The sequence below is a fragment of the Acipenser ruthenus genome, chromosome 2 (genome assembly GCF_902713425.1).
Source record: "Acipenser ruthenus chromosome 2, fAciRut3.2 maternal haplotype, whole genome shotgun sequence".
Lineage (NCBI taxonomy): Eukaryota > Metazoa > Chordata > Actinopteri > Acipenseriformes > Acipenseridae > Acipenser > Acipenser ruthenus.
In genome coordinates this window covers 53,184,515-53,328,504 of record NC_081190.1, presented here as the reverse complement: position 1 = coordinate 53,328,504, position 143,990 = coordinate 53,184,515, and the positions used below count along the sequence as shown (strand labels likewise).

The window sequence follows — 143,990 nt, the reverse complement described above, 5'->3', positions numbered from 1 at the left end:
TCATATAATTTTTCACAAGAGACATTGAAATGTATTTTAAAATTTTAGAAGCAGAAGCATTCCATGGAAGAATGTGGTTGAGTACAATTCTGATAACGCTGCAGTCATAAAGGGCAGGAAGAATTCAGTCTATTCCCACATCGTTCAGAAACAGCCAAATGTCACTGAGATGGGATGTATATGTCACCTGGCAAATCTAGCAGTTGAAACAGGAGTGAAGAAACTGCCTCTTCCTGTTGAAGATCTGTTGATGGATATTTACTTCCACTTTCACCAAAGGTACAAGTCATTTTAATTTTCACTGTGGTTGAGGTTAGTTCATATGCCTGAAGTAATTTAATTGCAATTATTATGAAAGACTTATTAATTTTTTTAGTTCAAAACGAAAGAACAATACAAGGAATTTCAAAGGATAAATAAGGCAGAACTCTTGAAATAATATATGGATAAATATTGCAGAACTCTTGAAATAATATAAGGATAAATATTGCAGAACTCTTGAAATTCCTTGTATTGTTCTTTCTGTTTTCCTTTAAAAAAAATGTCCTGGTCAAGTGTCATGTGACCTTGACAGGTATGATAGTGTGAACCGGGAGGCTTATGTAATTGCAGGAAAACTGAAATGTAGAATGTGTTGAAGGAAAAGGCCGGAAAAGAGGTGTAGAAAACAACAGTTGGGTTTTATTTTCTTCAACAGTGCTCAAATAAACAAAACACAAAATAAAACCTTGCCCGGAGTTTAGGGCCATAAACTAAACTTTCTTCTTTGTCTCCCTCGGGCCTATCTAGGGTTGGGCTTATCCCATAAACTTAACCCTTTGCAGTCCATTTATTAAGTGCGTGTCAGGCGTGACAGGTCCAATTTATTTTCACACGCGCAGTTAATTTTAGATGCGCTGTTTAAAAGTATTTTTTTCCACAGTCAAAAGGGTTTAAAAGGCCCTGCATATCAACAAAGCACTCACTAGGCATCTCCAGCCCCGCCCCTTCGTTCGCTATAGCTTTCACATATGCTAATAAATAAATAAATAATAATAGTAATAGTCGTACATACTGATCGATCATCTCGTTTTATCATCAAACTCCTCAATAATGTGATCCAAGTCATTATTTTATTATTATAACATCTCAAAAAAGCTCTGCAAATGTCTGTGTTATTCTCTGTGCGCTGATTCAGTAACAGGAAGCTTATTTCCTTATGGCCGCCCCTATCTGATGCCAGGGGCAAGTATGACTATTCATGAGATACGCCCATTTTTTTTTTTTTTTTTTTTTCGGCTTGTCTCGGCTCCTGTCGCTCCCACTCGGCCTTTGAATAGTTTTCTCCGCTTTTTCAGGCGAAAAAACAACTAGAAACACGTTTTTTTATGATGTCAGACAGGGTCCGACATTGGACCGGATAGGAATAATTGCAATGTCGGACCAGGTCCGACATAGGACTGCAAAGGGTTTTAAAGTGCAAAGCAAAATTAATAACACAAATATTCATTTTACACAGTCGAGTTATATTTTCCAGAGTTCATCTCAACAGCAGCTTGGATCCTCAGACGTAGAGTTATAAGGTAAGTTGAGTACCATTCCACCTTTGTATGAACTCTGGGTTTGTTTTTGTTAGTTTTCTTCTTTCTTTTACAGGCTTCCTGGAACATCCACCAGAGGGCACTGTGGAATTGAAACTTGCAGGTAAGTAATAGTGGTAGCACATGTCCGTCTGCTTGACAAACTGTCACCATTGGCATTCTGCTTTCCACTTTGATGTTCAATTTTAAACTTATAGGGCTGCAAAGTCAAAGACCACCTAGTTACTGTAGCATTGCTCTCTTTGTCCTCCTTCATCCACTTGAGTAGAGAGTGATCAGTAACTAGTAGGAACTCCCTTCCCAACAGATAATATTTAAGGGATTATATAGCCCATTTAACTGCCAAACATTATTTTTCTATGACAGCATATCGAGTCTCTCTAGGCAAAAGTTTTCTGTTAAGATATTATAGCACTGGGTGTTTGTGAACAGGATGGCTTCAGTGATGATGTCAGACCAGAAACACAGACTCAGGAAGTAGTGCGTGAAAGCTGAAATGCTACGGCGTTCAGCTTCTTTTATTAAATAATAAACAAAAACAAAAGATTTAAACAAAACGAAACACTACAAACAAAAGGGCACGTTGGCCAAACAAATAAACAAATAAGTATCGTGCTGGTGAAAACCAGCATGCTTAGCAGTTGTTATTGTTGTTTTTACTTTCTCTGCACAAAACTCGTCTCGCCTCTGACACTCTCCCCCTTGCGCAGATAGCTGCCGGCTTTTATATTCTGGCCGAGGGGTTAACTAGCTATTAATTAATTATTACCCCTCGGTCATAGTCTGCACGAGTTTAGGAAGGATGCGTGACTGTTAGCTAGTTAAATAATCAGTAGCTGATCAGTCACGCATCCTCACGAGGTTTTTAAAATATAAAACAATAACAAATATGCGGCGCTTCGCCGTAGTATGAACTAAATCATAATATAAAATAAATAATAAACAAAAGGGGCGGGACACTCCGCCACAGTGTTCTACCCCTTATTTTATCTGCGACAGAACTGCTCCTAGTCCTATATCGGATGCATCTGTCTGCACTATAAACTTCTTTGAGAAATCAGGTAAGGTTAATACTGGTTCAGTACACAATATTCTCACTATTTTACAGAACGCTGCTTCGGTCTCCGTGGTCCACTGTGCTCTTTTTCGTCAGATCTGTTAACGGTGCTGAAATGGCTGAAAACTCAGGCACAAACCTCCTGTAATACCCTGCTAAACCTAAAAAAGCTCTCACCTGTTTTTTAATCTGCAGCGTTGGCCAGTTTTTAATGGCATCTATTTTGCTGACATGAGGTTTGATGACACCACCGCCTACTAACATACCCCAATTACTGTGCTTCTTTCAAGCATACAAAACATTTTTCAGGGTTTGCTGTTAACCCTGCGTCCCTTAAACTACTCAATACAGCTTCCACGTTCATTAGATGATCTTTCTATGACTCTGAGTAAATAACAATGTAATCTATATAAGCAGAAGCATATTCCAAATGTGACCTTAAGACTCTATCCATTAAGCGTTGGAATAATGCGGGTGCTCCGTGTAGTCCAAAAGGCATCATATTGTACTGGAATAACTCACACGGAGTGGCAAAGGCCGTTTTCTCACGTGCGTCTGGGGTTAACGGGATCTGCCACTACCCCTTGGTAAGGTCTAAGGTTAAGTACTCCTACCTAGTTTTTCAATAAATTTAACTGGCGGAAGTCGTTACAAAATTGCCATGTGCCATTGGGCTTGGCCACTATGACAATTAGAGTACTCCATGGACTATGTGATTCTTCAATCACATCCAGGCTTTTCATTAACTCCATTTCTTTAAGAACGTCTGCTTTCTTGGCTTCAGGTATACAGTAGGGTCTTAACTGTACTTTTACATCATTTGTTTGACAGGGCATTGACGAAAAAACATCTTTATTATGATGTACCATACTGTGTATTTTCTGTACGTATTCCTTTATTAACTCAGGCCCTATATTTACTCGACCTGCTTTATTTTCCTTTACTTCATTATCACTCTTATTTGACATGTTTGGACTGCGGTTACCCTGCCCAGTTTCAACCGTCAAAGCCTCTCTGACTAACCACAGTTTCAACAGGATAACCTCATAAGGTCCCTGCCAATGGGTAAAGAGCTTACTTTCGGGTGTGGAAACCAACACTAACACCCGATCTCTTGGGTTAAACTGTGTTAGTGTAGCAGACTCATTATATTGTTGTGCCTAATGCCCTTGTGCTTGTTTGAGGTGACTAATAACAGTGGGTGTGACTCTCTCTATCCTGTCCTGCATCTGGATAATATGATCTACAATGTTCTTACCCATGTTAGTCTGTTCCTCCCATGTCTACCTGGCAATGTCTAAAATTCTGCGGGGCTGACATCCGTATAACAGATTGAACGGGGAAAAACCTGTGGAAGATTGTTGCACTTCTCAAACATCAAACATTAAATACAGTAAGAGCAGGTCCCAGTCCATCCCATCTTTAGAAATGACCTTCCTCAACATTGATTTAAGGGTCTTGTTAAAATGTTCAACTAAACTGTCCGTTTGAGGATGGTATACGGAAGTCCTAATCAGCTTGATTTTTAGCAAGTAACATAAGTCCCTCATTAATTTACTCACGAAAGGAGTCTCTTGATCCGTAAGGATCTCTTTGGGGATCCCCACCCTAGAAAACACCTGCATTAACTCCTTATTGATTGTTTTTGAAGCCATGTTCCATAGAAGAATGGCTTCAGGATACCTAGTGGTGTAATCTAGTATCAGGAGAACATACTCATGTCTTTGGGTTGATTTTATTCATTGGTCCCACGAAATCCATGGTCACTCTCTCAAAAGGTACCTCTATTATGGACATGGGTTTGAGGGGAGGCCTGAAATGTTGTCTCTGGCACTGAGGACAGGATTTACGAAACTTTTCTACTTTGTTAATCCCTATCTAATAAAATCTTTGTACAATTCTTTGCAAAGTTTTCTCACTTCCCAAATGTTTACCAAACAAATGGTTGTGTGTTAATTTCAACACCATTAAGCGGTCCTAATAGCTTACGATGGCCCAGTATAACATCTTTTTTTACAATAAAGTGCTCTTGCGGATTCACAACTATACCTTCCACTAGCACACCATTTATGGAAACTACCGTCTCCCGGATATAAGAACATAAGAACTTTTACAATCGAGAGGAGACCATTCGGCCCATCTTGCTCGTTTGGTTGTTAGTAGCTTTTTGATCTCAGAATCTCATCAAGCAACTTCTTGAAGGATCCCAGGGTGTCAGCTTCAACAACATTACTGGGGAGTTGGTTCCAAGACCTTCACAATTCTCTGTGTGAAAAAGTGCCTCCTATTTTCTGTTCAGAATGCCCCTTTATCTAATATCCATTTGTGACCCCTGGTCCTTGTTTCTTTTTTCAGGTCGAAAAAGTCCCCTGGGTCGACATTGTCAATACCTTTTAGAATATAGAATGCTTGAATCAGATCACCGCATAGTCTTCTGTGGTGGGTTATGGGAGGAAGTGACGGAGACAGGCAGCAAGTGTGGTACAACCTGCGCACCAGCAAGGCAGGGCTGGGCAGGGTTTTATTAATATTCCGTATGGAGAATAGCATGGGTCAAAAGACAGGTACGGTATTGCACAAACAAAAATAAAGAAACCCCCTTGAATACTAGCAATAGTAATCAAGGGTTGAAATAAAAACAGTAAATAGAACAGTCCCGCACTACACAGAGACACAAAAGTTAAAACAAAACATTCACGTGGTTCCTCCACGCGGTGGCAACCGGTGTCCTCCAGCTGCTGCCCCAGCTCCCTCCAGAGGTTTCACAAACACAAAGGCACAGACAGAAGTTGCTGTGCTGCAGATCCGCCCAGGTATCCAAAGGGGTAGGGAAAGCAAGGGAAAACAAACTCACAGCTCTTCAAGGATCTGCAAACACAGGGCTTCAGTTGTGAAAAGAAATAAATGAAAACAAACAAACCAGCACGTCTCTTGCGGGTGTTAATCCAGCACAGCCAACCCAAATGGCAGAACCCCACAGCCTAAATAGTGCCGAGCCCCACCCCAACAATCAGTGCACTGCCCCACCTCAGCCAATCATCAAGTGCAGCACAGCTGATTGCAATAATGGGGCTCAACCATGAGGTCCTGCCCTAAGTTAAGATGGCCGCCACCACTGCGGCTACTGCCCCAACCATTACTCAGCCTTTCTCCTCTGTCTCGGTCCTCCCTGCACAGCGCTGCCAGTAGTCGGGAGGGTGAATTACAAGAGGGACTCCTTTCACTCCTGTCACATCTTCTTTGTTCAAGACTGAATAGATTCAATTCTTTTAGCCTGTCTGCATACGGCATGCCTTTTAAACCCGGGATAATTCTGATTGCTCTTCTTTGCACTCTTTCCAGAGCAGCAATATCCTTTTTGTAACAAGGTGACCAAAACTGAACACAGTATTCTAGGTGAGGTCTTACTAATGCATTGTAAAGTTTTAACATTACTTCCCTTGATTTAAATTCAACACTTTTCACAATATATCTGAGCATCTTGTTGGACTTTTTTTATAGCTTCCCCATATTGTCTAGATGAAGACATTTCCGAGTCAACATAAACTCCTAGGTCTTTTTCATAGATTCCTTCTTCAATTTCAGTATGTTCCATATGATATTTATAATGCACATTTTTATTGCCTGCATGCAGTACCTTACACTTTTCTCTATTAAATGTCATTTGCCATGTGTCTGCCCAGTTCTGAATGCTGTCTTTTTTTTTTTCTTTTTTTTTTTAAATTTAGTCGTTGCCAATTAGTTTTTATTATTTTCTCCCCCATTTGAAATGCCCAATTATTTTTAGGCTCAGCTCACCGCTACCACCCCTGCGCTGACTCGGGAGGGGCGAAGATGAACACACGCTGTCCGCCGAAGCGTGTGCCGTCAGCCGCCCGCTTCTTTACACTCTGCAGACTCACCGTACAGCGTCGGAGGACAACACAGCTCTGGGCAATTTACAGGCAAGCCCGCAGGCGCCCGGCCAGACTACAGGGGTCGCTGGTGCGCGGTGAGCCGAGGACACCCTGGCCGACCTAACCCTCCCTCCCCCCGGACGACGCTCGGCCAATTGAGCGCCGCCCCCTGGGAGCTCCCGTCCACGGTCAGCTGTGGAATAGCCTGGACTCGAACCGACGACGTCCAGGCTATAGAGCGCATCCTGCACTCTAGCGAGGGCTTTTACTGGATGCGCCACTCAGGAGCCCCTGAATGCTGTCTAGATCATTGTGAATGACCTTTGCTGCTGCAGCAGTGTTTGCCACTCCTCCTTCTTTTATGCAGGACTTTGTCAAAAGCTTTCTGGAAATCTAAATAAACCATGTCGTATGCTTTGCAATTATCCATTGTCGATGTTACATCCTCAAAAAAATCAAGCAGGTTAGTTAGATACAATCTCCCTTTCCTAATACCATGCTGACTGTCTCCCAGGATACTGTTACCATATAGGTAATTTTCCATAAGTTTATATATAATAGAAGTTAGGCTTATTGGTCTGTAGTTATCTGGTTCGGTTTTGTCTCCCTTTTTGTGGATCAGTATTACATTTGCAATTTTCCAGTCTGTCGGTACAACCCCTGTGTCAAGAGACTGTTGCATGATTTTGGTTAGTGGTTTGTAAATAACGTCTTTCATTTCTTTGAGTACTATTGGGAGGATCTCATCCGGCCCAGGGGATTTGTTTATTTTAAGAGCTCCTAGTCCCTTTAACACTTCTGCCTCTGTTATGCTAAAGTTATTTAAAACTGGATAGGAACAGGTTGACATGTGGGGCATGTTGTCCTTGTCCTCCTTTATAAAAACCTGTGAAAGTAATCATTTAATATATTTGCTATTTTTTTTTCTTCGTCTATGATTTTGCCATTTGTGTCTCTTAGACATTTAACCTCCTCTTTGAATGTTCACTTGCTGTCATAATATTGGAAAAACATTTTGGAATTGGTTTTAGCCCCCTTAGCAATGTTCATTTCTATCTCTCTCTTGGCCTTTCTAACTTCCTTTTTGACTTGCGTTTGCAGTTCCAAGTACTCTGGCTGTGTACTTAGTTTTTGGTCCCTTTTAAACGCTCTGTAAAGTGCCGCTTTTAGCTGAATATTTTTTTTAATTGATCTATTAAACCATTTTGGCCATTTTGTTTTAGATTTAGATGTGTCTACTTTTGGGATGTAATTGTTTTGCGCCTCTAGTACTACATTTTTAAAAAACAGCCATCCTTTTTCTGTGGATGTTTTCTCTATTTTACTCCAATCTACTTCTGTTAGTCTCTGTTTCATACATTCATAGTTTGCTTTTCTAAAATTGTAAACCTTAGTTTTAGTCATTACTTTTGGGGTTTTAAAAAACTGAGTTTGGTCTGAGTTTGCCAATGACTCTCTGACCTCTGTTTTAGTTATTATGTCTTTGTTATTTGAAAAGACTAAATCAAGGCATGCCTCCCCTCTAGTCGGTGCCTTGACAAATTGCGTTAGGAAGCAGTCATTTGTCATTTCCACCATTTCAATTTAGTCCATCGTGCTCCCCACCGGGTTTTCCCATTTTATATGGGGGAAGTTGAAATCCCCCATTAGTATGGCTTCTCCTTTTCTACATGAATTTCTAATGTCATTGTATAACAGATTATTTTGCTCGGCGTCTGAATTTGGCGGTCTATAGCATGCTCCTATTATTATGCCCTTTGAATTTTTGTCCGTTATTCTGACCCATATTGATTCGGTGTTTTTTTCTTTGTCCAGATTTAACACCTGGGCTTTAAGACTATTTCTTATGTATAGCGCTACCCCTCTGCCTCTTCTGTCCTGTCTGTCTTTCCTATACAGTGTGTACCCACTAATATTATATTCGTCTCAATCACTCTCAGACAACCAAGTTTCTGTAACACCTATCACATCGTAGTTACTTGTAAGTGCAGTAGCTTCACGTTCTAGCATTTTGTTTCTGAGACTTCAAACATTTAGAAAAATACATTTAATGGATGTCTTACCTGAGTTATTGCCCTTGTTTTGATGTGGTCTCCCTTCTGTTATTTTGTTTTCTCCCCCTTCCTTTCTAGTTTAAATGCTTCTGGACCTCCTCAAGGATCCTTTCTCTGAGTAGATTGGTTCCCTTTTTGTTTAAGTGCAGTCTGTCCCACCTATATAGATAGTCCTTGTTGTAGAATGTGCTCCAATGTTCAAGAAAGATTAAACCTTCCTGTGTGCACCACGATTTCAGCCATGCATTTTGATTTTGTATTTCCAGCTGTCCATATGGTCCTTTGCAAGGTGCCGGCAGTATCCCAGAAAATACCACAGTTTTGGTCTTGTCTTTTAATTTCCTTCCTAGCTCTCTGAATTTGTTTTGCAGGGATCTTGGCCTGCCTCTTCCAATGTTGTTTGTATGTATTAAAGTGGGATCCTGAGCTTGATCCCACCCAAAATTTCTATCTGAAGATGAAAATGTTTTGTTCCAGGAGTCTAACTCATTATTATTGGTTACTTCAATTACTTCTTCTCCAGTTTCTGTGCTTACACCTTTTACAGCCCTCTTTCCCTTTTCCCTCAACAAAACATTTATACATGGTGGACCCTTCTGTTTTTCCAAACAGTGCTGTCGCTGTGACTTAGGTATTTTGTTGGGCCTCGGCACTTCAAATAACATTGCATCGGTAAATGGAAATAAGGTGACAAAATGTTCAGTAGTGGTACTGCCCATGTTGACTTGTGATTCTTGGCTAGCCCATCTCTCGTTTATGTTTACCAGGTCTTTAAGTCCGGGATAATCCCTTCTAAGGATTACTCTGTTGGGTAACTTGTGAACCACTCCCACTCTCATTTTACACAAGTGTCCTTTGAACAAGATGTTCAATAGAGTGGTGGGGTAATACTTTACATCCCTGTGTATACAGATAATCCCTGTAGTGATATTATGATCCAATTGATTGGTAGACACTAAATTTGCTGCTACCAGTATAATTGCGCTACCAGTATCCATGACAGCAGTCAACTTGGTTCCATTTACACACACTTCTGCTACATAGGGACCCTTTCCTTCTAGTTCCCCAGGAATAACAATACTACCACAGAAGTGGTTTCCCATGTTACACTGCATAGGTTCGTAGTGTGGAGTAGTGGTTAGGGCTCTGGACTCTTGACCAGAGGGTCGTGGGTTCAATCCCCGGTCAGGGACCCTGCTGTTGTACCCTTGGGCAAGGTACTTTACCTAGATTGCTCCAGTAAAAACCCAACTGTATAAATGGGTAATTGTATGTAAAAAAAAAAATAAATAATGTGATATCTTGTAACAATTGTAAGTCGCCCTGGATAAGGGCGTCTGCTAAGAAATAAATAATAATAATAATAATTCTGCGTGCAAAACCAAGCAATGTGACCCATTTGATTAGTAATCCACCCCCTCCCCCTTTTTAATAACCCCTGTCCATGTAATTGTCCCTTCGCGACATAAAACCGCTCTTCATTCCCCATTGTGGGTGGCTTACTCATCTTGGAGTGGGAACGTTGCCTCCATACCGCTGGGCCAGGCGCTGAAGCTTCAGGACCAGGTGTCGGGATTTTATGAGCCAGGGTTTTTATGAGCCAGGGTTTTTGGATCTCCGTGGCCTACCCACTTCCTCAATGGGGCAGGCAAGGCACGGAGATATTGATCCATCATCAGCAATTTGATGACCTTGTGACTGTTGTGCACTTCCGGTGTTAGCCAACTGTGGGCTAAATGGATTAAATCAAACAACTGGGATCAAGGTAGAAGAGACTTGAAGATCCAGCTGTGATATGTCTGTGCTCTTAAAGTGGTGGTAATTCCAGCCCTAGCCAGGATTTCGGTTTTAAGAACATCGTAGTTGTCGGCCGCCGCGGTAGTCAGATCAAAGTAAGCTGGGCGTCTCCAACTAGGAATGGTGCGATGATGCCAGCCCACTTTTCACATGGCCAACTTTCCTGTGTTGCTCTTTGTGTAAAGGGACATTTCTTGGGTTTTCAGAGGTGGCTGCTTTGGCTTGGAAGAAGTCCAGTCTCATCTGCATTAAAAATGTTGTCTCCAGTGTAATTACAGATTAGACCTGGGAGGATCTCAGTTAACCAGTTCTTTGCTGCAGCTGAATTAGTGTTTACGCTTAAACACTATCTGGTGTCTTTGCTTCCAGCGAGAAAGTGTGTGTGTGCCCCATCTGTTCAGTGAGGTCCCAAGCTTTAGATTTAAGCATTGGCCTTGATATATGTGCTCCTTTGACAACAGTCTGCTGAAACCAAACAAAAAGTGTGTCCTCTACATTACTGTCTTTCTCCTTGCGTTTCCTTTTCATTTCAGGATTTGCATTTGATTGCCACTCACTCAGAATAGCAACTCTGAGAAATTGAGCAGCAACAGAGGACAGAACCGCTGGGAAGTTTTTGTACTGAAACTGTAGTACTGTACAACTTTTGCTGAAACTGCTGTTCAACTTTTAGTGTACAGGCAAAGCGCAACACTGGCGAGATGCCTGCCACGCCCACTAAAGCGAATTTTTTTTTTATCGTGCCTACAAACCAAGGTTGTCTTGCACATTTTTAACTAAATGGCACGACAATTTATTCCAAGGGTAGGTAGAAGTTGGTCATTTACGAAAGGGGCGCAGCTACGGTATCCAAACTCAATGACCCAGACGGTAAAAGGTGTGGCATCCGAAGATTGGAGGAGCGGATGAGTTCGTTAACCTAGGGGTCATGAGCGAGGATATAAATAGGGTACTTAGCGTACGTGATCTGTTCCTTGGTAAATGGTTAGTGTTGAAAACCTACAAGGAGTCTGTGTGCTGTTTCGTGAACCGTGAGTTTTGTCTTGTGTTTGTTAGTGTTTTGGTAACTGTCGTCTGTTTTTAATAGACTACCAGTTGCACGATCCAGAGCTGTAGCGAAAGCCAGCATAAACCCGGACATCACTTTCACCCCTGCATTTCACAGAGAACTTATTACTCCACTTGCACGTATTCACTATCACTAAGAACTGTGTTTGTGTTTTGTGTTTAGTGTTGGTGTGTAAAACTGAACTTTTGGTTACGGGTCAAACCCGGGGAATTACAAATACTGAGTGATACATGCTGCTGTATCACTCCAACATTATTATTTACAGGTGTTTGCCATAAGGCTCTGGACATTGTTAATTAAATCAATAAACACCCTTGCACCTGGAAATCATTGTCTGTCTGTTTTGTATCCGCTCTGCACTGCACACACCTGTATTCACTCACCACTTTGCCACATGTACCCAGACTATTTCTTTGTTTTATTTGTTTTATTTCGTCTCCACAAAAGGAGGAAAAGCAGACAGTATTTTTTTTCCATGACTAGCTACAGTTGTTTTTTTTTTATGTACTGTATTCGTGTCGTTTGCTTCGCTCCCGGTGTGCATAGCCCTTAAGAAGGTCAGTGGCCTAGCTGTCAGCCATGGCCTCAGTTAAGGTTTTTCATCAATCCCAAGGTTTTTCAGCAGGGGTCTCACTGGTATGAACACTTGACATGTCTGGTGAATGTGTAAGGTCAGGCCGACCTGCTGAAATTTCCAAACCTCCCTTATCAGGCAAAATCATCTTTTGTAATTAGACTCAGAGCCTCAAACATTTTGATCCAGCGAGAACAGAAAGAACAGCGAGAACTATGGAGCATAGTTAATATACCAGAAACAATTGAACTAAAATAGGTTTGTGTTTCTACTATAGTAAGAAAAAATGAAAGTACTTAAATAGAAGACTGTGAGATTTTAAAAATAAGAAACTTAATATTATAATTTTAGTAAATGCATGAAGATGTTAGTCTGTATCAAAGTATAGCAGTCCTAAATTTTAATATTCTGGGTTGATTTGCTGCCAAGCAGGTGCCTAATTAAAAATTAACCTCTTGCTTTCTATGTATATCAATGGATTACAATTTATAAAAGAGACTGCTATATTAAAGTTTCTGAATTAGAAATACATGTTATAAAATAATTTAAAGTTAAACTGTTATACAAATAAAATTATTAGGTCCTCTGCTATTCCTAATCTACATTAATGATTTAGATTCTGGTATAGTAAGCATTTAAATTATTTATTTTTTAGCAGACACCCTTATCCAGGGCAACTTACAATTGTCACAATTATATCACATTATGGTTATATACAATTACCAATTTATCCAGTTGTTTATACTGAATCTAGGTAAATTACCTAGATGCAAACACTGTTGCAGCAGCAAAGGTCAATCAAAATGATCTAGACAGCATTCAGAACTGGGCAGACACATGGCAAATGACATTTAATAGAGAAAAGGCTAAAAGAATTGAATCTATTCAGTCTTGAACAAAGAAGACTACGCGGCGATCTGATTTAAGCATTCAAAATCCTAAAAGGTATAGACAATGTTGACCCAGGGGACTTCTTTGACCTGAAAAAAGAAACAAGGACCAGGGGTCACAAATGGAGATTAGATAAAGGGGCATTCAGAACAGAAAATAGGAGGCACTTTTTTACACAGAGAGTTGTGAGGGTCTGGAATCAACTCCCTAGTAATGTTGTTGAAGCTGACACCCTGGGATCCTTCAAGAAGCTGCTTGATGAGATTCTGGGATCAATAAGCTACTAACAACCAAACGAGCAAGATGGGCTGAATGGCCCCCTCTCGTTTGTAAACTTTCTTATGTTCTTATGTTCTTATTATTGTTGAAAGAACATATTAGAGTTGAAAATGAGAGAAGTTCAGTACTAACTGACACTGTCAGAATATTGTAATAATTGTACTGTGTTTTAAAGGATATAAAACCAGCATAAATAATATTGCAGCAAATGATGAACAGTTTACAAGGATTTGAATTAAGAAAACTGAAAAAGCTTGTCTGTGTGTCTTTGTTATTAGAGTGCACATACACTCTTGGAAGCTGGTCAGACTCAAAAATAGGGTCTCCCCTATCTTTAAATTAATAAGCACTATCGCGTGCGGAAGCCTGTGTTAACCTTGGCAGAAGCAGGCATCTGGTTTAATTAGCTTGAAAATTAAGTCATAGTTTACAGGGAAAAACACAGAGGCTAGGTATTGCAAGTTAACAAAAAGAAAAATAACCCTTTCTAGACAGAACAATGTTTAAAACTAAAAAAGCTATGTTATACCTATGTAACAGGGCGAGCAGCCCTGTACATTGTTTGTTTATTTTTAGAACGAGGGTTCATCCTCCGCCCCTGTGCAGATTGTTTTGTATTGTTTATTTATTTTTATTGTATTATATTTGTGACGGCGTACCGCCGTGTTATTGTTTTGTTTATTTTTAAAACGTGTCCTGGCAGAGGCGAGATCGGTGCTCGTCCTCTGCCAGGAGTAATAATTAAAACTCGTGCAGAAGGTGGCCATCTCCCGAATTAATTAGGTGATTTAATTTGTTGCTAATCGGGAGATGGTCACCTGTTATAAAAAGCCTGCAGCTCTCTAGCTCGGGGCGGGGTGTGTTGGAAGGAGAGAGCGAGAACGAGAGGAGAGAAACAAAACGAAACAAAACTAAACAAAACGAAACGTAAAGATTCCAGGAACAGTGACAGCAACTGCCCAGCCTGACCTGGGATCGTATTATTTATTGTTTATTTTGTGTTCGTGATTTGTGTTTGTTTAACCTTTTATTTTTCTCTGTGAGCGAGTGTTTTCTGTTTAAATATTTTATTTTATTTTTGGATTATTTAAATAAAACGGCGCCCGCGCCACTGCACCGTACCTTTTGTTTTTGTTGTGCCTTCTTCTGGTCTGACGTCACCACTCAGCCATTCCTGTCACACGTGGTGTCCTGCGTGGGATCGCAGCGCCTCCTAGACGCAGGCAGAAGAGGGTACTGCAGCTTTTTTTTTTTCGATTATTGTGTGTGGAGGGAGAAAAGGAGAGTGAAGAGGAGGATGGGAGGAAGGAAGATGGAAGGAAGAAGGAGGATGAGGAGACAGCAGCCGCTGCAGCAACAACAGCAGGCGCAGGAGGAGATGAGCTGGGAGGCCCTTCTCCATAGCATAAGCCAGCTGAGTTGTTGCTGCATCTGTGGGGAGCGGGGGCATTTCCCAGTTAATTGCCCCCTCCCTGAAGACTGGGGTTACAGCTGCTGGAGGGGAGACAAGAGGGAGGAGTCGGTGCGTCCTGCGCCTGAGTGGGAGGAGCCCGAACGTCCTGCGCCTGAGTGGGAGGAGCCCGAACGTCCTGCGCCTGAGTGGGAGGAGCCCGAACGTCCTGCGCCTGAGTGGGAGGAGCCCGAACGTCCTGCGCCTGAGTGGGAGGAGCCCGAACGTCCTGCGCCTGAGTGGGAGGAGCCCGAACGTCCTGTGCCTGAGTGGGAGGAGCCCGAACGTCCTGCGCCTGAGTGGGAGGAGCCCGAACGTCCTGCACCTGAGTGGGAGGAGCCCGTGCGTCCTGCACCTGAGTGGGAGGAGCCCGAACGTCCTGCGCCTGAGTGGGAGGAGCCCGAACGTCCTGCGCCTGAGTGGGAGGAGCCCGAACGTCCTGCGCCTGAGTGGGAGGAGCCCGAACGTCCTGCACCTGAGTGGGAGGAGCCCGTGCGTCCTGCGCCTGAGTGGGAGGAGCCCGAACGTCCTGCGCCTGAGTGGGAGGAGCCCGAACGTCCTGCGCCTGAGTGGGAGGAGCCCGAACGTCCTGCGCCTGAGTGGGAGGAGCCCGAACGTCCTGCGCCTGAGTGGGAGGAGCCCGAACGTCCTGCGCCTGAGTGGGAGGAGCCCGAACGTCCTGCGCCTGAGTGGGAGGAGCCCGAACGTCCTGCACCTGAGTGGGAGGAGCCCGTGCGTCCTGCGCCTGAGTGGGAGGAGCCTGTGTGTCCACAGCCCAAGAGGGGGGAGTCGGTGCGTCCACAGCCCAAGAGGGGGGAGTCGGTGCGTCCACAGCCCAAGAGGGGGGAGTCGGTGCGTCCACAGCCCAAGAGGGGGAAGTCGGTGCGTCCACAGCCCAAGAAGGGAAAGGCCGAAGGTCCACAGCCCAGGTACCTGCCAGCAGAGGGAGAATACCTGCTGGTGCCACCTCCGTCTCCATGGGAGGACTGTGAGTCGCTCCCACCTCCGCCAGCAGAGGGAGAATACCTGCTGGTGCCACCTCCGTCTCCATGGGAGGACTGTGTGTCGCTCCCACCTCCGCCAGCAGAGGGAGCATACCTGCTGGTTCCACCTCCACCGCCGTGGGAGAACGACGTGTCGCTCCCACCACCAGCAGAGGGAGAATACCTGCTGGTGCCACCTCCGTCTCTGTGGGAGGACTGTGAGTCGCTCCCACCTTCGCCAGCAGAGGGAGCATACCTGCTGGTGCCACCTCCACCGCCGTGGGGGGACGACGTGGCGCTTCCACCACCGCCAGCAGAGGGAACATGCCTGCTGGTTTCCCCACTGCAGCCAGAAGGGGAGGAGCCCCTGTCGCCTTCACAGCCAGAAGAGGAGGAGCCCCTGCCGCCTTCGCAGCCAGAAGGGGAGGAGCCCCTGCCGCCTTCGCAGCCTGAAGGGGAGGAGCCCCTGCCGCCTTCGCAGCCTGAAGGGGAGGAAGCCCTGCCGCCTTCGCAGCCTGAAGGGGAGGAAGCCCTGCTGCCTTCGCAGCCTGAAGGGGAGGAAGCCCTGCCGCCTTCGCAGCCTGAAGGGGAGGAAGCCCTGCCGCCTTGGCCGCCTGAAGGGGAGGAGCCCCTGCCGCCTTGGCCGCCTGAAGGGGAGGAGCCCCTGCCGCCTTGGCCGCCTGAAGGGGAGGAGCCCCTGCCGCCTTGGCCGCCTGAAGGGGAGGAGCCCCTGCCGCCTTGGCCGCCTGAAGGGGAGGAGCCCCTGCCGCCTTGGCCGCCAGAAGAGGAGGAGCCCCTGCCACCTTTATCGTCAAGAGGAGAGGAGCAGGAGCTACCTCTACCTCCACCACCACCACCATTGGGAGAAGTGGAGCTCCTGCTGCCGCCTTCATGGCCAGGGGCTCCCCTCCTGCCGTCGGCATCACCTGGGGTCGCCTGTGTCTCCCTTGCGTCTCCTAGGGTTGCTGCCGGTCCGCTGCCGTCGCCTCCCGAGGGTCCGCTGCCGTCGCCTGGGGTCGCCAGGGATCCTGCTTCGCCTGGGGTCACTACACTATGGCCGGAGCCCCACGGAGGGGAACGGACAGCCATGAAGAAAGGGGGAGAGGTCCAGAGACCAGCTCCCCCAGCCGCACTTTTGCGGCCGGAGATCATGTGGTCGGAGCCCCACGGAGGGGAGCTGCCGGCCATGAAGAAAGGGGGAGAGGTCCGGAGACCAGCTCCCCCAGCCGCACTTTCGCGGCAGGAGATTGTGTGGTCAGAGCCCCACGGAGGGGAACTGATGGCCATGAAGAGGAGGGGGAAGGTCAGGAGACCAGCTCCCCCAGCCGCAATTTCGCGGCAGGATAGAGTGTGGAGGGAGCCCCGGAAGAGGGAGCTGCCGGCCACGAAGAATTGGGGGGGGCCAGAAATTCCACCATGGCCACCCCCCAGAAGCAACTTGCTTCCCCCTCTTCCGGGACTTTGAGACTGAGGGGGGAGGTGGCCGTTGGGGCCATGTGTGCGTTGCACAAAGGGGGGGGATATGTAACAGGGCGAGCAGCCCTGTACATTGTTTGTTTATTTTTAGAACGAGGGTTCATCCTCCGCCCCTGTGCAGATTGTTTTGTATTGTTTATTTATTTTTATTGTATTATATTTGTGACGGCGTACCGCCGTGTTATTGTTTTGTTTATTTTTAAAACGTGTCCTGGCAGAGGCGAGATCGGTGCTCGTCCTCTGCCAGGAGTAATAATTAAAACTCGTGCAGAAGGTGGCCATCTCCCGAATTAATTAGGTGATTTAATTTGTTGCTAATCGGGAGATGGTCACCTGTTATAAAAAGCCTGCAGCTCTCTAGCTCGGGGTGGGGTGTGTTGGAAGGAGAGAGCGAGAATGAGAGGAGAGAAACGAAACAAAACGAAACGTAAAGATTCCAGGAACAGTGACAGCAACTACCCAGCCTGACCTGGGATCGTATTATTTATTGTTTATTTTGTGTTCGTGATTTGTGTTTGTTTAACCTTTTATTTTGCTCTGTGAGCGAGTGTTTTCTGTTTAAATATTTTATTTTATTTTTGGATTATTTAAATAAAACGGCGCCCGCGCCACTGCACCATACCTTTTGTTTTTGTTGTGCCTTCTTCTGGTCTGACATCACCACTCAGCCATTCCTGTCACAACCTATTTGATTTTATTGCAACTAAGCACAGATGTTGTAAAAAGTATTTTGTTCTATTGAACTATTTGGTGTAATAAACATATTAATAACAACAGAAGTCTTAATAATGCTGCTATATTTCTCAATATTAACAAGCCTATATAAGCTTGATCTGAAAGCAGTCTGTACGCTAAACACATGTATTTTAATCTAATATAAGTGTAAAGGTTTTACTGCAGTAATAAGCAGAAGTATTTATTTACAGGGAAACTGTAGAGTTCAAAAGTGAAAGAATTAAAAGTTTGTCTCAGACACACAGTATAATTCTGGGAGGGCATTAGACCTTCAAAAGATAAGGCTTAATCTTTGGCACTTCAAAGCAGGATTTGGTGTTGGCTTTTAAAAGTGGGATTTGCCAATCCTGAATGATAAGCAACGGAAGGTACTTTAAGAATGACAGGAGTATGTACCTCATTATATTAAGAAAATAATTATTGCTTAGTTGTAAAAATTAGGATGTAAGCTGTTTTGCTTATCTGGAAAGATACTGGGGCTCTCTTGAATCCAGCCAAAAAATGACTTCATGCGGTGAATTTGGAAAAGCGCTTACAGTAGAGTTTCATATTAATTAAAAAAACAAGCCTTGGCAGGTAAACAGGGTGTCTGAAAACTGTTTGCCAGAGGATTTTTTAGAAGCAGAGAGTGGTCAGGCTTAGTCAAAGCATGGTACTGTTAATATGAGACTATTATATTTAACATGTTCATTATAGCCTGAATTTAAATGAAAATAACTGTACTGGCCACTGTATGCTTAGTGGTTTTATTCAAAGGCTCAGTGATAAACCACTACAGTCTTTGTCCAGGCCAATATTTTGTTAAAACACATCTAAAGCAAATCTATCCTATTGAGTGAAATATATTTTAAACCCGGGTTAGAATGATTAAACAGAGTGGGTGTTGTATATTGTATGTGTGTATATATATTATTATTATTATTATTATTATTATTATTATTATTATTATTATTATTATTATTTATTTCTTAGCAGACGCCCTTATCCAGGGCGACTTACAATCGTAAGCAAATACATTTCAAGTGTTACACACAATGCCTATAGTAAGTATTCACCCCCCTTGGACGTTTTCACTGTTTGTTGTGTGAAATCTTGATGCATTTAAATGAGATTTTTTTCCTTTGATTTACACAACCTACTCAACACTTTCAATGTGTGAAAAAAATGGGGGGGGGGGGTGAAAAAACAAACCAATTAAAAATAGAAACCTAAAGAGTCTTCATTAGATAACTATTCACCCCCTTTGCTATGACACTCCTAAATAAGCTCAGGTGCAACCAATTGCCTTCAGAATTCACACAATAAGTTAAATGGAGTCCATCTGTGTGCAATAAAAGTGGTTCACATGATTTCAGATTTAATACAGCTGTCTCTGTAAGGTCCCACAGTTGGGTAGTGCATTCAAAGCAAAGATACTACCATAAAGACCAAGGAGCTTTCAAAACAACTCCGGGATAAAGTTGTGGAAAAGCACAGATCAGGGGAGGGGTATAAAAAGATTTCAAAGGCATTGAATATCCCTTGGAGCACAGTCAAGTCGATCATTAAAAACTGGAAGGTATACAGCACCACCCAGAATCTGCTTAGAGCAGGCCATCCTCCCAAACTGAGCAGCCGGGTAGTCAGAGAAGCCAGCAAGAGGCCAATGACAACTCTGAAAGACCTACAGTGTTCCATGGCTAAGATGGAAGAAACTGTCCATGTGTCAACAATAGCTCAGGTACTCCACAAATCTGGCCTGTATGGAAGAGTGGCAAAAAGGAAGCCATTTCTGAAAAAAGCCCATGTAAAATCCCGCTTAGAATTTGCAAAAAGCCATGTGGGAGACTCAGATTCTGTGGTCCGATGAAACAAAAATTGAACTATTTGGCCTAAATGCAAAGCGTTATGTCTGGTGCAAACCCAACACAGTACATCACCCAGGTAACACCATCCCTACTGTGAAGCATGGTGGTGGCAGCATCATGCTATGGGGATGCTTTTCATTGGCAGGGACTGGGAAGCTTGTCAGGGTAGAGGGCAAAATGGATGAAGCTAAATACAGGCAAATCCTTGAGGAAAACCTGCTTCAGTCTACAAAAGACTGGGACGGAGAGTCACCTTTCAGCAGGCAATGACCCCAAGCACACAGCCAAAGCGACACTGAAGTGGCTTAAAAACAAGAAAGTGAATGTCCTAGAGTGGCCCAGTCAAAGCCCGGACTTGAATCTGATCGAGAATCTGAGGCAAGACTTGAAGATTGCTGTCCACCAACGATCCCCATCCAACTTGACAGAGCTTGAACAATTTTGCCAAGAAGAATGGGCGAATATTGCACGATCCAGATAAACCTGGTAGAGACTTACCCCAAAAGACTCACAGCTGTAATTGGTGCCAAAGGTGGTTCTACCAAGGGGGATGAATACTTAGCTAACCAAGACATTTCAGTTTTTTTTATTTTTCATTAACTGTTGTTTCACAATAAAAATTATCTTGCCTCTTCAAAGTGTTGAGTAGGTTGTGTAAATCAAAGGGAAAAAAAATCCCATTTAAATGCATCAAGATTTCAGGTTGTAACACAACAAACTGTGAAAACATCCAAGGGGGGGTGAATACTTACTATAGGTACTGTATATACTTGTACAAGCTGGTGTTATGTATTAAACAAACATCTCTCTCATATATACACATATACTTGTATTTGGTAGTAAGGACCCTGTAAACTCCAGTTCACCTAATTTTTAGGGACAGGAGGGGTGGAAGATAGTGAACCATGATTTCACATTCAATTAATTTTGAAAAGGGAGTCTCCGGTATTTTTTAGATATATTGTTCACTTAAAGATAGGAGCTGTCAAAACAGAGCAAATCATTAGATTGAATTGGGTCTTCTGACGTATTAAATGGAGAAAAAACTCTGAGGTAAAACCCCGATCAAGTGTCACTCAACTTGATCTTACAAGTTGCGTGGTCCATGCTCTGAAAATCTCGGAAAAGCTGGCTGCTGTTTGGTCGTATTCAGAAGTCTGCCTTTAAAGACAGCTCTTGTTTTTATGTTGTATTCTACAACTACACTTCCATACAGTGGAAGGTAAGAACAATTTTGAATTTATATCTCATGCATATTGATGCATTGCTGTAAGGTATAGGATTTACATTTTAGCTTTGGAGAGTGATATATGGTATGTTTTAGGATTTAGCGGTGGGCGCCTTAGCAGTTTGCATGTCTAACCTAAGGGCTGAGTATGTGAAAACCATACCTGCATGATTGTGTTGAAGTATTAATGCTGTTAAACCTGTAAAGGCACTGGAATCACCCAGATTGCCTATTTGCAGGGATCCAAAGTGGCTTGTAATCACTCAATCCATTATTAGGAATTTAATAAACAGAAGGAGCACTATTACTGCTCTGATTCGTTAAAACTTCGAATTAAATGAATCTGTGATTTTCTTGATTATTAAAAGTTGTCTGCATACGTTGCCAGCCCAGTGCAGGAACAATACACTACAGGAGCCTAAAACATCTCTGTCCTCCTTAAACATCACCCCTGAGTTTAAGAGTGTGCTCAGAGCAATAAAAGAAGTATGTGCGAAATCTGACAGCTAGCAATAGTGGAAAACTCAGGGATAAATCTACGGTAATAACCTGCAAGCCCTAAAAGTGATTTCACCTCAGCTTTAGTCTTTGGAGTAGGTGTATCCACCAAAGCCTGGACCTTGGAGGCCACCGGCTTCACCCTACCATTACCCATTACGTAACACAAATATTGTGTCTCTTGCTTGGCAAACGCACACTTCCTCAGGTTGGCTGTTAGCCCTGCTTCTCTCAAAGACTGAAGGATGACAATTTAACAACATGCTCCTTCCAGGAGGAGCTATAAACTACTAACTCATCAATATACACGACCGCATATTTCTGATGTGGAATGAGCACTTGATCCATCTCTCTGAAAGGTAGCCGGAGCCCCATGCAGCCCGGACGGCATGGTTCTGAAATGAAACAAGCCTTCCAGAGTGGAAAATGCGTTTTTCGCACAAGATCCCTGAGTTAAGGGAATCTGCTAGTACCCTTCGTCAGATCCAAGGTTGAAATAAACCGCGCCCCACTCATCCGGTCTAAGAGCTCATCCACCCAAGGCATGGGGTATGCATCAAACTTGGAAATCACATTCACTTTTTGCTTTTGTGTGCGAAAATCCACACAAAAGCGAGTGATACCATCCTTTTTCCCTACCAACACAATCGGACTGCACCACTCGCTCCGTGAAGGCCCAATGACCCCAAGTTCTAACATAGCCTCCACTTCTCGGGTAACTGTCTCCGACTTTATGGGATCCAGTACGATCTCTCCCGAAGCCTTACATCTGACGGAGAGATAATCACATGTTCAATAACATTTGTTCTACCAGGCATATCCGAAAAACATAATTGAAACTCCAAACTAACTCCCACATCTCCTGTTTCTGACTGAGATCTAACTGTTCGTTCCCCCATTACAACCTCCGCTGTGCTAGGCAGATGGGCACTGGGACTGAAATCATCCTCAGCATCCTCCATCATAATGAACAGGGCCTCCCTTTCCCTCCAGGGTTTCAGCAAATTAATATTGTAGATTTTGGTTTTATTACCGCGGTCAGGCTACCTAACTTCGTAATTTACCTGTCCAATTGCCCGCATTACCTCATACGGGCTCTGCCATTTAGCACATAGCTTTGATTCACTGGAGGGCAGGAGCAGCAATACCTTATCACCAGGCCGAAAGGTCCAAATTCAAGCATTTTTGTTATCATGCCGCTCCTGCTGATGCCGCCACTGTATTAAATTCTCACTAGCCAATTGACCAACCAATTCCAGACGGTCCCTTAACACCATTGCATACTTGACTACATTTTTAGGGATAGTTTGAGAACCTTTCCAACTTTCTTTAACCAGGTCAAGAATGCCCCAGGGTTGTCTCCCATACAGTAACTCAAATGGGGAAAACCCCTGTTGAGCTCTATGGCACCTCCCTTACAGCAAAAAGAAGGAAAGGAAGAAGCTTTGCCCAATTTTTCTGTTCTTGATTTACAGCATCTGCTTCAAGGTCTGATTGAACTGTTATACCAAACTGTCGGTCTGTGGATGGTAAACCGACTTTTGAATAGAAGGGATTTTCAACAGTTTGTAAATTTGTGCTAAACATTGTGACAAAGTTAGTCCCATGCTCAGTCAGAATCTCCTTGGGGATCCCTATTCTCGACATAATCTGCACTAACTCTTTTGCCACTGCCGCAGCACTAGTGGACTGTAGTGGTACTGCTTCAGAGTATCGCGTGACAGCTAACTTCTGACACAGGGCATTCCGCTACATATTTCCTCACCTCCCCATAGACCCCAAGCTATAAAAACCGAGCCAATATTTGTTCCAGAGTCTTGTCAGTACCGAAAAGGGAATATCGTGGAGCCAACCACATCACCTCGGGAACGAAAAGGCCCTGGAACCAGCAATTGCTTTACAGGAGGACCTGTGCCCAGAGTTTGGGTTACCCTGTAAAGTAAATGCCCCGATATAGCGTAGTGAGGAAACATGAGCTGAGTATCATCAATCGCCTTCCCCTCGACAGGCCGAACCTGCTCCCGGTTGTTCACTAAGGTTGGATCGTTTTATTGTTCCAATGCTAGATCAATATCCCGGTCCCAGAACTTCGGTATGTCGAGAGGGGCCGCAGTAGCCTGTGCACTAGGGTTCTCAGTAACCCCTCCCCCAGGTCACACTGCACTCCTGCTCCCTTCCCCTGTCTTTTCCCAGGTAATAAGGCTTCTCAGATCAAACCCCACCCTTGTCTTACTGCCATCCCTTCCCGTCTTTCTGCCTGACGTTCTCATTTTGTTTTTTGAGGGCAGAACTGGGAAGGGAACATATCAGTCTGCAATAGAAAGATGTCGCCAATTACATCTTCCTTTGCATTTAATACTTAATACTGATACATGTACAGTTGTAATTTATCTATGAGAATACAGTGAATTAGCAGTACAGCTAATGTATATATTTATTTAAAAGACACATGGCAGACCATTGGGTGTCCAAACGAGTGCAACCGACCCACTGTTGTGTCCTATCTGCAGCCCAGCAGCTGACTTATAACATTTAAAAAAAAAAAAACGGAACAAGATGGCGGCCTTGCTAAAAAGAAATTTCCTCTGGACGACAAAAGAATAGGGTCTGACGAAAAAAGACATTTTTCGTATCAAACATCTATCCCAAAAAAGTGGTAATCCCATTGAAAACAATGGGGGGTGAATATGTGAATAATTTTTGAACGGATTCATATTTTTACCCAAAACAAACACAGGTATACTCAGTCACCCTAGCATGTTCTACCACTAAACATTCCAAACCGTCTTGGCACAGGACAAGGGAAAAATTGCAAAAAATTGTGATTTTTATTTTTATTTATTTATTTTTTAATAAATTTAGTAGTCAACAATTGATTTTTACACCATTTTTCTCCAAATTTGAAATAGTCAATTGTATTATTTTAGGCTCAGCTCACCGCTACCACCCCCGTGCTGTCTCGGGTATATCGAAGACGAACACACATGTGCCATCAGCTGACCTCTTCTGTTCAGTCTGCAGGCCCACTGTGTAGCCACATCAGAGCTACAGCATCGGAGGACACCGCTGCTCTGGGTAGCTTATAGGCAAGCCTGCAGGCGCCCGGCCAGTCTACAGGGGTCGCTGGTGCGCGGTGAACTGAGGAAACCTGGCCGACCTATTCCCTCCCCATCCGGGCAACGCTCGGGAGCCCCAATAGTGATTTCTTTGCATTTTTCCACTATCTGCATCTCAAAAACCGCAGAAGCAACTGGAACGTTAATGTCCACATCAAGAAAGCTACCCCACGGGACTGTGCATGCCAGGAAAATCTGTCAAACGATGCCTAGGTAGAATGATCATATTTGGGCTTGAATATGACCACTTTGTATTTAGCGCTTGTAGTTTGGCAACCTTAAATCAGAAATTAAAACCCAATACATCTATAGAAAGGCCTAGTAGCTGTTTCCAGTGATAGAGTGTAATTTTACTGTGGAATGTATTATATGTTTTTTTTATATATAAACTGAACCGCCCTAAAAATAATTGAAAAATGTACAATAATAAATAATATTTTTTTTAAAACTGCCAATTTCTAATTTCCAAGTTTGATAGAAAAAAACTTAGAGTATATATAGGAGCTGCACAATTTTTCAAGGATTTAAAATCAGAAATCATATTTGAAATATTCTGTACACTCGCGCGGTTTTATAATGCATGGTATTTTACAAAAAACAGCCTCCGAAATGGCAATGCAGACCAGCTCAAATACTTTCTAAAAATTGCAAATAGAAACATTATTACCATGTTTCTGATAAAAGTATATTTATTTATGAATATAGCAGTCACAAAAATAAAGAAATACCACATAAGATGTTGAGTATTTTATTTTATTCAAAAACAAGCAACATTGGTACAAATAATTGTGCACACTAAATACATACAAATATAAAAAACACTTGGTCATGACAACATTTTTATTTTCAAATAGAAAATAAATCGGCTGAAAATGTCAGGTTTTACTGCAAAAACGTTGTATTTTATAACATATACCAGATAATGATCAGTAAACTATTTACAGAAACAATGCCTATGTAGTGTAGGGAAAATAATTCAACAAATGATTTTCGATCAAAAATTCTTTATATGCATAAAAGAAATACTGTTAATACAAATCATATAAACATTGGACACCAGCAAGCAAAGATACGCAGGTCACAGCTTGAACCAATGTATACGCTTGTATCACAACACAGATGTCATGTGGAGTCAATTCAAATAAGTGACTGACTATTCAAACAAAAACTTTACATTAAACACTATGAATATATTAGCATTTCCACCCCCATTTCTTCCAATCAGGATGGATCCACCCTAATATCACACACCTTCAACACATCTCCTGGTAAGGGGGGAACTCGCCCAAATCTATAACATTCTTAACCTAATCTGTTAGAAACTGTTTCAAACTATTCTTTGTTTGTGGTGTTATGTTTTCATACTGTGTCTCCATTCCTCCACCCATCTTGATTAAACACCTGCTAACTTTGGCGCTCTGCCCGGATGCCAAGATACGAGAGACTGCAAAAATTGCAGTCTTGCTTAGCTAGTAAATGTGCTTTAAGATGTGTCAAAATATGAAAATATAAAAACTCATACAAATAATCAACTACATAATTAATACTTTATGAAGAATGTCATCTCCTACAATTCCCCTATTTTGTACTTTTGGACAAAAAGAACACAAGAGTACAATTTGAGCTATATCTCGTAGTTTACCAGTGATGCTGAAGCAATCTCACCATTTCTTGTCTATCAATCATTCTTTTCAATTGTTTACACTGATATTTCCACCAAATACACTGCCCCAAGTTCCACAGTACCAGTAGCCCTAGAGCCCAAAGGATAATGAGGAATATCCAGTCCCAGAAGTTATTTCCCATTGCTACTCCTGACCAGCCATACCGCTTCAGTACTGTGGCTTTCAGGTTTGCGAGATCGACTTCAACCTTTGCTTTAAGCAATTTCTCTTCTGCTTGTTGCAAGGCCAGCTTAACCAGCTTATGAACCTGTGAGAACACGACAGAGTATGATTCCAAATACATGTCATCCCACCAAACTGAGATTTCAAATTCCTCTGCTTCAAACTCAAGTATCTACACATCACCTATCTGGGCTCTATGAGTTGGGGCAAAACAGAATCCAGGTGGAGTTTGACATGTACGTTCACCATACTTCATTCCAGTACAATTGCTCATGATGCACCACTGGAATTTCCCTACTTGTTTTGCTTTTCCCCATCCTTCTAAGGGGTAGATTTACAATTCAGTAGTAATATTACGATTAATAGGGGTAATTGCAGAACATTGACACACCACATGAGTACTGGTTTCATAACAGCATCCAACCCCCATGTTGTACCTTCCATGTGGCTTTCTCCCATACAATAACAGAGTCATTATGTAATACTCCTATTGGTCTAACTTTCATGCTATTTCTATATTGGTTATCAGGGTTTGTATACAGTATTGATAGATAGAAGCCAATGAGTCCCAATGGCTCTTTCTCATTTTCCAGTGCCTGCACTAGGCTTGCCCCCAATAGATCAGTTTGTTTAGGGTGAAAAATGGACAATTGGGCCTTAAATTCGTCCCAAGCATGACGGGGGATTGTACCAAGCCTAATATCTATTATCTCCTCCCGCATATTACTCAGGAGATCCTCTGCAAACAGTCTGCAATCAATTAATTTAGTTACATTATGTAGGGCCCCTTCTGTCCCTTCCATTAATTCATATATGGCTTTCCCCTGTAACCTAATACCATGATTTGCATACATCTGTCCATTACCAAGATTCTTTATTGCTGTGCCTGCGCTTCCTGCTACACAAGCCTGTCCCTTAGACATCTGATAGATATCCCAGCTGTTTGCAGCCGAGTTACCTGTCCCAAACCATCGGGCTATATCATCAAACAACCCACGCTTAACTTTACCTCCTTTTAGTTTCTCTTTACCCTCATACCCTTTCCTTGTAATCTCTTATCAGATTGTTCATTTGCTTTTCTAGCCACTGTTTAATACTGGTATGTTGCTTGCAATGCTGATTGAACATTACAGCAAGGTTCTTAAAATTATACATCACATGGGTTAATACCATATTTACATAATTTAAAACAGTTTTGCGTTCTGGTCTGAGAATGATGCCCTCTCGTGGGAGTGGTCTCAGTTCCGGTCATCTTGTGGGAGTTTCATTTTTACAGGATGTTAAGGTAATGTTTTTGATTGAACTGTAACAGTTATGATTATACACTGTAATATTACTTAACTTGTTTGGATATTTATAACACTGTCCTACACTACCATCTCTGGAAGCACATTTATTGATGCCCATATAGTCTTGCGCATTGTTAGGTTTCAGTATAGTGCCAGAAAGATCGACAGGTATATTACGAATTAACTCCCCATCTTCCCATTTATTAGGTTCCCCCCATTCTGTGGGAAGTAGACATTTTACTGTTTCATATCTCCCCTTTGCCATATTCTCCACATATGTTCCACTGTAAAAGTGGCAATGTATCAGTTCTCCAAGTCTGTCCCCAGAGCACTGTAGAGTTATGTTCTCACCTATCTGGACATACAGTGCCTATAGAAAGTCTACACCCCCTTGAACTTTTTTCACATTTTGTTGTGCCAGTGCCTCAGTTTCATGCATTTAAATGAGAATTGTTTTCCACTTATCTACACACCATACTCCACACTGTTAAGGGGAAAAAAGTTTTTATTGAGAAAAAAATTATATATTAAAAATACAAAACTGAAAGATCATAATTGGATAAGTCTCCACCCCCCCTGAGTCAATACTTGGTGGAAGCACCTTTGGCAGCAATTACAGCTGTGAGTCTGTTGGGATAGGTCTCTACCAACTTTGCACACCTATATTTGGCAATATTTGACCATTATTCTTTACAAAACTATTCAAGCTCTGTCAAGTTCCTCGGGGAGCGTTGGTGGACAGCAATCTTCAAGTCTTGCCACAAATTTTCGATTCGATTTAGGTCAGGGCTGTGACTAGGCCACTCAAGGACATTTACCTTTTTGTTCCTTAGCCACTCCAGTGTAGATTTGGCTGTGTGCTTTGGGTCATTGTCATGCTGAAAGGTGAACTTCCGTCCCAGTTTCAGCTTTCTTGCAGAGGGCAGCAGGTTTTCCTCAAGGACTTCTCTGTACTTTGCTCCATTCATTTTCCCTTCTATCCTGACAAGTGCCCCAGTCCCTGCTGATGAGAAACATCCCCATAACATGATGCTGCCACCACCATGCTTCACAGTAGGGATGGTGTTCTTTGGGTGATGCGCTGTGTTGGGTTTGCGCCAAACATAACACTTTGCATTTAGGCCAACAAGTTCCATTTTAGTTTCATCAGACCACAAAACTTTTTGCCACATGGCTATAGAATCTTCTGAGTGTTTTTTTGCATACTTCAAACGGGATTCAAGGTGGGCTTTCTTGAGTAATGGCTTCCTTCTTGCCACCCTACCATACAGGTCAGATTTGTGGAGTGCTTGGGATATTGTTGTCACATGCACACTTTGACCAGTCTTGGCCATAAAAGCCTGTAGCTTTTGCAAAGTTGCCATTGGCCTCTTGGTAGCCTCTCTGATCAGTCTCCTTCTTGCTCAGTCATCCAGTTTGGAGTGACGGCCTGATCTAGGCAGGGTCTTGGTGGTGCCATACACCTTCCACTTCAAGACCTTTGATATTTTTTATACCCATCCCCTGATCTGTGCCTTTCAACAACTTTGTCCTGGAGTTATTTTGAAAGCGCCTTGGTGCTCATGGTTGAGTCTTTGCTTTGAAATGCACTACCCAGCAGAGGGAACCTACAGGAACTGCTGAATTTATCCTGAAATCAAGTGAATCACTACAATCTAACACAGGTGGAGGCCACTTAACTTGGTGTGTGATTTTGAAGGTGTATGGTTACACCTGAGCTAATTTAGGATTGCTATTACAAGGGGGGTGGACACTTAATCAACCAAGCTGTTTCAGTTTTTATTTTTAATTAATTTTCTACAAATTTCTAGAATATATTTTTCACTTGGAAGTTGTTGGGTAGGATGTGTAGATAAATGAAAAAAAAAATATTTTAATGAATTTTAATTCCAGGCTATAAGGTAACAAAAGGTGAACATTTTGAAAGGGGTTGTAGACTTTCTATAGGCACTGTACCTAAGCTCTGGGTACTCGTCTTGTTGAGGCAGTTTCCATATTTTGTCAGAGCCAAACCTTTGACCATCTTTGAGCCATGTCTATAATCCCAGCGCCTGCTTGAATTTTAACTGCACAAACTGTCCACGTTGGATGCACTGGGTCTTGGTCACTACGGTGGTTGGGGGGTCCCATCTGGTCTCTGTTTTTCTGTAAAGAAAAGACCAGGTGTAGTATATACTGTTATACAGTTTTTACAAGTTCACAAGTTTTATTTGTGAAATGTAATACCATTTCACCTGTTTTCTTATCAAATCACCTACACATTTATTCACGTTGTCTGCCATCTTATATGGTCCATGCCATTTACGTGACAATGGTTTTGGATGAACAAATACTCTGATACTCAATTTCAGTTTCACTGATAGTTGCAAACTTAATGTCATTTTCAATCGGTATTTGTTCTTGCTGAATACCTGCTTCCTTTTTCAATTAGTCTTTTATTGCTTTCAAGTGTGACTTGGATCGCATTATTGAGGAGTTTGGTGATAAAACGAGTGATCCGGAGATGATCGATCAGTATGTACGACTATTATTATTATTATTATTTATTTCTTACATAGGTGAACGCTATAGCAAACGAAAGGGTGGGGCGGGGCTGGAGATGCCTAGTGAGTGCTTTGTTGATATGCAGGGCCATTTAAACCCGTTTGACTGTGAAAAAAAATACTTTTAAACAGCGCGTCTAAAATTAACTGCGCGTGTGAAAATTAATTAGACCTGGCGTGCCTGACACGCAATTAATAAATGGACCGCAAAGGGTTAAGCCGCTGATAATCAATAATTAGTCTCCATGTACCATTTGGTTTAGGCACAGGCCAGATCAGGGAGTTCGTAGTAGAATTACACCGTCTTAAAATGCCCTGTAAAACCAACTGTTGTACTATTGCAGCAGCTGCTTTTTCTGCTTCTGGTTCTATGCTGTATTGTTTTTGTGGCGGATGAGGCTGTCCATCAACAGTAATAGCCATTCGTTTCACATGGCCGCAATCATTCTTGTGTGTGGCCCATATGTTCACATATTGCAAACACAGTGTACAATGTGATAGCATATGCATTATTTAAAGCTAAAATGCTTGCACGCCTCTGCTGGGGTAGCTGCCATCTCTCTATTATGCTTCCTTCTGTGTCGGATGTGATGACACCGTTTACAGTGTCGATTATTATGCCAGATTTGGGCATGACATCCATTCCCAAAATAATTCCTTCCTAGGTACGTAATGCCCATAGGGGAAGTAATCTGGTTGCTTGGCCTATTGTAATAGATAGAGGAGGAGTTTTAAATGTGACCAAACAATCATTTCCTATACCAGTAACATCTAGTGATGTAGTGGTTATGGGAACTTTGATATTTACAATCGTAATGGAAGCGCCGGTGTCTACTAGCAATTTACATGTGATATTATTAACACATGCTTTTACATAAATCCGATTGCCTTCAATACAGATATCATTATGAGAGATGGAGGCTGCGTACCCCTAGTGTGGGGCCCACAGGCTTTGAACGGGGGGAGCAAAGGGGGAGGAACCCAGTGGGAGACACGTCGCTATTTCTTGTAGCATTTGTTTAACCTCGTCATAGTCGCTCCTTAGTTTGAGGTTCCTTTTGTTTTCTTTTCTGCTGAAATGGTCTCTGCTCTTCAGCCCCACCCCCTGGAAATAAACAGGTTTGCTTTTCGTGTCCTATTCTTCCACAGTTTTGACACATCATGTTTTTATTTGGCCTCATCAATGTGTTTCTTTGTATGATAATTCATTTCCAATATATCTCCGTCATTAAAAGTGGCTGGCAAATTAAGTTGTACCTGTTGAGGTAGGACAGACATTAAGATTTGAAATACATCTCGTCCTTCTAATCAATATGTGACGGTATGTGCTTCTAATTTACTCCACCAAGTGTCTAATGAACCATCTTCTGGGAATTTGCCCAGCATTTTAATGTGGTCCTGTACATCACCTACTTTTAGAGGTTCACGCTCAGTGATAGTTTGAAAACGGGGATTGTTACCACGTGAGACTGTAACAGTTGGCTATCTGGGGTGCCAGGCAAATGCATAATCTACCATATTTAATTGTCACCAAACCGCTACTAGGACATAGTAATTCACTTTTCCATATGTGACACCACTACACCCTATATACCCAGGGAATAATAACTGTATAATTGAAATAAATAAATAAATAATTAACAAACAGGACAGAAAAAGGTAAACAGCTAGGAGAAGAAGCATTGAGGAACCATGCAATCCTCAAGCATTTATTACGCTCTACAAATAACAAGCAGGCCTCTTGGTTACTGACCGTGAACTAACAAAGGAAAATATACTAGTTAATTACATCAATTGACCAATCACACTATTAATTGGTTATATGAACACCAACAATAAATATATTGCACAGCATTGTTAGATATTGCACAGCATTGTTAGATATTGCACTCAAATAAGTTACATATATACATATATTTGCACACGTAAACTTTACACATATTGCACGCAAGTAGCTAATAAATATATTACACATAACATTTTAATTAAATAGTTAGCATATAATAGATTAGTTAATCATCAATTAAATAGTTAACTATTGATTTGTCTCAAACCACCAATTTAAAATCACAAGTAGCATTTAAATTTCAAAATTAAGTGATCAATTAATCATGATTTAGAAAAGACCATCCATTATGCTATATTGTTTATAATTTGTCCTTAACTGACACTATTCTTAACTTGCAATAGTCGATAAAACTAGAGTCAATGGCCCATTTATGCTATGCAAATCTAGAAATAATAAAACTATATAGCATAACTAATAAGGTTGAAATGCATTGCAATACAGGAAAACAATTTACAACTATATAGCATGTAATCCAACAAACAATATATTAATTAAATGTTGCACAAGAGTTCCAGCACGTTTATCCAAAGAAGCAGGAGAAATGAAAGAAACAGAAATAAAGTGCATCTGTGTTTAGAACAAATCCCAGTAAATGTCCATTAGTTTAAGAGCAATAAAACTAGTAGTACGCTCTCCTTTTCCACCGTAATAAAGAATCACCATGAAATAGTTAAGACAGTTCGATAAAAATGCAATTGTCCATATCAGGAAAACTATAAACAAAAGTTTATTTTCTCAAACCCGATGTAAATTCGGCAGCAACACGTCTCCCCAGTTTCCACACGCACTCCAGCCACAGCTCTCACCGCAACACTGCAACACAGTTCGGATTGAGGGTATAAAAAATGCCATTAAAGAAACTCAAGTGCTTCAGGAGCATTGGGTGCAGTCACAAAATGAAGAGGTTAAAGAAACAGGAAATATAAGAGAGGAATTAAAATGGAAAGATGGAGACATTATTTAGAGGGGAGATATTTCACAGTAGTTACTGACCATTCTTCCTTATTATGGATTTTTAATACCAGCAATCCGAACTCTCGGTTAATTCGCTGGGTGTTGCGGTTACAGGAATTCAACTTTACCGTGAAATATCGCAAAGGAAAATTAAATTGCGCTCCTGATGCCTTGTCTCGTGCTCCCATTGAGGCACAAGAAAATACCCTGTTGGGAATGCAGACTCGTAGTTTGGAAGGAAAAGAGCGTGCAGATTCATTCCCTTTGAGTGATGAAGATATCTGGAGAGCTCAGAGCGTAGATCCCGAAATAAAAAGAATATACACAGGTCTTCTTTCTGAACAAGAGGCTGGCTCTAATATATCTGACAAATTTGCCATTGTGGAGGATAAGGTTTACCGAACAGTGAAAAACTCGAATGGAGTAAATCACTATCAGGTTTATGTTCCTGCAGCTTTAAGAAGCAAGGTCCTTGTAGCTTTCCATGACAACCCTCTCAGTGGGCATTTTGGATGTTTTAAAACCTTGAAACGAATTCAGAAACTTGCCTACTGGCCGAAGATGTGGAAGGACGTGGTTACTTATGTACGTAATTGTACAGTTTGTCAAACTTTAAAACCAAAAACTAGACGGTTGGCAGGAAAGATTCAACAAACTGTTGTTGGTCATCCATGGGAGATTCTAGGGATCGATCTCATGGGTCCCCTACCACAGAGTTCAAAAGGAAATACCCAACTTCTTGTGATTGTGGAGTATTATTCAAGGTGGGTAGAATTATTCCCTTTAAGAAAAGCCACTGCTGAAGTTATTGGTCAAATTGTAATCAGAGAGATCTTCACTCGTTGGTGAAAAAATTGACAACTGCTTACCATCCTCAGTCTAATTTAACTGAGCGTGTGAAACCTATGATGGCGTCTTATGTGTCGGATCAGCATAAGAAGTGGGATCGATATCTTTGCGAATTTCGATTTGCTATCAACTCAGCAGTACAAGAATCTACTGGTTACACTCCTACTGAAGTGAATTTGGGACGTACCCTTGGTGGATCCCTGGAGAAAGCTTTCCAACATAATGTGAGGCCTGACGTGCCTAGTTATGAGTTACTGTCTAGGTTAAGTAAATTACGTGCTGCCGTGCAAGAAAATGTAAGTAAAGCACAAGCACGACAGAAAATAAATTATAATAAACACTGCAGGGACGTTAGTTTTAACCTCAAGGATCGAGTTTGGGTTCGTAATCATCCCCAATCTAAAGCTGCTACCAGTTATACTGCAAAGTTTGCTCCAAGATGGAAGGGCCCATACCGAATTATCAAACAAGTGGGACCTGTGTACTTCCAGGTAGTTATGGAGGAGACTGGTGAGGATGCCAGAGTTATTCACATTTCCAATCTCAAGCCTTGCTATCCTACTGTAGCTGAACTAGAGGAGCATGAGAAGCGGAACGTGATGAAGATCTTTAATGAAGATAGTAATGATGAGGAGTTTTGGGGATTTGTAGAAAAAGAGATGGAAGAGTCTGTTCCTCCACGTTCCAGCTCCGTATGGGGGGGGGAGTGTGACGATAGGTAAATGTGTCGGTGCTTGTCTATATATTACTTGTTTCCTTTAAAAAAAAATGATTATCTAACATTGGGATTGCAGGGGCAGGGGTATAAAGCTAGCACTGTTGCAGGACGGGAAAAAAAAAAACGTTGTGCGCAAGGTGTGTTGCGGGAGATATGGTTGAGCTGAGCAAGAGAGAGACAGAGAAAGAAGAACGTTTTTAAAATATGGCGGCACACTACTGAGGACAACAAGTTTAGCTGTGTTTTGTTTGTTTTTGCAAGTATAGCTGTTGGATGTTTTACAGAAAAGAGTAAAGAAAAAAAACGAACTATTCGAGTGAGCTGTGTTGCAGTGTTGCGGTGAGAGCTGTGGCTGGAGTGCGCGTGGAACCTGGGGAGACGTGTTGCTGCCGAATTTACATCGGGTTTGAGAAAATAAACTTTTGTTTATAGTTTTCCTGATATGGACAATTGCATTTTTATCGAACTGTCTTAACTATTTCATGGTGATTCTTTATTACGGTGGAAAAGGAGAGCGTACTACTAGTTTTATTGCTCTTAAACTAATGGACATTTACTGGGATTTGTTCTAAACACAGATGCACTTTATTTCTGTTTCTTTCATTTCTCCTGCTTCTTTGGATAAACGTGCTGGAACTCTTTGGTCTCCGTCATGGTGGGACGATTTTATTGTTTGTTGGATTACATGCTATATAGTTGTAAATTGTTTTCCTGTATTGCAATGCATTGCAACCTTATTAGTTATGCTATATAGTTTTATTATTTCTAGATTTGCATAGCATAAATGGGCCATTGACTCTAGTTTTATCGACTATTGCAAGTTAAGAATAGTGTCAGTTAAGGACAAATTATAAACAATGTAGCATAATGGATGGTCTTTTCTAAATCATGATTAATTGATCACTTAATTTTGAAATTTAAATGCTACTTGTGATTTTAAATTGGTGTTTTGAGACAAATCAATAGTTAACTATTTAATTGATGATTAATCTATTATATGCTAACTATTTAATTAAAATGTTATGTGTAATATATTTATTAGCTACTTGCGTGCAATATGTGTAACAAGTTTAAGTGCGCAAATATATGTATATAAGTAACTTATTTGAGTGCAATATCTAACAATGCTGTGCAATATATTTATTGTTGGTGTTCGTATAACCAATTAATAGTGTGATTGGTCAATTGATGTAATTAACTAGTATATTTTCCTTTGTTAGTTCACGGTCAGTAACCAAGAGGCCTGCTTGTTATTTGTAGAGCGTAATAAATGCTTGAGGATTGCATGGTTCCTCAATGCTTCTTCTCCTAGCTGTTTACCTTTTTCTGTCCTGTTTGTTAATTATTTATTTATTTCAATTACACAGTTATTATTCCCTGGGTATATATAGGGTGTAGTGGTGTCACATATGGAAAAGTGAATTACTATGTCCTAGTAGCGGTTTGGTGACAATTAAATATGGTAGATTATGCATTTGCCTGGCACCCCAGATAGCCGACCGTTACAAGACCGCTACTCGTCTATCACGTAGTCTAGCTACCGGTGCTTCAGTACTGTATTTATCCTGTTGATATTGCCATTCTTCCTCTGCTAATCTAGCTACTTCATCTGAGTCATTGTCATCAGTACCCTTGTCACTGTCTCTTGCACTTGTACTAGGCTGAGATACTGATGTAACAGCAAGGTGTCACTGTTGACCTGTATTTTGGAAGTTTCGAATTTAATTCTATCAATTTCCATTTTTAGATCCTGACACTGTTGTTTATATTTGTCTCTATCTTTTTAAGTGACCGTCAATTGAGATACAATTTTGGTAATTTCTTTGTTCTTTAAACCTGCTAATAGTATCGTTAATGCTGTGGCAATTTTCATTCTGTTTTTGTCATTTTTGATTTTACTGCTGGTTTTTTGCCACCATGTGGACAGTTCCCGTTTGGTTTTACACTCAAACAGATCAATTCCTTTCTCTTTTGTTTCCTTTAGTATTCTGTTTGTTTTTATTAACGCTTCTTCATAATACTGTGGTAAATTGGCCATTTTATTTCGGAGTCCTTTTAACTATGTACCATTTAAATTTATATCATATGATGACTAATTGTCTGTGAAGATTTTATTACCGATGTATCTAGTTTATAGGACCTTATCTGGATTGCAAAATGTTTACCTAGTCTGCCCGAAGGACTCATGTACTAGGATTTAAAGTACTTACCTAGTCTGCCCAAAGGACTCACCTACTAGGATTTAAATTACTTACCTAGTCTGCCCGAAGGACTCACGTACTAGGATTTAAAGTACTTACCTAGTCTGCCTGAAGGACTCACGTACTAGGATTTAAAGTACTTACCTAGTCTGCCCGAAGGACTCACGTACTAGGATTTAAAGAACTTACCTAGTCTGCCGGAAGGACTCACATACTAGGATTTAAATTACGTAACTCTATTTGCCTCAAAGGGACTTACGGTCGAGATTTTGGAGCTCACCTGACAGTTTTAAATGCCAGGATTTACACATTTGTCTTTATTATTCCCTTTAATTCAGTTTTAATATTTATTTTAAATTCCGTAAATTCCTGGAAGTCCCTGTCACTTAGAAAAACATTTGATTGATATTTGATTTTCTTTTCCTAATCTGGGATTCCCCACTGGGAATTCTATCCCTTGGGCTCACTCAACCCATATATCTTATCACTTATACTTTCCCTTTTCACTATCATGTGTGAGTATTCAAAGATTGACTCACCCGATCAGGACCATAATAATGGAACTGATGATAAAGGTGATGAAGAGGAATCTCTGGAACCACACATTGTGAAACACTGTTTCAGGAAGCTTCTCAGGAATCCCGGGTTTCCAGCACCAAAAACTGTAGGGAAAATAATTCAACAAATGAAAATACTTTATATGCATAAAAGAAATACTGTTAATACAAATCATATAAACATTGGACACCAGTATTCAAACAAAAACATTACATTAAACACTATGAATATATTAACATTTCCACCCCCATTTCTTCCAATCAGGATGGATCCAACCTAATATCACACACCTTCAACACATCTCCTGGTAAGGGGGGAACTTGCCCAAATCTATAACATTCTTAACCTAATCTGTTAGAAACTGTTTCAAACTAGTTCTTTTTTCATGGTGTTCTGTTTTCATACTGTGTCTCCACTCCTCCACCCATCTTGATTAAACACCTGCTAACTTTGGTGCTCTGCTCGGATGCCAAGATACGAGAAACTGCAAATGTCTTTTTTTTTTTTTTTAGAGACAGGAAAATTGCAGAGTCTTGCTTAGCTAGTTACATGTGCTTTAAGATGTATCAAAATATGAAAATATAAAAACTCATACAAATAATCAACTACATAATTAATACTTTATGAAGAATGTCATCTCCTACAATTCCCCCATTTTGTACTTTTGGACAAAAAGAACACAAGAGTACAATCTGAGCTATATCTCGTAGTTTACCAGTGATGCTGAAGCAATCTCACCGTTTCTTGTCTATCAATCATTCTTTTCAATTGTTTACACTGATATTTCCACCAAATACACTGCCCCAAGTTCCACAGTACAAGTAGCCCTAGAGCCCCAAGGATAATGAGGAATATCCAGTCCCAGAAGTTATTTCCCATTGCTACTCCTGACCAGCCATACCGCTTCAGTACTGTGGCTTTCAGGTTTGCGAGATCGACTTCAACCTTTGCTTTTAGCAATTTCTCTTCTGCTTGTTGCAAGGCCAGCTTAACCAGCTTATGAACCTGTGAGAGTACGATTCCAAATACATGTCATCCCACCAAGCTGAGATTAAAAATTCCTCTGCTTCAAAGAGCAAGATCCAGTCTAGAAAGTCCTTAATTACAGGGTAATGTTGTAAAACAACTCACTTTTGGAATATTTTGGAAAAACTGTAAATAAATGACTTTCGATAATTCCAGCCCTACCTTCCACAGTAGAGAGCATTTTCTATCTAGACTGCAATGCCAACAGAACCTTTGAGCATTACAAAATATTCTGAAAAATTTCCTATACTGTTTTTATAGTCCTCCTTCAGATGTATAGCCCAGCAATGGCATGAAAGTCCATCAACATTTCCATTTTGTTTCACTGACTGGTAAATTATGTCAAAGTCAAAGGCCTCTGTTCCACTGCCCCCAACAGTATTCAGGTAACTCAATGTTTTGTTATCAGTCTACACAGAATATGTGTGACCAACAGCCAAATGCCATCTGTTAATACAGGGTATTGTATCTTACAGGATTGGATATATCAAGTTCTATTGTAACTACTTTTTGGTTGGTAAGCAAAGGAGAATAAATCTTAATATGGCATGTAGCTGTTTTTCAATTACCTGGCTCTTTTTTTATTGCTGTAAGATGTTAGTGTGGCCTAGCTGTAACATGTTGGTTTTGCGCGCTTCTGAACGGGGTTCATGCCTCAAGTTGGTATGTATTATTTATTTTTAAAAAGCAACAAGGAGTTTAAGTTTTTAATTGTAATTACTTTTCAAACAGGTTAATAATGCATTTATTGTAGAATGACTAGGGTTTTACCGATTTACATCAGGCATGAAGAAAGAAACACATTTAGATAGTATTGGCCTTAAGTTAAGAGAAAGGGAATATGTTTATTTCCTGCAACTGACTGGGAGGGATTCTTCAATGTCACTGATGAATGGGGATATGCTGTACAACATCTGTGCTGTGAACCCTAAACCATCAGCATGTCTTTGAAACAGCTGCCTAACTTCTCTTTGCTGTTCAACAATCAAACCTACATCCTCCAGTTCTGTTTTCTCTTCAGCCTAGAAAAAAGAAGGAAAAGAGGGGACTTGATTGAAGTCATTAAAATCATAAATCGTATGGATAAAATTAACCCAAAAATGTTGCACAGAGAGAAGAACAAGAGGGCATAAATGGAAACTGAGTAAATGAAAGTTTAGAACAGAAGGTAGAAAGCACGTTTTTACACAGAGAGTTACAAATGCATGGAATAGCCTACCTGGTGAAGTAGTAGGATCTAAGACACTGGGAACATTAAATAACAAAAACTACATCATGAAGACGAAGGAACATTCAAAGCAAATCTGGAATAAGGTTCTTCAAAAGCACCAATCAGGGGTAGGATATAAGAACATTTCCAAGGCATTGAATATCCCCTGGAGCACAGTAAAGTCCATTATTAAGAAATGGAGAGAATATGGCACATCTGTGAATCTGTCTGGAACAGGCCGTCCTCAAAAACTGAGTATCCGGGCGAGAAGGGCACTAGTCAGGGAGGCCACCATGAGGCCTATGGCAACTCTAAAGGAGTTACAGTCTTCCACGGCTGAGCTGGGAGACACTGTGCATACGGCAACAATAGCCCGGGTGCTTCACAAAACTGGCCTTTATGGGAGAGTGGCAAAAAGAAAGCCATTGTTGAAAAAAATTCACATCAAATCTCGGCTACAGTTTGCCAGAAGGCATGTGGGAGACTCTGAGACCAAGTGGAAGAAGATTCTATGGTCTGATGAGACCAAAATAGAGCTTTTTGGCCTCAATGCTAAGCGCTATGTTTGGCGCAAGCCCTACTGTGAAGCATGGTGGTGGCAGCATCATGCTATGGGGATGCTTCTCTGTGTCAGGGCCTGGAAAGCTTGTTAAGATAGAGGGCAAAATGGATGCAGCAAAGTACAGAGAAATCCTGGAGGAAAACCTGCTGAAGTCTGCAGGAGACCTGGGACTTGGGAGAAGATTCATCTTCCAGCAGGACAATAACCCCAAACATACAGCCAAAGCCACACTGGAGTGGCTTAAAAACAAAAAGGTCAATGTCCTGGAGTGGCCCAGTCAAAGCCCTGACCTCAATCCAATTGAGAATATGTGGAAAGAGTTGAAAATTGCTGTTCACCAAAGGTCCCCATCCAACTTGATGGAGCTTGAGAAATTTTGCAAAGAAGAATGGGCAAAAATTGCAGTGTCCAGATGTGCAAAACTGGTAGAGACCTATCCAAATAGACTCATGGCTGTAATTGCTGCCAAAGGTGCCTCTACCAAATATTGACTCAAGGGGGTGAATACTTATGCAATCAATTATTTTCTGTTTTGTATTTGTAATTAATTTAGAACAATATGTAGATTTTATTTTTCACTTTGACATTATGGACTTTTTTTTATGTTGATCAGTGGCAAAAACTCCTAATTCAATCCATTTTGATTCCATGTTGTAACACAATAAAATGTGGAAAAGTCCAAGGGGGGTGAATACTTTTGAGAGCCACTATACATATACCGTATCACTTTTTAAATAAAGACTTTTGTTTGAATGTTTATAATATTACAAGACATCCAAATTTCATTATATGTGTGTGTGTTAAGCGGATTCTGTGGCTGGCACTTCTACCACAGCAGAGGCAGGGTATAGGGACCGGCAGATGTGTACAGGAACATTTGGATGCTCAGCCTGGTACTTTGCCTATAGAACTGTGTGGCGGAGTGTCCCGCCCCTATATATTTATTTATTAGTATTTGTATTTTTGTTTGCGGTGCGGATAAAAGCGCTGCGTCTTTTGTTATTGTTTTTGTAAATTTTAAAAACCTTGTGAGGATGCATGGCTGATCAGCTACTGATTATTTAACTAGCTGACAGTCACGCATCCTTACTAAACTCGTGCAGACTGTGGCCGAGGGGTAATAAGATAATTAACAGCTAGTTAACCCCTCAGCCAGAGTATAAGAACCTGCAGCTGTCCGTGCTGCGGGGGGAGTGTACAGAGGAGAGTACTGGGAGCAGAGAGAGCGAGGAGAGAGAAAACAGTTAAGAACAATTGCTATATGTAAATATACTTGTTTCTGTTTATTTGTTTGGCCAATACGCCTTTTTGTTTTGTGTTTTGTTTGTTTAAATATTTTGGTTTATTTAGTTAATAAAACGGTGAGCGCCGTTGTGTTCAGCTTCACCCGCCCATCCACTGTTTTGTTTCTGTTACTTCCTGGTCCGTGACATCACCACACCTCACCACGGCAAGCCATCCTGTCACATATGGTGTCCTGCGTGGGACAAACAACGCCTCCAACAGCCGGACCAGGAAAGGAAAGGACGTTTTTAACAAAAGAAAAGAATTAACTTGCGCACATTCCGGATTATCACGCATTACTTGTTTGTGTCTCGTTACCTTTCCAACACACACACACGTGCGCGCGCACACACACACACACACACACAAGTATATAAAATAAAACTTTTACTAAGTACAAGTTTTACTACTTAAAAAATAGATATGCGTAACCTCTAAAAGTTGTATTTAATTAAAGTAGTCTATAAATGTATGTGGAAAATGTGGGAACATGGGGTAGTTACACTACAATACAATAAAAAAAACAGTATGATCCTTAGGCCTATATGAATATAAGATTGAGAACAGGGGGATATGTAAAAATACATACAAGCTGCCTGAGCAGCTTCAAACAAACATAACACAAAACAAAAAGGCGCGTTGGCCAAACAAATAAACAGAAACAAGTATATTTACATATAGCAATTGTTCTTAACTGTTTTCTCTCTCCTTGCTCTCTCTGCTTCCAGTACTCTCCTCTGTACACTCCCCCCGCAGCACGGACAGCTGCAGGTTCTTATACTCTGGCCGAGGGGTTAACTAGCTGTTAATTATCTTATTACCCCTCAGCCACAGTCAGTAATCTGCATTGTTATGACCGACTTTTATTCCTAAATCAGAACAGCATAGCAAAAACATAGACAAAAACATAGTGAGGAAAACTTTCATGACTTGTCCATGTAAACGCTGTCATTGACTCCTTTATCACAAAAAGTCATCACTATTTGGAAGGAAAGGAAAGAGAAAGATGGAACCTGGAGAAACTGAACAGCTAAAAGGGACTAACTGGCTAACAATTAACTTTTAACAATTAACAAGCAACCTCCACACCTCGCCCTCTCTCAACAGGAGTCCCCCAAGGGTCAGTCTTTGGTCCTCTCCTGCTCTCTCTCTACACCTGCTCCCTGGGCCCCCTCATCGCATCCTATGGTTTCTCATACCATTTCTATGCTGATGATGCTCAGATTTTCCTCTCCTTCCCCACCTCTGACTCCACCATCCCCTCCCGTATCTCTACCTGTCTGTCTGCTATCTCCTCCTGGATGCACTCGCATCACCTCAAACTCAACCTCTCTAAATCTGACCTCCTTTTCTTTCCCTCCTCCTCCTCCTCTGATCTCTCTATCTCCATTCCTCTGGAATCTACCACACTCTCTCCCTCCTCCTCAGCTAAGAACCTCGGAGTCACCCTGGACCCCTGCCTCTCTTATTCCCAGCACATCTCCACTCTGGCACGCACTTTCCGATTCTTCCTCAGCAACATACGAAGAATCCGACCCTTCCTCACCAACTACATCACCCAGCTCCTGGTCCAGGCCCTGGTACTCTCCCGCCTAGACTACTGCAACTCCCTCCTGGCTGGCCTCCCTGCGTCCGCCACCCGTCCGCTCCAGCTCATCCAGAACTCCGCTGCTCGCCTGGTGTTCTCTCTGCCTCGCTTCTCCCACGCAACTCCACTGCTCCGCTCACTCCACTGGCTCCCGCTCGCATCCTGTTCAAGACTCTTGTACTCGCCTACAGATTCTTTGACCAAACTGCACCCAGCTACCTCCAGACCCTCATCTCTCCCTACACCCCCACTCGACCTTTAATCTGTAGTATTTTTGTATTTAATTATATCCTGATGTAACTATCACTGACACTGTTATCTGTTCCGTTATTTAATCGTATTTTGTCATATACTTGTACTTGCTAGAACCAAAGTCATTGTATTTTATCTTGCTCTTAATTATATTAATACTTGTACTGTGATTCTTGAAATGTATTTTTGTTTACGACTGTAAGACTGTAAGGGCGTCTGCCAAGAAATAAATAATAATAATAATTTTCCCTCTGTCACATTTTGCACGGGTTTACTAAGGATGCGTGACTGTCAGCTAATTAAACACTCAGTAGCTGATCAGTCACGCATTTCCACAAGGTAATTTATAAAACAAAACCACACATTAACATGGCGGATGGCACCTCGCTCGTCATGCATTTTAAATCATACATAATAATACACAATAATCATATGGGCATTCCACCGGTCATCTATACAATAAATAATAATACATAATAATTATAATAATATATACACAGAGGGCAGGCACCCTGACACTAATTTAGTAAGTGTAATAAATATTGTTTGTTAAATATCTCAGTGGTGGCTGGTATCGTTGAAGCTGACAGCAGTTTAAGGAGATTTCCAAATTGAAATCCCTTTAAACACATTTTAGACTGTCAGATATCACTTAAATCGGGGAGATACCGATTCAAAACTTGTAAATACAAGATGAGATTACTTGCTTTTACATTTATTTTCAACCTATGTGTTGTTTTCAGTAATAATCATTGATAATGGGAAAAGTGTCTTCCGATAATCTGAAATATTTAACTTCTCCTTGCGTTTCAAGGACGCCAGTTGCTGGCCAGGGCTGCAGTTAGTTTGATGTATATGAAACAAGCTATGTGATTAATTTAATCTCCATTATTATGTAATGCGGTATGTATGTTTATATGCAAAATATTAGAAAGTAATAAACTCTGAGGTATACTGTGTTTAATTACATCATAAAGTTATAAGTCAATTTTAGTTGGAGTTGGAGGATAGTGCAGAATCTTAAGTACAACTATAACTATGGTACATTATCAGAGAGAGGTTGTTACTTGCAGTCTCTACTAACCTAAGCCTAGTACAGATTTTTATAAGCCTTTTTTGCAGCCATCTCGTCAGACAGGTACAACCAGTTTCAGACATAATAATAATAGTAATACAAATATAATGAGAAAAGACCAATTTAAACCGTTTTCTTAATGTATGCAAAGCTACATGAATAAATATCTCGGGTCATATTGGCCTGAGGCATTATGTTTGTTTACAAAGTCATTTCTAAAACAACTAAACATCAAATAGTTTATTTTCTGTTTATAAGTAAATAGGTTCCAGAAAGATCCTTGGCAGACAGGGGTAACATATAAAACTGGACAATGTGTATTCACTTGAATTACTTGATAAGAGAACTACAAGTGCTTAGTCATTTAAATTAGGCTAAACATCAGTGATTATTTTAGTTCATTGTGTGTTAATAAAAACGTTTTTAAAACATACTTTTCATGTATTTTCCTTAAAAAACTATATAAAATAAGTAGTAAAAGAAAAAATGATTTAAATCACTGATTTAAATCGACTTGATTTAAGTCAGCCTACCCTGGAATAAACTAAACTAGACAAGCAATGCACTGGAGAAACAGGAACATGACTTTCCACTAGATGTTTGTAGGACAGATACAAAAGCTACAACTTTATTGCTAGACCTACACCAGTTTCATTACATGTCTTCCAACATGATGACACAATTAGACAGCATGGATCTATTTCTGTGCTCTGCCCTGTTAGGACTACTGACACTCCACTCCACTATGCATCCCTAGTGGCGAATGATTTGTGTATAATGAAACCGCTCTAAAAACATCTGGAAAATGATGAGACAATCTAAGGAAGGGCAGCAGTGTATAGTAGTTAGGGCTCTGAACTCTTGACCGGAGGTTCGTGGGTTCAATCCCAGGTGGGGGACACTGCTGCTGTACCCTTGAGCAAGGGACTTTACCTAGACTGCTCCAGTAAAAACCCAACTGTATAAATGGGTAATTGTATTAAAAAATGTATAATGTGATATCTTGTAACAATTGTAAGTCACCCTGGATAAGGGTGTCTGCTAAGAAATAAAATAATAAAAAAATAAGGAATGCATTGAGAGCAGTCATGAATAAGGATAATGCCTTTTGAAGTGCATTTCTGTTCATGCAACTCAAAATAAGTCTCCTACATTGGATTTGGCAACAATTCTGCAGGCCTCCAGGTTCATGTTAGCCAAAATGATCAAAGTCTGACAGTGTTTTTATTTAGTCTGTTGATCTTTTAGTATTTCACAATGTGGTGTTCCAGCCCTATCTCCGAACCTTACTTGGTAGGGTGTCTGGCTAATGTTTATCTCTTGCACACAGAAATATGTTTACACATGGGTCATAATAAGGCATTTGGTCAGAGTTCACATCTGTCTACACAGGTTCAGCAAGGTCTGGGTATTGTCATGTACTTTTACTCTGATACTCTACCCTGATACTCTACCATCCAATCATATTTCCCCTTCTGATCTTCTCATTCAAGCACATCTTTCCAAAAAGGTAGATCATGGGGCATCTCTAATTCATGACATCCATACATGGATCTCGGAATGCCGGTTTACATTTGTCTTATACCATTGGATTAGTAATGGTTTATGTAAGCCACCTCTAGCCTGCCATAACCATTTGGTATATATGTTATTATTCGTTTATTTAGCAGACGCCTTTATCCAAGGCGACTTACAGAGACTAGGGTGTGTGAACTATGCATCAGCTGCAGAGTCACTTACAATTACGTCTCACCCGAAAGACGGAGCACAAGGAGGTTAAGTGACTTGCTCAGGGTCACACAATGAGTCAGTGGCTGAGGTGGGATTTGAACCGGGGACCTCCTGGTTATTAACCCTTTTCTTTAACCACTGGACCTTTTCATGTGGTTCGGGGGGGGGGGGGGGGCGGTACTAGGCCCCTGCTCCCTATCATCTTCTTCCACCAATTAAATATATTACCTCCCAACCAGGTATTTTCACAGTACACATGCGACCCAAGGAGCTAACCTTCATCGTTATAAATGACTCTGGACTCAGGACGCACCTCCAGAGCAATTATACTGGAAGGTCTGGACTTTAAATAAACGTATAAAGTCCCTTCTAAAAAAAAGGAAATGCAATCCCAGCAGGTAGTGATCGAGAATCTCAATTTATTCTCTATTGCAACTCCATCTCCGCAGAACCCGTCTTTTCTCCTAAAAAAGCTCCCCAGCTATGCTCAGCCGTTCAGCAGCCCCAACCAGACAGAAGGCAGTCTGTATCAGAGCAATTCATCCCGACAGCTAGCACTTCAAATCAGCAGGAACTTGCTCCAGTCAGATCAATCCAACAAGAGCACTCCTTGATTTTTCAAAAGATTAAAACTTTTATGCAGCCATTTGCTGACAAATTATTCTCGGTTAATACCAAACTGAGTGATTTAAATAAAAGGGTGTCTAAAATCGAACAAGAGAAGCAAACTTCAGCTCTTTCAGTTTTCTCCTCTATTCCTGCAGGAATAGCACTAGGTGCAGCTACAGCTACTTCCGGTTCAATTCTAACATTGGTACCTTCAGAAGATCCTCCCATCTTCAACCTTGCCACTGCTTCAGCATTTGGTTCCACCTCCCCAACCACAGCTAGGCGTCATTCAATATCCCCGCAAATTCGGCGCAATATAATTGAAGGCAAGGACATTAATCTCGTTTCATTACTTATGGCGACATCACAATTCCTAGATCACAGAGTAGTGGATTACGGAGATCTGTCAGTAACATTAAAATCCAGCGGAGAGGTCAAGTGGGGGTGTAGGTAGAGATGAGGGTCTGGAGGTAGCTGGGTGCAGTCTGGTCAAAGCATCTGTAGGCGAGTACAAGAGTCTTGAACAGGATGCGAGCGGGAGCCAGTGGAGTGAGCGGAGCAGTGGAGTTGTGTGGGAGAAGCGAGACAGAGAGAACACCAGGTGAGCAGCGGAGTTCTGGATGAGCTGGAGCGGACGGGTGGCGGACGCAGGGAGGCCAGCCAGGAGGGAGTTGCAGTAGTCTAGGCGGGAGAGTACCAGGGCCTGGACCAGGAGCTGGGTGACGTAGTTGGTGAGGAAGGGTCGGATTCTTCGTATGTTGCTGAGGAAGAATCGGAAAGTGCGTGCCAGAGTGGAGATGTGCTGGGAATAAGAGAGGCAGGGGTCCAGGGTGACTCCGAGGTTCTTAGCTGAGGAGGAGGGAGAGAGTGTGGTAGGTTCCAGAGGAATGGAGACAGAGAGGTCAGAGGAGGGGGAGGAGGAGGAGGAGGGAAAGAAAAGGAGGTCAGATTTAGAGAGGTTGAGTTTGAGGTGATACGAATGCATCCAGGAGGAGATAGCAGACAGACAGGTAGAGATACGGGAGGGGATGGTGGAGTCAGAGGTGGGGAAGGAAAGGAAAATCTAAGCATCATCAGCATAGAAATGGTATGAGAAACCATAGGATGCGATGAGGGGGCCCAGGGAGCGGATGTAGAGAGAGAACAGGAGAGGGCCCAAGACTGACCCTTGGGGGACTCCTGTTGAGAGAGGGCGAGGTGTGCAGGTTGCTCCACGCCAGGTTACCTGGTTAGTGCAGTTGGAGAGGTAGGAGGAGAACCGGGCCAGAGCAGTGCCAGAGATTCCCAGGTCAGCGAGAGAGGATAATAGAATAGAGTGATCGACAGTGTCAAAGGCAGCAGAGAGGTCGAGGAGAATTAGGACAGAGGAGAGAGAGGCAGCTCAGGCAGAGTTTAGTGAGTTAGTGACAGGAGGGCGGTTTCAGTGGAGTGATCAGAGCGGAAGCCAGATTGGAGAGGGTCGAGCAGAGCGTGGTTGGACAGGAAAGCAGAGAGCTGGCGATGTAACACCTAAAGCTAAAGCAGCACCTGGTATCACCCCTAATTATTCAAACAGATTCTCATTTCACAATCCTATACATTCTTCAGCTCCTCCTGATCAATCCACAAGACAAGATAAATACGGTCACAGAATCAGATTCGCAGGAGGAAGAGAAATTTGCAATAACAAACACCGGTTTCTGTTTAAAAAGACAATGTAATTGCATTCACATGTGCGGCACTTGTGGAGATGGTCACCCCAACACAATCTGCCCTTTAAATCACAAGTGACTTTCTCCGATGCGCATAGTCACCACTCCCATAAACATTCCGGCATTATGTAATAAATTAAAAAATCATCCTGATATCAATTTCACCAATTACTTAATTGACGGATTAAAAAACAGGTTTTCAACCGGTCTCAGTCAAATTCCTTCTTACTCATTTCAAAGCAAAAATCTTAATTCTGCTAATCAAGATCCAGAGACAGTTCAATTTCTCATCGAAAAAGAAATTATAAAAGGATTTATAGTCGACCCATTTTTAGCTCCTCCCTTTCCAGTCGAGAGGGCCCCCGGCCAAACCCCTCCTTTAGCATGCATGATTCTTTGTTTTCTTCTCTTTCAGGTACTGATGCCTCTATTTATGTGAGGGCCCCAAGCAGTGGATCCCCTCTTTGTTTGTCGGGTCACCTCAAAGACGCTGACCCCTGTCCTGCTTGTCAGGTCTCCTCAACGATGGAACCCCCCCCTTCTATAATGTTGGGCTTTTGAAGAGGCGGAAAACCCAGCTCAATATGTTCTAACAACTACTAACTTCTTGTTTTCTTTCCGGTTCGCAAGCCTCTTCGTATGTCGGGTAACCTCAATGACGGTGCTCTGCTTTGTATGTCGGGTCACCTCAAAGACAGTGGCCCCCCTACTGCATTTGTTGGGCCATTGAAGAGTCAGAACCTCTTTTATGTGTTAATATTAGTAATCAATGTGTTTTCTTTCTGGTTCGCAAGCCTCTTTGTATGTCGGGTCATCTCAGAGACGGTGACCCCTCTTCGTTTGTCGGGTCATCTCAGAGACGATGACCCCCCTCCTGTTTGTCGGGTTTCCTCAATGACAGAACCCCTCTTTATATGCGTAGGGCCTTTAAAGGACGGAGCCTCTATATGTTATATGTTACTAACTTTATGTCTTACAGCAGGTGGCCTTGTTCCACCCTGTGAAGTACCATTGATCACTAACCGCTTTATTCTTGCTGGCTTTTGTGCTGTTTTATGTCATTTGCATGTACTGCATACTGGATAATAGGTAGGGCAATGTTCATTCAGCCTTCGTTCAACATATATACGTTAGGATGTACTGTATATGCTCTTGGTGCAAGGCCTGGGTTGACAGTTTGTACAAACCCTAGGCAAATCCTTTTGGTAAATGGCCAAAGTGCTTTACGTTTTTTGGCACACACTCTTAATTTGTCTGGTTAGTAGCAGAGATTCTATCAGGATATATACTTTGCCAATACAGTCCAAAAGGACTGTTGTGGCTACAATCACATGTCTGATCACATTTACCATTAGAATCATCAAAACATGGTGATAAATGGTTTTGTCAACATTCTTAATGAGGAAAATAGGACTGGCTAATGTTCATCTCTCTTGTAAATGTTACATTACCAATCATTAAGGGGCCTTTCTGTATTCCTTTCAGAGTCCACACTGCACACACCAGAATTATCCATTTTGAAAAGAAGTATTTCTTAATGTTAGATTTGGTTTTATTGAAATACATCTGATGAATTAATGGGCATCTTGGGTATATTGCTGAAGTACAATTACTGGCTAACCTTGTACTGTATTGTGGCAGTAATTCCTCAATATCAGTGCCACAATACTAAGTTAGCGGAAGATTGAAGATTGTTTCATATGTTACGAGCCTGAAAATACAAAATATTTATAAATACAAAAAATAAGGCTGTGTTATGAAAAAACATACAGAGGTCTAGATGTTTATATCTATACATATGTCATAGAGTACCCTACAATGTACTGTATACATTTCAGACTGTATTATTATAGAAGCTTTGTAGCTGTTCTTAATACTGCATCACAATTTTAGCCACCTCACTCTTTACTGTTAGCTTATAAAGACACCTCTGAGCCTAATTAAACACAGCACACCCATTTTGTATGGGTAGCTTGCAATTATCAAACCAGCAAACCTAATATTTCCTGTATAAAAGGTGAACACATGATAGTAAATCTGTACATTATACCAAACTGTAACAGGGCGAGCAGCCCTGTACATTGTTTATTTTTAGATCGGGGTCTCCCCCTCCGCCCCTGTGCAGAGTATTGTTTTTGTTTATTATGATTTATTGTATTATTGTATTTATGTCGGCGAGCGCCGTATGTTTTATTGTATTGTATTTATGACGGCGTAGCGCCGTGTTATTGTTTTGTTTATTTTTAAAACGTGTCCTGGCAGAGGCGAGATCGGTGCTCGTCCTCTGCCAGGAGTAATAATTAAAACTCGTGCAGAAGGTGGCCATCTCCCGAATTAATTAGGTGATTTAATTTGTTGCTAATCGGGAGATGGTCACCTGTTATAAAAAGCCTGCAGACTCGGGGTGGGTGTTTTAGGTGGAGTGTTTAAGAGGATACGCGAGAGCGAGAGGAGATACATTTATTTAAAACGTACGGATCAGTGAAGGCAGTTGCTCAGCCTGACCGTATTTATTTTGTGTTCGAGATTTATTTTTGTTTACTTGTTTTATTTCTGCTCTGCAAGCAAGTGTTTATTTTTGTTTAAATATTTATTTTTGGTTGCTTTAAATAAAACGCACAATGCACACTGCACAATACCTTTTTGATTTTGTTGTCCCTTCTTCTGCCGTGACGTCAGACCCTCAGCCATTCCTGCCACACAAACAAATTATATTTTTTACCATAATGCGTGTGTCTTTTATTATTATTATTATTATTATTATTACTTAGCAGACGCCTTTATCCAAGGCGACTTACAGAGACTAGGGTGTGTGAACTATGCATCAGCTGCAGAGTCACTTACAACAACATCTCACCCGAAAGATGGAGCACAAGGAAGTTAAGTGACTTGTTCAAGGTCACAGTGAGTCATGAGTGAGCCGGGATTTGAACTGGGGACCTTCTAGTTACAAGCCCTTTTCTTTAACCAAATCACACTGCCTCATTTGAAAATATGAAATCTATAAAGTGATGAAAAAATACAAAAAAAGTTACAGTAAGATTTACTAGAACTATTTTGTTAGCTCCCTATGCCAATTCTGTGGAGTGGTTTGGTTTAGTAAGTTATTTAACAAATGTTTTTGCTCAAATAAAATAACAAATGTCAATCGCCAACTCTTGTTATTTACAACAGGAAAACAAAAAAGTACAACATCTATTTATTGGCTTAAAAACATCTATCTTTGTTTTGAAACATTAGTAGCATTACATACAGTAAATAAACAATAATTTAGTTGTGGTACAAAGCTTATGGGGCCATTGTAAATAGCAACTCAGTCATCACATCCTGGTAACTTTTTAAAACTCAGAAGTTCAAAGCACCACTGTGGTCTCTCCAAGTACAGCTGGTACACTAGAGTGTACCAAGTAACCTGTCCCTCCTACAACAGGGCTTCTCATACCCGGTCCTCAGGACCCCAGTGGCTTCTGGTTTTCATTCCAATTGAGTCCTCAATTACAGAACTAAAACCTTAATTGAAGTAATAAATTGCTTAATTAAACTTTTTAATTGTTCTCAGCTGCTAAAAAGTTGCAGATTTCAAGTTACATCAACAATTTTATAGTTAACTTACAGTCTCCAACTGTTTAAGTGCTGAAAACAATTCGAAAGGCCTAATTAAGCAAATTATTAGTTGAATTAAGGATTTAGTTAAGTAATTGAGAGCTTAGTTGGAACTGAAACCAGAAGACACGGTCCTGAGAATCGGATTTGAGAAGCCATGCCCTACAACACTCTGCCACAAGTGGATGTAAGAAAGACAACATTTGTTCTGATTACCAAATACAAGGGGGTGTTAAGGGCTTGCCCTCCTACAGTATATGTGGAATCTTAGTGTTGTTCTACACATTTAGAAATGCCTCATTGCTACCCACTACCTGTTCAGGAGGACTAAAGATCAACAAACAACCTCCATTCCTTCTCTCAAGCCAATCAACAATTTTTATTCACAGAACCTTGGAGGCGAGGCCCAGCCTGGGAAGTGTAAAATACTCTGAGACACAGTCTATGAGTGCAACGTTTTGTTTAAATTTAACATTTATTTGTTTAAATGTGTACATTTAAAACTTTACCAAACTTTCGCTTTTTAAAGTTTACCATAGTTTACCATGCTTCGACTATATATTTTGTATTTACCATGCTTTATCACCGTTATTTAAATGCTTAACCAACCCTGTTGTGATTCATTTGTATTGTATGCCCTGGATCTTAAAGGTATTCTTTTCTCAAAGAATATAGCTTTGGAATAGCAAATCACCAGTCATAACACATTTCAATTAATACATTCCAATGAAAAAGGCTTATATTATTAGTATAATAAATAGATAAATGGAAAGTAATTATTATTAGATTTATATACCTACAATAAGGAAGGGAGTCAAAATAATGGGCAATAAAAAACACAAAATGTAATCTACTGTATCATTTTTAAATTCAATAGATAGTGTTATACCCACCCCTTGTGGAATAACAATGAATTGCAGTCTGAACCAGTAATGAGAATCCTGATGCTCTGAAGGGTCACAAACAGCAACATAAAAACATAATATTACGTTACCAAAGACAGTATGAGCACTAACCTCTATTTGGTACCAAGTACTGTGCTGATTGTAAATACTGTAAAGCCATAAATGTTTGCGACCAAAATATTTGGCGAATCACACCCATAAAACCTATTTTGCTCAGCTCCAGAAATGTTGGTGACCTGTTGCACTGGTAGTAGTATATTACTTCATTATATGTACAGCACTAAGATATTCATGCCATTTTTTTTTGTTTTTCATACACAAAAAACGCGTGGGACTTTGCGCTCTATTCCTCTTTCTGAGAGGTCATCAACCGCTTGTTGGTACACATGCTTGTTGCGCTGTTTTGGGTGATCAAGCTGGCTCAACACATTCAAGTCACTAACTATACTTAGTGATGCCCGGGTTTCCTCCTCGCTCCAGCGATTTTGAGTGGAGGGCGGACGTGCGATGTCTTTGGACATAGCAGCTCACTTGCTCTTTGTGTTTAACTTTAGCATAGTTTTTACAGCAAGGGTATTCTCAAACAGCTGCTTTAATACTATAACAAGGGCATAACGCAATTCACGGTAAGTGGTTTTATACAGAACTGTAAAGCCACAAGAGATACACAACATGACAGGCCAAACACAGCAAAAAAACAACAATAAAAAAGCAGCCTCGCATTATCATTAAGGTGAACTACTCCACTGCTAACTATAAAACCGCCCATCAGCCAATACTTTCTGCCATCCTGGAATCCATAGTAACAACTGACCTGCTCCCTTGCAATATTTATAGTGATGTCACTTAAGGATAAACACGCTCATTAACATTTACACATTGAGCGTGGATTTTCCAGTGTGTTTCGTCATTCACACGAGTAAATGAGATTCATCCTATCCCTCTCTTTGGCCGTTTTTTTTTTGGCCACAAATCTGATTTACACGAGTAATTCTCCCAAACGTGTATGCGTATCACCATTTCATATTCATTCCGTCCCTCACTCCATTTTTGCTCACAGATTTTATTATATTTTATTGTATTGTACTTTTACAGACATAAAAAAGCAATAGTGATAGTGCACCTCAACTTTTGCATATATCCCTTTACTTTGGACAGTGAGAAGCTTTAATCTTTATTCAAGTAAGATCAATCAATCTTAATTATATATATAGCACCTTTCATAGTGGAACACCATCTCAAAGCACTTCACAGCATAGTAAAAGAATAACAGTGCCTCATACAATAAATACCGTAGATTGAATATTATAATGCTAAACTACAGTAACATACATAAATTACATTTCATCACGCATTAAGTTTGAGAATTATAATGTTAAACTACAATAAAAGAAACAATCACAATGCATCGTACAATAAAATATAAGATTTTGGCTCATTTGGCGCGATGCATCAGTAACCCTGGCCATAATTGTTTTTTTTTTGTTTGTTTGCAGTTGCACACAGTGGCAGCCATTACCGTTGTACTGTCATTTTTTTCAACTGTGCTATATTTACTTACATAAAACATATCTACTGCTTTTACATTTTGTAAAATAATATTCAAAAGACTAGTAGCAGATAATATACTTTGTATGGCATTGTTTTTTTCTTTTCTTTTAGAAAAAGATTGCTGTGGTGTCCAACTACCTTGAAAAACAGGAGTATCCACAAATGTACTCTACATATCAGAGGCATGATTTATTTAGAGACGTTACAACCTGCTTTTCCCCCACTGTATGAAGAAGGGGGGATAAAATATTCTGACACCACAGTATGATCCGTCAGAATTTAAACATGCATTTCCCCATAGTGCATCAAACCAAGAATACATCATTTGAAGATTAAAATACTATTAAAAAAATAGAGTGCATCGAACCAAGAATACATTGTTTGAGATACGAGTATGTGACAGTGAAATATATTTTCGGTATTTATGACAAGGGAAAGGTGTGATAATCAAAACAGAGTGGGAACTTTGCTTTAAGCTCAATGCAAAAATAGTGACATCTGCAGAAAGACACAAGAGTTGTACATATTTTTAGAAAAGATGTAAACCGAAAGGTCTCGGATTATGCAATTCCGACCTATTTTAGGCTTGCAAACCCCCGACCCCAAGTGGCCATTTCTCCATTTAGTACAGGAGATGACGGTCAACAAAAAGCCACGAGCATCAGGCTAACGATCCCTTCCTCCCCGTGTGTCCCGCTGACACATCCATAGCTGACTACAATTACATTTGATCCTCCATGGGACAGACTTATTGTTTTTGATCAACTTCCTGGTCCCAGAGTTCCTGAATAAAGCAGCTCAGCAGCACAAACAGCCAACCATGAACGGGCAGATAATAACAGCTACAGTTAGAATTGTTCAATTACTTGGGGGCGGGGCCGTCCTTGCAAATCAAACTGACTGGCTTTCCAAAGTGCCACTCAGCTCTGCTAAGGAGTAGGCAAAAAAATAAAAAATAAAGGAGCAGATAGCTGCTCACTAGGTGTGCCAACCAATACAACTCTGCGTGCCACTCTGTGCACGCGTGCCATAGGTTCGCCATCGCTGGCCTATACAGTATACATAGTGTTCCATCTTTTATTTTTTAAATTTCCAGGAATTTTTCAGAGTTTATTTTACATATATTAATTGCCACAATAATCAGACTTTGATTGGCCAACAGAATCAGGTGATAATGTGTTTGTGAAGTGACAGGGAACCACGTTTGAACGTTATTTGATCCTCTGACATCTAAACGTCTGCTGTATCCTAGGATACAGTGTAGTGCTGCTTAATACAATGTCAGAGTCAAAATAAAACAGCATTGTAATCAAAATATTGTGTATTTCCTAGAAAATAGTCCTGGGAAAATATTGTATAATAGAAAAAAAATTGGGTATAATTCAGTAAAACCCGACGGCCAGTAATTTTTCGATAAAATTCGGAATAAATCAGAAACTCGGAACACTAAGTATACAGTATAGTAGTAAAATCAAATGAACACCTAGCATACTTTCTTTTTACTTTAGCCTGTAACACAAAATAAATCATGCTGCTATATTGTACACATTGGTGTACAATGCAAATAAAATATTATTTTAAATTGAAACTAAATGATTTCAGCTGGTTTTTTTGTTTGTTTGCTTTTTAATTATTATTATTTTTAACTTGGCCTACACAGTTAACAAAACGTAGATAATGGTGCCGCATTGACAAGTTATGATACTTACAGGAAGACAGTCAATTCTTGTTACACATTTCAAGGGACCAGCAACACATTTTGCGTTATACAACTAATTTGTATTATCATGAGTAGCCTATAAGCAAAATGTATACTGTCAGTTTTTATTTAAGTTAGTCAGTGGTGCAGTGCACCTGCACATTAATAGAATAGGTGTGTTTCCTATTCCTATAAGATGCTCAGAATAGGCTGGAGGGGTTAGCAGCACATGTGTGCAGTCTATTGCTCCCAAGACGTTGGGGAATGTTGTTTTCAAGGCTTGTACGTACACCCTGCTTTTATGGAAAAATAGGTATTTGTGTTTTCACAGGAAAAAGCAGACAGGGAAATGCCAGCAACAGCTGCCACAGTCCCCTGAAAGGACCCAGAGGCAAGATAATGCCGGGTGGAAATAGTTTGACCACTGCAGGAATTGCATGGCTTCTCTGGGTGATAGGCTCCAGGTCATCTTTTAAATCAGACAGCAGCTCAAGAATTCTGTGGCTGCTGAGCCTGTACTTGTGCTTAATTTAGTCTTCATTTAAATCTAAGTGGGTATTGCAGGTACAAAATACCCTTTCTCTTCTCATCCTACAATGTCTCCTTCTTGCTGCAATCTCAGCAGCCATGGTTAGGGGATATTATTTTTCATACAGCCTTTTAAAGGTCTTCTAAACCTGCTTTCAAAAGTTCTTGATGCAATTGTAAGTGTCTCAATTGCCGGCAGCTTTAGTACATCTCATTATAATATTTGAGAACCCTGATTTGCACTATCTCCACCCAATTTTTGCAAATTTATGCAGGAATGCCAATAATTACATATTCATCTATGGCTGAACCGCAAAGAAAAACTGCTGCCGCAAAGCACTCCCTGAAAAGTCGCGAATAGAATTGCGTTTATTTAGTACATTTCACCCTAGACTACTACTCGTTTGCAACTGGTTTGCGACTATTGCGACAGTCGCAACACTTTAGTACATCTACCCCATAGTGTTTAAAGTTCAAAGGGTTTTTTGCATAGACCCTACTAAAAGCTTAATTATCCGTTAAACTGATAACCACAAACTTTCATAGCTGTCCAAGAAACACATTTTCCTGATTACAGACTGCTATTTTCAAGAAGATATTTGGCATTAGTCATCAGGGCTTGAGCGTGTGCTATTTTTACTTAACCCTTTGAGTAGTACAAACGTACCGGTACGTTCTGCAACTTTAAACTTTAATTCCGATTTAAATTTAAATACTTACAATTCTTCCACTGAATCGGATGTCAGCGAGTGTGTCAGTGAAGACATAAGTGAAGAATATTTACCATCAACATCAAGTGACAGCGAAGAGGTGGCGCCAAGCTCTGTGTGTTGCTCCATGCTTCAAGGAGTAATCATACGCTGAAGCATTAGACACTCACTCCCTCCACCCCCACAACCTGTTTACCCGGATATGATTTATTCATGCCTAATTAAAATAATACATTATCATTCACTACCTGAGCCTACTAATCTATGCTTCTCCCATGCATATTTTTGCTCTCTTTTTTTGTTAGGACGTGTTGTTGTGGTTGTTCCACCCCGTTGTTTATTGTTTACTCCCTACATTTTATTTCTTTAGTCAAAACCTTTCCCTATGACTAAATAAAAAAATATGTATGTATTTGTTTTTTTTATTTACGGTAAAAATCATGTGTCTGTAGTTTGTCTGTACGCTGTACTCGTAATAATCAAGCGCATGCAGAAGATACCAAAAAAGATAGAAAACAAAACCTCACTCCCGTAGGACCGGCAGTGCATTTTAGAACTCACTACTCAAAGGGTTAAGGGGATACTTTGACTTTTTTGACAAATAGAGGGGCTTCTAAAATGTTAAGTTTGTATTGATCTGCAGTGTTAGACATTCAACAAAATCTGTTGGTACCCCGAACCATTTTAATTTTCATATCAATGTCATTTAACATCAGTTTTTCTTGAAAAAAAATATCAGCATTAATGGGTCCTAAAAGTTTGAATACTTGGCTTCTTGAAGTAAATAAGTGACGGCCTTGTAACCCCTCATTGGCCCCTGTTGGATCCTGCACTTCCATGTTTTCTGGGGTATTTTTCTAAAATAATCCAAATGTATATTGAGGGTCTCTATGCTAAAGTTTAGCAGGTGTTCTATTATGCTCCTGTAGGGGGAAGAGTTGTTGCATTGGCGAATTAGACGATCTCCTAAAGTCACATCCACTTGTGAAAATATTGTAGCTGCAGGATAATGAATAATCCTTACCTTACTAGTACAGTAGACGCTTGTTAGTAGCAACACCTGGTAAGAGCAACATTTCCCTGAGAACATTACATTAAAAATCCGCTCGGCAACAGCAACATAGCCGCCACTTAAACAGCAACATTTATGTCGCTGTGATGTCACATCCTCAGCAGTCGCCCTTATCCAGATACTGTAAAACTTCCATTAATCGCCCACGAATGCACCCAAAAGTCTGTACAGTGATCTTATCAGTTTGTTTTACAAGGCAAATTCATTCTCTGTTTGATTATTCCAGCGATTATTTCCTGCAATGTGTAAAACAAACAAAAAAAAATGTTTTGACGTGATCGCAACTAGAAGAAAATAGAGCTGTATGAGGATAATAGAAATGAAAAAAGAGCAAGGGAAGTGAATATAAGTACTGTACAAAGCTTGCTTATTGTATGCTATTATATACAGTAATATCTATTTGTGCAGTTTCCTTCATAATGACAATAATATTTTATCTGTAAGCATGTAACCTACATTTAAAAAAGAAAAGACAATAAATGTACCAGTAGAGGATGAGTTTGATTTATTTATTTTTTTAAATGTTTTAGAAAGTGTCTACGAAAGCTACAAATATACTTGAAAAGAATGTAGCATGTACTGTAGCTGTTTTAAGTATCAGAAAAAGCAGGCTGCCTTTGTTCAGACGTCACTCCCCATAACAGCAACCGCTGCTTAAGATCAACATAGCAAAGGGCACCGTTATGTTGCTACTAACGAGCGTCTACTGTTTTTTGCATGAAAGCCTTAAAAGAGTGTGTGATAGGGGAGACCTGTGCTGGCTATCAGACGCATGCATGATCCTGCAGCGGGTGGTCGGATCTGCCTGCCAATCATGGCAATGACATAGAGAGGTTGGGTGAGGGTGGGTCATGTCTCTCTCTGAGTGGTCTGGAGGCGGATCTTGGGGGGTTGATCAACTAATAAAAATTACTCTTTGCTGTTTCTTCGTTCTTGCCCTTGTAGGAGAAACGACAGCGGGAGCTGGGTTCGTAAATCTGGAGTAAACAAACCAGTGTCTGGAACGAGAAAAAGGGCAAGCAAGCCCAGAAGAGGAAGGCAGCTGCCGTAAATAATTATTTACGTACCCGAGTGGGACGTTGGCAGTTTAGGTAGGGAAGTCTGGGCAACCCTGTGAGTAATAGTGAGGGAGTAGCAAAGCATAACTGAAACCCGAGCCTCACCAGATAGCGGAGGCTGCGGGACGCTGCAAGAAGCAGCACCTTTTGTTTGTAGTTTTGTTATTGTGTTTTATTTTTTTTTCCATTTGAATTCTGTTTTTTATATGATGTACACGATAATTTGCCTGAGAAGAGAAACTTACCATTGTTGGCATTTTCATTAAACTGCCTTGGAAACTAACCTTATCTTTGTTGGTATTGTTCATCCACAGTACAACGCTGCCCCCTTGTGCCTTAAATAAATATTGAACACCAGTGAGGCAGTCTCAAAGAAACTTTCTGTCTTCCGTGTGTTCAATGAAACCCCACACCCTCCCACAGAGTGTTATTCAAATTAGGTTTATCTTCACCATTCCCTGCTATATACAATTCTAGGGCACTGCACCAGAAAGGGTGAAGGAATTTCTAGATACAGGCTTTTATCTATACTTGTTTGGGTATAAGGGATGGTAAACAAATCCATTTTGGATTTCACACATTCTTGAGACATATGGTGAACCAGTGTCGTAATTTAAATGTTTATAGTTTTCTTTTTGGGAGTTCTTTTTTTTGAGTTTTTGATTTATTAGTCCTTCTCTGTGTACTGTTGCCTTTTTGTTTTTATGACAGAGTGATCCTGGGTGCCCACATAGTAACCTCTAGGTAAGGTGTAACATTGTTTTATTTGAGTATCTGGATTGAAAGTCTTAACAAACTTGATAGTAAAATCAGATATAGTGTTTTTAGGGAAAATATCCCGTGAAGCATTGCTAGGAAGAGTCACATAAAAAGAGGCTTGATCCATTTTGCTTAAGGCTTTAGATGTAATGAAACCTTTAATACTTGCTACCTCTTTTTTATCCAACACTTGGTTAGACCTGACCCAACTGTAACATTTTTCAGGCCACCCCAACCATTTTATAAAATAATACTTTTTACCATTTTTTTTTCTTTATCAGATATTACCTTCTCTACTTTAAGCACCCTATCAATCAGACTTTGCCTTTATCTTCTGCATTTCGGGCTCATAAAAGGTTCCAGTTATTTCCTCTACCTCATAATCATTCAGTTTATACACCGGAGGATCTCGGGTAGACATTCGGTTATAGTAATAATGTAATCCGTAGACGTCTGTTCATCATTTTATAAAGAGCTTAGCTTTGAAACTCTGACGTCATCACCTATCCTAAACTTGAACTTTGGCCGTTTGGTGGGAACCTCCTTAGAGAACAAGGTTTTAAACACTTTAACACTAGCACCGCCATAGCCACTTTTTGAATGGCTTTTGCAATTCAAATTTAAATATCTCTGTGTATGTGAATATCTCGTGCATGTCCGTTCTTAAGTGTTACTAAATATTTGAATTAAATACCCATACGGTATTTCAGCTACAGAATTGAATACATTATAAGCACTTGCTTCAACCGCCAGATCTGCAGTTTATGGGGCATGTTGTATTGAAATCAATACAATACAATATAGTGCTGAAACACTAATGAAAGTCATTCTACACATCATATATTATTATTATTTATTTTATTAGCAGTTGTCACAAAGTCTACACATTGAATCACAGTACAGTGTGATATAGCTACGCTACTTTTTTCTTGTCTGCCTGTCCTCTGAATCAGCTCAGCACTGTCCTTTGTAATTCAATCTTGAGAATGTTGCAAACCCAGGTGTTGTGATCAATGCCTTGATCAGTCATCTCTTGATCATGTATGCTAATTCTTTTATATTAGGTGTAGGACTGGCGAAAGGCTGGCTGGTGTTAGCATTTATTAGACTTTGCTGTGGGCCCTCCAATTCATTATTATCTGTATACTGACTGAGAAGATGGCTCAAAGACGAGTACTGAATACTGAAGAAGTGCTTGAACTGTTACAAGATTTGGCTGAAGGAGATTCTGATAAGTTATGTTCATTTTTGTTTTATGCTATTTTTCTAACTTGTTATTTATGTTTTAGTTTTATATGTGCATACAGCTTTCTACACCTGTTTACACCGAAGTTTATTACGTAATTTTTTTTTATTACAGTTTTTCATGTTTATATGTACTTTTCAATGTAAATACGGTGTTTCTGCTCTGCAAATGTTATGTATAAATAAATATATTAAGTTGTATCCGATTGTTAGTTTTTCATTTTCATATCGAAGTCGTTTTAAAATGGAGCTGCACATATTGCGGTTCTAGTGTTAAATGAGTTGTTTCATTAACTTCTGAGGGTTTGGTTTTAATACTACGTGGTATGAATTATTATAAGCTTGAACCATTTCTTGTAAGTTGTCTACATATTTTCGGGTGTTGAAGTTGGTACAATATTTCCACATTTTTGTTTTCAGAGTCTGATTGTACCGCTCAACAGTAGAGGCTTTTAATTTGTTACCCGTTGGTAAAGTGTATACAGTGGCGTAGCTAAGGGGGTGGATTTAAAGGTTTGATCCCCCCCCCCCCCCCCCCCCTCCAATTCATTATTCAATGAAGTGGGAGAGAAAAAAATGCCAGCCACCTGCGAAACTGTAAACCCACCGTCCCAGCCAATGTAAGCTCTGAACCGTGAGCTGTTTGCTTTGCTGCCACCTAAGCTAAAAATTATGGCCTCAGCTAAAACTAGCATTTTTTAATTGTCCTACTGCCTTTAAACCAGTGGTTTTCAACTTTTTCATCTCAAATACCAGTGTTTCCAGCAGGGACCACCAGGGGTACCAGTAACTATGTGCAATCTAAAGCCTGATTCGCTAATCACCACATATTATAAAAACGTGGTTTCTGAATTTTTACCGTCATCTGTGAAATTTAGTCCTGTGGGGAACCATCCATTTCTTTTTACCCCAAATAATTTTTCTCAGATGTCCTCTGATTATTTTACAGAACATTGGGACCTTCTGTAAAGTTTCAAACTTAGGCACCCTGTGTCTTTTTACTCCTGTGCAAATCGACTATGTCAGTGTTATGTTACAATTGATATAGCACTTCTGGGATATTCGCCTCAAAGCAATACCAGCCTTCACAATAAACCATAATATCATATTAAAATTGGTACGACCTGTTCTGAGATTCTACAGTTCAGTTAAACACAACGATTTGGCATAACCAAATGTAGCCTTTTAACGGTGCACTTGAAGATATGTATGGAAATACATATCACTCAAAGGACAAAATGGTTATTGTAGCCTTTGGAAATGAAGATACAATTAAATTAGTTATTTAAACCTGGTTAATTGTTTACAAAGCATGCACAAAAGAGCCTTCTCTGGCCACAACATCACATTTCATTCTGAATATACCGACTTTTGTTGATAAAAAAATAATCCACGTCTGGGAGGTTACTAGACATCCTCTGCTTTTGGCCAACTCTGAGAACACCTGTTTTTTAGTCCACTGCGAATCATGCTTTTGGAGTGTGTAGTGGTTAGGGCTCAGGGCTCTGGACTCTTGACTGGAGGGTTGTGGGTTCAATCCCAGGTGGGGGACACTGCTGCTGTACCCTTGAGGAAGGTACTTTACCTAGATTGCTCCAGTAAAAACTCAACTGTATAAATGGGTAATTGTATGTAAAAATAATGTGATATCTTGTAACAATTGTAAGTCACCCTGGATAAGGGCGTCGGCCAAGAAATAAATAAATAATAATAATAATAATAATAATAATAATAATAATAATAATAATAATAATAATAATAAATTATTACCCATCTGCAAAAATTCCCCTCCCCACACCAAACAAAATCCTGGCTTATTATTTAGTATTATTTAGTATTTTCTTGAAGGCTTTTGTCCCAGCCCTAGATGTTTTATTTTTCAGGGGCATCACCCAGGCATATTTAGATAAGACGGCAATACATGTTAACAGAAAGTTAAACTTATCCACTAAATCGGCCTGCCACTGAGTGTCAATATAGACTCTATTTCTTTTAAAGTTTATTCTAGACGACTTATGCAATGTGTAAGAGTCTTGTTCTGATAACCACTCTGTTAACAGTCATTCATCAGCATCACTACCCTCAGCACCAAGGGCTCTTTGAAGGGTTTGGGCCCGCCCGAAACCCCAGGTATATTATTTTCATCCTTCACAAAAGTAAAGCAAATGCAGAGAGTTTGAGGTTCCAGAGGTCTTTATTCACAGTTAAGCAATCAGTATTGAGTCTTTATAAACTTCTTACATAAACATTTATTTCTTACTTCTTACTTAAACATTTGGTTATCCATTAAATATGACACAGTGTCTTGAACAGCCAATGTTATATTGGCTCGTAAACCACTGTCAACTAGCTGGCATAGTTTCTCTCTTATGTAAGGCTCAGATCTTAATTATTTTAATATATTGTCAAAGCAGTATTTTTCAAACAGCAAGAACAACAACAAAAAATAGTGTTAACTACAAAATACTAACTATTACAAGCAAACACAGTACAAATAAACCTTGACTGCTTCATTTACCAGATAAGGCAGCAAGGGTTTTAATCTACTTGATAAAACTAAAGCTGCCACTTTATAATTTGTATTCAAACGTGTGATGGGGTGCCACCAATTATCCAGAAATTGTACATCTTTATTAGATTTAGGTATGAAAGAAATGTAATTTAATGAAATCCTGTCTCATGGCTGGGGGTAAAGAATTCCTATTTATCATTACAAAAACAGTTTGCATAAAAAGCGAGCCAGTTCTTAATGAGCACGTTGATAAAATTGAATTGGGTGGCTGTCGGGCCAGGCAATATAAAACCAGCAAGTTTCTTTACTGCTGCACAGACCTCTTCCAGTTCCAAATCTTTGTCACAGAGAACGACTGATCTGTTATTCACAAAATAATTGTGCCCCAAAAATAGATAAAAAATATATAATTTTCACAAGATAGAAACCACTGTATAAAGCTAAAGCACAACCTGAAGTCTACCATTATTTTCTACCTGTGTGCGTACATTTCAGGCCATCGCACTCTACATGACATACTGTATTAAACCTCACTAGTTTTTCACAAAAACACTTTTGACCTAAACACACATGATCCCAGGTGGCAAATATAATGGTACTAATTAAACATTTTCATACACTAGCTTTTTATAGTTTATGTCATGGGATTATTATTATTATTATTATTATTATTATTATTATTATTATTATTATTATTAATTAATCAATAATAATAATAATAATAATAATAATAATAATAATAATAATAATAATAATAATAATACATAGTTGCTAAGTATACTTTCTCATATCGGTAGTACCTGAAAATATGATATATAAAAAAAACAAACAAACAAAAACCTTCTCGTTCACTCTGTGTTACAGTATCTGGATTACAGCATTAAGTGCAGAACGAGCGTCTCTGTGCAATAGAACCCTCCCTCTCTTATCACCATATCGGGCTCTAGCTCTTACCTGTGTGTACCGTTGCTTTGGTCTCCAGCGTCAGTCGCAGCTGTTGTCAGGCTGACACAGACAGAGCAGCTTGACATCATGGCGGCGTCGGTTCTTGTGCAGAGTGCTTCTTTCAGAGTATACAGCTCCTTACTGCAGCCCTGTTTTCTGAAAAAAATGAGAATTTTTAAAAAGGCTGTACCTCACAGACATGTTTGTCTTTCTAGTAACAGGTAAGAGGACATTTGTGATTTCTTTTTGTATGGTTTACATTGTGGGAATCTGAGTATGCTTCCTAGCCGGTTGCCTGCGGAATGTTTGTCACGTGTCATTAATTTTGATTTATTACTGCGGGAATATTTCAAAGAAAGAGTTCAATGTCACTTTGCATACTGGTGTATCTATAATTTGGATTAACTATAGAAATCCTAAAAGGAAAAAAAATAAAAGCGTTATCACGTTTTTTTTCCCAGATTCTAATATGTTGCTAATGATAGAAACAAAAACAAACCCAACTTTTTTTCCCTTTACTGTTTAATTTTTTTTACGTGATATAACCATGCCGTTTAATATTGGTGCAGTAGTATGTCAAAAAGACTACCTACCAGTCGTGATAAAATGCAGTCAGTAACCTACAGTTAAGGTGGAAAGGCTCGTTTGTAACTCTTTGAAAACTCACCATTGGTTTTTGGTTCACGTTTAGATACAGTATTGTTTATGCCGCCTGCCTGGTCCTAGTGTGTTGCACCATGTAGGTTACATAATTAAGGCATGCAACATTGGTACTGATATATTTCAATTAATAGAATGTGTGGTAATTTGCACGTTACTAATCAGTCAGACGTTTCAAAAACATTTATATTAAATCTCTGACAAACAAAAAATAAAATAGCCTGAATCACACTACCTCATGCGGATAACAAGTGGTAACAGCTTTTAAACAGCTTCTGCTTAGAAAGCATGGAAGTGTCCATTCAAATCTGGTACATTTTTGGGTCTTTTTCATCTTTTTTAATTGAATTTATCATACTTTTCCACCATTAAGAAAATAGTATGCAAATATTTATCATATGCAATACATTGGTTTGTGCACATTCTTTTACTTCTGCAACTTTTCCAATTTAAGTTTGCAAAAAAATCATGTACAATTAATGGTTTGCAAAAAACACATGTATAATTAATGGTAAATGTACTTCTGTTTGACAATAGGAAAACACATCACATCGCAATTGATTGCACCTGTACCAAAGTCTCACAGTGTACCACTTTCTAACATTACACGTGTCAAGTTTTGGTACGCTTACCACATTGTAACGATGTACCACTTTATACCACTACACTGGTACTGTATTTTAAAAAATCACAAGCCCCTACTGGTGGAGCATCCCTGTGCAGAAACCTTTATCCTTCATTTCCTGACCCGAGTCCAGTAAGTAATGGTAGGGGTCTTCCAATTTTATCAGAACAAAATATCTTCCCAAACAGAACATATCCTGTTAAACAGTATACATACAGTATACTTCACCTTATAAAACAGTTTGGAAAAATAACAACCTCTGATTGGTTAAACAGCATCACATGACCATGCATATTTATACCGTATACATATGGCTTGCACACTAAAGAGCTGCTTCATATAAAAATTCCATGACAAACTGCCGCTCGCATTTTAACTGGCTTCAGATTGGGTGTTCATATTGCTCCAGTTCTTGCCTCTGCATTGGTTGCCAGTTAAAAGCAGGATTGATTTAAATATTTTACTGCTAATTTATAAGGCTCTGAATGGTATGGCCCCAAATTACATTTATGAATTGTTAACAAGGTACATTCCCACTCGTACCTAGCTTAGTTGTATATCTGTGAGCCCTTCCTATATATTCTACGTAACATTGTTGCTAGGTAATTGTCTCCCATTGGCTTTAGAGTATACCAAACAGCGCAAGAGTTTAAGGTGCTTTGTTGGGGTGAAGATTATTAAGTAATTCATGTAAAGTCAAATTGTATTTTTATATTTTTTAAGCATTTACCAGCCCAAGTTGTTTGTTTTGTGGTATTCATTTCGAGTTTTTTTTTTTTTCTAGCACGTCATTGTTACATTTTTGTACCTGTAAAGAGAGTGAGTGCGTGGTAGTAAAGGAGAAGAGAGACAGTGAAGAAAGGAGAGTCCGGTGGCTAAGACATCGCGTGTAGTAATGAAAATACTGTCAAAAAATATAAAAATATCCACAGTTAAAAAATTAATGAAGAGTCAGTTTCACAAAACGATGGCTGACACCAACTAAAGGAGGAAAATAAAACTGAGTATCTGACAACTGATCCGACCCAAGTTACAGAAATTGACTGGTATGTACTACAAATAAAATACCAAAACAGCGCCTTGTTTAAAATAGCAAACTGGTTCGTACTCGACACCCGCGATATATTGAGTGGGTGGTGTAGTTCCTAATCATGACATCATGCTGGATATCGTAATAGCATGGAACACTGATGGACCAATCAGCATACAGCATTCTAACAATCCATTTTATAAGATTAAATGAGGCACAGCTAAATGAAATAGAAGAAAACAAAGATGAAAAAAATACTAAAAAGACTACAACATGGGCTGTTAATGTATTTAAAGACTGGCTTAAAGAAAAATATATGGGCATTCATTTTAAGGAAGTAAGTCCAGAAAACCCCACCAACATTTTGAAGGAATTGTATGCCAATTGGAGAAGTTCAACTGGCGACTAGTATTGAAGTCTCCAGTTTTTTAGAACTGACCCCAGTTGTCCAGTGCAGAGCTTTAAAAAACAGTGTTCAAAATGCCCTCCCGATGTAACAGCCTTTTATCTGCACCCACTCAGAGCTCCTCATTGAATCCTGAACACTACACCCTACTGGTACTCCCGTGAACCGATGGGAATACATTTCCTCTGAGAAATGATGCCTAAACTATGCAATAAAGCCAGCCTGTCGCTGCTTGAGACGTACAGCGGTGCCGTGCACCTACTTTCAGAAGCCGGGCTCGCATCAAAACTGGACATCGATCTGAAAGCAGTTTGCTAAGCTACTGGACTCCAACACTGCAAAACAGAAAACAGCGAAGTTCAGTCTTATCGCCAAACTCACCTGCAATCCGACTCTAGCCTCCATTGCAGCTGCGCCATTTCCTTCCTTAGTTTCAAGAGACTGCCCAGAAATAACACTGGTTGTACAGTACTCTGCCCTCTACTTATGAGATGCTGCTTTCATTACAGAAATTCTCATTAAATGGTAATGTGCAGTTGAGAGAGAGAGAGAGAGAGAGAGAGAGACACGACACACCCTCACCCTCACCCAACCTCTGTGTGTCATTGCCATGATTGGCAGGCGGGGGACTCCCAACCCCCCACCCCCCACAGGATCATGCATGTGTCAGATAGCCAGCACCGACCTCGTCCTGCCACACCGTTTTATAAGCGGGATAACATGCTCCAGGGCTTGTGCGTTGTGTTGCATTAACATACGGCTTTGTTGGTTGAATGCACTCAGATTCGCTGTGCCTTCAACCCAATTACAGCCGTATGTTAATGCAACACAACACACACCCTGTCGTGTGGTATCCCTTACATATTTAGGTTTGTTTATGTTTTGAAAGGGAATTCCATTTAGTGGCTGAGGTATATAGTATTTGAGTGATTGTGATTATTTGATTTACTTTCCAGGTGAAGGGATCTGAAATGGGATTTTTCAAGCACGTGAAGTCAACAGTACAGATATTGAAAAGCAAGTTGCTAAATATTGTTAAACTGAAATTGTGAATGGGGTTAGTTTGTGACGTGCCGTGGCATAGGCCTAAAGCACACAAAGCTCATGCTCTGATTGTCTGAAAGTTGATTATAATAAAGCACAATAGGCCTTTCAGTTGAAGCCTTAGCTTTGACAGCCTGCAAATAAAACTGTCTGTAAAAACTGCAAAGTCATACTAGTAGAAATATTAAAGGAAAGCTAACTTTTTTTGGGAGGCATATATTTTCCATACAGTATAAAATAAGAAAAAAACAAAACAAAAGAGAAATACCTTAAATTTCCTTTTCTAAACTTTTCTTACATATTTCTGTTAGTAGTGCTGTTTTTTCTCTTTGTTTAGCTATGCAGCCACAATAATCTCAGGAACTGAACTGGCAAAGCAAATACATAAGGAAATTCAAAAGGATGTGGAAGAATGGGTATCCGAAGGCAACAAAAGACCTCATCTTAGTGTGATTTTAGTAGGAGATGATCCAGCCAGTCGATCTTATGTAAGGAATAAAACAAAAACTGCTGCTGCACTAGGTGAGTTTGCTACCACATTGTTTGTACTGTGTTTCAATCCATAAAGACAGACCCATCTTTAATGATTAAAAATAAACCAATAACTGTTAATCACAATCACAACATATAAACATATTTTATTTTATATATATATATATACATACAGTGCCTTGCGAAAGTATTCGGCCCCCTTAAACTTTGCAACCTTTTGCCACATTTCAGGCTTCAAACATAAAGATATGAAACTGTAATTTTTTGTGAAGAATCAACAAGTGGGACACAATCATGAAGTGGAACGAAATTTATTGGATATTTCAAACTTTTTTAACAAATAAAAAACTGAAAAATTGGGCGTGCAAAATTATTCAGCCCCCTTAAGTTAATACTTTGTAGCGCCACCTTTTGCTGCGATTACAGCTGTAAGTCGCTTGGGGTATGTCTCTATCAGTTTTGCACATCAAGAGACTGAAATTTTTGCCCATTCCTCCTTGCAAAACAGCTCGAGCTCAGTGAGGTTGGATGGAGAGCATTTGTGAACAGCAGTTTTCAGTTCTTTCCACAGATTCTCGATTGGATTCAGGTCTGGACTTTGACTTGGCCATTCTAACACCTGGATATGTTTATTTGTGAACCATTCCATTGTAGATTTTGCTTTATGTTTTGGATCATTGTCTTGTTGGAAGACAAATCTCCGTCCCAGTCTCAGGTCTTTTGCAGACTCCATCAGGTTTTCTTCCAGAATGGTCCTGTATTTGGCTCCATCCATCTTCCCATCAATTTTAACCATCTTCCCTGTCCCTGCTGAAGAAAAGCAGGCCCAAACCATGATGCTGCCACCACCATGTTTGACAGTGGGGATGGTGTGTTCAGGGTGATGAGCTGTGTTGCTTTTACGCCAAATATAACGTTTTGCATTGTTGCCAAAAAGTTCGATTTTTGGTTTCATCTGACCAGAGCACCTTCTTCCACATGTTTGGTGTGTCTCCCAGGTGGCTTGTGGCAAACTGTAAACGACACTTTTTATGGATATCTTTAAGAAATGGCTTTCTTCTTGCCACTCTTCCATAAAGGCCAGATTTGTGCAGTATACGACTGATTGTTGTCCTATGGACAGAGTCTCCCACCTCAGCTGTAGATCTCTACAGTTCATCCAGAGTGATCATGGGCCTCTTGGCTGCATCTCTGATCAGTCTTCTCCTTGTATGAGCTGAACGTTTAGAGGGACGGCCAGGTCTTGGTAGATTTGCAGTGGTCTGATACTCCTTCTATTTCAATATTATCGCTTGCACAGTGCTCCTTGGGACGTTTAAAGCTTGGGAAATCTTTTTGTATCCAAATCCGGCTTTAAACTTCTCCACAACAGTATCACGGACCTGCCTGGTGTGTTCCTTGTTCTTCATGATGCTCTCTGCGCTTTAAACGGACCTCTGAGACTATCACAGTGCAGGTGCATTTATACGGAGACTTGATTACACACAGGTGGATTCTATTTATCATCATTAGTCATTTAGGTCAACATTGGATCATTCAGAGATCCTCACTGAACTTCTGGAGAGAGTTTGCTGCACTGAAAGTAAAGGGGCTGAATAATTTTGCACGCCCAATTTTTCAGTTTTTTATTTGTTAAAAAAGTTTGAAATATCCAATAAATTTCATTCCACTTCATGATTGTGTCCCACTTGTTGTTGATTCTTCACAAAAAATTACAGTTTCATATCTTTATGTTTGAAGCCTGAAATGTGGCAAAAGGTCGCAAAGTTCAAGGGGGCCGAATACTTTCGCAAGGCATTATATATATATATATAATATATAATTACACACAATAAGGCCCAGCTGGGCATCTGTATACCTTAACCCTAACCCTAACCCTTCAACCCCAGAGAAGTCCATATATTCAACGTATACAGACGCCCTAAAGGTAAAACAGTGGATTTGAAGACAAAAAAAGGATAAATCATGTTTTAAGGCAAAACGTTATTCCTGTTTTTTTATTAAATATCCTTACACCAAATAGAGTAGCCCCTTGTATAACTTTGAACTACACAATAAGTAAAGATGAGTAAATTAATGCAATTAAAACATGTAAAAGAAAGTAAATCATTTTTTTGATAGTGTGCACATTGCCATTGAAAAAATATACCGGGGGAGGGGGGAGGTGAGACAGCACTGAGTTGTTTTTTTTTCTTTCTGTCAGTACACTGAGCAGAACAGACATGAGGAATAAAAATAAATTCAACGCATTCTCGGATTTCAGTAATTTGTTCAAAATCTTTGTCAGAGAGGGGTGGATAATGTGCACAAGTGTCTTTTGTGTTTTTCTTTAGCATTTACAAACTGGTGCCTTAACCTAAATTATTTATGATTGTAGTAAGACAACTCAGGTTTGTGCAAAACAGAGTTTTCAATCATGTACAGTGTGTATACCATATTTCTCAAAGATGTTGAAGACAGAAAAGGTGTAATGAATGTGTAGTTTTATGTTACGTTGAAATACATGCTTGATATACTGAATGTATCTTCTCTCCCTGTTCTAGGTATCAGCAGTGAAACAATACTGCGACCTAGTAATGTTTCTCAAGAAGAACTACTAGAAGTGATTGACAGATTGAATCGAGACTGGAATGTCAGTGGTTTACTTGTTCAACTACCTTTACCAGGTATGTCTGAGAACTAATGCCTCATCTCCACTGCAGGCCGGGGCCGGCCCTGGCCAAGAAAAATGCGTTTCAGTCCTTTTTTCAAACGTGACCAATCTCAGAAGTTCTTGAACCCGTAGCAGTTTTTTAAATTTTGTCCCGGCACTTGTGTTCGACTGAATCTGCGTTCGTTAAGGTCTTGAACATACGTATACAGTCTGCCCCACTTAAGTGTTATATCGTTTAAGTGTATATCCCACTTATTCAATTTTAAAATCTGAAATTATTACCATTGCTACATTATGAAATTTACCCTGTTTAAGTGTAATTTTATAAGTGTATATTCCCGTTTTACTGCATAGTGGTGATACGTATATGCAGTTAACTGAGCATGTGCAATTTAATAAGACATAAACAGGCACAAGCCTGGTCTGGTATCAGGCAAGTAAATGCTTTTCTGGCAAGTAAAAGATATTCCCGCACTAAAATGGCAGCCAAAAAGAACAAAAGGAGCTTACCCTGGCAGAAAAATGTAAAGTTTTGGAGCTCCTACAGGATCCCAAAATATCTCAAGCAGAGCTGGCAAAAAGATTTGATGTGTCTCAACTAGTAATCTCTAGATTGATTAAGAATAAATATACTATACTGTCTGAATGGCAGCACAATTCCAATCCAAATCAGAAACATAAGCGAGAAGGAAAGGGCAGTGACGTTTACGCGGCTGTGCTATGATGGTTCCAAATGGTGAGAACACAGAATGCTTCAATCACTGATGCGGAGAACCTGGCAAGAAAAATGTAGATAACCATCCATTTGTTGCAAGTTGGTAATGTCGTTGGGGGGTGGGGGGGAGGCATAACATAAGGTTCCCACGTACACATGGAGAAAATAATGATGCTGACTCCCCTGCTGCTGAAGACTGGGTGAGCACTACTCTTACAGCAGTCCTTACTGATTTTGATGAAAACAACATTTACATTTGTGATGAAATGGCTGTGTACTACAGAGCTGCTCCAGATGGCACCTTGGCATTCAAAAACAAATCGGTTGTGGGAAGCAAGAAGTGTAAAGACCATGTGACATTATTGTTTTGCTGCAATTTGACTGGAACCAACAATTTGATTGGAAAGAGTAAAAACCCAAGATGTTTTAGGGGGGCTGCAATGCAACTTTGCCTGGAACATATACTGCCAATGCAAACACCTGGATGGCCGCTGTGCTTTTCAAAGACTGGCTATTGGAATTTGATAGACATATGGGAGCAAAGAAACTCAAGATTGCACTTGTTTTGGATAACTGTGCTGCACATCCCAGCCATGTTCCATTGAGAAATATTTGTCTGATCTTTCTGCCTCCGACATCCCTAATTCAACCATTGGATCAGGGGATAAGACTTTCAAAGCCCTGTATTGCCACCGTATTGTACAGCGGATAATAAACCAGATAGATAACGGGTCCCGAGACAATGCTGCATCTATTGTAAAAACAGTTAACTTGGATAAACCTGCTAGTACGTGCAACGCACCAACGCAGGCAAAGTTTGTAAAGCAGACAACTGGAGTCTTCCAAGCACCAACAGTGATCCCAATACCCGAGGAAGAAGTCGCTCCACCTGACGGGAAGACCGTGCAAGATTTTGAAACATTAGTGCAAGTTGACGAGAATGAGCAGTGCTTTGGTGAACTGTCAGATGAAGCGATTGTCAGTAGGCTTGCTACTTTTCGATTGTAATAGGTAAAGCTCATTAAATGTCGAATTCCCCAAAAATATGAGTTTGACTGAAATAAATTTTATATACGATAAATGTCGGTAAAACCACACGCTATTTTTTATTTTGTTACCAAAAATAATAATTTAAGAAATCATCTCGTCTTTGTAGTTTTTATACTTGCTGTCCGTCCCGCCTCCGTTCCACTCTGTCTGGCTAGGGGTCGCTGTCAGTCAACTCAGTGGCTCCTTAATAGGCTAGTGTAGTTTCACTGTCAGTCATTTCATCCTGTCCTGACAGATCTTGTTGGCTGAAGCAGCGCTAGAATTCTCTCATTAGTTTAAATGGCTGTCAGTCATCAGACCGACCTGTGCACTTTCATTTGCCAGCTACAGCGCCTGTCATTCAAAGCACATACTTTGAAATTAGCGGGTTAAGGTGTAGGTAAGCGTTTGCTATTATAGGTATATATGGTGGAAGTTATTAGTTTGATTTGAAAATGGGGCGCATGAGGAAAACACTTGAGTATTGTGCACAATACCCTGATCGACGGCAGAAGTGTCCGCAGCAGGACGAAGCGGGCCAGTCTGCCTTGCCTCCAGTGAGTCCAGCTGTGCTTAAGGAGAGTGGCGGAGCTCAGAATAAGTGCAAGTTAGTTATGTTTAACTCTCTAATGTTTTGTTCTGTGCATATTGTTTTTACTTGTATGTATACTATAAAAGTCTGTGTAATAGACTTTTATATGCTGCGTTTTCTACAGTTTATTTGAGACATTTTTTAAATGTGTGTAGGATCTATATCTATACAAGGTATAGCTTCGCTGTGACCAAATGTTATTTCAATTAGAATGTTGGTAACCATGGTTTTGTTGCATGTTGAATATGATACAGGGGTTTCTCTAAATGAGACGTTTCTCAATGGCATAAAAAGTTGTTTTTTTTTAGCATAAAGGTCGATTTCACTCATGCTCTGTTTAAATTGAAAAATAAAGATCGAAAAAAACTGTAAATTCTTTCAAAAATAAACGTCAATATTAATCTGCGATTTGGCAAAAAAATAAAAAATCTAATAGTAGCAAACCTAGTTATAAGTATTCACAATCCATGACTATAGACAAATACTTTGTCTGTTTAAATTTTTCTTTTTTTCTTTTTATAGAGCACTTCAATGAACGTTCAGTTTGTAATGCAGTCGCTCCAGAAAAGGATGTGGATGGCTTTCACATAGTTAATGTTGGAAAACTTTGCCTTGACCAGAAATCCATGATACCTGCTACGCCTGCTGCTGTTTGGGAAATTATTAAAAGAACAGGTAACTATAAACCTATTGTGGAAGGGTGGTGGGTAATTCACTGACACACAGGACACAGAGAAGTAATTTAGGAACACCGCACAGGTGCCCAGTTTTATTATGGGAGCTCAATTTCTTTTCAGCCCGCAGAGGGCGCTGTTGTCTGTGGTCTGCCGTACCAACTATGGTAGCGACAGAGCCACAACTATACCAGGGGCGGTACAGGATACAGTGTTGCAAACAAAACAGTAATCAAAAGGCGAAAGGAACAGGGAAAATAAAACACAGTAAACAAAACTACAAATAAAAGGTGCTGCGCTCGGCAGCTTCACCCCAACCGTCGCTACCCGCACGGCCCTCAGCCTGCTATACACCTTTTACCGGGGCTGCCCAAAGTTTTTCCCCCGCTACCGCTAATTCTTTTATTTATTTATTTATTTATTTATTTATTTATTTATTTTTGTTGGGATTTCCGTCCCCGCAGTTTTTCTCCAGCGCTTCCGCACACCGTTTACGTCTCAGAGGGCAGACCTGAGGGAACAGCAGAATGTTAACTTATAGGGCCAGCAATTCCCCCAAGACCCGCCTCTCAGCGACTCAGAGAGAAGGAAAGTCCGCACACCCACTCTCCCACCTCTCCGTGTCACTGCCATGACTGACAGGCGGATATTGACGGGCTGCTGCCCTCTCCCTGCAGCACTATGAACACATCAGAAGAGTCAGCACAGGTCTCCCCCTGTTACACCTATTTATATTTAAACACAAAAAAACTATGTTTTACTTGACGGTAAGAGCTGACAATTCAGAAAAAGACAGAAAATTGTCAGGTAAGGCCTCCACTGCACTCTTACCTGACCCATCTTCTGACAAGGCTTTCCAGCACACACTGCTTAACTGGTACAGTAAGCGGGTTCACTTCAGACAACATGTGTAGTCACCAGTGGGCAGGTGAAGTGAGGTCTAAAACCAGAACTACCATGGTTGTTTTCATGTTGTCATAGAATGATATGTGAATTGGAAAAGCTAATTAGATTAGCTGGAATATTAACACATCTTATTTATTGTGTACTTTTCCAAGTATACACATATTTACAACTGTCATAACTATTTCAGCTTTTTTCCTTCTTTTTTTGGATTTTGGTTTTGTTTATGAAGGACACAAAATCATGTGTTTGATATGGTGGAAAATAAGTTTGATGTATGTGTGGCATAGTAATGTACGGAACCACTAAAGGTACATGGTGTAAAAATTAAAATGGGAGGCTACTATCTCGTGCTCACGACTTATCCCTTTAGGGTTACATAGCAATGAGATCATTGAAAGGAGACATATAATATGTTACACAAGCATTTTCTAACCAATCAATTCATGAACTTTATAGATCTTGCTTATCCATTTATGAGAGTGACGTCTAAACTTCTAGGATATGTAGTAGGCTGTTTCAGAGAACTTTTGAATCCTCAGCAACCCACTGGTGACTACACATGTTGTCAGAAGTGAACCCACCTACTGTACCAGTTAAGCAGTGTGTGCTGAAAAGCCTTGTCAGATGGGTCAGGTAAGGGCGCAGTGGCGGCATTACATGACAATTTCCAATCTTTTTTCTGAATTGTCAGCTCTTCCCGTCAAGAAAATGGTTTTTTTTTTGTGTGTTTAATTCCATTATTTTTCACTGGAAGGCTGATTTTAAAACATGGTATTTATATGCAATGGAAAGTAGATCCATCTATTTAGATTGCAGTCCTCTCTGTATATCTTAAAGGATGTTTTTGGTTTGCTATTTATTTTTGTATTTGTGGTTTTTGTATAAGAGAAGTTATCTACTATTATAACAAACATTCCCAAGTAGGACCACCTTTTAGATACATTACATAGTAATGCTCGAAGTTCGCTTATATTTGGTAACATCTTGCTACCCAACAATTTGCTACTAGTTTTTTTATGCAATAGCATTTTTCTGATACCTTACGCTGCAGTTTATATGACCGACCCTGAGTGAACACGTAAATATTTACCGGTATTAGTTTTTTTAAACACGTACATTATTAGTATCTTTCATAAAACGGGAAACCATTGATAACAGAGCTTCCCGATTTGTACAGCCACATGTAGGTACGCAATGCAAATCGTATTGGACAGTAAAGTACAAATTCTATACCTAGAGTAGCAGAACAGCATGGGTACAATTTAAAAGTATGAAGTTTTATTTTATAGACCAAAAGTAAAATTAAATAACGGTTGGAGAATGGCAGCCCGGGTTTTGTTATAATCTTAACCCTGGTTTCAATCACGCTAAAAATGAACACATAATAGGTAGAGAATTATTACTTTATCAAAATTCTGTCTACCAAAAAAAAGAAAACAGGAGCAAATAGTTAGCTATAACGTTAGAGTAATGGCTCCCTTGTTTTATCAGTAAGAACAATTGACGAAGTACAATCTTGAGGTGCATTCATTTATCTAATCCGTTTTCTTTTTATAATAGGTTATCACTACCTTGCATACTTCTTATTTTATATGGATTACAGACAAATGAAAATGTGTGGTACACCATATATTTTCAACATTCAAAAGAAATATATGTATTACAGACTAAAATATATTTTAAATATATAAAAAAAGGGGCCAATTTCTATATATGAAAAATATAAGATCATACTTTTCTACCATATATTAAAAATATATATTTTTTCCTTAAGGGCTGCCTTAAAAAGTTAACTTCTAGCCCTGCATAGACTTCTAATACATAAAACAAGCTGTTATTATCAGGCTATTACATTTTTAACAATTTCTAAAAACATTAATACTTTAGTTACGTTTATATTAGGGTAGCTATCTGATTGATTATTAATAACAACATATATATTTATACCTTGTTTAAAAATGTACATTGATTCAAATGGTGTCATTAGGAGGAGAACGGCACATTTCCATACAATCGATTCAACCGTTTCATCGCTTAATATAAACAAGATAATAGCCTAATAATCATGAACAACAGGATCTCCCAGATACTTGAAATCCCTAGTTAATGGAGTTACAACATGTAAACAAATCACATACAGAAAAAATAGAAAAACACTTTTAAACTCTGCAATTTACTTTTTTTTTTTTTGTTTATGTTCAAATGCAGCTACCCTAGTGTATGTATTGTGCCTTCACAGTTCACACGGAAGGAGGGTTCTGAACATAAATTTTCAGTCAATGCTGCAAATCCATAATTGTGAGCAATTTATTATGTGATTTTTGTATTTGGAAACAAACCCTCAAACATTTGGTAATATTAATTATCTTGCACTTTATATTGTTTGTAATATGTTATTGTACACAATATATTAGTATTACGAATATATCTATTATGCTTATCTTTTAAAGTGTATATAATGCATATAAAGTAAATATATACTGACTAATATCTTGGCTGTACATATTTAAAAGAGGTACAATTTAATTCATTTTTACATCAACTTGTGGAGTCCCCATTTGAGATAGCGCATACTGGGTTTAGCTTCACAGACTTAGTTAAGGTCGGAAGCATTTAAAAAAAAAAAAAAAAAAACATAAAAAATGAAATGGATAAAGTCAGGATCCACAAGAACCACAAGACATAAGTGAACTAATTAAATTACCCACAGAGAATTTTTACGAATACCCACTAATTTACTGTTGGTGGTGGAGCCCTACTGTGCATGCCTAACTTTTGAGTTAGCAAAAAATAAACATTTATGCGTGAAGAAAAATTTAAATAATTTGCTAAATATTTGATCGATTTTTTTGGTTGCAAAAAAAGGCACTACTAGTCAATGAGTACTATCCGCCTGCCGGATATGGTGTTTTAAACACAGCCATTTTTGAGATATTTTAGCATTTTCGTTATGACAATTCACAAAGTGCACATTTTGTTGTATATACTAAGAAAACATATGTTAATGAAGAGAGCTGAAATATACTAATATAAATATTATTTGCATCATCTTAGCGAGATCTCTAGTGAGAGCTGTGCGACATTTTTTCAAATAAAATAGCGGCAGTTGAGTTGTGGTTTGCTGCAGCACAGGGTGCCCGAAGGATAGCTGGAGTGAAAGGTTGTTACTTGTAGTTTGAGGAGTGGTCTTAGGGGATAGGATAGGAAAGGAAAGAGGTTCCCGACCGGCGGATCAAGTAGCCCCACTCCGGGCATGCTAACAATTTTTGGTGAGCTGCAGCTATATCGGAAACAGATGTGTGAGTGTATGATTCTACTGCTGAGGAGGACCAGCGCCCTAGGCTCTTAATTATATGCTGATTGATGTTGGCTTTTGCTGCTGAGGTGGCTGCTCCTTCTCTAAAAGAGTGTGGAGTGTAGAACTGAGGTGAAAGGCCTGCTTTGGAGACGAGAGAGGCAAGGTGAGTTGAGAACCAATGTCTTGTAACTACTGCACGGGAGGAGCTGGTGAACAGTGGATCATGAGGAAAGCCTTCTTGCTGTAGATGTATCTAGACATGCAGGTGTAGGGACATAAAGGTTAATTAATCTTCGACAGCTGTATAAATTGACCCTGACGAAGTTGATCTGTCTTAGAGATGCGGAGCATAATTAGGAAATGAGAGCCTGGAACTAAGGAGATGTCGTTGGAACAGATGCCGAGAGAACGGAAGCTGGAAAGAGATGGGACTGTATATTCGGAGCATCTGAGGAATCCAAAGAAAGCAGTTAAGCACATGACTTCCATGAGGAGATCAAAGGGGTTGAAACAGCTTTTTCACAAGATTGATATAAGCGACTGTAGAATATCTGAAGATATAGGAAGTCGAGATGGGGAAGTAAGAGGGGAGCGCTTAGATATGCCATGGAGCGTCGGGCGGATTGCTGGAATGGCCCGAAGAATCGGAGAGGACACTGACATGAGACAGTAATGGAACTGAATTCTGGAGATGTAAGATTTGATTGTGGAAGCGGAGAGGTGCAGAATGTCTCGTGCGTGGACGATAAAGGCTAGGATCCAGTCTTGATTAAATGGAACTGGCTGAATTTGGGTGTTTTTTTTTGTTTTTTTTGCGCAGAAGGAGGAGAAAAAAGACCAACCTGTAGAGTAAGATGATCTTGCTGATGGAGCTAGGGCAGCGGGCATGTTATTTGTAGCAGATTGAAGAAAGCTGAAGACAGGAGAGCTCACAGGAATACTAGGTGCTGGTATTGCTTAACTTGGAGAGGTGCTGGCGATGCTGTGGGAACCAACTACTCACATCTGTTGATTTGTAGGCAAGAAAGAGCATCAGCTGCATTATGTGAACTGGGAATGAAACGGGCTTGAAAGAAGAAATTAAAAGACACTGAAATCCAAATGAGGCTGTAGTGACTGCATTTTAAGGGGAGAGGAAGATCTTTGTTTATTGATTATATTGGACTGTAGATTTATTGTCGCTAAAGAACGTGATAGATTTTCCGCACCATCGGTGGCCCCAGATGTGAGCAGCTGTGATGATGGGATACAGTTCCAGAAGAGCTGTAGCTTTGAGGTGGGAAGAAAGATTCTGAATTTCAGGGGCCATTTGATAGAGAACCATTCAGTCCCTATGCAACCCCCAAATCCTAAGAATGAAGCATCAGAGAGCATCAAAGAGATTCAAATCATGATGAGCTGAAATCAGGTCTTCATAGAATAATGACAGGCTGTTCCAGTGACAAATTAAAGTAGCACACATCTTAATAGCCTTTCTTGCTTCGTTGAGAGCAGAGATCTGCTGAAGCAATGATCTGTAACAGTGCGCTGGACTGCCATCAGTAGTGTGCAGTGGTCTGCTGTAGAGAGCAGAGATCTGCTGAAGTGAGTGAAAAGAAACTCATTGTGATATATGAGCAAATTTAAGCTGCCTCCTTGGGATTGCAGGAGGTTGTTGCACAATTGTCTGCCAACCAGAATTTTGATAGGATGTCAATGTTGGTCTTTAAGTGTTAAGGCGATTTAGATGGAGCCAAAGATGAGGCTGCTTTTGGGAGAGATGTAGAATGCATTGATGTGAGGCTGCTGCAAAACCTATTGATTTGATCAGGAGGAGTCTGTGAGTGTATTGTCCATTGCAAGGTAGGAGGCTGGTCTGACTGAAACGCTGATAAATCAAAGGACATGGTTTCCATACCTGACTGGCAGCTCACATCGAATGAAATATTAACCTGATTTGAAAATACATGACTTTCGCAGTGAAAGGACCAGCTAAAATATAGAACTTGTGGTATTATACTGCCATCTGGACATTATGATTAGAATAAAACCGTTGGCTTTAGAAAATGCTGCAGGGTAGAACAGATTTGATTATTGTGATCAATAGTCCACGTGATTGGAATGTTTATCCTAAATGCTATGATGCTGTATCATGCCAACACCTGAAATCTGGCGCTGTTCAAAAATATTGCGGCAAATCTGTGTAGAAAGAGAATGACTGTGGATTGTATTTGGACAGAGGAAAGTAGAATGGGCTGTAGATGCGCAGAGTCTGCAGGCGTTGGCTCACAAACCGCTGAAAACACGGTTAAAAGAGGTCTAAAATCAGTGTTAGACCAATCGACAAAATGGTTACCTGCTGATAAGATGGTGGCGGCTTTAGTGGAGTAGCTTTATGGTACTCGTAGAACATAGTACCCTCATATCTAAAAGAGAGCTCCACGATGTAGAATAAAGTATATTGCTCCAGCTCTTGATGGCGGTGTGGAACTTAATGTTGTGTGACTTGAGTGTAACATTGATATCTTTACCTTCAATTATTTATTTTCTGATGTTAGGAGAGTGAGTGACGCCTGATAGAAAGGGCTGTTGAAATCACAGGCGGCTCGTCAGTACAGGCAAGTGAGGCATGGGCTGAGCATCGTCTATCTGACTATCTATGAAGACATTTAGCATATACTTAAAATATTTATTATTAATTTAAAATGTATATTGAATACATATTTTAGGACAGTTAAGCATGTATATACAGTAAGTAAGTTAACATAGGTCCATGAGACGTGCCTGCAGTTGATTTAAATGTCACGAATTCGGCGAGTTGAACTTGCTCTCTCCAGTTGTGAAAACGCAGCGGCAGGAAGCTGGAAGATTGCAGTACTGAGGCACAGAGCTCACAGGGCTTCATGAAACTGCCTGGTTACCATAGCAACGTAACACTCCCAGTAGTCACTCTGAGGGTGTTGCCGTGGTAACCATGGCCTGCGAGGCACCAGTGGAAAGTTGTAGCGCAGCAGTGTCGTTGGACAGGGAAATGCCAGCAACAATTGCAACTGTTTAAAACATGCTTTCAAAAGTTCATAACAAATTGACGCAATTGTCGGCAGCTTTAGTGCATCTCATTATAATATTTGAGAACCCTCATTTGCACTATCTCCACCCCCTTTTTTGACAAATGTATGCAGGAACGCCCATAATCACATATTAGTCTAAGGTTGAACCGCAAAGTAAAACTGCTGCCGCAATGCAGTCCTTACAAAGTCGCTAACAGCATTGCAGGTTTTGTACATTTCACCCTAGACTTCCGACTTGTTTGCGATATTACGACAGGCGCAACACTTTAGTACATCTACCCCTTAATGTTTTTAATATTAAGATCATGCTTAATTTGTTTTGGAAAGTAATTTCTTTAGATTATTTACATTATATTCCTCTAAATCAAATTAGACAGCTACTCAGCTAGACAGCTGCTTAATTCAGTGGGGTGTATTTTACTAATCCGTGCCAGATGTTAACAACGCAAATTGTAAACCTTCCCTAATAAAATATCAGTCTTTATTTCATTCATAAAACAGTTTTACAGCTTTACATGTTGATCATATTGCTCATTTATTTGTAGTGATGTGTAATTATTACACAGTGCTTCTGTCTTTAGGGATTGAAACATGTGGTAAAAACGTTCTGGTTGTTGGAAGGTCGAAGAATGTAGGCTTGCCGATTTCAGTGCTTTTGCATACTGATGGAAGACATGAAAGACCTGGCGGTAAGTGACAACCTTGTCAAAAAAGTTGGCAGTTAAGCAGGTAGTAAAATTAAACACTCAGTTGATTCGTATTACATATACAAAAATATTTGTACATATACAGAGACACATGGTGTAGTACTGTTACAAGAACTGACCCAACACTTCACTGAATTTAAATTTGTGGTTCAATTTCTATGACTTAAGCAGTTGACAGAAGCTCAGCTGAAGGTGTAGGTATCGGTTTTGTTCACAAAGTAAAGTTTATCTGTTCTTTTTGTTTTCAGTTTTTAATCAAACTACTTGTAAAGAATATATTTAGAGCAGTGATCAATGAACACATTAGGAGATGTGCCTCATTTGCTGATTGCTAATTCTTTATATTGATTCAGCATTTTTTCAAAGGAACATATGGCAACTCTGACTTGATGACTACAGGAAAAACAGAGTCTGCAAACAAGGCAGTGAATATTAGCGTTACAGCAGGAGTGATTTATGAAGCTCTTTATTATATTATATAAAAAATAATGTTTTTTGTAAAGTCACAGATCACATGAATTGCTTTGACTGAAGTGTAACAGCCAGGTTACACAATGCTAATTTGTTGCTAGCTCTTAGGCTAGGTACACACAGGCTAAATGCGGTTGTAAGTTCACCTTTTGCTCTTAATATGGTTTGTATTCACACACAGTTCTGTTACAAAGGGCAGGGACAACTGCACTAGTTAATCCTTTTCAGAGCAAGTATCGAGTGTGGTTATTAATTCAATTTGGTTAGTTAATGCGCACTAACTGTGTGTGTGTGTATTACAACCGCACTAACACAACCGCAGTTGGTGCTCAGTGCTCAACTAATGATGTCATTGTTTTTCCACCAATACTGAACTCATGGCACTCCATGAAATGTCTCAGTAAATGACAAAGACACATATACAACTCCTTAGACATGCGTACATTTTTAATCCAGTCATTTGGAAACCACTCAAGTTGTTCCCACCATGCTGCCAAACGTCTCCGCTGGTTTTGCAGAAAAGAGCATAGCTGTGCTTGACGATTGATTACGTACAGTACTTTCTTCCAAAAGCATGAACAAAAACACAGCCTCCATGTTGTCACACAAAACCTCACGATCAGCATGTAATGACTCCCAAGTTCAGTGTTTGTTTAAACAGGGAGTGCACTCACTTCTGTAACGAAAGGTGTGTGTGTGTGTGTGTACAACAAACAACCGCAGCGAGTGCCGTTTGTAAATACGGTTGTCGAGCCAACTGCAGTGTGTGTGTACGTAGCCTTAGTTAGGTAGCTGCCGCTGCTGATTTAACAAACTGTAGCCATAGAAATTCAAAATATATTTTACTGAACCCTTTACTGATCCCTCCATACAAAAATATAATGAAGCATATTAATACTGTCATAAATTGCAGTAATTGAACACTTAGGGGTAAATGTATGCTAATGCTATGTTGGAACATATTTTAACTGTCAAGTAAATTTCTCGAGTAACTTTACTCTTTTCAAGTAACTACACAATTATTTAAAAAATGTGTTAAAGACTATTAACACGTAATTGAGTCGTGCAAATTTACACCAGCTTACACAAAGGTGTAAATAATTATGGTATATATAAAGACGTTTTTCAACTATTAAAAATCAGATTTTTTTGTTTAAATAAAGGATGGCTTTATTACTGTGGATGCACGGTCATCACTCAACAGGTAATACCCTACCCACTCCACTTTACACCAAACTGAGTGCTCAGGGTTGTTCAAAGCAAATAAAAATAAAAAATACAAATTATGTTTTCAGCCTAATTGGGTCATCAAAATGTGGTTGATCTTGGACCCTTTTTAATCGATTTTTAACTCACAAACTGTTTGAGCTAGAGACCTGTGTTACAAGTCTTTTTTTTATTGGAAATTACATGAGGAAACCAAGAATTTGACAGTTTTTTTACTTTTGACACTTGACAATAATAGATATCTAAATAAATCATGGAGCGGTCAAAGTCTCGGCTTCACATATACAGAGTTACAGGAAAGTAATGTTCTTTATTTGCTGTGAAAAAATGTAATGTTAACCCCCCTGTGACAGAGATGGCTGTAGTGGTGACGTCAGGCCAGATTGCAGGGAAAAAAACAAACGCAGTACTGCAGGGCAAAAGACGCGGCATGCACCGTTTTTGTTTAAATAACAAAACAAAAAAAGGCTTTAACAAAACAACGCTCACAGAGCAAAATAAAAGTTTAAAGAAAATAATCAAAAGCACTAAACACAAACAGTAGGTCAGGCTGGGTAGTTGCAGTTGCTGTCACTGTTCGTATTTATATTTTAGTTTCATTTTTAATCCACTCGCTTTTTCAGCCCCAAAGCTGAAAAAGCGTTCACCACACTAAAATAAGCTCTTTGTAGCAGCCCGGTATTGGTGGTACCAGACTTTTCTAAAGAATTCCTGGTCCAAACAGATGCTTCCGAAGTAGGGCTAGGAGCTGTACTGTCACAGGAGGTCGATGGGGTAGAACACCCCATTATGTTTCTCAGCCGAAAACTGGAAGACAGAGAACACAATTATGCAGTGATCGAAAAGGAATGTCTGGCAATAAAATGGGCTATAGAAAGCCTGAGGTATTATCTGCTGGGACGACAGTTCACCTTAATTACTGACCACGCTCCCCTAACGTGGATGAACCAAGCAAAAGAGAAAAACGCTAGGGTAATGCATTGGTTCCTGTCATTCCAACAGTATAAATACAGCATAAGACACCGAGCGGGGAAACTAATGGGGAATGCTGATGGACTTTCTAGAATTCATTCCTTCTTTTCTACAGTAGCTCGACCCCAGAAGCTCGAGCTAGGGGGGGAGATATGTGATAGAATGAGGGGATTGGTGCGAAATGGGAGATACATTAGGGCAGTCTTGATGGCAAATTCTTGCTTCAGTCATACCGGAAGCAAGATGGCTGCCAAACAGGAAGTGATTAGTTTTAATGCCACATCATCAAAAAGGGCGTTCCCAGGGGGATAAAAAGGGAGGTCCAGGCAAGTACCAGTGGAAAAAGAGTGGGGAGAGTGGTATGCTACAGGAAGTGAGTACTGAGATTGTTGGATTACTTGTTATTGACCTTGGATTGTTTGACTGCCTTCTGTGTGCTTGATACCTGGACTGTTTTGAAAACCCTGGATTGTGTATGAACCTTGGCCTGTTTCACCGACTATTCTATGCTGGATGGACATGTAAATAAAGCACAAATAGGTACCGCCCTGTTTGGAATTAACTTCACAGTATTTTGTCTCTGTTTAAATACTGTCCCGCTACAAAGTACTGTATGCATATTCTACACAGCCTATGAAGTTGCTACAATATTGTGGCAATGTGCCCCGCCCCTGTGTGCATATTATGTGTTGTATGTTGTGTGCGTGTGTTAATGTTGGTGTATAGATTGGTACACGGGATATAAACGGGTCTGTGTTTCACGTGTGATTTTAAAAAGGTAGATTTGTATTTAGGCACGAGGAGGGCACAAATCACTTCACGTGCTGGTTAAATGTAATATGTGAGCACGGGGTTGCACAGAATTATTTCACGTGCTGGGATTCAAGTGAATAATTAATTAGTAATTGAATCCCAGCACAACAGTATATATAGACACATTTTCTTTCACTCAGGGTTGGGTGTTCGGTGAGTGGAGAACGGGATTGGAGACGGAGGTAAAAAGAATAAGAGTAATAATCTTTAAAAGAAGCTCACCGTGTTTGTTTGTCTGTCTAGTCCGTTTTGTTCGTCTGTTTATTTTGGCCTCAAGTGCCGTGCCCTGTGTTTTGTCTGTTCCAACCTTTTATTTTCTGTTCTGTTTATTAAAAGCATTCGCTCAGCTTCACCAAACCACACCTCTCTGTCTGTTTATTTCCTGCTTCTGGTCTGATGCCACCCACTCCGGCCGTCTTTGTGACACACATATATATATATATATATATATATATATATATATATAATATATATATATATATATATATATGTTCTATGTTCCTTACGTTCAAATGCAAAACTGGCTTATAACTATCCAAAATTACCTTAACACCTTTGAGCTATGACGTTTGTTAAGAAAAGTTGCTGCTTCAAAAAACAAGGAGGCCATGAGCAAATCAAATTTCTGAATATATTGTACTATGAAAAAGTGCCTCCTATTTTCTGTTTTGAATGCCCCTTTATATTGTACTATATGGTAGAATATAGTACAGCCTTCAAAGTTCAAAGACTAGTAGAGGCCAATGGGGTGCTGTGCCACAGGGGAAATACGGTCATAGGTCACATGGTCTGGCACTTGGCCCCCGATCATATTAGGGGGCCACACAACGAAGTTGCTGTGGAACCCTATTGTTATTAAGATTATTAGGGGGCCAAGCAACGAAGTTGCTGGAACCCTATTGTTATTGTTAAGATTATTATTAGGCTTCCAAGCCAGAATGGCTGGGGAAGCTTATTGTTATTGTAAAGATTATTATTATTATTATTATTGTTATTATTTATTTATTCTTCCCAAGATTTCAAATTGCTCATAATTAAATTTTTTAATTTAAATTTAAAACCACTTCAGTTGAAAAACGTTTTTTTTGATTAACTCCAAAGTTGACAGGCACTTTGACTTCTCTTTAAGGTTAAATATAAAACTAGCTTATAACTCCTTACAGTGTGTAGATAGGGTCGTGGTTACTATGGTGTTTAACACTAGAACCACTGGGTTTATGCTACTACCTAGAACCGCTGGCAGCAGTCATTTTGACGAGTACAGCTTCAATATGAAAATGAAAGACAAACTTTCTGATAACACTCAAAAGATGTATTCATGAACATCATATCTAACATTTGCATAGCAGAAACACTGCATTTAAATGAAAAAAACTAAACATAAAAAAGGCTTTATTTTCAAAATGAGCACATATAATGCATGACTTCAAAAAATAAAAAACTAATAAAGTAAACATTTCAAAAGAAAATATTGTTTAAAGATTTGTAAACTGGTATATGTACATACAACATTGTAAAAACAAAGTAAAAAAAACATAAAAAAAGAAAATTCAGTTTTGGCAATTAGAAGACATTACTGATTGCGAGGACTTCATGGTAGACAAGCTGCCGTTCATCAACATAGTCACTCCTCCTTCTTTGGCCAACGATGCCTTTTGAGCTTTTTTGGGACCTTTGGATTGTCTGTTCCAGCTTTCATGTCTGGAGCAACAGCGTTGAACTTGCCATCCTTCTGTCGTACCAAAAAGTGGCCCTGGATGAACTTCCGGTAGAGGAATGGGTTGTCTACCAGGAGCCATACCGCAGGTAGTTGATGCAGTCAAACTCTCGGAACCCTCTGATCTGTGACTTAACTGTACTTGTGCAGCTCAGATTTTTCACAACATTCTTCATAGAACTCCACAAACTTTTGTTTGAGCCTTTCTGTTTTCTCCAGCAACGTGTGAAAAGGCAGGTGATTCATCAGATTTGTTCTTGTTCCAGGAAGCTTCCCACATCATTGTTTCGATTGTTTCTGAGATAATCAGCATGCCTTGCAGCGAACGGACACAGTGCTTCCCATTTAGGACAGTCTGGACAGTTTTCACTCCAAAAATGTCAGACTCTATCAGGGCATCACCCATTCCACTCCCACCTATGTACTTCCCAACACAGTGAAGTGCCACTTTTGCCATATGAAACATCCCCACCATTGGGAACAGGTCTTCAAATTCTTCAGGGTTGCTTAAGACAAACACCTTCATCACAGAAGATTGACATGGCAAGCTGATGTACCTGAGTTTTTCATGGCTGAGTACACTGGCATAATTAGTGACTGGGGATGAAATCACTGAGGTGCTCTGAGAGATCAAGGCGTGGAACCCTCCCCACGGAGGCACTTGTCCTTTATCTCCTGATGGCAGTCCGCATTTCACTGGAGTGATGAGAAATTCTTTGTCAGCTGTCTTGCATGACGCAGTGTCAGATGGTTGCAGCCCGACATCTTCGGCTACTTTGAATGTTTCAGACAGGCTTGGTTGATTGACTGGCTTACGATGATGGCCCACGTGTTGGCACATCAGTTCAGACGTTAGCTTGCATCTCCGCTTTTTCAATTTTGCGACTGAAACATTTGGTTTTCCGGGTGGGGCTTCACCCGAACAATCTTGAAATAGCACCATCACTGTGTCATGTGTGCCAGCCATGCCAGACAATGACGAGTCGTCCTCAAAGTGAAAGTTATCAAGAGCACCAATGGTGAAGTCTGTGCTGTTGAAGTGACTTGGAATTGGTGTACTATTGGCTGCACAGCATAAGCAGACAGCAAATTTCGGCTTCTCAACAAATTGGCATAGCTGGTGGATACGCTGATTCGGTTTATAGATGTAATCATCTCTGCTTTTGCACTTGTCGTAAATGCTGTGAGCGGTCATCATGTGCAGTGGAGTTTTCTTTGAGCCATTGTGAAGTTCATAGAACATAATTTGGAAAAGACCGTAAAGCTGCACAGCCTGATGTTTAACACCACTGTTCGTTTCAGACCTGGTTTTGTCATTCAAGTCACTCAGGTTGTCACGTTCACTTCCTAGCTGCAGCATTTCGACTTGCAACATTTAAAAAAATGGCAGGAGCACATCAGGCATTCTTGTGCTCTCCCACGACTGACACGGTTCATTAGCATCACAAAATTTGTCCTGAAGTTTTAAGTTAACTTTCTGTATTTCTTGCCTCAAGATAGCTCCTGCTGATTTGACATAATCATACAATATTATTTTTGCAGCAAGCTCCTCAATGCTTAGGTCAGCTGAAAAGACTAGTAAAGACGCATTTTTCCGATGGGACTGACAAAATCCAATTTTGTCTTGGTACGTTCTCACAAGCAAGATTTTTGACCTTGTTGTAGATTGAAATATTCTCTTCAATGTTGTTCATTAGTTCTCTATTCTCCGTGAGTGTGAACCCATAGCCTGCTTTAAGAAACTGATCCAGATGGTCTTTGACTTGTTGAAACAACTCAAACTTCTGTGATGGGCAGGATTCCTGGGACTCAGACCTCAAAGACTCATGCTCATACTTGACAATGTAGCCATTCATGCATTTCCCATGGGCAAACAAATCTGCAGCAAAAATCTTTTGCTCACTGTCAAGGTCTGCATTGCTGACAAAAATGTAATCTTGGAAAATGCTAGCTGCAGCTAAGAATTTGTTTGCCCGCTGCTCTTTGCAAACTGAACTTTCTTTTTACCTTCATGTGATCTTCACTTGTCCAGACATGACCACACATGACACATGGGAGATTGTCAGAATGTAGTTCTGAGCTTGGAGGAGGATATGGGGTTGACCTAAGCAGGACAAGGTTCTCATGTCTGGTTTCAGCCTAAGATGTGTACTTGCTTCAGGGTCAACACATTTGGCCGCAGCACTTTTTTCATGTATTGCATCTAATGTTTTTTTCAAGGTATATAGCTTGTAACAATCATTGTCCACATTATAATAAACTTTGTCTGTCTCACTCATAAACTCCATTCACTTGAACACCTCATCCTTTCTTACCTCTCCAGCCTCTCTCACTCGTTTCTGACTACTCAGTAGATGTTAACTTTGTATTGGCTTTTCTTTCTTGATATATTATGCATTAGTCTTTGTTGAAGACATCTGGAGCTTTGGATTTCATGAAGACTCCCTCAGGAGTGATAGGTCTGCTGCTAGCTTCGTGCATCTTCTTATAAAATATCACATCATAACCCACATTTTATTTTTTTAAATGTGTTTAAAAATGTACAATATTAATGCAACAAATATGTCACAAAGGTTTAAAGAAATGCGTATTAATAGACATTGGATGAAATTAGTAATGGATGGCTATATGGAGGCAAAATAAGCTGATCCCAGGAGCCAGCATTACACATCAGCCATCAACACAAGGCAGAAGGATATCTACATCATCAGATGGAAATAAACGCAAATCGATGGAGATGCAGATGGATCACATTAGTTTACTGTAAAGCTACGTCTTAGTTGGTGCTTATCTTGGTGAGAGCCGAGTTCAAATCAGCATGAAGTTTTAACATCTACTCTTGTGTAATGAAAATCATGACAGTTGTAGGGGAGAGTAATTTAATGTGGCTTGCATTCACAATCAAAACAAATCACTACCCTTGACCTATGAAAGAAAGGAGAGGATACCTAATTGTGGTGAGAAGGTAAGCCATTTCCCCCTAGGGGTGAAAAAATAACAGAGCTCCACCTAGTGATAGATGAAAGAATATATCTTCTATGGGAAACCTGCATGATAGAATTGATTACAAAATACTTCTGTTAACCTTTAAAGATTTGCATGGCCTTGCGATCAGTTCTTTTTTATTATTATTGTGCAGCGCTTTGAGACATGTTTTTGTATGAAGCACTATATACATTTCTATTGTTGTCAAAATAATTGTGGTTGTTATCGATCATACAATCCCATCATGACAAAACAAGTAAAAAATAAAATGGAAAGTGAAATAAAGACAATATTATACGCTATATTAAAGATTTCTGGGTAACTTTGTCCACCATCTTGAAAATGGTAGAAAGACTGATCCAAAATTATAATGCTTTTTTTGGACTTCATGACCCCAAAAACCTAGTTTGACAGCAGAATGAGCTTTCTAAGTGCTCTGGTTCCTGAGATATCCAATACGCAACTAGAAATATCCGCCATCTTGGAAAATGGTGGCAACAGAAAAAATGTCCTAGAGTTGAAATGTCTACCAAGCTTATTTTGTAGCTAATTGATCCTGAAACACATTCAAACAATAAAATTCTCTGTATGTTGATTTTTTGGTGGGGTTATATAGTGGAGCCAGGACTTGAACAGACAACCACAGATCTTTAACACACGCAGAGTAATTTAGCCCTTTGCAGTCCATTTATTAAGTGCATGTCAGGCGTGTCAGGTCCAATTTATTTTCACACTCGCAGTTAATTTTAGACGCGCTGTTTAAAAGTATTTTTTTCCACAGTCAAACGGGTTTAAAAGGCCCTGCATAGCAACAATGCACTCACTAGGCATCTCCAGCCCCGCCCCACTCTTTCGTTCGCTATAGCTTTCACATATGCTAAGAAATAAATAATAATAATAATAATAGTCGTACATACCGATCAATCATCTCCTGATCACTTGTTTTATCACTATAACATCTGAAAAAAGCTCTGGAAATGTCCGTGATATTCTCTGAGTGCTAATGCATTAGCAGGCAGCTTGTTTCCTTATGGCCGCTGTTATCTGATGCCAGGGGCAAGTATGACTATTCATGAGATACGCCCTTTTTTTTCGGCTTGTCTCGGCTCCTGTCGCTCCCACTCGGCCATTGAATGGTTTTCTCGGCTTTTTCTGGAGAAAAAACGACTAGAAACCCGTTTTTTTGCGTCTTTTTGATGATGGCGGACAGGGTCCGACATTGGACTGGATAGGAATAATTGCAATGTCGGACCAGGTCCGACATAGGACCGCAAAGGGTTAAATTTTAAAAGTGAAAACCGTCAAAATGACTGCCATGGCGGTTCTAGTGTTAAAATTATCGTGAGATAATGAACTAATGGAATATTTTGGCTGGCAGTTCTAGTTATTATTATTCTGCCAAATTTTGAAATGTCTATAAAATCAACACAGTTGCAAGAAAACTTCACACGATGGTAGAAGGTAATGAAGGTAATAGGTCACATGGTTTGGCGGCCATGTTGGATTTGTTAAGAATTTTGGACAATTTCAAAACATTTTCTCCGAAACCGCTTATGGTAGAGATGTGAAACAGATTACCCTTATGACCTAGATTTAGATTTGTTCAAAAGAAGTCAATTGGTTACATGGTGTGCTGTATTGAAAAATTACCTTGACCTTTCACCTCTCCTTAAGGTCAAATGTAAAACTAGCTTATAACTCCTTACACAGTGTAGATAGGGTCATGGTTACTATGGAACACAGATAGGAACCCATATATGCTCTATCCAAAAATGACTTTGCCTGCAACCATTGACTTCTCCTTAAGGTCAAATGTAAAACTAGCTTATAACTGCTTACACAGTGCAGATAGGACCATGGTGACTATGGAACACGTATAGGAAACCACATGGGCTCCATCCAAAAATTACCTTAACATTGACCTTTGACCTATGAAGTTTTTTTTTTTGTTTGTTTTTTTTTTGCTGCGTCAAAAAAATGTGGAGGCCACGAACAAATACAATTTCATCATATATTGTACTATTAATCTATAATAGAATATAGTACAATCTTCAAAGTTGAAAGACTAGTAGAGGTCAATGAGGTGCTATCCCACAGGGGAAATACGGTCATAGGTCATATGGTCTGGCAGTTGGACATATATGCAATAAGGCCTGACAGGGCGTCTGTATAGGTCCGTATATTCAACGTAAACGGACACACTGAATGGCCTTATTGCATTTATAATCCAGGTAAAACGGTGGATTTGAAGAAAAAAAAATTGTCATTGAAAAAGTACACCAGGGGGCAGAGTTGAGACAGGACTGGGTTTTTTTTTTTTTTCCCTGTCACTCAGTGCAGAAACACTGTTTGAGCAGAACAGACGTGAGGAATTAAAATAATTCAACAATATGTTGGATTTCAGTAATTTGTTCAAGGTCAGAACAAATTACAGAATTGTGTCAGAGAGTGATTTAGTATATGTGACAAGTCTCCAACTGAGGAAGTTCTGGTGCTTTCTGGGTCTTCGTATGGTAATGTTATCATATCCGGTCACAAAAACACTCCTGGCATCATTTAGGTTTGTGAAAACTAAAATTCTAGTGTATATTGTTTTTACTCATCCCAGTGTATTCAGATTTTTTTTGAGAATTGTTTTAAAATGATGGAATGCAGTGTACAGAGTAGCTTCAGTTTCAATATGTTATTGAATATCATGAGGTACAGTACAATATATACTTAAAGAAACAAACAAACTTGAGGTCGCGCAATATTTTTGGGGCCAAAATGTACTCTGTATGTGTTGAAATTCAACATTTAAAATGCTTGTTCTTCTTAAACATAAATAGCATTCTAAACTGGTCATAACAATCAACACTTTGATACTGCAGTACCAATAACTGAGTAATGAAATGGCTGATTTTTGGCTCTGACTAATGGTTTTCTTGGTTCCTTTTGAGCTATATGCATATAAGCATAAAATACTTGCAAAAGCTTTAAACAAATAATTTAATGTAAAATCATATTATGACTTAAAAAGCTTTTAAAGAGAGACTCTTTTTGTTGCAAGTTTTATATGAGGGAAGGCATGGCACAAATAACTTTGTCTTTTATAGGAATCCATCAAGGCAGATTCCTGTGGTTACAATCAAGTTATCAGTAAATTGTCCAACCGGACTGCCATATATGGAAGAGAAGGAAATGAGATAGAGGCCAACCTTTTTTTTTTTTGTCTGTGCTTTTCACTGTAATAACCCACATACTGTAATAAAAAAAAAAAAACGTGTTACCTGAAGCGAGTAAGAGGTGTACTAGGAGGGTAAACGGAAGCTGTAGGCGTGGACATTTCTTAAGCTATGCAATGTAATGATGCAACTTTGGAGTCTGTTGCAATTTTGCATAAGAAAACTGTCACTATTACTAGTTTCCTAATGGAACTTGTGTAAACGATGTGGGTTGTAACATGTTAGGAATTTTTGAAGTAGATAAATGTTTTTGGCTAGGCCTTCAGCAGGCAAGGCTTATGTAATAAAATGACATGCTCATTCTCTCTCACCATACATTAATGTTTTTGCTCCCACTCCCCATTATATCAAATGAGGTTAAAAGTTAGATTTGACTTTGTGTGTGAAGCTGTTGTGATGTTTTCTGCCTTCTGTCTGCTTTACCTCCCTATCTAGCAATCAATGACAAATAAAACATGCCAGACTGTGGAAGGGTAGTGTTACATCCAAGGCTAGAGACGGGAATACACCTTATTCACGCCAGACTCAAAACGAGGCTTGGAGTGCAGCTGCTAGCTTCCGGTCGCTGATGTCTCCAACTGCAGTGGAGAGAAGTTATGGCGTTGCACTGTTGCGTTCCGTTTTGTGGTTCTTCTTTAAGAAATAACCCAGTGCACATTGCCATTTTTAGATGTTAAAACTCTAAATTCTGTACATGTATTATATATATACAGTGCCTTGCAAAAGTATTCAGACCCCTGACCAATTCTCTCATATTACTGAATTACAAAAGGTACACTGAAATTTCGTTCTGTTTGATATTTTATTTTAAAACACTGAAACTCAAAATCAATTATTGTAAGGTGACATTGGTTTTATGTTGGGAAATATTTTTAAGAAAAATAAAAAACTGAAATATCTTGCTTGCATAAGTATTCAACCCCTGTGCTGTGGAAGCTCCCAGTTTACACCGATGAAAGAAATTGCCCTAACGAGGACACAATTACCTTACCATTGGCCTCCACCTGTGAACCATTAAAGTTGCTGTCACATTTTCTGGATAAAAACCCCACTGTTGAAGGATCATTGGTCAGGCTGTGAATCTGAAGGAAAATGAAGACCAAAGAGCATTCTACAGAACTTAGAGATAAAGTAATACAAAGGCATAGATTAGGGAAAGGGTACAAAATAATATCCAAGTGTTTGGATATCCCAGTGAGCACAGTTGGATCAATAATCAGGAAGTGGAAGCTGCATCACACCACCCAGGCACTGCCAAGAAAAGGCCGTCCCTCAAAACTCAGCGCTCAAACAAGAACGAGACTTGTGAGAGAAGCCACAGAGAGGCCAACAATCACTTTGAAGGAGCTACAGAGTTCAGTGGCTGGGTGTGGAGTAATGGTGCACCAGTCAACCATATCAAGAGCTTTGCATAACACTGGCCTGTATGGGAGGGTGGCAAGAAAGAAGCCGTTACTCAAAAAGTACCATCTGAAAGCATGTCTGGAGTTTGCCAGAAAGCATGAGAGTGACCCAGCTGCGATATGGGAAAAGGTTTTGTGGTCAGATGAGACCAGGATAGAGCTTTTTGGCCAAGACTCAAAGCGCTATGTGTGGCGCAAACCTAACACTGCCCATGCCTCAAGACACACCATCCCTACAGTGAAGTATGGTGGTGGCAGCATCATGTTGTGGGGATGCTTCTCATCGGCAGGGACTGGGCATCTTGTTAAAATTGAAGGAAGAATGGATGGAGCAAAATACGGGGAAATACTGCAAGAGAACCTACTTCAGTCCGCTAAAAAACTGAAGCTTGGGAGGAAATTCACCTTTCAGCCGGACAATGATCCCAAACACAAGGCCAAAGCAACATTGGAGTGGCTCAAGAACAAAAAGGTGACTGTCCTACAGTGGCCCAGTCAAAGTCCTGATCTCAATCCCATTGAGAATCTGTGGCACTGTTTGAAAATTGCGGTCCACAAGCGTCGTCCAACCAACCTGAACAACCTGGAGCAAATCTGCCAAGAAGAATGGGCCAAAATCACTCCGACACTGTGTGCAAAGCTGGTACATGCTTACCCCAAAAGACTTAAAGCTGTTATTGCAGCGAAAGGTGGCTCTACCAAATATTAATGTGTGGGGATTGAATACTTATGCAAGCAAGATATTTCAGTTTTTTATTTTTCTTAAAAATATTTCCCAACATAAAACCAATGTCACCTTACAATAATTGATTTTGAGTTTCAGTGTTTTAAAATAAAATATCAAACAGAAAGAAATTTCAATGTACCATTTGTAATTCAGTAATATGAGAGAATTGGTCAGGGGTCTGAATACTTTTGCAAGGCACTGTATATATAAAGTGCTTGTTTAATTTGATTTATTTTGTTCCAGTGTTTTGTTTGTAACCTTTTGTTTAGTGTTTATACCTTTTGTTTGGCCCTCGTGCCTGTTTTTTTTTTTTTTTTGTCAATTAAAGTATTTTTGTTTCACAGCATTTTCTGTCTCTGCGGCTATCCTGCCACACAACCACAGGAGACTCCAGCTCCTTCAGAGTTCAACCTAGTTTATGCAATTTACGCAAGTCACAGCGTAATTACTTACTCACTGCAATGTGCTACGCGTATCTGTCTTGCTCTGAAAAGTGATCTCTGTTCATCATTTGAAAATACTGTATCCCAATTAAACAAACTGATGTCCCAATTAAATGACATAAATAGCATTGGGAAGAACTGTCTCCCAGAGTTGTATCCTATTTAAGCGACCATCCTGATTATCAGTATCCCAATTAGGCAGCACCGACTGTAATAATAATAACAATACACTTGCCACAAAATACAGAAATATACTTCTAGATATTGTAACAGGGCGAGGAGCCCTGTTCATGTATTTGTTTATTTATTTTTAGAACGGGGTCTCCCCCCTACGGCCCTGTGCAGGTTATTGTTTTGTATTTGTTTGTTTTATGATTAATGTATTTATATGACGGCGAAGCGCCGTGGGTATTGTTTTTGTATTTATTTATTGTATTTAAATATGACGGCGTAGCCATGCGTTTGTTTTGTTATTGTTTTGTTTTCATTTAAAAGGTGTTGTGGCAGAGGCGAGGTTGGTGCTTGTCCTGTGCCAGGAGTAATTAGTAAACTTGTGCAGATTGTGGCCTAGGGGTAATAGAATAATTACCAGCCAGTTAAACCCCTCGGCCACGGTATAAAAAGCCTGCAGCTCTCCAGCCCAGGGTGGGTGTACAGAGGAATGAGAGTGAGAGGAGAGAGGTAAAATGAAAAGAAAACGAAACTAAAATAAATCTGTGTCAGTGAAGGCTGCTGCCCAGCCTGACCGAATTATGTATTGTTGTGTTCGAGATTTCTTTTGTTTAAATATGTATTTTGCGCTGAGAGCAGTGTTTTGTGTTTAAACCTTTTATTTTTGTTGTTTCAAAATAAATGGCGAACGCCCCGTCTTTTTGCACTGCAGCACTTGTCTTGTTTTTGTTCCTGGTGCTGGCCTGACGTCACCACTCGGTATTCTGTCACAGGTATTTTTTTCAGAGTTTATATTTTAATAATTCAAACATGTGTTTTTTAATGTTACTGTAACATAAAAAAATGAATGAATGAATAAATAAATAGCCTACGCAAAATGCTGGAATGGCAGTTTGGAATGACCAGGCTTCTGGTTAGGAAAAGGGCACAAGATAACAACCAAACACTGGTTCTGATCTTGGTATTTACTTTACTTTATACAATTAGCATTGCAGTAGGTTTTTTATGAACATTTAAAAATGACGTTTTAATGGTGTCTAAAAGTCAAAATGGCTCTTTTGTGTTGAAATACTTTGTTTTAATTTCCATGTCACTGGTCTCTGGCCCCATTTTTGTATAACTCAATACCCAGAGTGATTTCATTTTTGTTACATGTCTTTTTCATTCTTATGTCCCAGATAACTCATTACAAAATAACAAAATGTCTGTTTTCAAATAAAGTTGTATTTTCAGTTTAGCGATGAGGTGTTCAAACAAGTTATTTTAAAATACTTCTAACTATTTTGTTTTTTAATGACTCACAAAGGTGAAATAATAGTCTGTATACCACTAATGATTACTTGTAACTATTTAATAACCCCTCTCACCTTTGTTAATTGTGCAATGACATGCGTTTATTAGATGTTTTGTATTTACAACTACAGGTGATGCCACAGTGACTATTGCTCATAGATTTACTCCTAAGGAGCAACTTAAGGTCCACACCAGTCTTGCAGACATCATTATAGCAGCAGTTGGTAAGTTTTAAACAGTATTTATTTATATAGAAATATTTGTAAACATTAGTACTGCAGTTGTTTTCTACAAATTCCTAGAAGCTTTTTGTTAGTATACAATATTATCTTGATTCAGCAGTCATAATTTGCAAATGAGATGTTAACATTCTTGCCGTGATAAAGTACAAACATTTCTCCACATGTATTGTAAGGTGACAATCCACGTACGTGTCTGCTGGAAATCACATAGCTGATAGAATTTAGAAATACATATCATAATGCAATTTGCCTTGCACCGGTTTACCACCTTGCATGACAGTGTCTAAAATGGCAAGTGAAAAAACAGCTCCATCTGATGTGTGGGATTAATATACAGGGTGATTAGAAAGTAAGTTTACCACACGAGATATGGTGCGTTGATGTGGTAAACTTATTTTCTAATCACCCAGTGTGTGTGTGTGTGTGTCTCTCTCTCTCAATTTCAATTTCAATTGCTTTATTATTATTATTATTATTTATTTCTTAGCAGACGCCCTTATCCAGGGCGACTTACAATCGTAAGCAAATACATTTCAAGTGTTACAATACAAGTAATACAATAAGAGCAAGAAATACAATAACTTTTGTTCAAGTGTGACAAACCACAATTCAATAATACAGCAGATAATAGTGATAGTTACATCAGGATATGATTAAATAGTGATAGTTACATCAGGATATGATTAAATACAAAGTACTACAGGTTAAACACTTGGCAGATTACAGTATTCTGACGTACAGGATTAAATGAAGTAAAATAGGAGGCAGATAAGAGCAAAATAAAGCACATTTACATGAAGGGTGATAGTGTCCCAGGATACAAACAGAGGAGTTCTACAGGTGCTGTTTGAAGAGGTGAGTCTTAAGGAGGCGCCGGAAGGTGGTCAGGGACTGGGCAGTCCTGACATCTGTAGGAAGGTCATTCCACCACTGCGGAGCAAGGGTGGAGAAGGAGCGGGCTCTGGAGGCAGGGGAGCGTAGCGGACGTAGAGCTAGTCTTCTAGTGCAGGCGGAGCGGAGAGGTCGAGTGGGGGTGTAGGGAGAGATGAGGGTCTGGAGGTAGCTGGGTGCAGTCTGGTCAAGGCATCTGTAGGCTAGTACAAGAGTCTTGAACTGGATGCGAGCGGTGATCGGAAGCCAGTGGAGCGAGCGGAGTAGTGGAGTAGCGTGGGCGAAGCGAGGCAGAGAGAACACCAGGCGGGCAGCAGAGTTCTGGATGAGCTGGAGCGGACGGGTGGCGGACGCAGGGAGGCCAGCCAGGAGGGAGTTGCAGTAGTCTAGGCGGGAGAGTACCAGGGCCTGGACCAGGAGCTGGGTAGCATAGTTGGTGAGGAAGGGTCGGATTCTTCGGATGTTGCTCAGGAAGAAATCGGCAAGTGCGTGCCAGAGTGGAGATGTGCTGGGAATAAGAGAGGCAGGGGTCCAGGGTGACTCCAAGGTTCTTAGCTGAGGAAGAGGGAGAGAGTGACAAAAACAACACAGTACTTCAAACACATCACAACAACAATAATAATAAGAATAATGATATACATTTATACATACAGGGCAATGGGTTGGATGACACACTCTCTCTCTCTCTCTATGTATATATATATATATATATATATATATATATATATATAGTAACACAATCTTACTACTTTTGGTTCATTGTCCCTTTAAAAGTACAGACCCAGGACACAGAAATGGATTTTTAAAACGCTGACACGCTATTTTTAATAAACAAACAAAAACAAAATAAACACCTTGCTCTAATGAGCACTAACTAAACACAACACAGGTCCCTGACTAGCATGCAGGACGGCTGAGCCGTTTACCTGACAAATAACAAAATAAACCACACCAGCTTTAACACTACCTTTTCTTTCTTTTACAATTGACCACAACTCCCCACCGGGCTCTTTACTCTTCAGCAGCCCCAAATAGACTGGCTGCTTCCTTTAAATACCCTGCACCTGGCTCTAATTGACAATGATAGCCAGGTGCAGGGAATCATTACTAATAAAACAATTAACAAATGAAATTAAACAATTAACCCAGTGAAGGCTTTTCAGCCTGTGAACTTCTGGTAGATGTAGTTCTTTTTTTCCCCCAGGACTACAGTCTCACTATATCTATATATCTATCTATCTATCTATATATATATATATAGTTAGGGTTGAGTAAGCAGTTTAATGTTAAACCCCAATTTCTTTACGTTAACAACTTTGACCCCGTTCAATGGATTTGCAAGAAAATTTGAATGTGTGGTCCCTTTGGTTAGAACTCTTGATGTGGGCCATTTCGTTCTGCAAAGATATGCGGATTCCAAGATCCAGATAGTGAAAAAAAAAAATCATTTTTTTGTAGGTTTTTTTTTTTAGCTCCAAAACGGTTTGCAATTTTTGTTTGACAATTTTAGGTTACAAGGGGACTGGCCCAGAATAGTGCCTTTTTCTGGTTTGGTGAAAAAATATGAATCTGTTGCTGAGTTATAGGGATTTGAAATGTTGGTTCTGAGCACGCTGAGTACAGCTCTTGCAGTTAAGATTGACTGCAACATTGTCTTTTCATTTTGTGAGTGGGAAATGTGTTTGTTTTATCTTTTTAAAATCTTTTTTCGCCACTCTCACGAAAAAGGAATTCTTCTCAGGAAAAAATAAGCTGTTCTGGTGAACATAGAAGTACTCTGGCGAAAAAATAATTTAGAATTTAATTTTTTTGTCGAGAGGGGATCTTTTTTCATGAGGTTCTTTCGTTCAAGCGAACAAATGTTTACTCTCGCAAAAAAAAAGAATGTGGACAGCCACCGCCAAGTCCTCGGGAGAGGTTTGCCCGAGACAGACAGCATTTCTTGGGGCAGCAGTGTGAGATACCTCCCTTACATTTTAATTGCTGATATCTCAGCCTCTGGTTGTTTTTCAAGTGAAAACTGAAAAAAACAACCATTAACCACCGTTGGGTCCTTTACTAATAATAAGGGGCCAGCATGAAGCTGGAGCCTGTAGTGTAGAGGTTAGCACATTTGCCTAGCACGCCAAAGATCAGTGGATCGAAAACTGGTGAAAACTTTTTTTTTATATTAATTATTCTTTTATACTAACATCATTTATTAGTTTTTGTTCATGAGTGCGGACATCCAAAATGCTAACAGTGTATTACATTTTATATATTAAATATCTTAATGGTTATAGTAAAATTAAACATCCTTGCTTGAAAACTATCAACTATTGCGTTTTGCTGAGAAAGATGGTACAGTTATGGCTACAACTTTTGCATCACCTACATTTTATTTTGGATTGAAAAGCCTAGATTAACATAATTTAGATGTTTTATTTAACATCATTTAACCAAAGAAACTACAGAATGATATCGCAAAAGTCTACTGGAAGCCATAATAGTTGTACAGTAGTGTTTAAGGCATGTTGGATTTCGAAATGTCATATTTTTAAATCTCACAGTTTTTCATTAAGAATGGAAAACGTTAGGTTACTTACCGTAACCCTGGTTCCCTGAATGAGAAGACGACCACCAAAACATACTAATGGGATATGCCTGCCTAGTCGTAGGTATTCACTGAGCTCTTTATATCAGAGCTGCCAATAGGCCCCTTCCTGGGGTGATGTCCTCGGTCCCACCTACCAAGGGATTAAACAGTCAACCCACGGAAGACATATTCTCTTTTTGCATCGAACCCGTGAGGGCGACCGATGCTACCTCGCTGGTTGGTGGTCATCTTCTCTTTCAGGGAACCCGGCTTACAGTAAGTAACCTAACGTTCGCTTTCAATTCGACCAGAGCCGTCGCGAGGGAGAAGGAACGGCAGCAGATGAGGGATGCATCAGAACCGCATAACCCAAGGTTAGCGCATGCCTAATGAAGACAAGGAAGGATCTATCACATTAAGGCGATAGAACCTGGAGAAAGTATGCGGTGTAGCCCAGCTAGCCGCAGTACAGATATCAGACAGCGAGGCCCCTCTGAGGAGGGCCCAAGATGTAGCCAACCCTCTGGTAGAATGCGCGGCTATCCTCCCAGGTGGGGGCAAGCCAGCACTATCATACGCAGTCGAGACTGTGTCCACAATCCAGTGCGACAGTCGCCGTTTCGAGAGGGGCTGTCCTAGGGTCCGTATCCCATGACAGACAAAGAGCTGGTGAGAATGACGCAGAGCTCTTGTCTATCCACGTAACACCTCAATGCCCGCGCTGGGCAGAGGAAGTTCAATCTTCTATCCTCTGAAGAAGAAAACAGAGGTGAATGGAAATACTCCAATTCCACAGACTCGTTCATGTGGAAGGCTGTGATCACCTTAGGGAGAAAAGCAGGGTTTCTACGTAGTGACACCCTGCTGCCATTGTCCCAAATACGCATACAGGAGCTGTGCACCGATAGCGCCTGTAGCTCACTGACCCGCTTTGCGGAGGTTATAGCCAAGAGGAAGGCTGTCTTCATAGACAGATACTTAAACTCTATGGAGTGTATGGGCCCCAACGGGGCCTTCGTGAGAGCCTCCAGTACAATATCAAGTTTCCATTCGGGGAGAAGGACCCTCCTTGGAGGGCATAATCGGCGAGCACCCTTGAGAAAACGGGTTGCTCAGAAATGCGCACCCGGAGATACAGAATCAACGGGGACATGGCACGCAGAAATGGCCGCCAATTACACCTTAAGTGTAGAAGGTGACTTACCGGCATCGAGCAGTTCTGCAACGTGCCCACAACCGAGTCAGGTCTGTAGCCGCCACCCCACTGCTCCTACTGTGCCTGTCGTCTTGCCTGTCCTGCTATGACTGTCTCTCACATCCCTGTTCTGTCCTCCCGTCCTCGTCCTTTGCCTTCCCTCCGCTGCTGCTCCTCCAACCCCTCTAACCTCATTTCTCTGCCTCTCCCCCCCTCCCGCACACTCTCTGGTGCACTCTGGAACTGTCACTCTTCTGCTAACAAAGCTGATTTCATCTCTGCCTTTGCCTCCCACCTCTCACTCAATTTCCTTGCTCTCACTGAAACCTGGCTGTCCCCTGATAACACTGTTACTCCTGCCGCCCTGTCCTCTCGGTACGTCCTGTCCCATACCCCGCGTCTCACTGGACAGGGAGGTGGGACTGGTCTTCTCCTCTCTCCCTCCTTACTCTTTTCTTTCCCCTCCGATCTCTCCTCATGCTCTGTTAATACCTTTGAATTTCATGCAGTCCAACTAACCTCTCCCTGTGAACTCCTGCTCATTGTTCTGTACCGCCCCCCTGGGCCTCTCACTCACTTTCTGGATGAACTCGACTATCTACTCTCCTCCCTTCCCTCTCTGTCTACCTCAACTGTCCTGCTGGGTGACTTCAACACCCATCTCTCCAACCCCAGCCACTCTGCTGGATTCCTCCCTCTCCTTCACTCCTTCGACTTCTGTCTCTCTCCATCCCCTCCTACCCACAAAGCTGGCCGTCAACTGGACCTCACCTTCTCCAGGGCCTGCTGCCCCTCCACCCTCTCTGTCACCCCCCTGGACCTCTCTGATCACTATTTCATCTCTTTTTCTCTGTCTCTCCCCCCTCTCCCTGCTCCTCCTACCCCCACTGTCACCTCTCGCCGGAACCTCCGATCTCTCTCCCCCTCTGTCCTTGCCTCCACTGCTCTCTCTCACCTCCCTCCTATCGACTCCTTCTCACAACTCTCCGTAGACTCTACTACCTCCACCCTCTTCTCCTCCCTCACCTCCTCCCTCGACTTCTTCTGTCCCCTCACCTCCCGACCTGCTCGCTCCTCCCCTCCCCATCCCTGGCTCTCCTCTGCGCTCCGCTCGGCAAGAATCATACTGCGATCTGCTGAAAAGAAATGGAAGAGAAACAAACTCCCTGCTACCCTAGACCTTTACTGCACTCTCCTCTCCTCCTTCTCCTCTACTCTCTCCTCTGCTAAATGTACTTATTTCCAATCTGTAATCCAAGCCTCCACTAACAACCCACGTAAACTATTCTCTACCTTCTCCTCCCTCCTAAACCCTCCCCCCTCCTCCTCCCTCCTCTATCTCCCCTGATGACTTTGCCTCCTTCTTCTCTTCTAAAATCTCAGATATCCGCAAATTATTTAACACCTCTCCTTGCCCCGCACCCCCTCCTGCTCCAACCCTTACACCCACTGCATCCCCTTCTAACTCGCCCTCCTTCTCTACCTTCTTGCCCCTCTCAGACTCTGACCTCTCCTCCCTGCTCCAGGGTCACAAACCCACCACGTGTGCCTTGGACCCCCTCCCCACTCACCTCTTTCAAGCTGCTGCTCCTGCTCTACTCCCCTTCATCTCCTCCCTTCTCAACACCTCTCTACTTTCTGGTCTCTTTCCCTCTGCCTTCAAAAAAGCCTCTATCACTCCCCTCCTCAAAAAACCTACCCTCGACCCCACCTCCCTCCAGAACTACCGTCTTGTCTCCCTCCTACCCTTCCTCTCCTAAACCCTCGAGTGGACTGTACACTGCCAGCTCTCTGCTTTCCTGTCCAACCACTCTCTGCTCGATCCTCTCCAATCTGGCTTCTGCTCTGCTCACTCCACTGAAACCGCCCTCCTGTCTGTCACCAACTCACTTAAATCTGCCCGAGCTGCCTCTCTCTCCTCTGTCCTAATTCTCCTCGACCTCTCTCTTGAGAGGCAAAACAGCTTTATGACAATAAAAGATGTTCTGCCTAAGATCTTCAGATAGCTCTTTATTTTTTCCCATATTGACTTAGTAATGACAGCAATCACCCTATGCCTAACCCATTTATACTCTTTAAGAATGTTCACCTACAATCCAGCATTTTCTAGACTTTACTAGAATTAGGTTCTGCATCATCATATAGAAATTTCTAGCACCTTGTAGACACTATCCAGCTGTCTGTAAAATGGTGCTGGGTCTGTAAAATGGTGCTGCCTCACGGCTCTATTCCTCTGCTATCCATCTTGCCCTTTCTCTTCTCTTTTTTAGTCATTATTATTTATTTCTTAGACGACGCCCTTATCCAGGGCGACATACAATTGTTACAAGATATCACATTATTTTGTACATACAATTACCCATTTATACAGTTGGTTTTTTACTGGAGCAATCTAGGTAAAGTACTTTGCTCAAGGGTACAGCAGCAGTGTCCCCCACCTGGGATTGAACCTACAAACCTCCGGTCAAGAGTCCAGCACCCTAACCACTACTCCACACTGCTGCCCTAAGTCATGCCCTGTTGTTGTTAGAAAACTGACCACGCTTTCTTTCTCTGGTCTCTGGGTGTCTTTTTCTTTACTCCAGCGCTCCGAACCAACCTCCAGCTGGCTTCTCTTCTACATGGGCAATACAGAGGGAATCACAGCACGTTATTTTTATTGGCCGACCGTCCCCCCAAGACCTGCCTCCCGACCACTGAGAGAGCCAGGCAACACACCCTCACCCAACCTCTGTGTCATCGCCATGATTGGCAGACGGGTCCAACAGGGCCGTTGACTCCCCCCTGCAGGAGCGCACATGCGTCTGATAGCCAGCACAGACCTCGCCCTGCTACAGTGTGGTTTTGGGTTGGCAGGGAAGCAGACAATTTTCTTCCCTGCCAAAAATAACACGTGCAGAATGTGGCTGTCTTCAAATTGGTTGTTTGCCAATTTGATGATGGCCACATGTATAAAAAGAAAAGCAGCTGAGTGCTGCGGAAGAAGAGGAGAGAGGAAAGAACAAGAGAGAGCAGAGAAGAACTTAATATCAACAACTTATAATCGTGCTGGATTTAGACCAGCACGATATTTGTTGGAGTATTCTGTGTGTTTATTTCGGCCACCATGCAGTTTTGTTTGTGTTTAGTTGATTTAATTTATTAAAAAAAGGAAGAGCGCATTTGCCTCTCACTGAAGAGCGCATTTGCGTCTCACCCCACAGTACTGAGTCTGTCTCTGTTTCCTGGTCTGGTGATGTCTCCCACCCAGCCACCTGTGACAAGGACACAAAAATTATAGACACAGCAATGAGGGAGAACATCTGGCAGTCCATTTCCAGGGAACTGGATATAGCTGGTGTGTATGAGTCGTTTACTGAAATTAGTATTCACAAAAGCAATTATGTATTCTACATTTTTATTAGCCGTATAACAGGACTGTAATAAGTGTGATTTTTTTCTAGCTGATGATACAATCAGAAGAGTTGCCTATCGCCACTGGTGTGAAAGGTAGTGTCACAGCGAAAGTACCATTTATTGCAGGACAAATCGTATCGCGTCCGGTGTGTGGAGACCTTAACACATTAAACAGACTTGCTGCATCAAATCAATTCTTGGACCTCTGAGTTTTACTGCCTACTGTATATTGCAGATGGAAATTGACTGAACACCTTATTTCAATTTAGTAAAGCTGTGGTTATCTGTGCAAAAATCTACCCACCTACCATCATTCCAAACCAAAGAACCAAACAGCTGCACCAAAACTTAAAACGACTGTGACTGAACTCCACTGGGCTGTGCTTGGTGATCCCATGGGCTTGCCTGTGTAATAAGAAAGTAAAAAGTCCTATATTTGTTCTTATTTCAGGAGTTCCAAAACTGATTACTGCAGATATGGTAAAGGAGGGAGCAGCTGTTATTGATGTTGGCATTAATCGCATCCAGGACCCTGAAACTGGAAAGACCAAGTTGGTAGGAGATGTGGACTTTGAAGGTAAAACATGTTTACTTCATCAGAAAGCATTTAAGACAGTGGTTCTCAACCCAGATGTTTTGGTGACCTCAGAGTGCTGCCACCAACACGTACTGGTGGTCGTACTGCAATTTTTCCTAAGTATATTGTATGAAAAATAAATATTTCTGTAATGAAGCTGGCTGTTTCTCATTTTAAAAAATACAGCAGTCTGTCTCTATTCTGTACTGGATCTTAATTCCCAGGCCCTTCTAATGATAAACTGGAGACATAAATCAGGTATTTTTTTTAGATGTTATGTTGCTCTGACAACAGGTCAGACTTAATCATATACATTGATATTATTTAATATGGTACCTAAACCTAAGTACATTTCTAATGTATTGAAGTTCCATAAATACAAAAATATTACTTTCACTTTTCTGTTCCAATCACATGCTGCACAATTCCCAGCTAAATATAACACAAGTATAATTGATTTGCAATGCTTTTATATCATAGAATTAAAACTGTATTAAAAAATATTTCTGTAGAATAAGTTTTACACCACTGAATTAACTATAAAGCAAAGGGTGTCACTCAGTAGTTAGTGAAATATTTTCTCGTGTGTATTTGAGGCAGAAACAATACATCAATAGACATCATGTATTTTTTGCCATTGTTTCTTCGCAATAAACAAAGTAGTAAAAGACCCATTTCCCTAAAGTAATAGCATTAGTGAGGTTTACTTATGCCTTTTTTAGTTGTACATGCAAGTGAAAACTGTCAAATGTAACTTAAATAAAATTAAATTTATGAAAAAGGGGCCGTTGTACAAAGAGAAAACAATATACAGTACTGTGCAAAAGTTTTAGGCAGGTGTGAAAAAATGCTGTAACGTAAGAATGCTTTCAAAAATAGACATGTTAATAGATTATATTTATTAATTAACTAAATGCAAAGTGAGTGAACAGAAGAAAAATCTACATCAAATCAATATTTGGTGTGACCACCCTTTGCCTTCAAAACAGCATCAATTCTTCTAGGTACACTTGCACAAAGTCAGGGATTTTGTAGGCATATAGTCAGGTGTATGATTAAACAATTATACCAGACAGGTGCTAATGATCATCAATTCAATATGCAGGTTGAAACACAATCATTAACTGAAACAGAAACAGCTGTGTAGGAGGAATAAAACTGGGTGAGGAACAGCCAAACTCAGCTAACAAGGTGAGGTTGCTGAAGACAGTTTACTGTCAAAAGTCATACACCATGGCAAGACTGAGCACAGCAACAAGACACAAGGTAGTTATACTGCATCAGCAAGGTCTCTCCCAGGCAGAAATTTTAAGGCAGACAGGGGTTTCCAGATGTGCTGTCCAAGCTCTTTTGAAGAAGCACAAAGAAACAGGCAACGTTGAGGACCGTAGACGCAGTGGTTGGCCAAGGAAACTTACTGCAGCAGATGAAAGACACATCATGCTTACTTCCCTTCGCAATCGGAAGATGTCCAGCAGTGCCATCAGCTCAGAATTGGCAGAAAACAGTGGGACCCAGGTACACCCATCTACTGTCTGGAGAAGTCTGATCAGAAGTGGCCTTCATGGAAGACTTGCGGCCAAAAAGCCATACCTCCAACGTGGAAACAAGGCCAAGCGACTCAACTATGCACGAAAACACAGGAACTGGGGTGCAGAAAAATGGCAGCAGGTGCTCTGGACTGATGAGTCAAAATTTGAAATATTTGGCTGTAGCAGAAGGCAGTTTGTTCACCGAAGGGCTGGAGAGCGGTACACGAATGAGTGTCTGCAGGCAACAGTGAAGCATGGTGGAGGTTCCTTGCAAGTTTGGGGCTGCATTTCTGCAAATGGAGTTGGGGATTTGGTCAGAATTAATGGTCTCCTCAATGCTGAGAAGTACAGGCAGATACTTATCCATCATGCAATACCATCAGGGAGGCATCTGATTGGCCCCAAATTTATTCTGCAGCATGACAACAACCCCAAACATACAGTGAAAGTCATTAAGAACTACCTTCAGTGTAAAGAAGAACAAGGAGTCCTGGAAGTGATGGTATGGCCCCCACAGAGCCCTGATCTCAACATCATCGAGTCTGTCTGGGATTACATGAAGAGAGAGAAGCAACTGAGGCTGCCTAAATCCACAAAAGAACTGTGGTTAGTTCTCCAAGATGTTTGGGCCAACCTACCTGCCGAGTTCCTTCAAAAACTGTGTGCAAGTGCACTAGAAGAACTGATGCTGTTTTTGAAGGGTGGTCACACCAAATATTGATTTGATGTAGATTTTTCTTCTGTTCACTCACTTTGCATTTTGTTAATTGATAAATATAAACTATTAACATGTCTATTTTTGAAAGCATTCTTACTTTACAGCATTTTTTCACACCTGCCTAAAACTTTTCCACAGTACTGTATATATATTGGCTTCCGTTTATTACATTCTTCATATCAAAAAATAGGATTGCAACTTTAAACAAAAGTTGATCAATGTACGTAAAATTTACCTTGCAAGTTGGGCCAGTGTTGGAGGCATTTCGAAAAGCTGTGCATGTTGATGGTTTTTGGCCAAAGGTTTTGCAATACTTATACAGTGCCTTGCGAAAGTATTCGGCCCCCTTGAACTTTGCGACCTTTTGCCACATTTCAGGCTTCAAACATAAAGATATGAAACTGTAATTTTTGGTGAAGAATCAACAACAAGTGGGACACAATCATGAAGTGGAACGAAATTTATTGGATATTTCAAACTTTTTTAACAAATAAAAAACTGGGCGTGCAAAATTATTCAGCCCCCTTAAGTTAATACTTTGTAGCGCCACCTTTTGCTACGATTACAGCTGTAAGTCGCTTGGGGTATGTCTCTATCAGTTTTGCACATCGAGAGACTGAAATTTTTGCCCATTCCTCCTTGCAAAACAGCTCGAGCTCAGTGAGGTTGGATGGAGAGCATTTGTGAACAGCAGTTTTCAGTTCTTTCCACAGATTCTCGATTGGATTCAGGTCTGGACTTTGACTTGGCCATTCTAACACCTGGATATGTTTATTTGTGAACCATTCCATTGTTGGAAGACAAATCTCCGTCCCAGTCTCAGGTCTTTTGCAGACTCCATCAGGTTTTCTTCCAGAATGGTCCTGTATTTGGCTCCATCCATCTTCCCATCAATTTTAACCATCTTCCCTGTCCCTGCTGAAGAAAAGCAGGCCCAAACCATGATGCTGCCACCACCATGTTTGACAGTGGGGATGGTGTGTTCAGGGTGATGAGCTGTGTTGCTTTTACGCCAAACATAACGTTTTGCATTGTTGCCAAAAAGTTCGATTTTGGTTTCATCTGACCAGAGCACCTTCTTCCACATGTTTGGTGTGTCTCCCAGGTGGCTTGTGGCAAACTGTAAACAACACTTTTTATGGATATCTTTAAGAAATGGCTTTCTTCTTGCCACTCTTCCATAAAGGCCAGATTTGTGCAGTATACGACTGATTGTTGTCCTATGGACAGAGTCTCCCACCTCAGCTGTAGATCTCTGCAATTCATCCAGAGTGATCATGGGCCTCTTGGCTGCATCTGATCAGTCTTCTCCTTGTATGAGCTGAAAGTTTAGAGGGACGGCCAGGTCTTGGTAGATTTGCAGTGGTCTGATACTCCTTCCATTTCAATATTATCGCTTGCACAGTGCTCCTTGGGATGTTTAAAGCTTGGGAAATCTTTTTGTATCCAAATCCGGCTTTAAACTTCTCCACAACAGTATCTCGGACCTGCCTGGTGTGTTCCTTGTTCTTCATGATGCTCTCTGCGCTTTAAACGGACCTCTGAGACTATCACAGTGCAGGTGCATTTATACGGAGACTTGATTACACACAGGTGGATTCTATTTATCATCATTAGTCATTTAGGTCAACATTGGATCATTCAGAGATCCTCACTGAACTTCTGGAGAGAGTTTGCTGCACTGAAAGTAAAGGGGCTGAATAATTTTGCACGCCCAATTTTTCAGTTTTTTATTTGTTAAAAAAGTTTGAAATATCCAATAAATTTCGTTCCACTTCATGATTGTGTCCCACTTGTTGTTGATTCTTCACAAAAAATTACAGTTTCATATCTTTATGTTTCAAGCCTGAAATGTGGCAAAAGGTCGCAAAGTTCAAGGGGGCCGAATACTTTCGCAAGGCACTGTATAATTAACTAATTTTGTTTCATAATGTAGAATGAAACCTGCTGATTTAATGTTATGTTAATAACATATTGAATTACATACCGCTTTGTAGTTTTCCTTATGTATGAAAAATGTGACATTTCGAAGTCTAACATGAAATACTGTACTACTATTATGGCTTCCGGTAGACTTTTGCGATATCATTTTGAAGTTTCTTTGATTACATGATGATTACAAAAGATCAAAATTATGTTCATATAGGTTTTTAAATTTTTTTTATTAATGTCTCAGTCCTAAAATTCTAGGTGATGCATACCTTTTGGCCATAAGATGTACATTATACATGTTAATCCCAAACATCTGATGGTGCTTTTTTTTCCCTTGCTATTTTAGAAACTGTCGCCACCGATTCTGGCAAGGTGGTAAATCAGTGAAAAGCATTGGAATTTCTGTGTAATTTATCTCTTGGATGAAGGCATGGATTTGTGCCTTTAAATTCAGGTGGAGCAATGTTTGTTTGAAATATTTTGATATTTTTCCCAACACTAAAAAAGTAGTATTATTCCATACCGCTGTTTTTCACATCGCACTACTAAAGTCTTCTCTCGCTGATCAACGTGTGAACACTGACAAAAAGCGAAACAAGAGGAGATTTGTGACGCGTGCCAAAATGAAATCTGATCAGAATGAAAGCCTGGCCAATCAACATGCATTGATTATACTGACGTTAATGCTGGCTAGTAGCTGTGGTCGTACAAAATCACACCGGTGGCCGCATTTGAGAAATGCTGATTTAAGGTGATCTGTTTTATAATGTCTTAATTTAATTTTGAAAATGTGAGATCATTTTGTGGTGGATGTCTACTTTAGTGTCTGCGGTTATGTATTTTTTATAATATGAATTATGAGTTTGTCTGCGGCAGTTTCACATGACTGATGCAGCAGTGCCTAGGAGAACCATGCAATGGGATGTGTGACAGTGTTATGGACTAGTTATGTTTTGAATGCACAGAAAAATCTTACCATTCACTTTTTCGAATTCAATTACATTTCCCTATACAGTATCTACAATAGATGCTTCACAATGGTTTTATGAAAATTATGTAAAAATCATATTAAACCTTGAGGGCTCCCGAGTGGCGCATCCGGTAAAGCCGCTGCAGTGCAGGATGTGCCCTATAGCCTGGAGGTCACTGGTTCGAGTCTCGGCTATTCCACTGCCGATCGTGGACAAGAGCTCCCAAGGGGTGGTGCACAATTGGCCCAGCGTCGCCCGAATGGGGAAGGCATAGGTCGGGCAGGGTGTCCTCGGGTAACCTTCGAACCTTCGGACACAGCCCTAGTTTTTAGTTTGTTTTGGGGATTTTCATTTCTCTCCAGTGGCTGTTTGTTTTGTATTGATAACGTTTCACATGAAATAGGCCTACCTGTTTTCAGTAAGATTTCCTAATGCACTACAATATATACAGTAACAATACTATAAAGTATAACCACATAGAAACTTTCTAAGCAGTTTGGGAACATAATAGTAACTGCTTTGTTCTAAAAGATTGCGGTCTCGATTTTGATGAAGGTGCAAACCTCTAACGCTAGGGCAAAAAGGGTTTGCCCCTGATTTTGATGAAAAAACGCAAATTGGAGCAAACTGCTTGTGCCCTGTAATGCGATTTTGGTGACATGCTTTGCCCTGTCCTTTAGTGTCTGCGTTAGTGCCGGTGATCGTCATGAACGTTTGGAGTGCGGCCTCATTTGCATGTTAGCTTTGAGCATTTTCGATGACAGCGCAGAAGGAGCAAGTAAGCAACAGAACACATTTTTTCCAAACAATGTTCTATGTTATATATTTACTATATTTTAAAATAAACAATAAACAATATAGCTATTTGAACTGTGATGTGGAAAATGTCTTTATTAACTTTAGGGCTTCTCTGAAAAATATAGATTTATAGTGGAAGAAAATGTCTATATATTGTGAAGGATTTTACTCCTTCAGGTCCTTTTTCAGCACTTTAATACCCTGTTTACACTAGCACACCCGTACCGTGAGGGCTCCACGCCCTCACGGTACGGGTGTGTTTACACTAGCAAATACCCGAGCCGAGCCGGAACCAAGCCGTGAAACTCCAGCCCTGCAACATATCTGAATCTGGCTCTGGGCCGAAGCAGGCTGTGGACAGGGTTACTGCATATCGTCATCACGCTCAAGCGTCATTACAAGAAAAAGTGACAACCCCCAGGACCACAACCGGTAAATGTTTTCTTAACTCCTTACCTTTACTCCACAGGACACATAACAACACACATCCGACTAAAATACTAAATAAAATAACTCCCTCTCTATAATACGCACATTGTGAATAAAAAATGTAACTTTCCGTTAATTAACCACGAATAAAGCACAATGTAATCAACGCTGTATTTTTTACAAAAAAAAAAAAAAGGTAACATTCCAACTCACGGATCATTTTAATCAGCAGTTGTTAAACAATAGCCTGGCTAAACGGCAGTCGGGAGTTCAGTTTGAAGCGACAGACAAGCAAACTAACAAAATGCGAGAAGAGCGGGTTGGGAGAGGGGAAGAGGGAATGGGCTCGCTCCAGGCTGAAGCATCTCGTCTCCCGGAGAAAGCTGCAGCTCCTCTCGCAGCAAAAAAAAATTTAATAGATTAGGAAAGATAACCACGTTACAGACCTAATATTTATTTAGTTATAAAACGAATGCTGAATAAAGATGACGGTGTTATAAAGTGCCAGCGCAGCTTTTCTCCAGTTCAGATATTGTATCAGAAGGGAGAGACAGATACGGAAGTTAGACTGAGAAGTTGTTTACAGTTTGAACACCGGCACTGTATTTACTGTAGAAATATTGTACTTGTATCGGGAGTTGGGGCGTTGGGGGACATGGTGTAGGAGCGTTATATCCGAGGCGCGTTATTATGTATACCTTTAATATGGTCCCCCGTCTTTGCTTCCTTTGTTTAGGTATGTAAACAAGCCCCCCCCCCCCCCTGCGCATTTTCAGTACTTCTCCGCAGTAACAATAATTTAAAAAAATCCATGGTAAAAAAATATTTTATTAAATTAATGCTTTGTTCTATTTTTGCTGTCTGTGAAATTTAATGTAATCGACTCAGCGCGTTCATTATGTGTGACGTCTCTCAGCTCGGCTCTCCTTTCTCTAGTGCAGGGGTGCACAATTCCGGTCCTGGAGGGCCGGTGTCCCTCCTGGCTTTTGTTCCAACCTTGCCCTAAATTACTTAATTAGACCAATTATTACCAGTTATTGGTCTAATTAAGTAATTTAAAACACAGCTGGAACAAAAGCCAGGAGGGATCCGGCCCTCCAGGACCGGAATTGTGCACCCCTGCTCTAGTGTAAACGCAACTCAAGCTACCCGAGCCGTACCAGGCTGGCTCGACTCGGCACTGGCACCGGCTCGGCTCAGGTGTGCAGGTGTAAACGTAGCTTTAATGATCCAGCCACACACAAACTTGATTTTTCAAAACACTTGCTCACTATTTTTTAAAAACAATAACAAAGAAAATAAAACAAAAACAAAACCTAGCTCTTTTCGAGCATTAACTAAAACACAGGAACCTAAACTATCTTGCAGGACGGCTAAGCCGTTTACCTGCCAAATAAACCAAACAAACCACACAGGTTTCACACAGAAAAACAGGTTTTACACTACCCTTCTTTTTACGCTTGAGCACACTATCAAGCGGGCTCCTATACACACCAGCAGCCCAGAACAGACTGGCTGCTCTCTTTAAATACCCTGCACCTGGCTCTAATTTACAATGCTAGCCAGGTGCAGGGGATAACACAATTAACAAATAATTAAACAATTAACAAAAACAATTAAACTAAACCAATGTGCATTTGCACATGTTTTCCATGCAGGGAGGATATTAACCCCCTCCCTGCTGTGTTACAATATATATATATATATATATATATATATATATATATATATATATCATAATCATTCCAAATTGTTTTACATTTAAATATGCACGTAATAATAATTTAAAAAAAAGACATGATCTGGAATACATTATTTTACACAGGTATGAAATATGGCCTTCATATTATTTAAGGAAACAGTATTTGTTTGTCAGAATTTTTCAGAGCTGCAATAATGTATTAAGCCGGTACAGATCATTCTGCCTGTAAAGTGTCGCTTTGGCGACATTGTAAAAGTATTGGAAAGACGAGATTGATACCTAAAGTTTAGTAATACTGAAAAGTTCACCCTTTCGAATGATGTATTGGATTAGAAAATAACTGCATTTCTAATGATGTATGCAGTACACAAAGTTATGCACTCAGTGCCACCTTATCAGTCATACAGACTCGTTTTTACATTTTATTTTTTGCCTCAGATCTCTATATATCTGATCAACTATTGACTAACCAAACATACATTCCAGCATGCTATGTCAAAAACACAAGCAACTCCAGCTGCCAGCTCGTCATCACGCCATCAGGCAGCCGCTCTAATCCATGTACGCCATCTACCGGGCATTTATAATAATGCAGCAGATGCAGTTTCTCGTTTACAGATTTCCAGATTTCACAGTCTGGTCCCTACAGCTCAGCCAACTCCAGCAGTGACACCCCAGTTCAACCAGCTAATTTTCAACTGAACCCAACTATCAGCGGGCTACTCAATACAGCGCAAGCATACATGGCTGCAGCACTGGCTCCTTCCACTAGATCCTCTTATTCCACTGGCTGGAACACCTATTTGACTTTCTGCTCCCAAAGCAGGATTAATCCAACCCCATTCAACCAGGACTGGATTATGGCTTTTACAGTGCACGCAAAGGACTCAAGTGAAATTGGTATTGTCAGGAATACAATACCAATTTCACTCGATGTCCATTACCTCCCCAACTCTCCTATCAATACCAGCTGTCCGTCTCCTCCTGCGCGGAATCTCTAAGAGTTCTCCAACTGCTTCTCCTTCTCGCCTGCCTATCTCTATAGATATTCTGAACAATTTGATTTCAATCCTCCGTCAAGGCTGCTTCTCTACATTTGATGACCAAACAATGGAAACTATATGTCTAACTGCATTTTTTTAAAGATGCTCAGAATATGCAGTTCCTTCTATTGCCAGCTTTCCTATGCCTGGTATTCGCTGCAGTGATCTCACGCTCATCTTGGATTTCCACTTTATCCTCTTCCTGCACATTTCCAAAATGGATCAGCTTCGGCAAGGTCAATTTATTCAGCAGTCAAAAATTGACTCTCCTCTATGCCCATATGCTTCCATGCAGAAATAAATCACAGAACGCAAACCTATTTCAAATTCTGCCCTCCTGTTCATCGATTCAAGCCAGACTATTATATCCAGACATTGGTTCACATCTCATTTATGTTGGTTTCCAGAGCAGGACTTCATTGAGAATTGGGGCAGCCACATCAGCAGCAAGAGCAAAGATTAACCAGCATCTAATAAAAATATGGGGCGCTGGACCTCATTAGCAGTTGAGTCATACATACATTCTTCCCAATCTGAGATACCTTCTGCACAACAGTCTATTGCTAGTATGTCTGGAGTGGGGACAACCCTTCTGCCGGGACCACCAAAGGTTTTCCCCCTAAAAAGAACTTTTTTTTTTCCTTTCCACTGAGCGGAGGGTCTTCACATAGTCAGTAGGGAGCCAGTTACTAACCTTCTTTGTTGTGTTAAAAATGTTTTCTTTCTTTCTTTCTTTCTTTCTTTCTTTCTTTCTTTCTTTCTTTCTTTCTTTCTTTCTTAGCAGGGAGCCGGGGGTCCATTCTTTGGGGGGTTAGTGATCTCACTTTCTCCACTTCCTTTAGCTCAGTAGGAGGGTTCTTCACGAGTCAGAGGGGACCCCCAACCAAACCCAACCTTTTAGCATCTCATGATCTATCACTACCCCACGCAACCTGAGGGGCAAAGCTTTTCTTCCTTCCTTTCAGGTGCTCAAGCCTCTATTTATGTAAGGGGCCCCCCAAGAGATGGGGACCCCTCTTTCATATGTCGGATCCCCCAAGAGACGGGGATCCCTTGTGTATGTCATGTGCCCCAAGAGACGGGAACCCCTTTTCCATATGTAGTCAATCTTTACTAACTCTATGTCCCTGAGGGTGCCGTGCGCCCAGTCTTGGAGGTTGCCTCACCATGACGTGGTCTCACCTAATTGTGGTGGTGACTTCACCATGACGTGGACCTCGTCCTGCCGTGGGCTTGGTTCTAACTGTGGGCCGAGAAGTCAGACGACGTCACTACAGGTAGCCTTGCTCCCGCCCCGTGAATAATATATGTAAAATAAACTCCCAGAAAATGTTTTTAAAGATAGAAACCGAAAATGCGGAACACTAGATCCAATGGACAAGGCCATGGGCCAAATTATACTACGTTTTATTATGGGCATGGCCATTTGTCAAATGCAATAAAGAATTGTTCATTTCAAATCTTGTGGATGTCTCCTTTCTGAAATAAAATACAAAAGAAAAAATGGAATACATGAAAAAACAGAAAACAAAACACAGCTTATGGCTTACCTTTTCTGTGACATATTCCATTATGTGAAAAATAAAATCTACAAATTGTTCTAAATTAATTATAAATACAAAACAGAAGATAATTGATTGCATAAGTATTCAACCCCTTGAGTCAATATTTGGTAGAGGCAGCTTTGGCAGCAATTACAGCCATGAGTCTATTTGGATAAGTCTCTACCAGCTTTGCACATCTGGACACTGCAATTTTTGCCCATTCTTCTTTGCAAAATTGCTCAAGCTACGTCAAGTTGGATGAGGACCTTTGGTGAACAGCAATTTTCAACTCTTTCCACATATTCTCAGTTGGATTGAGGTTCGGGCTTTGACTGGGCCACTCCAGGACATTGACCTTTTTGTTTTTAAGCCACTCCAGTGTGGCTTTGTCTGTATGTTTGGGGTCATTGTCCTGCTGGAAGATTAATCTTCTCCCAAGTCCCAGGTCTCTTGCAGACTTCAACAGGTTTTCCTCCAGGATTTCTCTGTACTTTGCTGCATCCATTTTGCACTCTATCTTCACGAGCTTTCCAGGCCGTGACACAGAGAAGCATCCCCATAGCATGATCCTGCCACCACCATGCTTCACGGTAGGGATGGTGTTCTCAGGATGATGTGCGGTGTTAGGCTTGCGCCAAACATAGTGCTTAGCGTTGAGGCCAAAAAGCTCTATTTTGGTCTCATCAGACCATAGAATCTTCTTCCACTTGGTCTCAGAGTCTCCCACATGCCTTCTGGCAAACTCTAGCCGAGATTTGATGTGAGTTTTTTTCACCAATGGCTTTCTTTTTGCCACTCTCCCATAAAGGCCAGTTTTGTGAAGCACCCGGGCTATTGTTGCCGTATGCACAGTGTCTCCCAGCTCAGCCATGGAAGACTGTAACTCCTTTAGAGTTGCCATAGGCCTCTTGGTGGCCTCCCTGACTAGTGCCCTTCTCACCCGGAGGACGGCCTGTTCCAGACAGATTCACAGATGTGCCATTGTCACAAAGATGGCCGGAGTGGGTGGCGTCAGACCAGAAGCAGGAAATAAACAGACAGAGAGGTGTGGTTTGGTGGAGCTGAGCGAATGGTTTCGCTCAGCATTTAATAAACAGCACAGAAAATAAAAGGTTTTAAACACAAAAACAGGACACAGCACTATACGCCAAAATAAAAAGACAAACAAAACGTACTACACTTAAACAGACAGACGAACAAACACGGTGAGTGAAAAACACTTCTAATTACTTTACGTTGTTTTATTTTCTCCTTCTCTCTCTCCCGTTCTCCACTCACCGAACACCCAACCCTGAGTGAAAGAAACGTGCATCTATATATACTGTTGTGCTGGGATTCGATTACTAATTAATTATTCACTTGAATCCCAGCACGTGAATTAATTCTGTGCAACCCCGTGCTCACATATTACATTTAACCAGCACGTGAAGTGATTTGTGCCCTCCTCGTGCCTAAATACAAATCTACATTTTTAAATACACGTGAAACACAGACCCGTTTATATCCCGTGTACCAATGACTATATACCAACATTTACACACGCACGCACCATACAACACATAATATGCACACAGGGGCGGGGCACATTGCCACATATACCCCCCCCCCTGTGCAAAGCACACATGGCCTCAACGGCCACCTCCCCCCTTAAAAATCCAGCAGTCCAGGACAAAGTCTCGGGCTGGGAAGGGAGGCTTCAGTGGGCCCATGGCTGGCCATGCTGTCAGCACCCCTGCCGGTAGTGGCACGGCTGACAGCCTGCTGGTCCACGCCTGCAGCGAAATTGCTGCGGGGGATGCTGGTCTCCTGACCTCTCCCGCTTTCTTCGTAGCCGGTAGCTCCCCTTGGTGGGGCTCCGACCACAGTACTTCCGGCAGTGCAAGTGCTGCAGTGGGAGCAGGTCTCCGGACCTCCCCCACGATCTCCGGCAGCGAAACTGCTGCAGTGGGAGCAGGTCTCCGGACCTCTCCCACGATCTCCGGAAGCGAAACCGCTGCAGTGGGAGCAGGTCTCCGGACCTCCCCCACGTTCTTCGTGGCCGGCAGCTCCCCTTGGTGGGGTTCCGGCCACAGTACTTCCTGCTGCGATGCGGAGCACCTGGCAGCCCCAGGCGATGCGGAGCGGCTGGCAACCCCAGGCGATGCGGAGCAGCTGGCAACCCCAGGCGATGTGGAGCGGCTGGCAACCCCAGGCGATGCGGAGCGGCTGGCAACCCCAGGCGATGCGGAGCGGCTGGCAACCCCAGGCGATGCGGAGCGACAGCCAGCCCCAGGCGATGCCAGACAGGCATCCTTGGGCGAAGCGTGGCAAGCATCCTTGGGCGAAGCGTCGCAGGCATCCTTGGGCGAAGCGAGACCGGCATCCTTGGGCGAAGCGAGACCGGCATCCTTGGGCGAAGCGAGGCAGGGAGTCAGGACAAGCTGGGGTGCAGGTGTTGGCCCTCTTCTCGGCCTCTGCGGCCGGGTGGTTCTTCCCCATGCTTCCCTCAGTAGCCTATGCAAGGGCTGCTGAGGGCCGCCAGCTTCACGTCCTGGTCTTTCTGGTGAAGGGAGAGGCAGCTCCTGCTGCTCTGCTCCTGCCGGTGGAGGTGGCGGAGGCAGAGGCAGCTCCTGCTGCTCTGCTCCTGCCGGTGTAGGTGGCGGAGGTAGAGGCAGCTCCTGCTGCTCTGCTCCTGCCGGTGAAGGTGGGAGCAGCGTGTAGTCTCCTGCCGTTGGAGGTGGGAGCAGCATGTAGTCTCCCCCTTTTCCAGGGGACTGGTGCTGCTCTGCCTCTCTTGCAGGGAACTGGTGCGGCTCCACCTTTGAAGGGGAAACCAGCAGGCATTCTTCCTCTGCTGGTTGTGATGGGGAAACCAGTAGGCATTCTCCCTCTGCTGGTGGAGGTGGAACCAGCAGGCATTCTCCCTCTGCTGGCAGCTTGGGTTCTAGAGCTGTGGAAGCCCCGACTTCCCTCTCTTCGGACTGTGGACGCACCGACTCCTCCCTTTTGGGCTGTGGACGCACCGACTCCTCCCTTTTGGGCTGTGGACGCACCAACTCCTCCCTTTTGGGCTGTGGATGCACCGACTCCTCCCTTTTGGGCTGTGGACTTACCGACTCCCCCCTCTTGGGCTGTGGACGTTCGGGCTCCCTCCACTCAGGTGTAGGACGTTCGGGCTCCTCCCACTCAGGCGTAGGACGTTCGGGCTCCTCCCACTCAGGCGTAGGACGTTCGGGCTCCTCCCACTTGGGCTGTGGGGGCAAAACCAGCAGGCCTTCTTCCTCTGCTGGTGGAGACGGGGACAGCAGGTACTCCACTGCTGGTGGACCTGCTACCTGGGCTGTTGTTGTGGTTATGACCGCCTCCAGGTAGCTGAGGACCAACTCCACACCTTCCTCCCAGGTGCTTAGGGTGTGTTCCCTCTCGTAAGCCTCCCATCGCTCCCTGTCCATCAACCACAGGAACCGGATGGCTACTGGCATAGACTGGGCCTCCAGCCCAGCATTTTCCAGGATCCAGTCCCGTAGTTTGATGGCGTTGTCTGCCATTGCCCCTTTTTTTTTTTTTCAAAAAAATGCGGTTCCTGCTCTGGCCTGAGTCCTGGAGGTGCTGTAGATCCCACGCAGGACACCACGTGTCACAAAGACGGCCGGAGTGGGTGGCGTCAGACCAGAAGCAGGAAATAAACAGACAGAGAGGTGTGGTTTGGTGGAGCTGAGCGAATGGTTTTGCTCAGCATTTAATAAACAGCACAGAAAATAAAATGTTTTAAACACAAAAACAGGACACGGCACTATACGCCAAAATAAAAAGACAAACAAAACGTACTACACTTAAACAGACAGACGAACAAACACTAATTACTTTACGTTGTTTTATTTTCTCCTTCTCTCTCTCCCGTTCTCCACTCACCGAACACCCAACCCTGAGTGAAAGAAACGTGCATCTATATATACTGTTGTGCTGGGATTCGATTACTAATTAATTATTCACTTGAATCCCAGCACGTGAATTAATTCTGTGCAACCCCGTGCTCACATATTACTTTTAACCAGCACGTGAAGTGATTTGTGCCCTCCTCGTGCCTAAATACAAATCTACATTTTTAAATACACGTGAAACACAGACCCGTTTATATCCCTTGTACCAATGACTATACACCAACATTTACACACGCACGCACCATACAACACATAATATGCACACAGGGGCGGGGCACATTGCCACAGCCATATTCTCTCCATTTCTTAATAATGGACTTTACTGTGCTCTGGGGGATATTCAATGCCTTGGAAATGTTCTTATATCCTACCCCTGATTGGTGCTTTTGAAGAACCTTATTCCGGATTTGCTTTGAATGTTCTTTCGTCTTCATGATGTAGTTTTTGTTAGGAAATGTACTAACCAACTGTGGGACCTCCCAGAGACAGGGGTATTTAACCTGAAATCATGTGAAGCACCTTAATTGCACACAGGTGGACTCCATTCAACTAATTATGTGACTTCTAAAGACAATTGGTTGCACCAAAGCTTATTTAGGTGTGTCATAGCAAAGGGGGTGAATACTTATGCAATCAATTATTTTCTGTTTTATATTTGTAATTAATTTAGAACAATTTGTAGATTTTATTTTTCACTTTGACATTATGTGTAGATCAGTGGCAAAAAACCCTAATTACATCCATTTTGATTCCATGTTGTAACACAATAAAAAGTGGAAAAGTCCAAGAGGGGGTGAATACTTTTGAGAGCCACTGTATCAATTATTGAATTGTTCCTACACTTTTCTGTATTCAAAAAACTCAACTACCAATTAATACTGCTTCTTATCTTATGTCTTTAATTTTGCAATTGCTTCACATGTTTCTCTTTTGGCTCACTCGGTATTATGGTATCTATATAATGTGACATTGTTTTTGTTTCTGAAATATAATTTATTTGTTTCATTGATGTCTGGTTCTGTCTTTCACCACTTTTTTTCTGTGCTATAAACAGTTTGCTTAAATATGTGGACTTTAATTACTTTGAAATTTACTGTCTGCTAAGACAAGTTTGTGGTTTTAAGATTCTGATATAAGTACATGATTTTGAAATTGCTTTTAATAGACACGTACAGGTATAAGTAACTTTTATTTGCTCTTTAAATCTGGATGCCTAAAATTATAAAAAATGAACATACGCTTATTTTGAATCTTGGGTCCCTATTAAGGCACATATTTAGACCCAGTACATGCAGTTTTAGACCCCTGCAAAACCCTGAACTTCGTTACTGGTGGAGGGTGTTGCCCCCTGCACCCACGCTGGGAGAGGACCCCCATACCCCCCTGCCTTCTACTTAGGATTTCTAGTCCCCTACTTTAAATGAAAATGAAAAGACTGATTGGTCAGCGCTAACAGAATTCCTTCAAAATCACAACATGAAAGAGGAGTGGCGCAATCCAGTGGAAACATAAAGCACTCTGCTCTTACGTTTACACTTTACCGCATTTCCTCAAAATTGTGCCCTATATTTGAAACACCTTTTTATGTAACTTCTGAACATTTTCACTTACATACTAATGTAATATAATGCACATTGGTCTGGTTATTTAGATGCATTCTTAGTAATGATTATTAGTAATCATCAATGTATTAATTAAAGGGCCTATTTTTGGAATGATTGAGTCAAGGTCTAGAATAACACAGGGAACTGCAAGCAAGCCACAGCGCAGTTTTGGAGCCACGAGTGTTGACAGGCTAGATTCAAGTATTCACTAAAAGAGAAAGTCGGAAATCCAGAGCAGTATTGCGACTCCTTTACTTGCAAAGAAACAAAAAATGGTGACTTCCATGTTCCAAAAGTCCACTGAAAACTGTGAAGCATAAAACACATTAAATTTTCACCTGACAGAGGCATTTGTTTGCGCAAATATCCCTCTTGAAAAACTGGACAACCAAAAGTTACATAAATTCTTTAGACTGAGTGTAGCAAATGGTGGAGCGATTCCTTCATCAGCCCAACTGAGACGTGAATACTTACCTAAAGTTGCCGTGTATCACAAGCAGGAGATTATGGAATTGGTAAAACAGTCTGGTTGCTTGTCAGTGGTCACTGACGAGTCGACTGATGCCCAAGATCAGTATGTGTTACACATTGTATTTGTTCTGCAAGACCTAAATGGTGACCATGCATCTGACGTAGAACTGAAAGCTGTCCTTGAAGATACACTTTACCTACAGGCTGTTAATTACAACGCTGTTTCACAAGCCATTGTAGAAGTGCTGGAATAACTTTGACGTTGATTTTGATGATGTCAATGCATTTATCTGTTTGCTGTTTAAAAAATAAATAAATCTGTACACATAATTTATAAAATAGTTCTGTGCACATTCCGCGAAATACGACACTACCCATGACACTGCCGTGAATTAAAAAAAAAAAAATCTGAGATTTTCACAGGGCCTTAATTACTAGGGCTATTCAATAAATGATTTTAATTTTGTTTAAGTTTGTATTAATATTGCACACATGAAGAGGTTTCTCATAAAGTATATATTTTTGTTAGATAATTAAAAGGGATTAGATGAGTATATAAAAGAGCATGTATTATTTTTTTTCTCGGTTTTCCCTTGCAGAGGTGAAGAAGAAGGCTGGGTACATCACACCTGTGCCTGGAGGTGTGGGCCCCATGACTGTCGCCATGCTCATGAAGAATACTGTAACTGCTGCTAGAAATCTTCTGACCCACTGAAGGACTGATGCCATATACAGTATATACTTTTATTTGATTCCACTCAAATGTTATCTTATTACTATTTATATGTTGTTTTAGTTCATATTTATTATATTTTCAGAAATGTATTTTTTCTACTACAGTCATTTTCAGTTCGACCTGTTTGAATAACTTCAACATTACTGTGAACTACACTACACCTGCGTTACAAGAAATATAAAATTTACATTTTAAAACAGGTGGTCGGATAGGGTGTGTTACATATTTACAGAAAGCACAGCTCAGAATGGTTTGAGTAATCAGGGTGTACCATTATATACAAATATATGCAATGCTTTAGGCTGTCAGTTTATGGACACAATATTTTGCTACCTTCAGGTGATGCTATCATGAAAAGTAAATCTCAGTTTTGCTGGTCAGTAAGACTGCCACCTCTACATTTTTTGTAAATGTATAAACTGTGTGCAGTAAACTGTTTAAGTGATGGGTAGGACCTTGTCAAACAAAAAAAATAATAATACTGGAATATTAAATGAATTTAAAAAAATAAAAATAAAAATAAAATAAAAAATTACCTCTCAATTGGATACTAAACACTACTCCACATTTACTACAGTACAAAGCAGTACACAATACAATTTTATTGCAAGATAGAAAAACATTTTATACATAAGGAAAAGGTAATTGCACAGATGTGCTTCAGTCAAAAACCTCATTGTAAATTACAGAACGCACAGTCATCTGCCAGCTACCAACATTCTGCTAATCTGCATGTATTTTACACAAGCAAAATTTGAATAAAAAAATAAACTTGGGTATTATTTTGGCAATAAAACTGCTTTTAGATTCACAAAAAAAAATAGTCTTACTTTTTTGGTTTTCATTATTCATTATTAGTGATCATATCCAGGTTAGTTTGAAACAACAACTCTTAATTGAACTGGGCCTACCTTTTTTCATTCCGTATCCTGTTCCATATAGAAAGGAAACGATATTTTAAAATGTTGGAACTTGCTAAACAATCAAGGCAGTTACAACCAGTATACACCAGCCTCGGGGTATTTATGTGGTTGGAAGAGTCAGTTCAATGCATTGTGAACTCTGTGGTTTCTTAACAAGCACTTGTATGCCAATGCTGGCACGCAAGTATTTAAAGAAAAATACATCCAATCACCCAGTTTGTATGTATAATAATGCATCATAATGCCAACCAGTCTGCATGCGATTACAACGTTATACAAAAATGCATCAGGGATAAAATTGTACAGACTTGCCTGCTGCTAGTGTTAGTTTATAGTTTATGGATTTTCTAAACGTTTATTACCAGAAAAACTAAACTGAGGGATTTACACGTCTAAAAGTTGCATCCTTACAGGTCAGTCTAAATTCCAATTAGGAAGAAACTATTTTACAGATTTTTATTTTACATGATTAGTATTAGTGGGTGGCATAAAGGAAATAAGGAAAGGTAATACAATCATGGCTGATTGCTTAACTGCACACGACACAGAGCATATTTTCTCATTGCTATATGATGTTCTAATTTTTTAACAAACACCACAGCATGTGGGAGCTATTTGGAAGTCTGAATAGTATCAGGTAGCAGTAATATAGGTGACAGTGACTGTGCAGTGCTGGGTAAGTCTAAGGGCTCTGTTATTCAACTCATTTTACATTTAAATAATAAAGGACAATGGACAGAATGTTAGACTAAGTGGTAGCAGTATTTATTCACGAATTAGAGTGTAACTGCGGTTTGGATTCAGTCTGGTTTTTCCTCCGATCTGTTTTGCACCCAGAGTAACTTACATGAAAATACTCCTGGCTCCAACACATGAAATTATTATAGTTTGAATTCACAGAGATTATTTTTTATTATTTGATTATTTAGCAGACGCCTTTATCCAAGGCGACTTACAGAGATTAGGGTGTGTGAACTATGCATCAGCTGCATCATCAGAGATGCATGTTGTCAATGTTTTTACAGCAATCATTCATTGCTGTCTAAAAAATGACTTCATTACCATTCCATAAATGCATTACATTTTCTTAATTAAACAAATGGACTCTGGGTGTGCAACAAAAATAAAATTGACACATACAGGAATTATACCAAAATAAGTTAACATGAGCTTTTTGTGAAACTAAGTGGTATTACTGAACACATATATTTCATGGTGTTTAAATCATTGGCCATAGAGATGTAGTTAATAATAATAATGTAGTTCTTTTACAGAGTTGAAACAATGAGGGTTTCTTACTTAGAGCTCTAACATGTACCCTTTTAAAAGTTTACCACAGGAAATTTGCACTGTAATTTAGCAGCTTTGCTTTTCCCATGTGTAACATACATGGGCCATCACTGAATAATACTGAATCAGTCACAGAGCAGTGGGTGCTGACACGCCGCACAGGCGTGCAGATTTAATGTCAACACAGGCCCCGACGCTCGGGTACCAGCAAGGGTAATCCTAGTGCCGCATTTAATAAAGAAAACAAAACAAAACAAATTTGATATTAAGTGTGCCATTTATTGGTTAAGGTTTTATGCTGCTTTTATTCATTTCAGAAAAAAATGGTATTGAGTTAGTCTATATTTAGAAGTTGTTTAAATGTATAAAAACACACAGTAATGTAAGATTTCCACTTACAAGGACAGCATAATTTCCCATTTTCTTTAATAATAGTGAGTAAAAAGCTAAATATAGCTTTTGAAAATTGTCATTTTGACCAGCAGTTTCTTCCTCTTCATAGCAAGGTTATAATTAAGATGATCCATTTAATCCAGGGGGGTTCTCTGTTACTGTAAAATGCTATAAAAATCCATTTGGCTCATCCTAGCAGTGTAGCTTAAGCAACTGACCCTGCTAAGACCCAATTAAGTTAGAATCATGAAAACAGCACCGCCTGTTGGTATGAATGCATACCATAGTTCAGTGTTTGCCTAATAATAAATAGTCCATCATTACTGATCAGGGCCAGCTCATGTGTAATGATAGCATTGTGATACCATGTCTGTCTTGATACAGTATATCTACGGCTTCTAGTTTTTGGTTTGTATTAATTTGATTTGTCAGTGCTTATTTTCTAGCTATATTCAACTCTTTTGTAGATACCCCGAAATCTTTTTTTGTGTGTTTTTTCCTCACAATATGTATAGTAGCTCGACAGTACTTGCACACTTAAGTTGTACCTTCTTTCCTTTGCTGTCTTCCAACCACAACTAAATCCTTATGGTCACATTTCTTTACATTTTGCCACAATTTGCAATTCTGTTTTAAATCCTCTGTATCTAACTGTAATATTTAAAGCTTTAAACCCTGCTAACAAGCCTCTATTTCTAATTGCAAGCAGAGTCTTCAAAAGAAATGTAGGCATTTGCTGCCACTCCGTAGTTGTGGTGGGTTTAAAGTATTCAGAATGAATCAATAATAGATAGGAGTCAGGAAGGAGGGACATTCCCTAACTGCAATAGGAAAGTTTGTTTTTTTATTTTTTTACTGGGAAAGAGGTGAAGTCAACTTGAATTGAGTAACCATTTACAGTGTTTTTTACGGTTATTTTTTTTTTTTTTTTTTGGATCAGGGGTGTTTTATCTGTTTATTGGTTAAAACCGAAAATCAGAAGCCCTAAGTATACCTCATACATATTGCCTCTAAAAATGCGTTTGTAAACATCAGTAATAAAAGACCCATAATTATTAATTGTATAGTGTCTATAGCAGTAGGCGGAAAACAGGAAGATTAATAAACCACAAATCTCTCTTGTTTTATCTTGTGCCACAGAATGATTTTAGTTGTGAAAGGGTTAGGGTTAGGGTTTTTTACATTGTGCCTCAGATTGATTTTAGTTGTGAAAGGGTCCATCTAATGTTGTCTGTTTTATTTATTTATTTATTTTTTGCTTTGTGTGATTTGTTATATCATGTGTTTGTGTTTAAACTTTAAATATTGTGTTCCCCATGCTTGTATGAGTGCTGGAAAAATACTGAAGGGACCCATGTTCTTTTGTAAAAGTCACATGTTTATCACCAGGGAAGTCAATATTTATAATGTTGCTGTGCCAATGAGCAAGTTGCTTTTTATCTAGATGCATGTGGGATAACATGTTTAGAGTGATCTAGGATTGTACAAGTCTTGCCTGCTGTAATTGTAACATTTCACAAAATAAACATTTGTTTCTCATGTCGTGTAATGTGATTGTATGTTCCATTTACCTTTAGTAGATGTTTGTACTTAAATATACAGTTATTTATGAAAAGTTCAAAATATGGTGGAAAAATGATAAAAAGGTAATAAATCTCTGGAATTGTATATGTATGTCATAATAGTGGTATAAAATACTTGAAAGTTATTGGAATAGTTGTTCCCATGGAAAGGCAGTGGGCCTTTTAAAATTACATGAAACATTCCCAAATTGTTATAAATTCTACAATATGAATACTAACTGCAAAATACTTCAATTAATAGAGGAATAATGGCTAGCCAAATGTAGTGGTGGTTGCCATCCAAAACCACATCCTTATTTTGGGCTGTTTTTAGAGCCCCATATCTCTTCACATATATTAGCTTAATATTTCTATAATTCTACTTGTATTTACAAAAAAAGGATGTTGGTTATATATGTGGGATAATGTTTATATATGCTTAAGTGGCCAGTATTTACTTAATAATTGGTTGCTGTTGAAACTACAGGGATGGGATAGGATGCACTGTTCATTTTTTTTTTTTAAATAAATGTAGTGGTCGCCAATTATTTTTTTGGTTTTCTCCCCAATTTAGTAATGTCCAATTATTTTTAGGCTCAGCCCACCACTTCCACCCCTGTGCTGACTCGTGAGAGGCGAAGTCGAACCCATGCTGTCCTCCAAAGCGTGTGCTGTCAGCCTCCTGCTTCTTTACATACTGCAGACTCACCATGCAACCACCCAGAGCTACAGCGTTGGAGGACAACGTAGCCCTGGACAGCTTACAGGCACCCGGCCAGACCACGGGTCGCTGGTGCACGGTGAGCAGAGGACACCCTGGCCGACCTAACCCTCCCTCCCCCCGGGCGGCGCGCAGCCAATTGAGCGCTGCCCCCTGGGAGCTTCCGTCCTCAGTCAGCAAAGGAATAGCCTGGGCTCGAACTGGCGACGTCCGGACTATAGGGTTAATGTGAGATGGCTAAGTTTTATTTACAGGTATTATATTGCAATGTCTCTAACTTTAAAACCGTCAGCCAACAGCTGACTGTGATTTGTGGTTTATCAAAAGTGAGATCCATAACTTCAAAAACATCATAGCTAAAACAAGTAGATACACTTTCTGGCCAGTGCCTTCCATGCAGATGAATGAAACGCCCTTAAACATCAAAGGTTTATCAATAGTTGCAATTTATAGACTTTCCATCTTTGGTGCTACTGTATGCCGACAGGACACAATAGAACACAGTGGTGTCCACAATTCATATGCTGACACAAATTTAAATTAAAAAAAACAAAAACCTGTATAGCATTTACTCTTGGAACAAGACATAATTATTCCCTGTCTACTCTCAGTTTTAATAAATACAATAAGTATTAGAAGCGTAAATTTAATGTGAATGTTTTATATATATATATATATATATAAGAATTATAGTGAACATTCTGATCACTCAGGCTTAAAATCTGTTAAACTTCAAAGAAACATATCATTATTTGCTTCAGGCGAATACCTTATTTTTTACCACAAAACTTTGCAAATTGCCCCAACATGCTTATGGGTGGAGGCAAGAGGAAACGTAAGTGTGACATGTAATGATACCTGTTAGGAACTTGCTCTTGGTTGAATGAAAAACAACAATAACCTGTAAGGCTCTTGCCAGATAAGATGAAACGCAACTTCATTGGTTTGTTTCTATCAGATGACAGAGGACGGAATTTGCTTCAAAGCTATAAAATTCCAGGCAAGTCATGCTTTCAAATCAAAGGATTCCAACTCTGGTGGTGGGAAAAGAAAAAGCCGGTTTAATTCGTCTGCTGAGTTCAAAAAAGTAAAAGCAACATAATGATCACTTATGGGGAGAGGTATTTGTTACTGAACGGTAAGTCATTGTCTTAGCTTTTTATTAATGCTTTTTATTATTGTTGTCATCATATGGTAATATCAAGGGGCTAATCAAAAATGATTGAGGATATCATATTTGTATTGGCATACACAGTTAAATATGTACAGTATATTTAATTCAGAACAGTGTCGTTAAAGGTTGTTGATATATAGGGCTCAATTTCCAATATTATTGAATTTTCAAAATTGCATTAAAAAAGTCTGAAAGACACATTTATAAACAGTGGCTCTAGAAATACTACATGTTGTGTCAAAGCTTTTGACAATTTTTTCCACTTTCCTCTAGTACAAAGCATTTCAACCAGGAGTTGCATAAGTTTGATTTTGTCATTTCAGAGGCAGTTTTAAAGAATTGAACTGTGTATGTTCACATATTTTTACCAAAAATGTATATAATGTAATCCTCCATTAAAGTTACAAAACTAGACACAAGTTAAGGGCTGTTTGTTACATTAACAGCCCCTCCCCCACATTTTATATATATAATAAATAACTTATTTTAGAAATCACTAGAGGGTTTTATGCCTAAATAAAATAACTGTCACTGCCAAGCCAGTGCTGCTAGGCTTAGCTTGAAAATGTGAGATAAGCATGAAAGTACAATAATCATTCTTAAGCCCCTTTCACACTGGCACTCCTACCTGGGTCCGGACCCGGGTTCTGGCTACACGGGGTCACAATGCCACGCAGTGTGAAACCACGTGCCTGGGTCGTACCTGGGTTGACCTGGGTCCCAGCGACCCACCTCAGGATGTGGGTCGACACGCTGTGACCCAGGTTCAGCAAGACAAAATGCATGATGGCCATTCATGAGCCGACGCAATAACAAACTGCCATGCCTGCGTGAAGGTTTCACTTCCGCAAGGAACATTTATTTTTATTCTGTTTAGCTATATTTTTGTTGATTGAGACAAAGCATGAGCCAGATTACAGCAGGGATGTAGAAACATTTGCTTTAATCAACATTTGGGTGCAAGGTTAAATCCAGAGAAGCTTGGATGGAAGCGTCTGTAACAAGCTTCTTCCGGAGCTTTGATACGCTCATTTGGGCACTTCCGCCTATCACCCTGGTCAACTCTGCTTTATCAAAAGCAGTGTGAAATTACATACCCGACCCGCATGATACCGGGTCCTGAACCAGGTAGAGCATGTCAGTGTGAAAGGAGCTTCAGAATTACTGTAGTTCCTTTTTGCAGGTGACATCCAATCCCTTTTCCAGTGCACATAATGGCTTATATACTTAACACCTCCATTTTGTGCACACTACCATTTGAACCTGACTGAACAGACATTTTAAAACAAGCATGAGCCTGAAGTTTCCTGATTAAGAGCCAACATATATCACTTGAAAAGTGTGTGTGTATATGTGTATATATATATATATATATATATATATATATGTATTGGAGGTTGGCATGGGTAGAAAATCCGGAACCAGGTACCCGCAGTGAAAAAAAACTGGCTCTTTTTCGGGTAATGATTAAAAAAATAATAATAATAAATCACATATATTAATGTTTTAAGTGCATGATACATATTTCAATTACTATATAGTACACATACATTTTGTCCCTTCAGAGCTGTAGACTTGTATAACCTTTTTCAGTACTGGAAACATCGAAATAATAATAATCATAATCTCTGTTGAAATACAGTTATTAATGTTTAATGTGCATCATGCTGCAGGATTTTGCGACATATTTGCCATATTTCGCTATTGTTGTTGTTGTTAACATGGCTGTTATGTTCAGTTTAAAAACTAATGCAGTTGTACAACACCGCTATTACGTTATGGACTCTCACAATAGCTACCGTAAATTGAGCCAGTTGGGTTTTGACAGAAATTGCAAAAGAGTTAGTGGTACATGTGTGTCTGTTTGGTTGTAACAATAAAGTCTTGTGAATACATAACAGTGGCATCCAAGCAAAGCATTTTTTTTACCAAGCAGGAGATTAACGGAATTTGCAAACTCTGCCAAGGAAATATTTAATTCAAAGGAGGAAGCACACTTACTTAATGTGCTCCACATTATTTTATTTTTATTTTATTTGTTTGCTTATTTATTTTTAAATAAAGGCTACTTAATTTAGTAAGAAACTATATCTGTGCAATAACTGTAGATAAAGCATTCCATATTTGAAGCCACACGGTTGTTATTAATGGATCACAGAGTTATCACTGACATAACTGTTGTTTTGTCTGAGAAGAACAGTCGTCGCAGTTATTATTATTGAGGTGTACTTGCCGCTCGCTGTCTGTCATTGTTTTCTGTAAAACATTGATATCCTGTCAGTTAAGAAAAGTCTTAATGCAAAAGCTTGTTTTAAAGTTGTCTTTATTACGCCGGCCAGAGACCCATGCTTACAACTGAATTGTCATATTTTCAACATTTATTGTTAAATTCTCAAATTAATAAATATATATAATGTTCTATTTGGGACAAAAGAATACAAAAGATGGATTCAGTTCTGCTTGGACAAGTTGTTTGTTCACATCATTGGCGTGTTAAGTAAATGAGCCACTCAGAGCAGCTCAGTGAAAGAACCCACTTAACAGCATGCTCAGTCCTGCTCCCACTGAGCAGCTCGGAGCGCTGCAGAGCAGGTTTCATCAGTGATTCGAGTGAGCAGAAAAAGTCTTGCTCTAAGCAGCTCAGTTAATTAACACATCCACTGTTGGAAAAACACAGCCCCTGAATAAAAACCATTGGGAGTTGTGAAATATCTAAATGTTATGTTACATTTTATTAGACCAACAAATTAATTACACAAGTTTTGGCGTTTACATAGAGGGACAGGTTAACTTAATGAAAAAAAAAAAAAAATATATAGTAATAATAAAAACAGTTGATGTAGCACATTAGAACCCTCTAAAAACAGCTTGAGTGGTTTCTTTCTAGTTGGAGCCCTGAAGGAAAAGTTAAGTAAATCTAGACCAGATCCTTGAACACAGTATGATATTAAAAAATGATTTAAAAAATGGGCCTGATTTGTTTAGATTTTTATTACTTTACACCAAAGTGCAACTGTATTCTATAGAACTGTCAACTCAGGTGAATTGTTTAAAATCTCTGCCCGGTTTGATTTATTTGACAAAAAGCCAAAAGTGGTAACTTGAGAAAAGGTGGGGTGGGGTGGGGTGGGGTGGGGTGGGGTGGGGTGGTGTGCGTCTAGTGGGGTGGGGTCTAGTGGGGTGGGTGAGTAATTGCATCCTGTTGATAGACCAATAGAAGTATGCTTGTGTGGGCAGGTGCGTGCTGACGTTAGTTCATGAGAATTGTCATACTGTACCTAAATTCAAGTTACTTTCAATATTTACTGAAACAATTGAAGGTACTGGATACAATCTTTAAATTTGTTCAGTATAAAGCTAGTATGTTGCTGCAGTAGTGTATTTGAAGTCAAGTATGCTCTTTTTCTTTGTTTTCAACTTAACACTTTTCATTACAGTAGGTTTCTAGCCATGTTTGTCAGTAAACCATACATTAGGTACTGTAAGCAGTTAAGTACAACCAAAGTATTGCTTTTGGTTTAGGGACAAAATTGTGGTATTCCCTTATTGTACAATAACCACGGGTTATTGTACACTGTAATAATGCGGATGCAGATGAAATACGTTGTGATTCACAGCTTCTTTTGTCTTTTAGCAGTCATGGCATTTACAATAATGGTTGCCTGCTCATCCTCAACAACTGTGATGGAGAACTCTGCTGAAAACACTGACACACTTAAGGGATTTGAAGAGTATAATGACACAACAGGTATGTTACAGCTAGTAGAAACCATCATTTTCTGTTTCAGTGCATATTAGCTTTATTGTGGTCATATCAGGGAAATGAACAGAAAAAAGGGATAAAAGACAAGACTGGATTTAAATACAGATTCAGATTAATTCATTTGGGGAACATAGATAATGTTTGTGGTTTATATTACATTAACAATCCAATTCATGGAATTTTACAAGTTACTGTTTGCAATAAAGGATATGTAATATAGTATATAGGCTGATTACATTCTACAACTCATATAGTGTATGTATTGGAATGATTGTCCCATCCTGTGGCAACTTTTCACATTTTACATAACATTTATCCCCCTCACTTCTGTCTTATTCAAAGGCAGTGTTTCGGTCCCCTTACTTCTTTGTGGGGAAAGTCCATTTTTGGTAAAGTGACCAGATGTCCCGTTTCGGACATGACAGTCCCACTTGGAACACTGGTCCCAGTGTCCCCAGAACATTTCTAGGGACGCTCATTTCATACACCTCAGGGCGTAGTCTCGAGTCCGGTTCTAAATTAAACCGCATCAGGTAGTGTGGTTTGTCAGAAGTGTGGATGCTGTAATATCGAACTACATTTTTTGTGTATCCTCCAATACCCCAGAATGCTTTCTGATATAAACTGTTTTGATTTGTGTTTGTTTAGTTGGATAAACGGCTTATCTGTCCTGACCGTCAGACAGGGACCAAAAAGTATTGTTTAGTTAGTGTTCCAACTGAGAGCTAGCTTTATTTTGTTAGTTTTGTTTTATTAGCGGTTGTTTCTCTGCCGCAGTGTAAGACACCTGTTTAAAAATTCAAGACTCCAGCCTGATCACTTACACCCTCGGCCTCTCTTTAAGTTAACATTTACTATAAAGGCTTTGTCAATGTTGAAAACATGCATCAGCATACTCCCCTACTCTGAATTAAACACAATGAACCCTTTTTATACAGCTGATAACAAGGACCCATTAGCACCTACTTAATCACTGACCATTCCAGATCAGCATGTGGAATTCCCCCCCACCCCCCACCCCCCCACAGAACTGGGAAAGGGTGACCGCTGGTGGTGAAACGGCATATTATAGTGGCCCAGGGAATGAGGCTCTTTTCATCCTAAGGCTAATGTACTGCCTTTGTAGCCACAATATATATATATATATATATATATATATATATATATATATATATATATATATATATATATATATATACACACACACCACCCACTCGATATATCGTGGGTGTCGTGGTCCAACACAAATCCACTATATATCGAGGGCCGCGATATAGCGAGAGACCCATAGAAAAACAAATAGGCTACTAACAAATGCTGTACAACCACTCCCTCATTTTATCATGGGTATCAGGGTATAATATAAATTCTCTACGCAACACGCTTTTTCTCATTTTTCATATAAAAAGCAGCACACTGTTTTAATTCATACTGCGGAGGGTAATTGCTTCTCATCAACTTAAGTCTCCAATTAATTTCATGAATCTTCCTCTCCTAACCGCTGCATTGAAAGAATCCATTCATAACATATATTCTGTATATTTTAGTTTGTGATGTGTAGTATGAAATAAAATGAACAGTAATTCTAAGTGAAATTGTCTATGTATAGTGCAGCTATACAGTCGGCAATAGAATAGCCTTGACTCGATCCTCCAGGCTATAGGGCGCATCCTGCACTCCACTCGGAGTGCCTTTACCAGATGCACCACTCGGGAGCTACAGCCTTCCTTTTTATGTCCTGTGGCAGGTCTAACAAGTGTCAATCAGCAGCTCATTTATACAGTGGGCAATGGCATACAAGATTTATACATTGTTTTTATTATTTATATATGCTCCTATTATGTCTAGTAGTCGATTGTTGAAATTGTTGCTTTTTTATTTATTTATTTTCTTATTTTTCAGTTTAAACAGGGGCGGTTTTGTCCTCCCACAGGCTGTACTGATCCTTTGTCACGTCAGTGTTTAGATATTGATTTTATGAACAGAGGAACTTTCATTTCATTTTTTTTTCTGGTATCCTGAGGTCAGGGGTTTTGGGAATGGCTGCTTTGTGAAGCTCAGTTGAGTGGCAGCAGTTCTATTTGAAGTGTAATTCTGCTTAAAATGTTTAGAATAAAAGATAGATATTTTGGAACATGTACTGCGTGGTGTTTTAAAATAAAATAACTACAGTACTTCAACAGAAACAAAGCCCAATTCTATTATGACAAACCATAAATAATTATTGTTTGCTATGACAGGCCATTCTTAAATCAATAAACTGGTGGGGTTTAAAGGGATGAATACAATTACAACACAATCACTTTAAAAAGGGAAAAGTGTGTCAGTTACTGTAACAGCCACAGATAGCTAAAATGCCTCATAAACCTTATTTACCAAACACCATTTGCACGACAGTGGATGTGTCTAACAGCCATAGTTTACAGATTAGGTAATATAAAACCAATAACAGATGTCAATGTATGTGTGGTAGTTCACTTGCACGCCTTTTTCCACCTTGTGTGTTCTCTGGAATGTAGAACTCTGTCTTGACTGCCTGAATCATTTCTCTGAAATGACTAAATGCCTTTGCAGCAAACTAAATGCAAATTGGACTCAGAATAATGTGTGCAGGTATTAATTATAATATCATGCAAGGAGGCACCGTGGTGAACACTTTTTGTGTTAGATCTGGAATCCATGAACATTAATTAGTCTGCAAACAAGCCTTAAGCTCAATTGTGGCAAGACCATTGGTGTTCTGAAAATGTGTTTGTGATTGCGGTAACCACTTACTTGGGATAATACAGTTTCTGGGACTAGAGTGTTGTGGTGAGGTACTTAAAACACTAAAGCCACTGAAAAATAGTCTAGTGATAAAGTAACCTGTGACTAGGTTTGATATTTTTATCCCCTTTCCTTTCCAACAGACAACAATTCAGAGATGCCTCGTGTTCTAGAACTTCTAAGCGCTTGTACTGAGGATGACCAGAGCTTCTGTATGAATGGCATTTGCAGTTACCACAGAGAACTCAATACACCAACTTGCAGGTAATTATTTTACAGTATTTATATCTTCCGCTGTGTAGATCATTAAAATAGAATCCTGAACCTAAACCTAAACCTTTGCCCATTACGGATTCTCAATATTTCATCAGTTATTGATTTTCCTGCTGAAATTAACTTAATTTTCAGATGTCATAAAGACTACACTGGAGAAAGATGCCAGCATCTGCTTTTGGATTCTCACACAGAAGAAGGCCCAGAGAAATTTATCGCCATTGGAGTTGGCATTTTATTGCTGATTGGTGGCACAATGGGTGTTCTCTACTGTTGTATTAAAAAAAGGTAAGACAGTGATAAATTAGCCAAGAAAATACAGCATATTTCCCAATGTACACAGTTTTTATTCTTTTTTAAAATTGTATTTGTGTTTATGGGTCATTTTTTTTTTTTTTTACAGTGCTCTCTGTTTATAAAAATCACATCCGCTCTGGATGTTTTGATGTTTTGGCGTGCAGTTACTGTTTGATTACATGTTTTCTGCATCATTGCATGATCCACACTGCGTAAGTGCCTAATCACGCAAGATGTGATCAAATTCAAAAACAGGGACTGTACACGTCATTGCACTTGATACAGTTCTGTATTACCACGAAAAAATTCTTATAAGCAGATTGCTTGATTCTTACGAGCAGAGCATGATTAGTAGGAATGATTTTGTCCCAGTGGTTTTGATCACTATATGCGGTTGATTCTTATATCAATGATTCTTATAAACAGAGTGCACTGTAATAAAATTTGTCTACCCAGTAAACCCAGGTGTAACAAACTATCAACAGGATTGTCATCAGGGACTAAGTAAAACATTATTGCAGATTATAGTGCCATGTTGTAAACAACCAACAAGAAAACTATTGAGATACTAGGATTTTAGAATTGAATTGTTCTGCAGCTCTTTGATATTTAATTTTTTTTTTAAGAAGTTCATGTAGTGGTTCGGGTCACACTGGGAAATGAGAGTTATCTTCAGTTCTATAACTTCAATCATTTTTATAGCTTGTTTTTATAAGGGGTAAAAAAGTTTGATAGTCATAAAACAGGTCTAGACCTTTCTTGTTTTCTATAAACATACAGTATGAATCTCAAACGTTATTTTAGTAAAAGAACCAACAAACATAATTACTCATACAATCCACACCATGTATTGGAAAAAAACAAAAACAAAAAAACAGAATACACCGAGTTTAAACTTTGTGAATATGGACCAAGATTTCATAGTTACTGAGAAACCTGCTTCATTGAATCACATGTCATTTGAATCACATACTTATCAAAAATTGCAATCTGTTTTATTGACACCTTTATAATGTATTTGATATGTTGGACTCAAGAAATCCGAATGGATGTAGCACTTGTTTTTTCATACTGAGATTCAAACTTAGGTTCTTTTGCCTCACAATGTAATGTGTCTTTTACTGCAGATGCAAGAAACAAAAGTCTCCATACCAGATCTGCCATCCAGACAACTCAGTATGAAGATATAAAGGGGGATGCTGGCGAATGACAAAATCCTGAGCTCCTCTCAATAGCTTTTGACATAACAACTGTATATGACTTTTGAGTTTTAAAGAGTCTAGAAAGTTCCTGACATAGACCATCTCTCTTTAGAAGTATGTCTCTCTAAATGATGTGTTCAAGGGGAGGGAAACATGGGTTTTGAACTCAGTATTAGGAATCACCCTTTTATTTATTTAAAGCTTCCAGTTGGCAATCCTGTTTTCAACTAATTGTGTAATTTGTAGTTTCCTCCAATACATTTGGCATTTAGAGACACTATACATTCTGTACCTTTTTTAAATTCAACCTTGATCGCCACAAACAAGCCAATCTTATCTGCAGCTAAGCAGGCTGAAACTTGCTGGCTTGAATTTTGACATACCGAGAACTCATTTTGTTCATAAAGAAAGAATGATTTGGCGTAAGAGCTTTAAATTAATTTGAACAGGGGTGCTTTGAAAACGTAATTTCTCATAGATTTTGTTTTAAGTGTCTCATTAACAGTACAATATCCACTGCTCTTGTGTAATTATTATGCTGTAGTTTGTGATCTAAATAAATTAACAGAGTAATGTGCACCATGGCAAAGGGGAAAGGAAAAAGCCCCTCACAGCTCATACAAGCCTGCTTGATTCAAGTATAAAAGACTGGTGAAAAAGTAAATAACCTGGCAGAGATGAGATATAAAACATTTGGGGTTGAAAACAAAAAGTCCATCAGGTCCACTAAAAAAATATTCCCTTGAGTGAATCACCATTCTTTGTGTAATGTATGCACCTTCATTGTTTAACACAAGATTTATATATGTTTATTTGTTATTTTTATTTATTTGGGACCTTAAATTAATGTAAATCATAAGGTTATTAATGTAAAATATATTACAATCATATTTAAGCCAAGATCCAATATACAGTGTGTCTATGTAAGAATAATTTAGTATGTGTTCACATGTGACATAAATGTCCCTTGTAAGTAAAAACAATATGGATGGATATGTATTGTTTAAAATAAATTATTAAAGATGTTTTATTATTATTATTATTATTGGTTTGTAAACATTTTCTAATAAAGTTTAGACGACAGGCTGCTGTCTCTATGAACTGTTTGTGTTATGTGTTTATCCAAACATTTCTGAGTCAACATAAACTCCTAGGTCTTTTTCATAGATTCCTTCTTCAATTTCAGTATCTAGCATATGATATTTATAATGCACATTTGTATTGCCTGCGTGCAGAACCTTACACCTTTCTCTATTAAATGTCATTTGCCATGTGTCTGCCCAGTTCTAAATGCTGTCTAGATCATTTTGAATGACATTTGCTGCTGCAACAGTGTTTACCACTCCTACTATTTTTGTGTCGTTTGCAAATTTAACAAGTTTGCTTACTATACCAGAATCTACAGTAAATCATTAATGTAGATAGCAGATGACCTAATACTGATCCCTGTGGTACACCACTAGTTACCTCACTCCATTTTGAGGTTTCTCCTCTAATCAGTACTTTCTGCAGAGACTTGTATGTTGTTCGTCTTAACTGATGACGGCTGTCTGTGGTTGCTTGTGTTGCCTTGCCCCTTCCACTGCTTGTAAGGGGGTGGGAGGGAATGCAGAGTTAGGATTAAAAATTGTAACATCACATTTCCCTACTTATTTTTTAACAAAGTTTTTTGCAAAGAATTGCCTTCCTTTTTGAGAATATTTATAGCTAGAAATCCTGTATATTCTATTATAGAGCACAAAATATAAAAGTGGCTATATTTGTAAACTTGATTAAACACGTCTCTGGTGTTAAACATATGTTAAACACTGACACAGATTTATATATAATGCACTTGAAAGAAAAAAAGCACAGCGCTGCCGCAGCACAACCCCAAAAAAACCCTTTGAAAATAAATACATCAGCAGCAAAATCCGAATCAGTCAAAAACGTATTATTTTTCAACAAAACATATTCTAACGTTATTTTAAGGTGACTGAACAAAACAGTAATCAATCAAGTAACAAAATATCCAAACATTTTAATAAATCAATTGTGCAACAAAATGAATCGATGTGATTAATAACTCAATTTAGTTAATATTAAAACATATTAATAGCTTCAAATTAGTTACTAAAAGTATATATCATAGGCATCAATTGGATTTTAAAATAAATGTTATCAAGTACTATGATAGAAATGCAATGAGTTTTGGTTGTAAATCTCCTTCCCAACCTGTGAGGGCGCTAAGCAGCGAGAACAGAGTTCTTTGGACAGGCTGGTCTGACAGTTCTTTCCCTGGGTCGGGAAGTCGGACAGTCTGGATGAAGGTGAGACTCTGTTGCAAGAACGCATTGACCCGGAAGGGAAACGACGTGGCAGCTGCAGATTGGAGAAGTGGCTGCACTCGTTTACCAAGGGGCCATGTGTGAAAGCATAAAAGGGGGCGGAGAATTGCAATCTGTTCCTTTCGCTTGGTTTGTGTTTTTAAACCTAGAAGGATTGTGGAGAAGGACGTAACAGTTTGTTTGTTCTGTATGTTAGTAATTGTCTTGTTTGTGAATTGTGTGAGGCAGACAGACTGACACATTCAGCTTGTTTGATGTGGAACATGAACAGATTTTAGCACAGCGATTTGGGGATGCTGTTTGTGCATTGTGGTGATTTTGTTTAGACAAAAAGTTCCAACATCATATGTAATAAACTATAACATTAATATTATCGGTCAAATATATAAAAACATCTCGCTATACAGTACAGACCATCGTAAATCGAGGATACGTTTATTGTATTTTGCCAGTATTGCATGTACAGTTGTAATTTATCTAGTAGAATACAGTGAATTAGCAGTACAGCTATGGCCAAAAGTTTTGCATCTCCCTATATAATTAAATCATTTTGCTGTGGAATAATGCTACACTAACATACTGAATTACATACCGCTTTGTTTTTGTTGTTGTTTTCCATACTTAATGAAAAACTGTGACATTTAAAAATCCAACATGCCTTAAATACTACTGCACAACTTTTATTGCTTCCAGTCGACACTTACAATATCGTTCTGTAGTTTCTTAGATTACATGATGTTAAATAAAACATTAGAATTATGTTTAATCTATTTTTTTTAATTGTCTCAATCCAAAAAAATAAAAGTAGGTTATGCCCAAGGCTTCTAGAAATTAAAGAGAAAAATACCCCTAGAGTCTGTGAGAGCGGGGCGGAAGATGTCTCAACATTGGACAACACGGTTAACGACTTAGGAACGGAAACGGATATGAGTATGGAGAGTACTTCACAAAAGACTAGATCAAGATCTGCAGTTAGCAAAGACATGGAACTCCAGGTTTGTGTCTGCGGCTGGAGCAAGGCGACAACAGTCAGGGTTTTGAAGATTCATCAAGGGAGAATTAAATGCTTGAGGGAGAAGGGACAAGGGCCTCGCATTGATCAGTACTTCTTACAAAGTCAGTCAAGTCAGTCGAATGAAATCCAGCGACAGGAAGCAAACCACAGTTCGCAGGATATCAGCACCCCTGTCATAGACTTGAGGAGGACTTGCATGGATACAGCTAGTGATGAGCCTAATGATCCTTGTGAACCCGGTCAGACAAACCAGCATAAGAGAGAAAAGAACCTCAACGGGCACAAGCCTGGAGTTAAATGGCCAAGAGCTTGTGAGAAAACTGCGTATGACACAGTAAACACAGGAAGCAATGGAGAAGAGCAGAACAAACAGTGTCTGAAAAGCCAGTGAAAAGTCTTGGGAGATGGTATGACGGGGATCTAAAGGACACAGTTCGTGTGGGAGAAGTTAGACAACAAGCAGTGGAAGGGTTGAAGAGCATAGACAGCAGCGCTTTACCAGGCAAACTAAAACTCTGGTGCTTTAAGTTTGGTCTACTGCCAAGGCTGCTGTGGCCTCTGACTGTGTACGAGGTTTCTTTGACAACAGTAGAGAAGCTGGAAGCTTTAATCAGTTCATACATCAGGAAATGGTTGGGAGTTCCACTCTGCCTCAACAGAGTGAGACTTTATGGTAAAGGAATACTGCAGCTACCAGTCTCCACTCTAACCAAGGAGTTTAAGTGTGCCAAGGTCAGACTGGAAATGACATTAGTAGAGTCACGTGACAAATGCGTAAGGGATGCAGCACCTGTGTTGAAAACTGGAAGAAAGTGGGCAGCAAAGAAAGCCGTGGAAGATGCAAAGGCTGCCCTTCGAATCGATGATATAATCGGGCAAGTTCAGCATGGAAGAGGGGGTCTTGGTCTCAGTTCAGCCTCCTACATGGCACAAGGCAGCCCCAGCTCAACGGAGGCAGCTGGTAGTCAACAAGGTGCAAAAGCAGGAGGAGAGGATGAGGTGCGTAAAGGCCATTTCCCAGGCGAAACAGGAAGAATGGATGAGACGGGAGAGTGGAACAACACAACATTAAGGCACATTTTGACAGGATGTATGGTGGGTCTTAGCCAAGGACAGTTTACTTGGCGCCATGACCAGGTGCTGCGATGTTTGGCCTTAACATTGGAAGACAAGCGTAACATGACCAATAAGTTGCCACCAGTTCCATCAAAACATTAAACACAAAAGACAACATTCCTCTGCCCAGGAGAGCAACCACCAAGAAAATGTGTTAAAACCAAGCCTCGCCCAGGACAACTGGAAGCTGCTAGAGACTGGAAAATGCTGGCAGATGTTGGTCAACGGCTTATTTTTCCACCTGAGATTGCCACTACCAACCTTCCACCAGATATTGTCTTGTGGTCTGGATCAGCACGCCTTGTTCACCTGGTAGAGTTAACAGTGCCATGGGAGGATGCTGTTGATGAGGCATATGAGAGGAAGAAACTGTGGTATGCTCAACTAGCTGCTGAAGCGGAACAGCGAGGATGGAGAGTCTGGGTTTACCCAGTGGAGGTGGGTTGTCGAGGATTTGTGGCACACTGTACAACCTGGTCTCTCAGAGACGTTGGATTCAGTGGCCAAGAGTTGTGTCGCCCAGTGAAGAACTTACCTGAAGCAGCAGAAAGGAGCAGCAACTGGCTGTGGTTGAGACGGAAAGATTCTGGTTGGGGATCTCAAGCACAATAG

At 40.2% G+C, this 143,990-nt stretch overlaps 2 protein-coding genes across 4 annotated transcripts; both read left to right on the top strand.

Moving 5' to 3' along the window:
- The first annotated feature begins 64,934 nt into the window (after positions 1-64,934).
- On the top strand, positions 64,935-128,701 carry LOC117408809 (bifunctional methylenetetrahydrofolate dehydrogenase/cyclohydrolase 2, mitochondrial-like). 2 transcript variants are annotated; one of them, XM_034014132.3, is made up of 8 exons: positions 64,935-65,174; positions 69,056-69,240; positions 71,754-71,876; positions 74,722-74,874; positions 82,709-82,816; positions 98,412-98,504; positions 107,031-107,156; positions 124,420-128,701. In XM_034014132.3, exons 1-8 carry the CDS (start codon positions 65,041-65,043, stop codon positions 124,533-124,535), a joined length of 1,038 nt encoding a protein of 345 aa, XP_033870023.2. In that variant the 5' UTR covers positions 64,935-65,040; the 3' UTR covers positions 124,536-128,701. The 2 variants fall into 2 exon arrangements, with proteins under 2 accessions (XP_033870023.2, XP_033870024.2); XM_034014133.3 differs by lacking the exon at positions 82,709-82,816.
- Positions 128,702-130,354: 1,653 nt separating this feature from the next.
- Positions 130,355-139,303, top strand: LOC117408353 (epigen-like). Of its 2 annotated transcripts, none has more exons than XM_034013280.3 (5): positions 130,355-130,583; positions 134,254-134,367; positions 137,292-137,412; positions 137,557-137,709; positions 138,846-139,303. In XM_034013280.3, exons 1-5 carry the CDS (start codon positions 130,547-130,549, stop codon positions 138,898-138,900), a joined length of 480 nt encoding a protein of 159 aa, XP_033869171.1. In that variant the 5' UTR covers positions 130,355-130,546; the 3' UTR covers positions 138,901-139,303. The 2 variants fall into 2 exon arrangements, with proteins under 2 accessions (XP_033869171.1, XP_033869172.1); XM_034013281.3 differs by having other exon boundaries at positions 130,356-130,583; positions 134,257-134,367.
- Positions 139,304-143,990: the final 4,687 nt, after the last annotated feature.

What these genes read in the sequence shown, in the direction of transcription:
- LOC117408809 (XM_034014132.3), top strand. Translation starts at nt 65,041, where the DNA reads ATGGCGGCGTCGGTTCTTGTGCAGAGTGCTTCTTTCAGAGTATACAGC. An exon ending in GGAAATTATTAAAAGAACAG is followed by an intron (nt 74,875 to 82,708) that starts GTAACTATAAAC and finishes TTCTGTCTTTAG; the next exon opens with GGATTGAAACATGTGGTAAA. An exon ending in AGGAGATGTGGACTTTGAAG is followed by an intron (nt 107,157 to 124,419) that starts GTAAAACATGTT and finishes TTTCCCTTGCAG; the next exon opens with AGGTGAAGAAGAAGGCTGGG.
- LOC117408353 (XM_034013280.3), top strand. Translation starts at nt 130,547, where the DNA reads ATGATCACTTATGGGGAGAGGTATTTGTTACTGAACG. An exon ending in GAGGTATTTGTTACTGAACG is followed by an intron (nt 130,584 to 134,253) that starts GTAAGTCATTGT and finishes TTTGTCTTTTAG; the next exon opens with CAGTCATGGCATTTACAATA. An exon ending in CTCAATACACCAACTTGCAG is followed by an intron (nt 137,413 to 137,556) that starts GTAATTATTTTA and finishes CTTAATTTTCAG; the next exon opens with ATGTCATAAAGACTACACTG.